General features: G+C 37.9%; 3 protein-coding genes and 1 non-coding gene across 7 annotated transcripts in view; 2 read left to right on the top strand and 2 right to left on the bottom strand.

The window, feature by feature from the left end:
• Positions 1-28096: 28096 nt before the first annotated feature.
• ZFX (zinc finger protein X-linked) lies at positions 28097-83362 on the bottom strand. Of its 3 annotated transcripts, none has more exons than XM_057718121.1 (9): positions 83266-83284; positions 82714-82793; positions 59314-59402; positions 55847-56416; positions 36819-36968; positions 36455-36598; positions 35321-35473; positions 34649-34789; positions 28097-33799 (listed from the first exon to the last, which is right to left on the bottom strand). In XM_057718121.1, the coding sequence occupies exons 3-9, from the start codon at positions 59372-59374 to the stop codon at positions 32616-32618; spliced, it is 2403 nt and encodes an 800-aa protein (XP_057574104.1). In that variant the 5' UTR covers positions 59375-59402; positions 82714-82793; positions 83266-83284; the 3' UTR covers positions 28097-32615. The 3 variants fall into 3 exon arrangements, with proteins under 3 accessions (XP_057574104.1, XP_057574106.1, XP_057574105.1); XM_057718123.1 differs by lacking the exon at positions 83266-83284 and adding an exon at positions 58027-58081 and having other exon boundaries at positions 82714-82779; XM_057718122.1 differs by lacking the exon at positions 82714-82793 and having other exon boundaries at positions 83266-83362.
• A 19602-nt stretch (positions 83363-102964) lies between these two features.
• LOC130842843 (U6 spliceosomal RNA) lies at positions 102965-103070 on the top strand. The gene has a single exon (XR_009050616.1). It is a non-coding gene; the product is annotated as a U6 spliceosomal RNA (small nuclear RNA).
• Positions 103071-128601: 25531 nt separating this feature from the next.
• Positions 128602-129585, top strand: LOC130842074 (V-type proton ATPase subunit E 1-like). Its single transcript, XM_057718732.1, has one exon. It carries the CDS (start codon positions 128664-128666, stop codon positions 129342-129344), a length of 681 nt encoding a protein of 226 aa, XP_057574715.1. The 5' UTR covers positions 128602-128663; the 3' UTR covers positions 129345-129585.
• Positions 129586-134643: 5058 nt separating this feature from the next.
• Positions 134644-144179, bottom strand: part of EIF2S3 (eukaryotic translation initiation factor 2 subunit gamma) — a 15505-nt gene continuing 5969 nt past the window's right edge. Inside the window, exons 7-13 of one of the 2 annotated variants that reach the window (XM_057718120.1) lie at positions 143310-143444; positions 141304-141398; positions 140756-140900; positions 139227-139396; positions 138533-138705; positions 136124-136149; positions 134644-135258 (exon numbers count right to left, since the gene is read on the bottom strand). In XM_057718120.1, the coding sequence (XP_057574103.1) occupies positions 135254-135258; positions 136124-136149; positions 138533-138705; positions 139227-139396; positions 140756-140900; positions 141304-141398; positions 143310-143444 (749 nt within the window). In that variant the 3' untranslated portion in view covers positions 134644-135253. The remainder of the gene's footprint in view (positions 135259-136123; positions 136150-138532; positions 138706-139226; positions 139397-140755; positions 140901-141303; positions 141399-143309; positions 143445-144179) is intronic. The other variant, XM_057718119.1, reaches the window with a different exon arrangement.

Consider the following 144179-nt stretch of genomic DNA (forward strand, 5'->3'; position numbering starts at 1 on the left):
TATTGAACTGCACCCTAAAGTTATATTTATAAAATAAATATCCATGAGTCCTTACTGATATAAACAACTGAAAAAAAAACTGATGAATTATAAATAATTTATGTAGATGCTCCCTCTCAAGGAGGTGAGGCTTAACTCCCCACCCCTTAAGTGTGGCCTGAGCTTAGAGTCTTGCTTCCAAAGAGTACTGTATCAAAAGCGGGGAAAGCAACTTTACAGTGGAGAAACCTGGCAAGCACTATGTCAACCAGCTGATTAAGCTCAATATAGCCAGTGAAATTGCAGAAAGATATATTACCTACAAGGAGAAACAGACTGACAGTGGACTTTTCAACAAAAATAGCAAAGGCCTAAAGAAAATAGGAAGCTAATTTCAGTGAGCTGAAAGAAAATAACAGCCAACCTAACAATCTATACTCAGTGAAAGTTTCCTTCAATAATCAATATGAAATATATTTACAATAGCCAAGATATGGAAGCAACCTAAATGTCCATCGACAGATGAATGAATAAAGAAGGTGTGGTATATATACACCATGGAATATTACTCAGCCACAAAAAAGAACAAAATAATGCCATTTACAGCAACATGGATGGACCTAGAGATTATCATACTAAGTGAAGCCAGAGACAAATATCATGAGATCACTTATATGTGGAGTCTAAAATATGATACAAATGAACTTATTTACTAAACAGAAACAGACTCACAGACATAGAAAACAAACTTATGGTTACCAAAGGGGAAAGGGAGGGAGGAATAAATTAGGAGTTTGGGATTAGCAGATACAAACTATTATGTATAAGATAGATAAGCAATAAGGTCCTACTGTATAGCACAGGGAACTATATTCAATATCTTATAATAAAATATAATGGAAAAGAATATGAAAAAGAATAGATATGTATGTATAACTGAATCACTTTGCTGTACACCAGAAACTAACACACATTGTAAATACTCTATACTTCAATAAATAAAAATTAAATAAATAAAAGAAGGCAAAAATTTGCACAATACAATAATAATAATGTTTTGAGAGGCTTAATATACACAACTACAATGGCATATATAGGCCAGGAGGGGGTATAATGGGATGTTCTATGGTCCCGGGAGCAGGCAAAATTAACATTTAACATTAGACTTTAATAAGTCAAAGATGCATGTTTAATCGCTATTACAAGTACCACCCAGCAATTTTACTCCTGGGTGTATACCCAAGAGAAATGTGTGAACATGTGCACCAAAAACGAAGTACAAGAATCTTCACAGCACTTTCTTGTAATAACCTAAATTGGAATATAATCTGCCAAAAAAACTGAATCACTATGCTGTACAGCTGAAACTAACATCATATTGTAAATCAACTGTACTTCAATTTTTAAAAAGAAAAGCACTCAGCCTTTAAATTTCACTTTCTTAAATATCAAATCCATGGAACAGGAGAGAAGCTTGGATAACACTAGAGAATAGTGGTAGAAGATGTGCTTTTTCAAGTTGAAAATCTATTCTGACTTTTAGAATTCTAAAGTTAAACTTCTCCTTGCTGGGATTTCAGTCCAATGACATCTAGAGAAACATGACTTTTTTTGTCTCTAAATACAAGGTCCTGAAAGTATTTTTAAATGGTTCAGAAAGCTCATTTGTCATGAACTAACATTTTAGAAACAACTTTTCAGTGACTTAAGTGACAATAAATCAGAATACTGATTAAATTTACCCTGAATTAACAGGCAAAGAGATAGAAAAGACACAGTTTAGACATTTCCAAAGGCAATGCATTTGACCAAATTTTTGAGTCGCTAAACAAAACAAAGACCTTGATTCTTTTTTTGTCTATGATGTTATTACAAGCTATAAAACGAACTCCAACATTGCTTTGTATATTATCATTACAATTTTTGTCTTTATACAAATTTTGTCTTTTTCTTAATAAGATTATTAATTACAGAAACAAAATAAATCTCATCAAGTCATTGCACTATTACTAAATTTTAAATGTTTTAGTTAAGTGCAGTGTTTGGCAATGAAAGACAATTTGGAGTTGGGTATGATTATTAGAAAATTTTCCCAACTTTCCATTTTTAACAGCTTGGTATTTTTTCCCTTTTACTTAAACTATAGGTATATTTTCTCTTTGGGGGGGTGTAAGCCTACTTTGTCTCTTCCTAGAAATATATGTATCTAGTAAGAGCAATAAAAAGAAATTAAAATGTATATATTTAAATGTATTATAAATAAAACACTATTGTGACAAAAATCTATCCATTCATTAGCTAGGGATAGAAAGTCAAAGCTACTGAAGAAAAATTAGTGGGGGAAAAAAAAGAATCCTCACAATATTTGAGATCGTCCCAGATGTTGATAAAGAAAGGATATATAAATTGAAGTATATTCATGCAATGGAGCAAAACAGAACCAGGGAGTTCCAGAGAGTCTCTGGAACTGGAGGAGCTTGACAATCTTTCCCAGCACAGTCACTGGAATGAATGAATTGATTTGCTTCACTCTGTTGAGGATTAAAGGATTAAAAGTTCCAGAAGACTGAGTCACCCTCACATACTTTGGGCAACATGCTGACACTTTGGCTCTATTGCAGAAATCAGAGGAAGAATCTGGCAGATGGAGGCTTCAGGGGCCTCTGTAGCAGGAGTTCTGCAAGATTCTCAATTTATCATTCCACACAGATTGACACACCTAGGGAATTGCCCAGAAGTAATCATGCTTGCCGTTGGGAGGGCTAAATGACTGTTGGGTGGTATCCCTCCACCTCACAAAACAGGCCATCCCTCTGGTCACTAATTATTCACATAACCCATTTTCCCATATATACCCTTCCAAAAATTCTGTTTAAAATAACATGATTGTTTCCCCTTACAACAGAAAATGAACTCACACTTCCCAAAGAGAGACCAAGGTCTCCTCAGTTTCTGCATCCAGCTGCAAGATAAAGATCTTTGGATTGGATCTCTTCCTCTTCTAATTCCAACACAATTCTGGAACCTATGGTCTAAATAGCACAAGTTTATCCATCTTCATCTATTTTGAGGGAGAAATCAGTCAAAGATATGAGAAATTCTTTAAAATATATAAATAGACATATTTGGCAAGGAAGAAAACTTGAGAATCAGCAATAGCCTTTGTTTTTGCAACGAGTTATGAGGTATCCCTTCCCCATGAAACAATCCTAACTCCTCTTGCCTTGGAGGCGTGAGGCATCCCAAACTTTAATTCCTGAGCGTTATTTGCCCTTGTCAGTTTTGCCTGTTTAGGCATCTGGTAGTCTTTCATTGACTTTTACCAAGGGGAGCTTCCTGAGTTCCACTCATCCTCTGCCCTGCCCCCATAGCATGGCAGCAACCTATTTTGCATTGATCAGAAGCAATTAATGAAGCCAACGTCATAACCCCCTTGTTTTTGCCTTCCCACAGCAGTGCTGGGAAGAGACGAGCAGTTTGAGTACTAGATAAGCCCCGAGGCTGTCTAGATGAACGCCCTAGCTGAAACCAATGGCTCTATCTCACCCCAAAGGGAGAGGCTGCACGTGATCTCAATTTTTCACAAGCTCTCCCAGTGCTATCAGCAGTGGGCAGCCGATGTTCTCAGAACTGGAGTGCAACTCCCCCGGGTAGCTGGCATCCAAGCTCAAATTCACACCCTTCCCCCAACCCCTGCTACACACACACACACACACCCCTGCTCTCATAGGAACCCTATAAAAAGGGAGAAAACCTGCCAATAAATATATGAAAAGTTTTTCAACCTCACTAATAACGAGGGGAATGCAAACTAAAACAACGAGAAGTTGTTTTTGCCCCACCAGATTAGAAAATACGACATTCTGGCAAAGTTTAGGGCAAAGAGGCACATTCGTTACTACAAGAAGTGTAAATTGACAAAGCCATTTTGTCGGGCAATTTGGCAATGCTGCTAAGACTAAAGATGTGCTTATCATGTGACCCAGCACTTCCCCTTATAGGTGTCTGGCCCAGGAAAGCACACTCTGCCAGAGACAGGGAGGAGATGTTCACTGTCGCATCGTGTAGAACAGTGAAAATCTGGAAACAACTTAAAGTAGTCAGTACGAGACAGGCAAAATGTGGTGTTTTCATTTCATAGCTAAGTAGGAACTAGATCCACATATATCAACAGAGATTTCAAAACTGGACGAGATGGATGAGTAGGAGAAAAAGCTAGGAGGAGTGAAAAAAGTGAATGATATTGCAAGAGAGTGTTAATTTTGTAAAAACAAGCACATACATGTTTATATGATTTTTTTAAGTTCTAGAAAGATTTACTCCAGACTCATAATAAAGAGTGGAGAGATGGGGAGGAGAGGGACCTAGATCAGGTTACTGTTGAAGAAGAGTTTATCTGTAACATACTTATTTTCACCAGGAGAATGTGTTCATGTTTTATTCTCACAACTGAAAATTAATGGTAAAAACAACACACATTACACTGGAAAGTATACTTACCTTAAAATGCTCACTCACCCAGTATATGATAAAGACCTGTCTTTTGTGACATCCTCTTTGTAGGACTACAGACTGAGGGGCCCTAGAAGTTCCAGAAGTACTCCCCTGGAGACACAAGGTCTAACAGGCTAACCAGACAGGCACAGTAGAGAGTCTCTACGAGGCTTATTAAGCCAATTCTAACAAGAAATTTCTGAAGCTTTTGAAAACCCATCAAAATTAGTGAGCCAGCATTGGCCCTTGAATTAGTCATCTACTGCTGCATAACAAACCATTCCCAAACTTAATGGCTCAAAACAACATTTATTTCATCACAGGTTGTGTGGGTCAAGAACCAGGGTCTCTCACAGTGCTGCAATCAAGATGTCAACTGGGGCTGCAGCCTCATCTGAAGGTCCCATGGTGGAAGGATCTGCTTCCCAGCTCACTCACTTGATTGTTGGCAGGACTGTGTTGCTCACAAGCTGTTGGACTAAGGGTCTCAGTTCCAATGAGGGCCTCAGTTTCTCACTGGTTGTTGGCCAGAGGCTGCCCTCAGTTCCTTGCCATGTGGGCCTCTCCGTAGGGTGGCTCTCAACATGGCAGCTGTCTTCATCAGAACAAGCAAGCAACAGGCACCAGACACAGTCAGTCTGTGACCAAGACAGAGGCCACGCTCGTTTGTGAACTAATTTGAGAAGCGCTGTCCCAGCCCCTTTGTCATAGTCTATGCATTAGAAGCAAGTGACTAGTGCAGCACACAAAGAGAGACAAGCATCATTGGGATTCAGTTCAGAAGCTGCTACACAGCCCCATGGAACTCTGTGCTCTGTTTATGCTGTGAAAAATGGGGCTGCTGGTGGGGAAGGAGGGAGTGCCCACGAATGGAGGACATTCTAGTATCCGAAAGAGTCCTGAAAGAGAATCCTGGTAGTGTTAGAGGGAATATTAGTAAATCCAGTAGATGGCACCCTTCGCTGTGAGCTGGTACCCCCATTCCCTTGCGAACAGCACCTTCTGATACAGTTTGTCGTGAGAATAAAGAGATTTAAGCCAACTGAATATGGTTAATAGGGAATTATCACATATACCATACTGATGATTGATTTTCAAAGAAAATAGTACAATTCTACAACTCTAAGTGATTTCTGTGATTTTCTCTTGGAAATTTTGTTGCAGATTTGATTTTGACATGTACGGTGGCAAATTATATCATAACAACATGTAAAATATTTGCATGTAAGCCAGGATCTGAGTTACTAAGAAAGCAGTCATTTTAAACTAAGAGCACCTCGAGTGAGCATCACAACTGATAAATTCAACAGCATGTGGCTACTTGTGCCCAACAAGATATTATACTTCCAGGAAGATGGCCATACCATTCATGATGCATCAATTGACTTATAAATCTTTCTTCGTAAAAGATTAAAATCTCTGGGTTGTTATAGAAATTAAGGGTCATCTATCAGTGTTTTTCCGCCTATAGTATATGACTTATTAGTGGATCAGAAGGGACATTCCCATGGGGCTGAACAATCCTCTGGGTGGCTAATTTGGAGACTACGTGTGCACATGTGGAGAGTTTTTCTCCTCTCCGTCTCTCTCTCTCTCTCTCTCTGTCTCTCTCTCTCTCTCTCTCATCCCATGTTCTCCAGGGGCTTGTGCTGAGAAGCGGACAGCAGCAACATGTACTCTCTCCCTAAAACAGCCCCAGGAAGCCAGCAATCCCCAACAGAGAGAGACACAGCCAAACATCCCCCACTCCACGGTGGCCCCATAACCCTTGAAACAAGCTCCACAATCAGAGCCAGCATCACAGCCATACAAACAGGATCTCTCAAACAAAAACATGAGCACGCAAAAGTCACAGAACATCTGGGGAAATGCATTGCCATAAAAGACAGGCACCAAGCTCAACCAACACAAAAAAATACCAGAGTTGCCTCTGGTATTAATGGAGAAGTAGGGTGTGTGTGTGTGTGTGTGTGTGTGTGTGTGTGTTTTCCTTTCCATTCCACCTTGAGGAGCCTGAAACATCTCAAGGCTGAGGTAATAGGCGGAGGCTTTTAAAAAATGTAATTAAAGGACTTCCCTGGTGGTCCAGTGGCTAAGACTCTGCGCTTCCAATACAGGGGGCATGGGTTCGATCCCTGGTCAGAGAACTAAGATGCCACATGGTATGGCAAAAAAAAAAAAGTAATTAAAAGCTGAGAAGGAGGGCTTCCTAGGTGGCCCAGTGGTTAAGAATCCGCCTGCCAATGCAGGGGACATGGGTTCGATCCCTGCTCCAGGAAGATCCCACATGCTGCGGAGCAACTAAGCCCGTGCACCACAACTATTGAGCCTGTGCTTTAGAGCCCGTGAGCCACAACTATTGAGCCCATGTGCCACAACTACTGAAGCCCATGCGCCTAGAGCCCGTGCTCCGCAACAAGAGAAGCCACGGCAATGAGGAGCCCACACACCACAACGAAGAGCAGCCCCCACTCACCGCAGCTAAAAGAAAGCCCACACACAGCAAAAAAGAAGACCCAACACAGCCAATAAAATAAATAAATTTATAAAACACACACACACACAAAACAGTACAACCAGTAATATATATAAAAAAAAAAAAGCTGAGAAGGAGACATGAACTCTTTCAGCATAATTCAGATCAAAATACACACCAACAGGAAGTTATTCTCCACAGAAACATCTGGTTGCTTTGGAACTATTTCTCCTACAGGTCACAGCAGCACAATGAACTCTTCTGCTGTCCATTTCCACCTTCAGGACCTAAAGCTTTCTTCCCCACCCCGCCGCCCCCTCCAAAAGAGGAACTGCATGGAGTACAGTATAACTGACAACCCATGACAGAGATACTAAAAAGATCAAGGAATATGGGGAAGGGGCAAAGATGTTGGAAATGGTTCAAGGATGTTGCTCTCTATCAGCAGGAAGACTGGATACAGGCGCACAAGATGAGTTGAATGGATAAGGACAACTGGCCAAGTTCTCCTGTACACTCCAGATGGCTTTGATTATGAAGTAAAGAACCAATTTCATGTGTTTGCTTGGCTGAGGGTGTGGGTACGCTACATCTTTCACCTCTCTGATCACTTTGCGTTCTCCCAAGTAGGAGACAAAGAGAGGGAACAGTCATGCATGAGGTAGTTACTGAACATCATGTCCCTTCCCCAGTATAGCAGGGGGTACAGGGGCTGAACTACATTTGGGGTGCTATCAGTCATCTTTGAGTTTTAAGATGTAATATCGAGTTGAAACTTGTGTTAAACTTGAACAAGAAAACATTTTCACAATGAACGTTAGACTGTCAGATCAAGGATGGTGAAGAACAGGACTCGCCCAGACAGACCACAGTCATGATAGACCTGACATTCACTCCAGATGGCCCAAAAGAGGGGCAGGGTGAGGTCTGAAGTCAGAATGGCAAATTTGGGAGACAATATGCTGTTAGAAGTGTAGATACTGGAGAGAAAAACCAAACATATGCAGCATTATGTAAGTCTACCAAATGGAGAAAGTCTGAAGTTGTAAATGACATGTCATTTAAAACATAACCTCCACAGATGCTCAGTTTCTTAAGAAATGGAAGTTGTTCTGGATGGGGGCAGGGGTCTTGTGACTGACACGTTTGCAGGTTGCATTCGCTCAGGGCCCTCCTAGGCTCCACCCGCGCCATCAGCCCCCTGGGACTCAGCAGCCTCTGTGAGGCTGGCAATGACGTAGGCTTTGACATCACTGATGTGGATGGAGTACTTGCTACCAGAAACATGATCAGTTGGTGAGAAGTACCTCTTAAGGTACCAGATCAAAAGACTGATCTGTGATCAGAGATGCTGATGAAATGGAACAAGGGCAGAAGCTGCAAGAACGGAGCATCAGTGAAATGACTCCCACGTTAGGGTTGTTCATGGACCCTAGGTCTCCAAATCGTCTGTTTCTTTGTGTTTGAGAGCTGCCTCACAGACCTAGAGAGAACGGCAGAATGGACAATGGCGTCAATTCATAGGCCAAGTTTATTAGCACACGTTAGTGACAAGGAGGAAAGGCACTACTTACTTCTTCAGACTGGAACACCTCTTACAGCAGGTGTCTCCTGGGAAAGATAGCAAGGCGAGAAGGGCCAGAAGCACCAGGAACGGAGGTTCTCAACCATGGCTGCACGTGGAGTCAGTCACCTGGGAGCTTTTTAAGACATATATCCACTCTTTTTTAGATTCTTTTCCCGTATAGGCCATTACAAACTATTGAGTAGAGCTCCCTGTGCCATACAGTAGGTCCTTATTAGTTATCTATTTTATACATCAATTTCTTTTCTTTTTTTCTTTTTTTTTTTGGGGCCACACTGCGCAGCTTGTGGCATCTTAGTTCCCTACCAGGGATTGAACGTGGGCCCTCAGCAGTGAAAGCACAGAGTTCTAGCCACCGGACTGCCAGGGAATTCCCTTAGAGTGTGAGTATTCACAATCTTACCTCACTATGTTCCATTTCTAAGGGAGAAAGATTCTTCTGCATGTTGCAGCTCTTGGGTTTTCATGTGTTGTGGAGAATCCACAAGTAATGCATAAGGAGATTTTTTTGAAAAGTAGAGAACATAGAGATTCCAAGTTGGAAGAAGAAGAGCAAAGAGGGGGGACAAAACAGAAGTTGTATGGACTAGATATTGAAGGGGATTTGAGAGGATTGGAAGGTGATTTTCAGAGCTCTCTTACCAGCAGTGTAAAGTGCATTGGGAAGGCAGCAGTGGCGGAAAGGCATATTTAAGATGTTAGGTAGGCATTAAAAATGCATTTCCTCTTTGGTTTTTCTCAAGAGACCAAGTAAAGCTGTAAATTACTCACCATGAGTGTTGGCTGCTGACCTAGATTCTTTGGGTGGATGCCTTGCAATAAATGGATCACATAAGGCCCTGACTTAAAACTATTAATAGTAGATGTAACATACAGAAAATAACTTTAAATTAATTATTAATATCTGGAGAAAGATGAGAGAGGCTACCACATTCATAGAACAAGAATGGGCTGTTAAAAAAAAAACCAATTAAAGATTGGAGGAAAAACTCTCTACCTGAAGAACAAATTTTCCTGAGTGATTTTCTTAGAACACACTGCAAATGGGGAACAAAAGAGATTAATATGTTAAAGAAAAGTTAAAAGAACAAGGACAGATCCAGAAGTATCAGCTTCGATCAAATGAAAGTTCCAGCGTAGCTGAAGAGAATACAGGGGAGACTATAATAAAATAAATGAGACGAAAATTCCCCAGAGGTGAAAAAAAGACACAGTTTTCATATTTAAAGAGCCAATCAAATGCTAAGTACGATAAATCTTTAAATATTTATCTGGATTTATTGCATTGAAATCTCAGAACACCGAGAATAAGCGAAAAAAAATTCTTTAAATTCCCAAAGAGGAAAAACAAATTGCCTTCAAAGGAACTAAAATAATATTATTCTCAGAATTCTCATCACTGCCTCTAAGTGCTATAAGAAAGAAAAGAATATAGCTTCAACTATCAAGAGTGAGAACAGAATGAAGACATATTCAGACATGCAAGGACTCAAAGTTTACCTTCCCAAACCTTTTTCAGGAATTTAGAGCATGTGACTGTTTAATTTTTAAGCCTAGAAAGAGAAAGACATAATATTAAAGAAAGTGTACATATAACCAGGAAAATAATAAGTAGAAATAATTCGAGGATAGCAGCTGTACAAATAGACCGGGAAAGAAACCAAGCCAGTTGAAACAGGGAAAGGAGGCTTCCAGAGAAAAACTTTTGGGAATAAAATCCAAGCAACCTAATGCTGAATCAAAATAAAGAGCTCAAAAATGGCACTGCAATGGTGAAACGACTGGTGATGAACATTGTATGTATGTAAATTTAGGACTAACATGAAACAAATGGAAATTGTAATTATAGAATACAATGCAAATTTCAAACACCTTGATGAAGTAAATAACCAACACAAAAATGAAAGGTAGGTTTTCTATTTCTGGCAATAGTGAACTAACTTGTTGCATACCAACTCTCTCACCAAGTACAACCGGAAAAACTAGGTAAGATATTTTTAAAAATCTGTTTGAAGATACCAGAGCCAATGCAATTAGGTCTTGAGAGCCAAGATAAACGATGAGAAACACACAAAGATGAGACCAACATTCATTGCTGGCTGCTTTTCCCTTCAAGGCATTTACTGATTTTAAAAAAGCAGCTGAAAAGCCGAGAAGCTTAGCAGAAGCAATGACTCATGGTCTGAGGAGCTGAGCAGGGCTTCCAATTGTCCCAAAGGGAGAGGGGGGAAATTAAGAGTTTAGGGTCCACCGAGGAAAATGGACCCTGATATATACTCCATGTTTTTAGCTGGCATCTCTGAAGGGCCGTATCTTAGGAATAAGGATGAATCAGGAATGAAAAACATTAAAAAAAGGCTTACACTCCACTTCAAATCACTTTAATCCCTGATTGTGTTAAGGAGAACTGCCTCTTTTTCAGCTGCCAGCCTAAAGCTAAAGTAAAACAATTTTCTAATAAAATAACACCTTACAGAGAATCAAATTATCTCTATAATTTTTCATATACATATGTCACACATTCCATTAAAAATTATTAAGATTCTGGCCAAGATGGAGTAAGAAGACTGAATTTACCCTCCCATCTGAAACAACCGAAGATGAAAAAATATATGAAACATTGGGTTACAAGACACTGGACATTAGGTGACAAATGATAGTGATGGGGAGAGCTGGAAAACAAACAAGGTGAGCCCTAGGAGCACCCCACATTACTGCCTTGGGTGCTCAGATCACGGGGCAGGGAAGGGGAACTCAAAGATAGCCCGGTGATCTCCCTGAGTTGAAGAGACAGGGCTGAAAATCTGGGGAGATCGAAATAGCTAGAATCTTCAGGAATGAGTTCCAGAGAGGAGAGAACTGCAAAGAGAGAGAGAACTCCAGCTCTCTGCAGAGGGCCTCCCTTGAGTATTCAGCAGAGCACTAATCAGCACAGGCACGTCAGGAAACTGCCCAAGGCCAGGGAAAGAATCAAATGAAGAGATTAGAGGGAACAGTACTCAGAGTTAACACAGGGCCAAGAATACTGCCTGTTCCCACTAACCGGACTGGACAACCTCAAAATTCACAGGGAATTTGGCAGAGTACTCAGAAGAATCTGAGGTCAGTTGAGGGGATAATTAACCCTAGACTAAACACTGTTCCGATCCTGTCTAACAAATCTTAAAAACAAGACCTGAAAGGATCAAATTGTTTCCAAGGAACTATGTCACAGAATAAAGCTCAAGAATGTTTATAGGAATACAAAATTATCCATCACTCAACAAGGTAAAATGCACAGTGTCTGGTGTCCAATTAAAAAAATTACTAGGCATGCAAAGAAGCAGGAAAATACAACCCCAAACGAGGAGGGGGTGAATCAATCAAACCAACTCCAGAATGACACAGATGTGAGAATTCGTAGACAAGAACATTAAAAGGGTTATAACAGTATTTCATACCCTCTGAAGTTGACATGGAAGATATGTAAAAAAAAAAAAGAAGACTCAAATTGAGATTCAAGAGATAAAAATTACAATGTCTGAGATGAAATTACACTGGATAGGATTAATAGCAGAGCAGTAATGCCAAAAATTTCGAAATATAATGAAAACTATAAACTCACAGATCCAAGAAGCTCAATGAATCCCAAGCACAAGAAATACCAAGACACATCATAATCATATTGCTCAAAACCAGTGATAAAGAGAAAATCTTAAAAGCAACCAGACAATTTAAAAAAAAGTTACATAGCAGAAGAGCATCATATTTCTCTGGAAAAACGCAAGCAGTGAACAAACACCTTTAGAGTATTAAAAGGAAAAAAGTCAACCTAGAATTCTATACCAAGTGAAAATGTCTTTCAGAAATGAAGGGAGGGCCTCCCTGATAGCACAGTGGTTAAGAATCTGCCTGCCAAGGCAGGGGACACAGGTTCGAGCCCTGGTCCGGGAAGATCCCACATGCTGCAGAGCAACTAAGCCCGCACGCCACAACTACTGGGCCTGTGCTCTAGAGCCCATGAGTCACAACTAATGAGCCCAGGTGCTGCAACTACTGAAGTCTGAGCGCCTAGAGCCCGTGCTCTGCAACCAGAGAAGCCACCGCAATGAGAAGCCCACGCACCACAATGAAGAGTAGCCCCTGCTCACCACAACTAGAGAAAGCCTGCCCACAGCAATGAAGACCCAACGCAGCCAATAAATTTAAAAATAAAATAAATAATTTTTTTAAAAAATAAAGGGAAATAAAGACTTTTTCAGACTTACAAAAGCTGAAAGACGTCATCACACAATGGGAAAAGGATAGTCTTTTCAATAAATGGTATTGGGAAAACTGAAGACATGCAAAAGAATGAAATTGGACCTGTATCTTAAACCACACACAAAAATTTACTTGACATGGATTAAAGACTTAAATGTAAGGCCTGAAAACATAAAACTCTGAGAAGAAAACATAGGGGAATATCTCTTTGTCATTGGTCTTGGCAATGATTTTTTGGATACAACACCAAAAGCACAGGCAAAAAGAGCAAAAATAAACAAATGAGACTACATCAAACTAAAAAGCTTCTGTACAGTAAAGAATACCATCAACAAAATGTTGCTACCTAGGGAATAAGAGAAAATATTTACAAGCCATATATCTGATAAGGGTTAATATCCAGTATATATAAGGAACACATACAACTCAATAGCAAAATAACCAATAACCCAATTTAGAAATGGACAAAAATCTATATAGACATTTTTCCAAAGACATAAAAATGACCAAAGGGTTCGTGAAAAGGTGCTCAACATCACAAATCATCAGGGAAATGCAAATCAAAACCACAATGAAATATTACCTCACACATGTTAGAATGGCTATCACCAAAAAGACAAAATATAACGTATTGTTAAGGATGTAGAGAAAAGAGAAACTTTGTACATTCTTGGTGGGAACATAAATTGGTGCAGCCATTATGGAAAACAGTATTAGAGGTTTCTCAAAAAATTAAAGATAGAACTACCATATGAGGACTTCCCTGGTGGCACAGTGTTAAGAATCCACCTGCCAATGCAGGGGACACAGGTTTGAGCCCTGGTCCGGGAAGATCCCACATGCAGCGAAGCCCATGCACCACAACTACTGAGCATATGCTCTAGAGCCTGCGAGCCACAACTACTGAGCCCGTGTGCCACAACTACTGAAGCCCACGCGCCTAGAGCCTGTGCTCCACAACAAGAGAAGCCACCACAATGAGAATCCCTCACACTGCAACAAAAGAGTAGCCCCTGCTTGTTGCAACTAGAGAAAGCCCGTGTGCAGCAACGAAGACCCAATGCAGCCAAAAATAAAATTAGAAGAAAAAAAAAGAACTACCATGTGACCCAGCAATTCCACTTCTGGGTATATATCTAGAGGTAAAAAAACGAGTATTTTGAAGAGATCTGCACTCCCATGTTCATTGCAGCATTACTCACAATAGCCAAGATATGGAAACAATTTAAGTGCCTGTAATGGATGAATGGATAATGGATAAAGAAAATGTGATATGTAAATATGTAATGGAATATTATTCAGACTTTAAAAAGAAGGAAATCCTACCATTTGCAACAACGTGGTTGAACCTAGAGGACATTATGCTAAGTGAAATAAGCCAGACACACACAAAAAATACTGTATGATCTCACTTATATGTAGAATCTAAAAGAGTCAAACTCATGAAAGCAGAAAGTAGAATGGTGGTTGCCAAGAGATAAGGGTAGGGGAAATAGAGAGATGTTAGTCAAGGATACAAAGTTTCAGTTATACGGGATGAATAAGCTCTGGAGATCTAATGTACAGCATGGTGACTGAAAATAAAGCTACCATATAATCCAGCAATCCCACTCCTGGACCTATATTCAGAAAAGATTAAACCGTAATTCAAAAGGATACATGCACCCCTATGTTCACAGCAGCACTATTTTTAATAGCCAGGACATGGAAGCAACCTAAATGTCCATTGACAGTGAAATGGATAAAGAAGATGTGGTACATATATAGAATGGAATACTACTCAGCCATAAAAAAGGAATGCCATTTGCCACAACATGGATGGACCTAGAGATTATCATACTAAGTGAAGTAAGTCAGACAAAGACAAATATCATATCATATCACTTATGTGTGCAATCTAAAATATGATACAAATGAATTTATTTACAAAACAGAAACAGGCTCACAGACATAGAAAACAAACTTATGGTTATCAAAGGGAAAGGGGGGAGAGGGATAAATGAGGAGTTTGGGATTAGGAGATACAAATGATTATATATAAAACAGATAACCAACAAGGTCCTATTGTATAGCACAGGGAACTATTCTCAATATCTTGTAATAAACTATAATGGAAAAGAATCTGAAAAATATATATATACATGTATGTATAGGTGAATCACTTTGCTGTACACCAGAAACTAACACAATATTGTAAATCAACTATACTTCAATTTTAAAAAATTAGAAAGAAAAGTTAAAAAAAATTTTAATGGGTAAACTGCATTAACAGACACTAAAACAAAGAGGATATATGGATGGTAAATGAGCACATGAAAAGATGGCCGAAGTTACTAGTCATTAGGGAAATACACAGTAAAACCTCAGTGAGATAGAATTACACACCTAATAGAATGGCTAAAAAAATAAAAAATAGAACTTATAATACCAAGTGCTAACAAGCATGCAGAACAACTGGAAGTCTCATACATTGCTGATGGTAATACAAAATGGTACAGCTACTCCAGGAAATATTTGGTTTTTAAAAAAAATTTTTTAATTATTTAATTTATTTATTCATTGGCTGCATTGGGTCTTTGTTGCGGTGCTTGGGCTTCTCGTTGCGGTGCTTGGGCTTCTCATTTCGGTGGCTTTTCTTGTTGCAGAGCACAGGCTCTAGGCTCCCGGGCTTCAGTAGTTGTGGCTTGAGGGCTCTAGAGCACAGGCTCAGTAGTTGTGGTGCATGGGCTTAGTTGCTCTGCAGCATGTGGCATTTTCCCAGACCAGGGCTCGAACCTGTGTCCCCTGCCTTGGCAGGCAGATTCTTAACCACTGCACCACCAGGGAAGCCCCCCAGGAAATGTTTTGACAGTTTCTTATAAATGTAAACATACAGTTACCACATTACCCAGGAATCCCACTCCTAGGTATTACCTTACATTAATGGCAACTTATGTTCACAAATACATGAATGACTATAGCAACTCAAATCATAATTGCAACCCAAATGGCCTTTAATGGGTGAATGAATAAACAATTATCGTACAGCCTTATAATGGAATACTACTGAGCAATAAGAAGGAACAAACTATTACATGGGACGAGTTCCAAAGGCACTACACTGAGTGAAAGAAGCCTCTTTCAAAGGTTATATATCACATGCTTCCATTTATATGAAATTCTAGAAAAGGGAAAACTATAGTGATAGAGAAGATTATTGGTTGCCAGGTATTAGGAAATGAGGGTAGGATTACCAAGAGGCAGGCTGAGGGAGATTTTTAGGATGATGAACTTTTTCTGAATCCAGTTTGTGACAGAGGTTACACAAATATATACATTTGTTAAAACTCATGGAACTGTACACCAAAAACAAAAAAAGAATCATTCCTTGGATAAAGGAGATGTGGTGCATATATACAATGGAATATTACTCAGCCATAAAAAGGAGTAAAACTGAGGTATTTGTAGTGAGGTGGATGGACCTAGAGTCTGTCATACAGAGTGAAGTAAGCCAGAAAGAGAAAAATGAATACTGTATGCTAACACATATATGGAATCTAAAACAAAACAAAACAAAAACCAAAAAAACATGGTACTGATGAACCTAGGGGCAGGACAAAAATAAAGATGCACATGTAGAGAATGGTCTTGAGGACATGGGTGGGTAGGAGCGGAAGGGAAGCTGAGATGAAGTGAGAGGGTAGCATAGACATATATACACTACCAAATGTAAAATAGATGGCTACTGGCAAGCAGCTACATAGCTCAGGGAGATCAACTCGATGCTTGGTGATAACCTAGAGGGGTGGGATAGGGAGGAGGGAAGGGAGGTTCAAGAGGGAGGGAATATGGAGATATATGTGTAAATATAGCTGATTCACTTTGTTGTATAGTGGAAACTGCACAACACTGTAAAATAATTATGCTCCAATAAAGATCTGAGGTAAAAACAAAACAAAACAAAACAAAAAAACACCTAACATGGGACCTGCCACAAAGCTTGTGGCAAGTAAAAATATTTTGAATTAAAAAAAAAAAGAATCATTCTTATTATACGTTAATTTCTAAAAAGCTCTTAGGGGACTTCCCTGGTGGTCCAGTGGGTAAGACTCCGGCACTTCCAGTACAGAGGGCCCAGGTTCGATCCCTGGTCAGGGAACTAGATCCCGCATGCATGCTGCAACTAAGAGTTCACATGCCGCAACAAAGAGTTCACATGCCACAACCGAGAAGTCTGCATGCTGCAACTAAAAGATCCCTCATACTACAACTAACACCCGGCACAGCCAAAATAAATAAATTTTTAAAAAATGAAATAAAAAGTTCTTAGACCTTTACATCAAAAAGTCAATTGTAGGGCTTCCTAGGTGGCGCAGTGGTTAAGAATCTGCCTGCCAATGCAGAGGTCACGGGTTTGATCCCAGCTCCAGGAAGATCCCACATGCCACAGAGCAACTAAGCCCGTGTGCCAAAAAAATAAAATAAAATAAATTAAAAAAAAAAAGTCAATTGTACTGTTATTTTAAAATAAAATTTTTAGGAGAGAAAAAATTTAACATTAATCCGTAACCACTAAAATGGGTACAAATTTTAAAAGAATGACCACAACAAGAGTCGGCAAGGACATGGAGCAAACAGAACTCTCAATACTACTAGTGGAATTGTAAAATGGTACAACTACATTGGGAAGAAAGTGCGGCTGTGTCTAAAATGTTAAACATAGATAATACAAACCAGTCTCTCCATACCCAAAAGAAATGAAAACATATGTCCACACAAATACATAAATGTTCATGGCGGTTTTATTTGTAATAGCCTAAAACTGCAAACAATCTAAATGTCCACCAACAGGTGAATGTATAATAAGATTGTGGTTTATCCATATGATGGAATAACACTCAGTAATTAAAAAGAATGAACTATTGGTATATGCTGCAATATGGATGAAAGTCAAAATAATCATGCAGAGTGAAAGAAACAAGACCAAAAAGAAAGAAGGAAGGAAGGAAGAGGGAGGGAGGGAGGAAGGAAGGAAAGAGAGGAAAGGAAAGGAAAGGAAAGGAAAGGAAAGGAAAGGAAAGGAAAGGAAAGGAAAGGAAAGAAAAAAAGAAAAGAAAAGAAAAGAAAAGAAAAGAAAAGAAAAGAAAAAAAGAATAGTAGGGTTAAGAGCAGATTACCTGCAGCCAATGACAGAATTACTGGTAGGTCAAAAGAAACTTCATCAGAATGAATCATGGAGAGACTTACAGGATGTAAAATATATTTTAAAAAGTATGAGACACAAGGGATACAATATAGAGACCTAAAATATATCTCATTGGGCTCCCACAAAGAGAGGAGAGAGAATGGAGAAGAAGCAACATTTGAAGAGATAACAAAAGTCATTAATCTCTGGCTTCAAGAAGCCCAAGAAATCCTAAACAGGATAAATGGAAAGAAATTCACACCCAGACATATCACACTGGAATTACAGGGGTTGGGAAAGCACATAGAAGGGAAAAAACTGATTACCTTCCAAGGAGCAATAGTTAGATCAATAACTAACTTCTCAATGAGAACAATGGAATCCAGAAAACAATATAATGAAAATAACTGCCAACCTAGAATTCTATATCTAGGGTTTAAAACATACAGAGAATTAAAATATATGACAACAGTAGCATTTAAGTTGGGGAGACTAATCTATAGAACTTACATTTTCTCAGAGAATGTAAAAGTACTAATTAACATTTGACTTTGATAAGTTAAGAAACCATATTATAACGTCCAGAGTAACCATTATTAAAAGAGTAAAAGAAACTTATTTGCAGACCAACAGAAGGGGGAAAGTGGAGTAATAAAAAACAATAAATCCAAAATAAAGCAATTAAATAGATGAAAGGTAAATATACATCTAAATTTACTCAACAATCACTAAAAGTGGGAAAACCAGATCTTATGTGCCTAAGGATGTAATGCAACATGAAGCGCACAGCACCTCCTATTAAGTATTCTTGCCAAAAAAACCTGAATATGAATCTAATCAAGGCTTCAGATCTAACTACCCATTTACAGACATAAGAGCAATAGAAGAACAAGTTAAATGACATCAGGAGGAAGCAACCAGGCAAATGCAGTCTGTGAGACGTTCCATATAACAAAAGACCTGATTTCTCTGAAAAATTAACTCCATAAAAACGGGCCGATGAGTGGGTGAATAACTCAAAGAATAAAAGAGTCAATTAGGGAAATTTGGATATGGACTGAATAATACATGATAAGCAGTTATTGTAAATGTTTCTACATCTGATGATGGCATAGGAGTTATATTTTTTAAATGTCATCTGTTTGAGAAGCATACTTGGGTATTTATCAGCGAAACTACACAATATCTAGGATTTGCTTTAAAACACTGCAGCATAAAATGGGATAGGAGGGATAGATGAAAGGAGACTGGCAAAATGTTGATAGTTATTGAATCTGGAAAATGAGTAAATGGGGGTCCATTATCCTATTCTGACTGCTTTTGTTTATGCTTGAAAGTTTTTATAATAACAATGTAAAAAATATACAGCAGGCTAGACAAATATCAAATATATATCACTCATTACAGTAAAACAATTACAGTTAACAAGACTAAAATTGTATTGAATTTTAAAAATTTATTTACTGTTTACAAGAGATTAATTTTAAAGCATGATGACACTATAAGGTTATAAGTAAAAATATTTTTTAAAAAGGAAAACGTTAAGAATGATACATTTGTAAGCACATAATAAGCCCCCCAAATTTATAGTATATGAACATTGCAAAGAACCAAGAAAGCCAAGATACCCCTGAAGAAGAATAAAATGGGTAGACTTGCCCTAAGAAATATAAGAATTTTTTTTTAAAAAATAAATTTATTTATTTATTTATTAGCTGCGTTGGGTCTTCATTGCTGTGCACAGGCTTTAGTTTTGGTGAGCAGGGGCTACTCTTTATTGTGGTGCACAGACTTCTTATTGCGTCAGGTTCTCTTATTGCAGAGCACCAGCTCTAGGTGCGCGGGCTTCAGTAGTTGTGGCACATGGGCTCAACAGTTGTGGCTCACGGGCTCTAGAGCACAGCCTCAGTAATTGTGGTGCACGGGCTCAGGTGATCCACGGCATGTGGGATCTTCCCGGCCCAGGGATCGAACCCGTGTCCCCGGCATTGACAGGCAGATTCTTAACCACTGTGCCACCAGGGAAGCCCCAAGAATTATTCTTAAACTATAGTAATTCATGGGACTAGTATCCAGAATACATCAAGAACTCTTTCAACTCAATAATAAAAAGACAGATAACCTAATTTAAAAAGGGCAAAGGATTTAATAGACATTTTTCCAAAGATGTACAAATAGCCAGCAAGCATATGAAAAAATGTTCAACATCCTTAGTCATTAGGGAAACGCAAATCAAAAGCACAATCAGATAAAACTTCACATCCACTAGGATGACTATAATCAAAAAAACAGTCAATAACAAGTGTTGGCAAGAACATAGAGAAATTGGCACCTTCATATGCTATTGATGGGAATGTAAAATCACGCAGCTGCTTTGGAAAATAGCCTGGCAGTTGCTCAAAATGTTAAACATAGAGTTATCATATGACCCAGCAATTCCACTCCTAAGTATATATACCCAAGAGAAATGAAAATACACACACATGCAAAAACTTGTACACAAATGCTTATAGCAGCATTATTCATAATAGGCAAAATGTAGTAAGTCAGAAGGAGAAATTCAAATACCATATGATATTACTTATATGTGGAATCTAAAATATAAATGAATGAAACAGACTCACAGACATAGAGAACAAACTTGTGGTTGCCAAGAGGGAGTGAGGGTGGGGGAGGGATGGTTTGGGAGTTTGGAATTAGCAGATGCAAACTGTTATATATAGGATGGATAAACAACAAGGTCCTACTGTACAGCACAGGGAACTATATTCAAGATCCTGTGATAAACCATAATGGAAAAGAATATGAAAAAGAATGTATATACATGCATACCTGTACAGCAGAAACTAACACATTATAAATCAACTATACTTCAATAAAATTAAAAAAAAAATAGCCAAAAAGTGGAACTCAAATGTCCATTAACTGATTAATGGATAAACAGAATGTGATGTATCCATACAATGGAATATTATTCTGTCATAAAAAAGAATGAATTACTGATACATGCCACAATATGGATGATCCTTGAAAACATTATGCTAAGTGAAAGAAGCCAGCCAAAAAGAGCACATATCATATGAATCCATTTATTGGAAATAAACAGAATAGCAAATCTATAGAGACTGAAAGTAGACCAATGGTTGCCAGAGGCTGGGGGGGAGAGGGGTACCAGGGAGTAACTGATAGTGGATACAAGATTCCTTTTGGGGTGATGAAATATTCTAAACGTAGATCATGGTGACGGTTGCGCAACTCTGATTATACTAAAGGCACGGAATTGTATATTTTAAATGGGTGTCTTTTATAGTATGTGAATTACATCTTAATAAAGATGTTTTTAATACTATAGTAATTCAGTTTGGCATAGTTGCAGAAAAAGACAAATGACAAATGGAACAAAACAGAGAACCTAGAAACAGGCCCACATTTGTAAGGAATATTTTACATATTACAGAGCCAGCTCTGAAAATCAACGGAGACAGTATTTGTTTTTCAATAAAGAGTTGAGCTTGTATCAATTTGAAATTAAAAAAACTTAAACAGGATGCCTAACTCATATATATCCTAAAACTGATTCTGTAGCTTAAGGACTTAGTTGTGATAAGTCAGACTTGAAAGCACTTTTCAAAGATAACATCAGAGAATATCTTCTCTGTAGGGAAGGGAAGGCTTCCCTAAAACACATGAAGCACTAAACACAACAAAAATATTTCAATTTTAGTTCTTTAAGATGAAGACTTATGTTTATTAAACAAAACAATAGCAAGTGTAAAATGGCAAGCCACAGAGCAAGAGAAGATATTTGCAGGGATTGCTAAATTACACATAACTGACAAAGGACTAACATCAAGAATATATAAAGAATGTGTATAGAGCAACAAGGAAAAGGCAATCAAGCTAACAGAAAATGGGCAAAAGAAAATCTACACAGGCTTTCACAGAAGAGGAAATATGAATGATCAATAAGCATGTGAAAAGATGCTCAATATTATTCATATTTAGGGACATGTTTAAAGTCTCAATGTAATTTTTTTTTTTTTTTTGGCGCACGGGCTTAGTTGCTCCGCGGCATGTGGGATCTTCCTGGAGCAGGGATTGAACCCGTGTCCCTTGCATTGGCAGGCAGATTCCTAACCACTGTGCCACCTAGGAAGCCCCTCAATGTAATTTTTTTTTACACGCACAAAATTGGCAAGACTTAAAAGTCTGAAAATATGCTTTGGTGAGAATGTGTAGCAATGGGGCTTCTCATACAGTGTTGCACGTCGTCACCAAATCTTAATATTTTCAGATTTTACTGGTGAGAGTGTAAATGGGTTCATTTTGAAACAAAGCTTGGCACTGTATGTTAAATTTGAATCATGTGAGAAAAAATATTCAGAAATCATGGCAATGTCTGAGACAATAAATGCTCTCATTTTTGCTAGCTTAACAAGATTTATAACATACTGAGAAAGAAGGATATGGGGAAATCTTATCCAGCACTAATTATGTGCTAAGCATTAAGTTAAGACCTTTTCACAAGCGTCTTTATTTAAAGTTGAGGCAAAAGCGGTACCCAAACTGCTGTTATTCTACGACAGGAAACTTCTGGCTGAAGTTCCTTCTACTAGATAAAAATAACCCAGAAGCACTCTTAGTCCATGAGGACAAGCTACACATTTACAAATATTAATACTCTCTTGCTTCTTTCTTCAAGAAACATAGGTTTCAAACATTTAAATTTTACAATACATAATACAGTACAATAATAATCACATGGTGAGATGCGGAATTAAAGCGATTCTTTCTTCTAGGCACCATTTTATGACCACAAGACAAATCCAGAAGATCTTATATGTGAGCGATACGAATACTCAAAGAAGCAAAATGCCAGTCAGAGAAGTATTGGGTTGGCCAAAAAGTTCGTTCAGATTTTTCCCTAAGATGTTATGGAAAACCCCGAACGAACTTTTTGGCCAACCCAATAATAATTACACACGCAGTACACGGAAATTTCTTTCAGCTGAAGAAAGATTTGACCCATCAGCAAGAAAGGGCTCAACAAATAACTTCCAGAGATGATTAAGACACCACACACACACACACATTCTAGATATATCTTAATGAAATTTCTTAACTCCAAAGATTTTTAAAAATCATATAAGCTTTAGGAAATAAAGAAAGAGGCAACAAACGCAAAAGAGAACCAGTGAAACAACATCTATCAACTGTGAAAAGTTTATACCTCCCAATTAAGGGACTATGACCAAAAAGTTTATACCTCCCAACTAAGACAGTATTTGTCTTAGTTGGGAAGGAAAAGTAGATATTTTGGGGTAGTCAAGGCCTCAGAAAAAATCTAATACACCCACGTACCAGACATGAGGGAACAAACATTTGGTATGCATCAATCAAATGACAATTTGTTCAGCACAGAGATGTCAAATGGGGAAAGATAAAATGAATAAGAAACAACAGTAGCAATAAATCCTGCAATGTACACTTAGGTATAAATAGATTGTGATAGCGTGACTGAGGGTTTGTAATACAAGCGATAAGAAAGGATTGTTGAAATAGAAAACACGTATCAGACAAAACAGAATTCAAGATCAAACATTAGAGGACAAAAATAGATGCTCTGTACCATCGTGAAGATAAGTCATAAATCTATTTAACAAAAATCTACGGATGCCAAATGCGTAATGCAAAGCTTAAAATATAAGGAAACTGAATAAAACAACAATATGATGGGAGATTTTAATATTTTTTCAAAAATTAAAAAATCAGGTAGTCAAAAGATAGCAAGAATATAGAAATGAAAATACAATCAACAAACTCAATTTTATCTATAAAATTATATCGGAAATGGAAAAAGGTAATTATAATAATATGCCCGTACTGTATTCCCCCACCCCCCCAAAAAAACTTATGCCTCACCCAAAAATAAAACTATAAAATTCCAAAAAATACAGAGGATATACAGGCCATACTATGAACCCAAATAAACAAAACTAGAGATCAACACTAAAGAGGTTAATAAAAAACTTTTACTACTTGGAAGTTAAACACTGTTGTAAAGAAGAAATAAAAACTGATATGTAAAACTATGTAGAAAGCTATGAAAAAGAAAAATTCATATGTCATGGACATAGCTAAGCTTGCACACCAAAGGAAATGCACAACTATCAAGGAGTTTGAAAAGAAATGACAATAAATGAAGTATGAAACATAAGACATTTTAACTAGGTAACAAAAACAAGAAAACAGGAAAAGAAAATAACAATGCAAGAGGAAACTGCTTAAATAGAAAACCAAAAAGTATAAAGAATAAATAAAATTAAGAACTGTTTCTTTGGTATTATCTATGAAATAGCTAAACCTCTGAAAGCCTGTTCAAAGAAAAATGAGAGAAAAAATATACAACATTCCAGATGAGAAAGGAGATATCACCAGAAATGCAAAGAATAAAATAATTATAAGAGAACATTCTGTGCATCTTTACGGCAATAAACAGAAAACCTAGAAAAGTGGTTCTCAGCCTTGGCTACACATTGTCATCATTTGAGGAACTTGGAAAATTACTGATGCCGAAGTCCCTCTCAGAGATTCTAATTTAGTTGGTCTGTGGTGTGGCCTGGGCATTAGGCAGGTCAAAGGCTGCCTCACATGATTCTGATGTTTGACCAAAATTGAGAACTACTGAATTCTTAGAGGGCTTGGACCATATGGTCTGTGAACCAGCATCACTGTCTCCAGGGACCCTGCAAGAATCTTGTACCCCACATCAGGCCCACGGAATCAGAATAAGCAGTTCACAACCTCCCCCAGGTGACGTGAATGCACATTAATGTTTGAGAAGCACTGATCTAGAAGAAATGGATGATTTCCAAGGGAAGTATAGATACAAAAATTTATTTAAGAAGAAAAGCTGGTGGACCAATTAATGTAGAAGAGATCACTATAGTAAAAACTTTCCATTTACAAAGAGGCATCAACTGAGTTCTATCTAATTCTTAAAAGTCAGATAATGCCTCTGTTTCTTAAACCATTCCAGATTACAGAGAAGTTTCCAAGTTTATCTTATGGACTTAGCTTTACATTAATATTCAAACCTGATGACAACAGTACAAAACAAGAAAATACCAGAATTATGAATATAGATACAAAAATTCTAAATAAAATACTAGCCTATTTAAGCAATAATATATTTAAAGAACTGGGACTTCTCTGGTGGTCCAGTGGATGAGACTCTATGCTCCCAATGCAGGGAGCCTGGGTTCGATCCCTGGTCAGGGAACTAGATCCTGCATGCATGCTGCTACTGAAGATTCCGCATGCCACAAACAAGACCTGGTGTAGCCAAATAGGTAAATATTAAATATATATATGTATATATAAAAAAACAATAAAAATTACCTAAGTAGCATACTTTTATCCTAGGAATGCAAATATGGTTTAACTTTAGAAAACCCATCAATGTAATTCAGTATACTTCTTTATATCAATAAATAAAATCAAATAATTATATCAATAGGTGGCTAAAAGACATTTAGTAACATTAATTAGTCATTCCTAATAAAATCTCTAAGTAAAATAAGAGTGGAAGGAAACTATCTAACCTTGGTAAACACTAGTTTTCCAAAACCAACATTATACTAAGTGGTTAAGTGCTGAAATATTGCCATTAAAAGCACGAGTCAAAACTAATACAATGTAATATGTCAATTATCTCAATTTAAAAAAATTTTAAAAGGGAAAAAAGAGCGGGAGTAACACAGAAATGCCTGCTCTAATACATATTATTCAGCATTGTTTTAGAAGTTCTAGCTAACATAAAATAGAAAATGGAAATAATTGACATCTTTTTGCAATATGACTGCACACAGAAATTCAACAGACTTTACTAAAGCAAATTAGAACTGGGAAGATTATGTGGTAAAGTAGCTGGGTCCATGAAAAATATATAAAAATCTATAGATTTCTCTATGCTCTAATAGTACCCAGGTTGGCTATATTATGATGGGTACAATCTCTGGCAAGTTTTTCAGCTATTAAAGAGAATGAGGTAGAGCTCGGTCTACATTCCCAAAGGGATGGATATGATATATTAAGTAACTTGCAAAGATGCATAATCTCATTTTGGTCAAAAAAATTTACATTCCTCCAAACGTCCTCTTGCTCTCTGTAGGTATCTATCTTGGTACAGTTTTGTATGAGCATGGAGGGAAGACACAGTCTGTTAACTGTGATTACCTCAAGGAAGTCAGCTTGAAGGAAGTGTAGGGATGAGATCATTAAGTTGTCTTTATACTTATTTTGTATTGTACAGCATATTATAACATGTATTTTACAATAAAAAATTGAATAAAATTAACTCAGTAAAGATATATTTTTTAAAGATAATAATGTTCTGGGTAATGGGATAAGAGGGGAAGGCATTTTACTTTCTTCTCTATACCATTTTGAATTTTCCATATTCTCTCCAAAAAATGTACATTAAAAAAAATTTTAAGTCAAACAATAGTTACGGAAATACTTGATGTTTGAAAAGAAAACTGCTGAACATGGAACAGAATCAATGCTGTGGTTACAAGACACAGAAGATTTACGTGTATGGACTAAGACTGAAAGAGAACAAAGATGAACAAGCCCTTTAATAAAGCAAGTGATGTCGTGGGTCATTTTCCCAAATTGTGTTATGAAAACACGCAATAAAAATAACTTGTAAGATAAAGACACAGATGTAAAGAACAAACATATGGACACCAAGTGGGGAAGGCGGGGAGGGTTGGGGGGGAATGAATTGGGAGATTATGATACCAAATTGTACACTCTAAATACATAGTTTATTGTATGTTAACTGTATCTCAATAGTTCTTAAAAAAAACTTGCAAGATTTCCATCTTTGTCTAGTTAAATACATTCACCCTTTAAAAGTTATTTTTTCTGAAGAAAAATTGAAGCATACTACCCTGGGAAAAACAGGAACTAAACCTTTGATAGTCTGTCACAACCACCACCTCAAGAGGGGGAAAACGGACATGAATATGCAAGGCCAGAGGGAAAGATCTGCTAGTGGGCTAATGCCAGGGGGTAACCCAGAATTGGACTACCTCCCCCCCACCTTTTTTTTTAATGAGAATGGCCTAAGGGAACTCTTCTCTGCCTCCCCTGGGAGGGCTGGGGAGGATGCTGCAGCCCTTCAATCCCGTTTGCTCCATTTCTCTGGTAGGAGACAAAGTAGTCTCTCCACAGCTCAGAGCAGGTAAGGTGGGCAAACCTTCAAGTGAATGGCTTCATCAGTCAAAGCCTAGGCTGGAGGGAAATAGATTAGGCCTCTCGGTCTCTCAATCCAGCTTTACTATATGAAGTCACACACCCAGTAGGTGGTTTCTTATGTTTATTTTCAATGTGGTTAGAACCCAGAGAGGAGGACTGGTGTGATTAGAACCTCCCAAACCCCATCAGATGGCTTTGGAATACCTCCCCTTATTTCAAAGTTCAGGCAAAAGGAAATGGGTTCTACATTTAAAGCCAAATACAGCCTGGAGGGGTGGGATAGGGAGAGTGGGAGGGAGGCTAAAAACAGATGGGATATGGGGATATATGTATACATATAGCTGATTCACTTTGTTGTACAGTAGAAACTAACACAACATTGTAAAGCAATTCTACTCCAATAAAGATGTATTAAAAAAAAAAAAAAGCCAAACACAAGCATGAAGGAAAAGCAGAAATTGGCCTGTTGAAAAGTAAAATAATATAGGTCTAGCTAACTATTCTGTTTTCATCAATGTGTTTAGATATTTCTGTGGTCATTTACATTATGAATGAATAAACATCATCTAAAAGTCCTACACAAGTTTTCTGTAGCAAACTATCCTAGTGGCTTCACAGTATCAGCATGTCACTACAGCTCCAAATCCTTTGTGGTCACCTATATCAGCAACACAAGTAACACGAGAGACCAACTGAATAGGAAAAACCAAGGAAAGGAAAATAATTATTGATTTTTTTTTTTACTTTGACCTCACACTTGGTGGACTAAGAATTTCCATCTCAGAGGCCGTGAAAACGATTTTAAAGTCCGAGCAGGTGCAGATGCTATATCTATGTGCAATAGTGATATTTTCATTGGTGTTAGAAGTTCTGAATTACTGAAGAGGTCACATCACTTCCGGCTTACACCGTGTTGGGGATTTACTGTGTGATTTAACAAGCCTCATGTCCATGTATATGTGTGTGCGTGTATGCCTTGTCTATAGCCAACACTCCACTAGGGTAACTTAAAACAAAATAGGAATTTATTTACAATAGCAAAGATGTCAAAAATAACAGGAGCAATATATAACAAATCCAAAAATTATTTTATGAAAAAGGCAAACAATACATACACAAAAGATAAAACAAAATCCAAAAGGGCAAACTTAATTTTGACCTTATCTAAACAGAATGCGGCAAGATGGTTTTCCGGATATGAATCACTTAAGTAATATTGGGCCAATTTAACACACACTTTTCAGCCCTTTTTGACCTGCTAAATTTTCCTCTGAATTCTATTTACCATTGAGGAATGTAACTTTGGGGAGGCCATACAAGATTTATGAAGTACACACAGGCTATATACATGTGTACTAAAAGATATACTTATTGACTGACAGGCTCACATCATTTCAAAACGGGTAAAGTGGTATGAACGTGAAGGTATAAACTGAGTTCCATTTCACCATCACTGCTTCCTTCCAGGGTTTGGGGTGTGTGTGTGTGTGTGTGTCTTGTCTACTACTCAAAATGAATGCATCAGTAATCTTTTAAGTTCCTCAAGTGCTCTAAAACAGTGCTTCCCAAACTTCAGCATGCATCACAATCACTTGGAGGACGTGTTAAGACACAGATCACTGGGTCCCACACCCAGTTTCTGATTCAGTTCTGAGGTGGGGCTGAGAATCTGCATCTTTAACAAAGACCAAGTGATTATAATGCTACCGCTGCTGCCAGGCCACACTTTGAATACCACTGCTCTGAACTATCACCCTTTTTAAGATTTCAACTGGTCAAGCTTTTCCTTCCATGAATCCTACAATTTGTGAGAAATAAAGAAAATTGTTAATACTGAGATTCCCAGAGAGCAGAGCAGTACATTATCTGACTAGCTGGGATCACAGACCAGTAAGATGTTATCTGTCAGGTGTTCTACTACAATTAAGTTTTCTGCATGGTGTGCTTTTGTCTTTTTTATGGCACTGGACAGTGACATTCACCATGTTTTCCTGATCTTTTACCTCAAATTTTGATTATTTAGTGTTTCAACTATTAGGGAAACACTTGTTCCAACAGTTAAATAACTGCAGGATCTCATCTTTAAAAATCAAAGGTGACTCAAATCTACTGCATTATTTTCTTCTGATTCCCGATAACTTTTACCTAACTTCCAATTTTTATCGTAACAATGACCATTCTCTAGTATATTAGCATCTACTAAAGGCCTCCAAACTGGGCACAAAAGGGTAACTCTAGGGCAGGGCTTCTGCTTTGGAGGTGGAGACAACCCCACTGATTAAATGTGCTGTGGACTGATGCTGAAATAAACTTTAAGTGCTCTCAAAAACCACTTTATGCATGGGAAAATTTATCTCAGGGGAATTAGAGATGCTAATAAAACAAACCCTTTAGGAAGATAAAAGAAAAAATGAATTTCAAGGACATGCTCATCAAAGGACTCACCAATCATCTCTTAACTTCTCTGAAACGTTACTTCCAAATTCGCAGAACTGAAATATTATTAGTATTTAAATCCAAGTCACAAAATTCAAAGCAATCAAGCATTTCGCATTCCACTGCTGCATATAAGGAATTAAGAAATGGGGAAATAAAAATAATCCACTGCTTTTGATGTTTATTAGGTTTACAAAAACTGTACATTTTTTTTTTTAAGAAAAAGCATTAACTTAGTACTGGTATCAAACAGACTAAACATTCAATAACAGGAAAATATTCTGATTTTTATTTTTGCACGTTATTCTCAAGTACACAATTACAATAATGTCACACATCCCTATATGATTTTCTTTTTATGTATTTTACCTTTTTTACAAAGTGTACAGAGGGAGGGACATACAATATTTAACAGGATATTTCTACAGAACAATAACTTATATTATGTCCTTGTAAAAATCTGTACCTCTTTAAAACATTTAACTGAAACATCAACTTTTTTTAGCTTTGCTAATCAAAACTGGTTTAAGAATTAAAACTAGGTTGTAACTAATGTCAGTACATAACAGTGACTACAATTTGATCTTCTCTTTATACAGACAAACAGATTTTATCATATTCACTTGACCAAACCCTTAAATACCTTTTAAAGGTTTCAATATTGTGCTTTTAAAAGAAAAGAACTGTGTATGATTCCAGACCATGTAAGAGAAATATAAAGTGTGTAAATTGTTGTGTTCTTTATCTTTCAGTTTATTTAAAAAAATTTAGTTAAATGACCAATTATTTATATTTTCTGTATTAATTTTTACAGGACGTTTTAAAACTAATAAATTTCCACTTTTATTTAAGCATTTTCTTTTACATTATTTCTGGGAAAAATAAAAATTAAGGGAGATTTTAAGGGTTCTCACAAAAAAATAGACAGAGCTTTCAATAGTACTGCAGGGCAATGAATCACACAATTTTAAGTTACTTTAAAAAAAAAAAAAAAAAGCACATTATGTGGGCCAAGAGGGCATAGGAGTTCCTACGCCTTGACTTTGACTGGCATTTAGAATGGAGTTCATACCAGCTTACAGCACTTGATTTAGAACTGGACTAAATCAATCTAGCACTTCAAGGCTTGTCAAACACCAAATATTAGATTTCTAACCCTATAACTCTTGCATACAAATATCAATGGCAAAGAGAAAGATGAAAACTAAAAACCTAACAGCATAAAGGGGATGGAGCACCATAATGAAGTGGCAAGGCAGCTAACAAGTGGGGAGAAAACTCCAAAATCTCCCACCATGTGCCAGATACTCACGTGCCGACAGCCAATTTTAAGTGACCCCAAAACCTGTTTTCTGTTCTCCAAGATTCATCTTAACATAACAAATTCTAATTAACCAGGTTCATTTTATAAATTTATGACTAATTCAGAACTATTTGTTAAAAAGTGTTAACTTTCAAAGAAAAACAAAACTGTGAAAGACTTGGTGATGTTCCAAATAAGGCCTCAGATTTTCGTCATGCACTTAAAACACACTTTTATCTTCTAATCAAAGCCAACTTGAGTGTTAAGTTTTTGAAAGGCTGCTAGCTGTAACGAAGAAGTAACAGCGCAGGCTGAACGTGCCAAGTGTAAGTCGTAATTAGCACCCATTCTGTGGTACATGGAGCAACTGCTTCCTTAGTCCCCTCACTTGGTGACAGAGTCCCTTCATGGGCTTTCTCAGAGAGAACTGAGGGAATTATGTTTAGATACTCATTAGCTTTTCAGAAAAATATAAAGGCATGGAGCTGAAGTTATATGAAAACATTCTATCTAGAAACATCTTAACTTCTATTTTTCAGTTACCAAAGATATTTAAAAGAAAATACCTTTACTCTTTAAAAATACTAGTGTCCTTATTTTCCTTCTAATTCTTCACCTGAGTAGTCTCTCCGAAGAGCATGATTTACAAAATGCTCTCTCATGCATCCCTGCATCTTTCATGTTATCGTAAATTTAATACTTTTCATTATAGATTTTCAACAACTACTACTTGGGGTTGTGTGTATAAATATGTAAAATAAGCAATACACACAGATACATGTTATATATATGTGCATATACGTAATTCAGGGCACATTTACATATATAAAGTTGCAAAAGATCCTATGAGCCACGAATTACCTCTAGGCGATTCCAAATGCAGTCCTCAATAAGTCTCATTTGTAGCACACAACCATTCCAGCACGAAGCAGCACAGACAAAATACAACAGGATCAAGCAAAATCTGTCAATAAAGTTTTCTAGAAGTTTGCTATGCTGACAAAAGATGTAAATACTCCAAAGAAAGCCCCCCCCAAAAAGTATACTTTGCTGAACAAACGAAAGGTAAACACGAACCCAGCCACTGCTCTTTACTCAGTGATGCCAGGGACGCAAAAGCTCAAATGGAAACTTTCATTGTCATGTTGTCTGAAAATATTAAACAAGACGAGTAAATGACTTCCATGTTAGGATAATTAGACCTGACCATAAAATCTCCCATTTATGTTAGTAGATGTCTCTGACAATTTTATTGTGAGAAATTTATGGGGGAAAAAAATAAGTCAACATGAGTACTTGCAGAGTTACCAATCTAAAATTACCTTAAGTTAAATGGTCTTAGAAGAGTACCATCAAGGTAAGCAAGGTAAATATTTAAATAAATATAAAACTTCTAAGATAGAAAAATTCAGTATAGAATCAGGGATTACTTTATTAAAAGCAACTTTCTTGTTGCTTCTTTTCCCCATTTATTAAACAAACTGAATAGAATTCAGAACACACTACTGAGCAAAATGTAAAAAAAAAAAAAAAAAGTCAACTAGAAGCAATAATTCTATTTGTACACAGCATAAATCAATATACAGTATTGTATGTGAACGAGACTGATCGGCTTTAAAATGAATTTTATGCTTCACGGCCAACATCTCTACAAAAGTCTGTAGAAGTATTGTTAGGGCAGGCCAACTTCTTTATGATGTCGCATTATGTGCTGGTTCTTCTCTGAAGGTCTTCGGAACCCTTTCTTGCAGTACTCACAACGGTGAGGATAGTCTTTCGTATGAATGGAGATAACGTGCCGTTTAAAGCCTGAGGCATCTGTAGTGCTATACTCACAGTACTCACATTGATACACTTTCCTGCCACTGTGTGTCTTCATATGCTTTTTAAGCTCATTCTGTTGCCTAAATCCCTTTCTACATCTCTTACACCTAAATGGAAGATCTTTTGTGTGAACTGAGAGAATATGGCGACTTAGAATGAACGGATCTGCAATCTTAAAGTCACAATGTCTACACTGGTGCATTTTTTTACCCTTGTGGGCAGCCACATGTTTCTTGAGTTCTGAAGGCCTGTGGAAGCCTTTATCACACATATCACACTTATGGGGATAGTCCTTTGTGTGAACTGAAATTATGTGTCGTTTCAAATCACTTGAGTTCGAACTCTTGTGGTCGCAATGCAAACACTGGTGCGTTTTGCTTTCTTGGTGGATAAGAGCATGTTGCTGCACCTCTTTGGTATCTGAGAAAGTCAGAAGACAAATGTCACACTTGAATGGCATCTCTTTACTATGCTTAGTTTTTACATGCGTTTTCAGGTTAGAAGAGTCTGCAGACCTATATTCGCAGTACTGGCATTGGTACGGCTTCTCCCCAGTATGGATTCGCATGTGCTTTTTGAGCTCTGATGGATGACGGAAACCTTTACCGCACTCCACACATATATGAGGAAAGTTCTTGCTGTGGACCGCCAAAAGGTGGCGATTCAATAACCCTTGTTCAGCTGTCTCGTATTCACAGAATTTACACTTGTGCATTTTGTTGGCTCCTTTTTCCTTATGCACCATTTTGTGAGTAAACAAAGCTCCAGCATGAGAGAAATGCTTCCCACACTCATCACATTCGATGGCCTTCTCCGCCTTACTGGTCAGCTTGTGGCTCTCCAGGTGGTTGTGTAAACTTAGCTTCTTGTTGGTAGTGTAATCACAGTCAGTACAGCGGTACTTCTTCTTGGTAAGGTGTTCAGGATGGTTTTTCATGTGCCTTTTCAAAAAACCTCTCGACTTAAACTTTTTCCCACAAATCATGCAAGGATAGACAGTCAAGGGATGTCCATCAGGTCCAATAATTATTGCTAAGAAAGAAAAAGAAAGGAGCATGAGTGATCAAACCAAGTTCTGTTTTGGTTTCTTCAAGAATTTAAAGTGTGTGCTCTGAACATTATTGGGCAAGTACTCCTATGTTAGGCTATTTGCTACTTAACATTCCTTTTACAGTTTTGCAACATAAGAGATATAGCAGCCTCGTGAAAAAGGGAACCTGGTCTGGAAGCTCCATTCAGCATGACTGTACCAACTTCACTCCCTCCAGTTTAAAAAAAAAAAAAAAAGAATATGTAACTTCTACCAACTAGTGACTGAAGCTGCTATCAATTGAGAAACTGGTAGGAAATTATTGATAAAAACAAAGTTTCACAATCACAATTTCTGCTTTGATTATTCTAACAACATAACATGTCAATTTACAGTAAAGCTTAAATATGTCTACAAAATTTTAATATGCAAATCAGCATACAAGAATAGACAGGAATATGTCACATGAACTGAAGTACTTGTCTTGCTGCTCTGTAAATTATTCCTGCTTTATGCTGACATAATCAGCTTCTTCACATGTATCTGGTTTTAAAAAAAGTTAATGCTTGTAGCATATTTGAGGGATTTCTTTTCATAGTTACGTAAAAAATCACCTGAGTTTTTAATTTTTTTCATCCACATTTGATCCACTCCCTGTTTTTTTTTTAATCCAAGGAAATCATTCATGAATATCACTGAATTCTTAAAATTATATTTTTCAAATTCAATACACAAAAGCTCTATGTGGTCTAGCAGCTAAAATGCCATCACAACACCTTTGTGGATACATACTAGAGTTTCCTCTGAGAGCTCGCAAAGCACGCTGCGCTGTGGAACGCGTGTGCCCTCACCTGTTTGGTACTGCCTGGAATCAGGTCTTCTCCTTTTCTTTGGTTTTTGTTTAGCCAGTCTGCCGAGCCCAGCAGACTCATCTATGTGCAAGAGGGCACTTGCAGTGCCATTCCGGTTTTCAATTCCATCAGAATTATTACCTAACAATGTGCATTAAAAAACAAAATTATACAGTATTATAAATTATAAAGAATTAGGGACTCTACTAAATATAACAAAGAAAGTAAGCCATGATACTCATGAATGACAGAAATTCCCCATTCTAGGTAATGGGTTTTATGACCACAATTATTATAGCAAGACCACAGAAAATGCCTAGCTTCCAAATCTAAAAAACACATGTCAGCATTTTGCCCCATGGACTCCCTTGTTGTCTCCCAAAACTGTAAAGTCATGGGCCACATATAATCAAGATGAAAAGTTTCAGCCTGAAAGCCTGGGTACTTCTTGCAGTACTTCCTTCTATGTAATATACACATGAAGGAAATTCCTGTTAAAAATAAAGACAAAAAGTAGACTTTATAATCTTTCTCTACTCTTATTCAAATCAAATAACCCTTACAGGGTACTGGTATTTCAGATTTCTGAAACCTAAGACCACAGAAACCGTTTTCAATCATGAATTCATGTTCAAGAACCAATTCAATCCCAAGGGCTACAATGTGACTTACCGTAAGCTGCTGCCCACGCTATTGGCATGAAGGTTTTGATTTCATTGTCATCCATTTGCTGTTCATGTGCGGCAGCGGCTGCCGCTGCGGCAGCAGCATCCTCCTCTCCTACAATCACTTCCATATAAACTTCATCTGCAATTTCGGCAACATCTGAGTGGAAAATTACAGCAGCTTGTGTGATAAGGTTTACAGAGATCAAAGGAAAGATATTTTCACTTGAATTCAGTTAATAGACAAGTAGAAAGAAGGTTCACATGTTACATTTCTAGAACATAGCTTTCACGTAGTAAGCACTCAATATTTGTTGAATGACATTCATTTCTTCGCTTTCACCATAATTTGCTTTTTAAAAAAATTTTATTTTTCCATATTCTTCTCCATTATGGTTTATTATAAGATACTGAATACAGTTTCATAACTTTTTTTTTGTTAAGATTTTTTTGATGTGGATCATTTTTAAAATCTTTATTGAATGTTACAATATTGCTTCTGTTTTATGTTTTGTTTTGGCCGCAAGGCACATGGGATCTTAGCTCCCCGACCCAGTGCAATCAAACTGCACCCACTGCATTGGAAGGCAAAGTGTTAACCATTGGACCGTCAGGGAAGTCCCCCATAATTTGTTTTTTGTTTTTTAAAGAAGAGGTGGTGCTTTCATTTACTTATTTATTTATTTATTTATTGGCTGCACTGGGTCTTCATTGCGCGTGGGCCTTCTCTACTTGCGGTAAGCGAGGGCTACTCTTCTTGCAGTGCACGGGCTTCTCACTGCGGTAGCTTCTGTTTTTGTGGAGCGCAGGCTCTAGGTGCGCGGGCTCAGCAGTTGTGGTGCACGCGCTTAGTTGCTCCACGGCATGTGGGATCTTCCCAGACCAGGGTTCGAACCCGTGTCCCCTGTACTGGCAGGCAGATTCTTAGACACTGCACCACCAGCGAAGTCCCCCATAATTTGTTTTTAAAGCAACATTCTAAGTCATTGGTGTTTCCCTTGGAATACAGCAGAATAATAATTTCTACAACAATCCTACTTGTTTCCCTCAGATACTGGCCATACTTTTTTAAAAAAGGAAAAAAAAAAAAAAGAGCTACAGTAACATAAAGTTCTCTCCCACAAAAACGCCACCTACTTACTTAAATCTTCGTCTTCTTGCTGAGAGTCGTTGACAGTCATATAAACCATCTTTTCCCTTGGCACACGAATACTGCTATTCTGATCAAGTAGTTCAACTCCATGATCATTCTCAGGCTCACTCTCCACAATGTCTACAGTGCCACCTATCAGAGAAGATGACAGCTCCAAGAATTTATGTGAAAACTTCATTTCCACCTGTTTCACTTATTACATTTTACATACTTTTCTACTGCTATATTTGAACCCTTGCTTAAAAGGTTATCTTCAGAAAAGATAACAAATATTCTCAGTCTAAACCACCAAAAAGTAATTAGGCTGAAGTGCTTGATCAGGATGTATAATATGCTGAAGGTTTCCTCTTACCTAAGTCATCCTCTCCAGGGTCAGCTTTAAAAATGTACACCTTGATGACTTCAGGGCAAGTGCCATCCACTTTACAAGGATCGATTTCCGACTCTGCGTCCATGGTCATTCCAGAGGAACCATCATGTTCTATTTTACCAGCATCATCCACTAAAAAGGCAGGAAATATATAACAAATAATAATAGCAGATACTTAAAATGTTACCATTTTCAAAAACCTTTTTTACAAATATAATCTTTAACTTGATTCACATAAAATTGGATGATTTTACCCAAACAAGCAGACACGCAGCACATGGTGAGAAATGTGTCTGACTGCTAAGCTAGAGCTGGGTCACAGAGGGCTTTGTACAACCAGACAGAGGAGCTCAGACTTGACCTCGGTAGGCAGGAGGTTTCTGAGTCTGGTCAGGTGTCACAATCTCTCAGGGAACTTGAAAACACAGGCCCCTGCCAAGCAGTTCTACAGAATCAGAATCTGCATGGGTGGGACCTGATAAGACAGATTTAGACATACCCTGCCCCAGAGATTCTGATCAGCAGTTTGAGAACTTCTGCTGTAGGTGGGGTGAGACTCCTAAGCAGAGCAATGACAGGATCGGATCACCATTTCTGCTACACCATGCTGGCCTTGAGAAAGGTGGATTCAGAGGGATCAAGACATAAAGCAGAGATATCACTTTTGAGTCTACTGCAATAACACAGATGACAGATGACAAAGCCTTGAAAATTAGGACAGAGGGAATATGGATGGGGAAGAGGGCTATACTTGAGTCATATCTTAGGACTGAAATCATGGAACCTGGTGTCCAACTGAACATGACAAAAGGAGCCAAGGATAACCATGGGGTTTCTGATATGGATGACTGAGTGACTGGGGAAAGAAATGGAAGGAAATTAGAGAAAGGATCTCTCTTCTGCATGTTTAATTAATTAACTTAAGGTCCAAGGGGTAACAACCCTAAAAGCTCTCAGAGCCAGTGCCTGTCTCCATCCCTCTGTGATCACAGCACCTTTTGCTTGTTTCTCACAGAGTGTACACAATTCACTGTATTGTCGCTAGGGGTGTTTTGCCCCCATCTTTCAATAGAGCAGAATCTGTATTTTCATTATTCAGTCTTTTAAGACACAGTCTGGTGACAATAGAGGTTCAGAATACTGATGAATCAATGATTCAAGGAATGAATGAGACGTGAAGTCAGTTGCTAGATACTCAAATCTGAAAGCTGAAGGCTGACCCACAGATTTGGGAGCCATCAGTTCCATGTTAACTAAGCCTTGAGATCACACAGTGAGAACCTGCAGTGTGAGGAAACAGTGGGCTGAGGATATCCCGGGGAATGTCATAGTTTAAGGGAGGGACAAGAAGAAGAGTTCACAAAGGAACCTGAGAAGGGAAAGCTGGACAGGTTGGTGGAAGGTATTAAAGGAAGCTAGAGAGTTCCAAGAATCCTAGTAAGGCCCATGGCAACAATGCAGCATGCACACAAGTCAAGGAGGAATGTCTGCACTGACAACAGTAACCTGGGAGTCACTGGTGTTCCTGCTAAAACACAGTGTAGTGAAGGCTATACAGGGTCAGATTACAGCGAGTTGAGGATTGAATGGAAGGTGTGAATTTCTTCAAAAAGTCCAATTAAAGAATGGAGAATGAAGGGGTAGAAACTAGAATGCATCGCAGGGTCAAGGACTTTTCTGTTTAATTGACTAAAACTACTCAAGCATGCTCAGTCTGTGAGAGAAAATATAATAAAAAATGAGAGGCTAAAGCCAGAGAACCTGGTGAAATTTTGGGATCAAGATCTCAGAAGAACAGGGAGAAGACAAACTAGGCATAAAGATGAAATTTTCTTTAACTAGGAGGAGAAATATGTTATCCTTCTGAGACCTGAGGAGGTAAACATGGATGAGAATGCAGCTTATGTTGTGTTTAGAGAAGCTGGACAGCGGCGGGTAACTGTAATGCAGAAAGCTGGAGGAGTTCATGGCTGGTGGCTTCAACTGTGGATATGAAACGGGAGGAAAGGGCCTTGGTCACCAGAAAGAGAATAGTAGATGGGTTAAGAGCTTGAGAAGCTAGAGAAAATGAGCTGATCTAGGACAAGTTTAACGATATGAAGGTTCAAAGAGACCCGCTGGTTAAATTCTCTGTGGTTTATAAGAACAAAGAGGTTCCCTGAGCTCTGAATGTAACTACCTAAATTCAAGTATCTTGACTATGCTTTACAAAAATGATTTGTAGAGGGAAAGAATCGACATTATGTCCTCACTTCTGGCCTGATGAGTACTTACCCTTTTTCAAAGCTAAAATATTTCTATCACATACCCAGCTGACAGGGCCACTGTTATTTTCTTAAATGTGGCTTTGGAACTTCAAACTGAGATGGCATTAGAAGGTTGAAGATCTCACCAAACTAGCAGGAGAGTCTTGAATAAATCTGTACATCTTCAGAGAACTCATCTCTGAATAGTTTAATATTGTTGCTGAAGTTTGGCCTCTCTTGGCAAGGTTTGTCAAAATTGATTCTAACAGGTACTAGAAAATCAAATGCCCTTGTGTTTACAAAGAACAAAGTCAGGCTAGCTGTTTTTGCATACATTAAGTTTCTTAGTACTCATAAGATAAAACCTCTGATGACCAAACTCTCATCATTTTGGAGTTTGCAAAATGTCACTCATTTACCTGTAACTTAGAGTAAAAGACATTTCTGTTCGCTTTCATAAATGTGTGGGAATCACATCTGAAATATACAGACTTACCTAAGCTTGGCAAAGCTATTCTATTATTAGACAAAAGTACAATTCACCTTCAGATTTTCACAGAGGATTTGTCCCACTAACTCAAACTATAAAATTATTCTGAATATGAAATACTACAGAAGTGATTTGCTTTAAAAAAAAAAACACTTTGGTGGTCCGGTTAAGTACTAAAAATTTCACTGTGGTTTTAAAGTTACCATTAAAAACAAATTTCTAAAAACAGGCAAAGAAGGCTTTGATAAAACTGAGTCATCATACATATGATTTCTGCATAAGTGCCTTCTTCTAATGCTGTAATAAAGAACTAAAGCTTCAGAATAAGGCATCTCCAAAATAGAAGAGCATAATTTCTGGAAATTAAGACCACTTCTAATAATAACTACCATTTGCCTAGCATTTTGCAATTTCCTTAGCATTTCTATGTACTTTTATTTCACTTGATTCTTACCTTTTCCAGATAAAGAAAGGAAAGCTGAGATGATATGTGATTTGCCCAGTCAGTAAATAAGTGAGGGGTGGGAGAGAGAGTGAGGAGGCGCCTGTCTTTAGAACTCAGACCTCTATTTTCATCTTCTGATTTTTAAAGAAACGTATGTTTATTGTATAAAATTTAGTGTTTAAAAAAATCACCAATAATCTCACTAACTGGAATTTGCATCATTAGTTAGTAAATTTTCTTCCTAGTTTTTTCTATTAAAAAAAAAATTGGCATCATAGTTTCCTCAAGCCTTATGTAATAATCATCTTTACATCTCATCTAGTATTTTAAACTTTAAAGCTGAAGAGGGCTTCCCTGGTGGCACAGTGGAATCCACCTGCCAATTCAGGGGACACAGGTTTGATCCCTGAGCTGGGAAGATCCCACATGCTGCGAAGCAACTAAGCCTGTGTTCCACAACTACTAAACCTGTCCTCTAGAGCCCGCGAGCCACAACTACTGAACCCGTGTGCCACAACTAATGAAGCCTGCGTGCCTAGAGCCCGTGCTCCACAAGAGAAGCCTCTGCAGTGAGAACCCGCGCACTGCAACGAAGAGTAGCCCACACTCACCGCAACTAGAGAAAGCCCCTGTGCAGCAACGAATACCCAACGCAGCCAATAAATAAATAAATAAATATATTAAAAAATAAAGCTGAAGAAAAATTTGACTTATCAACGATCTCATTAGCAATAGCAAAATTATAACAAAATACAGGCGTACTTTATTCTTAGGTTACATTTTCTCAGAACTTTATAGACACTGTTCCACTGTCTTCTAGCACTGAGTATTTCTGTGTGGATGTCCCTATTATACTTTATCCTCAAAGTTCACTAAACATCACTGTGATTATGACTTAGTGGTTTTATCATTCTGTCAATTTCTTGAAAGATTCAGTCTTTATTTCAGGAAGGTTCCTTGAAGATTCCAATCTTTATTTCAGAAAAATTTCTTCCATTATAAATATTTTTCTAGTTCATCAGTTATTCCCTTCTTCTGAAATTAGACTTATGTGCATTTGTGTCCTTTATCTGTCTCCCATATCTATCCATCTTCACCATAATCATTTATATCTTTTATTTTTAACCATTTCATCTTTGTGATTTTCTAAAAGCCAGGTGTCCCTCTGCCCCTGGTTATATACTGAGGAATATTTATGCTTATAGTTGCTTCTGTGGTGGCTTTTATCTCAATCATATTTTTAATTTTCAACTTCTTTCTGAATTCTGTCAGTTTACTTTCTCTCTGCCTCTATTGTCTTATAATGCATTTTTTGAACCTCTGTATCTCTTCTCTGAGTTTTAAGAGATCATGTTGTTTGCAATTTCACTGAGCCTTCAGGTTAGTGCTAACCAAGAGAACTTTCTGCGACGATGGAAATGTTCCATGTATCTGCACTAACCACATGTGACTACTGAGCACCTGAAATGTGACTACTACAGTTTAGAAACTATATACTTAAATTCATCTTGCAATATACTGATATTAAATAATATTTGAGAGAGCTGAACAACATGAATCTTCAAAGGGCTCACCATGCATGATAACATGACACATGAAAAAAGACACACAGGACCTCCCTGGTGGTCCAGTGGTTAAGACTCTATACTCTCAATGCAGGGGGCCCAGGTTCGATCCATGGTCAGGGAACTAGATCCTGCATGCCACAACTAAAGATCCCGCATGCCGCAACTAAAGATCCTGCAAGCTGCAGTGAAGATCCCACGTGCCACAACTAAGACCTGGTACAGCCAAATAAGTAAATAAATAAATGTTAAAAAAAAGAAAAGAAAAAAGACCCACACCTAACTAAACACAACCCTATGATATTTCAGATCAATAGGGATAAAAAGAGGATCTTTAGAACTTCCAGAAGAAAAAAAACATCTACAAAGAAATGAGAATCAAAATGCTATCAGGCTCTTAAACCAAATGCTGGATGACAATGAAACATGCCATCACAAATTCTCAGGGAAAACTCATTTTAACCTAGACTTCTGTACCTAACCAAGTTATCAATCAAGTTGAAGGGTAGGAAAAAAAAATACTTTTAGTATACAAATTTAGACTCCTTAGGAAATTATTTCAGTATGTGGCCCAGTAAAATAAGGGACTAACTCAAGGAAGAACGTGACATTAGGGATTCAGAAAACAGTGGATTAGTCTCAGGAAATGAGAAAAGGAAAATTTTAGAAAAATGTCTGTATTATACTAAGCCTAAAAAGCAACTAACCCAGGAGCTTCCTAGATGGCGCAGTGGTTAAGAATCCGTCTGCCAATGCAGGGGACATGGATTCGAGCCCTGCTCCAGGAAGATGCCACATTCTGTGGAGCAACTAAGCCCATGTGCCACAACTATTGAGCCTGCACTTTAGAGCCCATGAGCCACAACTGTCAAGCCCACGTGCCACAACTACTGAAGCCCATGTGGCTAGAGCCCGTGCTCCACAAGATAAGCCATGGCAATGAGGAGTCCGCGTACCACAACGAAGATTAGCCACCGCTCTCCGAAACCAGAGAAAGCCTGTGTGCAGCAACAAAGACCCAACACAGCCAATAAATAAATAATAATTAAAAAAAAAAAAAAGCAACTAATCCAGAATGGATCAGAAAGACAACAAGCTTCAAGAGGGGAGTCACTGGGAAAAGAAGAACTCAAAGAGAAAAAACTGGACAGAGAAGTCAAACTTGATAGTATATTTCTTAGAAGGCACAAACAATTAAGAAAGAAAACCCGTGCTATAAGGGCAGAATCAGTCTCAAAGTCTAATTAAGCTGTAAGTCTATATATGACCAGTACTCACAAGGAGGACATGGATCAGTCAGTAAACCCCAGCCTTTCAGAACCGGAAGCTACCTCATAGATCTTGAAACAGATATTTTCTTAATTTGAAAGAAAAATAAAGATGATTTTCCTTCCTAAATAAGTTATTTCAAGGGACAGCCTGAACACACATATTTTCTGAATAACAAGAGTGCCACGTTGTAAATGTGAGGATTGATGTCTAGGTGGGAAACCAAGGCTTTTCATAAAACCGGTACCTCAGTACTGCTGCTGAAGAGAGAATTTGGTTCTCTGAACTAAGAGCCTATTCTAACTTACCCTGATAAGCCCAACAGTCATCTTACTACCTAATCACTTCAATTTTTTTTTTAACCTCTAAACCAAAATCCAATCAAAAGAAAAACTATAGAATAAAAACTTGGTATTCAACATCCTTAGGGTTCCTGTGTGGGCAGGTGGTATTTGATAGTGAAGATACCATGGATGGGTAGTTCCTCCTAAAAGGATACCTAAGCTCATGAGCATCTTTTATGTCCCAGACACTGTGGTGGGTAGTTTCCCTATATTTTATCATGAAATCAATGACGACAACCCTAGGACTTAAGTGTTTCATCTCCATTTTGCAGATGTGAAACCGGAGCACCCAAAAGACTAACTTGCAAGAAGCATTCTAACAAGGCAGCAAATGTTCTAGTAGATAAACACACTTAAAAGTTCACTTTTAGACCTCCCTCTCTTACCTTCCTCCTCAAGAACCCTCTTTCTGAGGTTAAAATTTCACCTTAATTTTATTACATAGCCTAATTTCAAAGAATTGGTTATAATCTGATCTCCTTTAATTCTTGAAACTTTCCTAGAGGAGTTCAAAGGCTTAATGAAATTAGTCTCATTCTGTAGACAGGGAATTAAAGCATCAGAGACATTCAAGTACCTATCCTAAGTTACAGTGATCTCCAGAATGGTGTCAGAGATATGATTAATGAAAAATATTTGCCAAATTGCACTGAATTGGTCTAAAGCACATAGTTAAATCTAGTTAAACAAGAACTGATTTCTTAACAAATTTAGGGGGAAAAGGAGTGACTACTACAATCCCACCCTGTGCCTGCCTTTACCCAAAAATTCCCTGATGGGACAACAGAAGGTCTTAAATGAAGCCAGTCCAGAGTTAGTCTTGCTAGCCCAATGAATGCCACCAACAGAGACTCTGTGTGGATGATAACAGTGGCTAGTAGTTACTGATAGCCATGCTTTGTGCTGGATGCCTGGTGTGCATGACCTCTAATTCTCACAACCACTCTGTAGGTCAGGTAGTATTACTGCCTTTTCACAAATAAGGAAACTAAGGCCAAAGTGCTTGCTGAGCAGCAGAGATGGCATTCAAGTTTAAGGCTGGCTGACTCTAAGCTACAGGCGCTATTTCCATACACCATGTTGCTTTCTCTATGATCCCTATGAAAGGACAGACATGTTCTCTCCCTCTCTCCTTCTCTCTCCACTGACCAACTCCCATTATCCCACCAAGTAATCAGAGATCTGTTCCAAGGGCAAGCTATCAGTCAATTTTTGTCTAGGTCTCAAGCAGATAAACAGTAAATATGAATCACAAGGCCAATGTGAAGCTCCAACTACTTCTAAGATTTTCAAGACGTAGACCTTTTAACTCAATCTTTTTTGTGGTGGGGAGAGGGAAAGACTACAACATCTTTACCTTATTTGAGCACTTTATTCTTAGTATAAACCTGACATCCGGATTGGACATTAAACTGAAAGCTCTTAATTCACTAATTTTAGCGTTGATTTCTAAATAAATTTCAATGCCTAAAGTAAAGACAATAACTTTAGATGGATTAACACAAATCTTTATCAATTTTATCAGAACAAGCTAGACATCTATAAAATACTCTTAGTTCAATAAATAAGACTTCTCACATTTCAGAAATATTCCCATGTGGGTAAGTATTTTTTAAATTCTAAAATTTTATTGTGGTTTATCAAATGGTTTAAGGAAGAAAACTGATAGAGGGCGTATATTTTTTTAAAATGTTAAGATACATACACATGCAACAATAAGCCCACAGAACAAAGGAATAAACAAATATTTTACCATGTCTCCTGTACTACTAACCCTTAGAATAAACAAGTCATTAGGTTGTACTGATCCTTAGAGTTTATGCATTAAATATATGGGGATTTAGATTATTTATCATTCATTCCCCGAACAACTTTCTAATGGATGTCTACACTACAACCAAAGTTGTGCTTAATTAGGAGTTAACATCAGATCAACTGGTCAAAACACCTAAACAAGAAGGCCAGGGCCACCACACTCTACATCCGCAGGAGTGCTGCTGACATTGTGGTTGTACAGTGGACAGTGGCAGAGAGCAACCCTGTAGACAGACACTCAGCTTGTCTCATGTGCTCTGCCTCTAGTGATGGTTTCACCATCTGCCCAGCTGCACAAGCCAAAAGCCTGAGAGGCAGCACCAAACCCTCCCCCTTTTCCTCAACGCTAAATTTAATCCAAATTCTACTTTCTAAATATGTCATGAAGCAGTTTCCGTCAAACTCTACTGATAGAACCTTATTTCAAACCATCATCATCATCTGTTCCTCACCTAGACTACTACAACCTCCTCCCATAGTATACTTTTTTGGTTTCTGATTTTACTCTTACCTTGTCTGCTCTCAACATCACCATTAAGGTTACTTTTCTAAACTGTAAGTCTAAGCATGTTACTAATCACCTGCTTACAACGCTCTAACAACTCCCCACATCAAAAAGGCAGAGCAAGCTTCTTAGTATATTCAAGAGCCTTTATGATTTGTGCCCTTCTCTATTTTACCACTCACTTCTCACCATTTCCTCCATTTGCCTCATCAAAGACATTATTTGCACCCCAAAGAAAAAGTCTCTGAGCATTCACAGATCTTCCCCAGCTCCCTCCATTTAAACATGCTCTCCTCTCTGCCATTCCTCCCTCCTCAGCCACCCACTGAACATATCATTCCTTCTTCAAATTAAGTTCACCCCACATTATTTTTTAAAGATGTGATAATCATATTAGTTTCATCTTTTTTTAAATCCTTGTCTTTGAGAACTACATACTGAAATACTTACGAATGAAATGATATGTAGAATTTGCTTCAAAACAATATAAGAGGGAATTCCTAGGTGGCACAGTGGTTAAGAATCCACCTGCCAATGCAGGGGACACGGGTTCAGTCCCTACTTCAGGAAGATACCACATGCCTCGGAGCAACTAAGCCTGAGCACCACAACTACTGAACCTGTGCTCTAGAGTCCGTGAGCCACAACTATTGAGCCCATGTGCCACAACTACTGAAGCCCACGCGCCTGGAGCCTGTGCTCCGCAACAGAAGCCACTGTAATGAGGAGCCCGTGCACCACAATGAAGAGTAGCCCCTGCTTGCCGCAACTAGAGAAAGTCCATGTGCAGCAACGGAGACCCAATGCAGTCGATAATTAATTAATTAATTAATTAATTAATTTAAAAACCCAAAAAAACCTTTGCTGGAGCTGCTGTAAACTTAAAAAAAAAATATATATATATAAGGAAGGAAGTACACAGGAGTAGAGATGAAATAAATTCAGTTATGCCTTCAACTAAGTTTCCACAGAACTTCGGCTTATAACACTTTCACAGCATTTAGCTTACTCAAGTGTACCCAAAACTTTCCAACATCTTTTCCCTTAGTGCTTCCAAAATACTTTGTACATCCAGTTATATATCTTTTCGCACTCAACTGTAATTACCTGCTTCTGTTTGTCCTCTCTCCAGGACTGTGAACTCTAAAAAGTCAGAGGCTTTCACTGTTTATCTCTAACACTAGCACAGTTCCTAGCTTATCGTGGCTTATCAATAAATGTTTGCGAATAAAGATATGAGAAAAAGTAAACACGGGCAAGGGTACAAAAATAATAGTTTATATACAATTCTTTTTTTCTCATGTAAACATAAATTTGAAAAAATAAAATTTTTGAGGTAGAAAAACAATAGAATAGGGTTTGGAGGCTGTCTGGGTAGACTGCCATAATGGGTTAATTAAGAAAATGTTTAAGCCCCCTCTAAATTATTTCCTAACGTCACTGAAACTGGGTATTCAGTAATACTGTAAATTTCAGTAAACCACTGGAACTCTATTTGCCTCCTCTATCCACCAATAAGCACTATTTATCCCAAACTCTACTGCTCTGTAGTATTAACTTTATACACACACACATATGAAGGAAGGCAATATGAAAGTGGGGAATAGACACTTTGGAATAAAACACACTTGATTTCAAATGTTCACCCTAATGAGAGCTGGATGTATAACTTTGGACAAGTTACTTAAACAGAGCCTCAGTTCCCCAATCTGTAAAACAGTGATAACACCAGCATTATAAGGTTGCTATAAGTAACAAAATAAATAGTAAGTTCGGGCACAAATATATTATTTGTTGAAGGTTTACTATTACCTATTTTTATTGATACCAACTTGCTACAAATCTCCAACTAAATAATCTTTCTTGGGATAAAAACGCTTAAGTTTAAAAAAATTTTTTAAACTGTCCATATTGACTTGATAACAATCAAACCACAAATACAATTGTAAACATTTTTCCCCCAAAAGAGAACTTTATTAAAAAACAAACCTCACCAAACAAAATTATATGTTGTGATGGAAATGCCCATTGACTCAAGGGCCATTAGAAGATGGGTCTGAAGAGTCTGAGAACATTGTGCACACGTTAGTACCTGAACACTCTTTCTTGAAATATTAATTCAAATGGATTTAAATTATTTATATATATAAAATATATATGTCACCATACCAAAATAATTTAATAAGCACTAAGAACTAACCAATCTAATGATGTATTAACATTCAGCTTTTACAAAAAGCAGTTGCATACTGTAGAAAATAGTGTTTTGAATACAATCTTATCTTAGTGAAAAGGTCTTTGACCTCAGAATATAAAAACAACTAAAAAGAGAGAACACAACAGCTATGTTATTACTCCACACTCACTATCATCAAAAAGTTTTATTAAAGTTATGGTCTGCACCAAGTAAAATTTCCAAGTTTATAATAAACACGTTAAACGTGTTGATATACCTTCACTTAACCCAACTAGTTTAAAGGGTTCCAAGATTAAATTATTTGCTATAATTTTTGTTAACTGTCTCTTTTAAAACTGCTTAAGATAACTGAAAGCACATATTTTATTAAAATGTGTATTAGAAATGAAGTATCGGTTTACATTAGAAGAGAGATTCTCTGCCAAGTGTTCGGGCTTTGGCAGGAGGGCCCCATACTCCAGAGGCATATTAGTTGTTTCCTTTGATGTTACTATAAAAGGTAAGCACACATACCCAAGTATCCTGGTTTTCCATAAGAACTCATTATGTTGCCATTACTTATTAATTTTGCTAAACCTTTAAAAACTGACTTCATAGATTTTGGCCTGGACTTTAAAACTCAGACTTTAGTATTTAAGGCAGTAAATTATGCAAATTCACTACCCATTTCTGACACCATGAAAACAGTATAAGGATAGACATATAGATCAATGGAATAGAATTAAGAGTACAGCAATTAACCCCTCACATTGACAGTCTATTTTCAACGAGGGTACCAAGAATATTCAATGAAGAAAGAATAGTCTTTTCAACAAAAAGTGCTTAGGACAACTGAATACCCACATGCCAAAGAATGAAGTTAGCTCCTTACCTCACACAAAAATAAACTCAAAATAGATCAAAGGCCTAAACATAAGGGCTAAAACTACATAATTCTTAGAGGAAAACACAGTGTAAATCCTTATGACCTTGGGTTAGGCAACCATCATATATAACACTGAATGCATAAGCAACGAAAAAATTTACAGGCATGCCTCATTTTACTGCACTTCACAGATGTGTGTTTTTGTTTGTTTTGTTTTGTTTTTTTAACAAATCAAAGGTTTATAGCAACTCTGGGTCAAGTAAGTCTATCGGCGCCATTTTTCCAATAGCATTTGCTTATATATATTTTGCTTCGTGTCTCTGTGATATTTTGGTAATTCTCACAATATTTAAAATTTTTTCATTATTATTCTACTTACTATAGTGAACTGTGATCAGTGATCTTTGATGTTACTACTACAACTCACTGAGGCTCAGATGATGCTTAGCGTTTTAATAAAATATTTTTTAATTAAGATATGTACATTTCTTTAAGACCTAAAGCTATTACACACGTAACAAACTACAGTATAGTGTGAACATAACTTTTATATGCACTGGGAAACTAAAAAAATTCATGTGACTCATTTTACTGCGCTATTTGCTTTATTGTGGTGGTCTGGAATCAAATCCGCAGTATCTCTGAGGTATGCCTGTTTAGATAAATTGGATTTCATCAAAACTTAAAACTTTTGTACATCAAAGGACGCTATCAAAAAAGTGAAGATAACCAACAGAAAGGGAGAAAATATTTGCAAATCATATATAAGGGACTTGCATCTAGAATATATCAAAAATTCTTTCAACTCAGTAACAAAAAGAGAACTCAATTTAAAAATGGGCAAAGGATCTGAACAGACATTTCTCCAAAGAATACATACAAATGGGCAATAAGCACATGAAAAGACGCTCAACATCATGGAAATGTATATCAAAACCACAACAGGACACCACTTCATATCCACTAGGATGGCTATCACCAAAAAGACAGTATTAACAAGTACAGAAGAGGATGTGGAGAAAATGGAATCCTCATTCACTGCTAGTGGGAATGTAAAATGGTGTTTAGAAAACAGTCTGGCAGTTCCTCAAAAGATTAAACATAGAATTACCATATGACCCAGCAATTCCACTCCCACATATATACTCAGAAGAGATGAAAATATATATCCAACAAAAACTTGTATACAAATGTTGATATTAAAATCTTAACAACCAAGAAGCGGAAACAACTCAAAAGTTCATCAACTGATGAACAGACTAAAATGTATACCCATACAATGGAATATTACTCAGTAATAAAAAGGAATGAAGTACTGATACATGCTACAACATAGATGAATGTTGAAAACATTATGCTATGTGAAAGAAGCCAGACACAAAGGACCACATATTATAGGATACCACTGATATGAAATGTCTAGAGTGGGCAAATACAGAAAGTAGATTACAGCTTGCTTAGAGGTACAGAGGATAAAGAGGGATAATATGAGTGATAGTTACAGGATTGGGGTTTCTCCTTGGGGAAATGAAAATATTCCTAAAATTGATTGTGAGGATGGTTGCACAAGTTTATGAATATATCAAAACCCACTGAATTGCACACTTTAAATGAGTGAACAGTATGGTATGTATATAAAAAGCTGTTACCAAAAAAAGTTTATTTCAAAACTTAAATTGAATCTAAGATTAGAAAGGAACACCTAATTCCCATTCAACTCCTACCTAACTGTTCTAATTAAAAGACATGACAGGGACTTCCCAGGTGGTGCAGTGGTTAAGAATCTGCCTGCCAATGCAGGGGACACAGGTTCGATCTCTGGTCCAGGAAGATCCCACATGCCGTGGAGCAACTAAGCCCGGAGCCCATGCTCTGCAACAAAGAGTACCCCCACTCACCACAACTAGAGAAAGCCCGTGTACAGCAACGAACACCCAATGCAGCCAATAAACAAATAATTAAAAAATAAATTAAAGAAAAATAAAAAATAAAAGACATGAGAGATGTCAACAAGACCTACAGTGACATTTCGTTGATCATATTAATATCAGAGGCACCCAAAGAATATTTTGTTTTCTGCATCTGCTGTAAGGCTGACTCATCATCACCAGATCTTCTCCAACTTTCCCTATTGTACAAACTGATGTTTCACAAAATAGCATTTTAACTATGCAGCTGAAAAGTGAAACTGTAGGAGGGTGAAGACCACTGCAAAGAAATTAGGGATGTCTGGCAGCTATCTCTGATTAATGGAGAACTAAGAAACAAAATGAGTAAGAAATGGATGATTCAAACACTCCACCTTTCAGAGAGCCAGAAAACTCCTAAGTGCCATAAAGCAGTGCTACCATATCTAGCCTGACCAGAACCCAGTAAGAGCAACAGCTACTGGTAGGGAAGAAATGTGTCATTAATACCTTGAATGAGACGTGATGTCCACAGACTTTCAGCTATAGCATTTGTTTACTCATTTATTCAACAAATATTTCACATCTAATATGCCAAAGGATTTGATGGGGAAGATATGTACGTAGCTAAGATGCCATAGACAGTTCCTGCCCTCAAGAAACATACAATCAATTTAGAAGCAATCACAAGATCTAGACAGCAAAGACTAGATGAAGAGGTCATCCTGACCTCAAAGGCAGCTATACTGTGACAAAGAGTGTTTGTGCCAATGTACTCTACCCATGACCCTACTACTTGCAACTTCATCATCTTTTTAAATGAGACCTTCAAAGAGAAGAAATCTGTCAAGATGGACACTAAAAACTTCATAAAAGCTGTTTAGTAGACTCAGATTCAATGACTTACTGAAATTTTTTAAAAGAATATTTGCACATCTGTTCCTGTTCTTGTTTGACCTATAAAGTGGTGAATAAATATCACAGGAATTCAGAGATACTACCATCTCTCAACATATTATGAAGAGCATTAAAGTTGACCTGCTAATAATGGCATCTCAGCATTCTCTATCATGGATAAAAGCAGGCAATAGTTCCTCCATATGCTTACTCCAAAGCCCTTCTCAATCCTAAGCTTCTGAAATCAATATAGGTTTTAAGTTAAAATGCAGCATAAAGGAAGTATCTTTACTGGAAGGCAGAAACAAGAGAAAAGCTAATTAAATCCATGGCATTCAACTAGTTTGATTCCAAAGCCAACAGTTCAACATGATCATTACTTTGAAGGGAAAAGGGATGATGGTGTGGAGTGGGGGGAAAGAGTGAAGAAATGTCTGCATGATAGAGAAGACAAAAGATACCACCAAAAGTCACCATCCCTAAACCCAACTTAAAACCAATCCAACCATTTCATTATAGTAAAATAGGGGGATAAGAACTTGTATATGTGTTCTTCGTATTCTTTGAGCTTGGATGTAATGAAAGGAAGGAAGGAAGGAAGAATAAATGTAAAGAAAGAAGTTCCTGTATTATCATATACTAAAATACAGTACAACAGTAGTTTGTGTCCATCTGTATTTACGTTTTCAGGAACATTAAAATCTATATAAATTAGAAGAAACCCAGGGCCTAAAAAAAAGATGACTATAAATAAGATTTTTAATAAAAATTTTGCAAGTCTGAGCTCTAATACAAGAATCTAGTACACTATATCAACCATTACTAAAGAAACTTCTGGGTTTTTGGATGACTTTCTCGGAGGGTTGACTTCTGAAAAGAGTAATAAAAGGTCAGAGACAGTGTACAGCTAAAGGTCGAACCAATGCCATGCATTTTACTCCTTAGCAAACAAGTTTAAGACAGAAAGGGCAGAAAATATAAAAAGGAGTCAAGAACGGAGAGTGCTTTCTCAAGTATTTCACCAGATCCTCTTCCTCTCATGAAGCACAATGAACCCAACTCCCTCCTTTCTCCAGTCTTGCCCTTGGGTTGCCTAGTCGTGGGATAGAAAATCTGGCAGTTACATTCTAAAATCGCATTTTCATTTTAAATAGTGCATCTTACATACAAAACTTAAGTCTCCCAATCTCAGCTGGCCCCTGCAGTTCAGCAATCCTTAAGTTCTTAGCTTCCGGCCCTGGCCCAATCTCCATACAACAAAGGCATTTTAACCCTTTGCCACTACCCTTCAGCTCCTAACCAACTTCTGCAAGTCCTTCTATATTAGCAGGTGAATTTGCTACACGAAGAAACAGCTCCCAATATTCAAACACTCCTTTTAAACTTACTGTCCCAGGCGCTCCAATTTTCCGGATCCTTAACTACCTTCCTGTCTCAGAGAAGGGGACTCACTCTTCCCCTCTAGGACTCACCTATCAGCCTTCCACCACTGCCCTGGACCCTACTCTGTTCCTCTTCTTTGGAACCTGCTCCACCTGTTAGTCCTTTCTTTATCTTCAGTCTCTGTTCAACAGTTTCTGTCCTGCACCTAAAATCTATATGTGCTCAACACACTTCCACCATCCATGCAACCAACCATCAAAAGCTATGCTCTTGCTTCTTCTGTCCCTTCACTGACCAAAATGGCAATTTATACAACCTGCTTCACCTACGCCACCACTTCCATCAATTTTTCAATCCATTACGGCTTATCTCCTCTATTGCCTCGCCACTGGCCCATGTTTTATTGAAACTATTCTAATTAAGATACCAATAACTTTTTATACAATTCTTAAAGGTTACTTTCCATTTACAGTTATTACAAAATATTGATGACATTCCCTGCGTTGTACAATACATCCTTAAGCCTATATTACACCCAATAGTTATAATAAAAAATTTAAAAATTTAATAAAAATTAAATTTAAAAAAACTAAATAAAATTAAATTAAAAAATAAAGTTGCTTTTCCACAAAAATAAAAACAAAAAGGATCATTAAAAAAGAAAACCAATGACCTCCTAACTGCCTAATGAAAAAGCCCACCCCCTCCTCAGTAACTGACACTTAGAAATTCTGCTTATCTTTGGCAGTGTTAAAAACACTAAAGATTCTTCTCCTCCTCCTCTTCCTAAAACCTCCTGATTTTCATAGGGTCTTCTCTGCCTACTTCTTAAATGCCCAAAGGATCCAAACTTGATGCGCACTCTCTGGGGCCCACCATTCATTTCCACGTAGGATACTACTATATTCTTTTTTTTTTTTTTTAAGCTCTTTTTTTTTTATTTATTTATTTTTTATTTTTTGGGGGGTACACCAGGTTCAATCATCTGTTTTTATACACATATCCCCGTATTCCCTCCCTTCCTTGACTCCCCCCCCCTCGAGTCCCCCCCACCCTCCCCGCCCCAGTCCTCTAAGGCATCTTCCATCCTCGAGTTGGGCTCCCTTTGTTATACAAGATACTACTATATTCTGTGGTCCCAAATTGCTTCCCCTAGTCACAAACTCTCTCAAAAGCACCAAATTCATATTTTCAACTGCCTAGAGAAAACATCCACCAGATTGTCCCTAGCAAGCAACCCAAACTTTTAACAGGTCCTAAATAATTTTCTTTCTACTAAATCTATTCCTTCTCCCAGCTAATGGCATAACCACCCACTTTCCCAAGGTAGAAACCTTAGTGTCCTCCTTGAATTTTTTCTCCCTCAAATCCCTACCCCTATTTTATCTATCACCAAATCACATTCATCTTACTTCCTAATCTCTCTTAAATCCAACTGCCCTCCTCTATTCCCATTACTATAAAGGTACTTGGGAACCTTCTTCATCTCATGTAGGAACCACTTCAACTACTCTCTACCACTAATCTCTTCTCACCTCTTCTTATTCCATATTACTACCAGGATTATCTTCCTAAAATAAATTCAAACTTAAAACAGGATATCATATGTTTCCTTGTCAGAGTGGCAAAAAATAAAAAGGAAAAACAATATCCTAAGTTGGTCAGAGTGTAGGGAAATGGACATTCTCATAAACTTGGCAGGTGGAGTTATATTAGGCAAAATACCAAGGCAAACATGACCAGACTTTTCTAAATATGTATACCTTTCGATCCAGCAATACTATTTCTGGAAATTTATTCTAAATAATTAAACAGAAAGTGCACAAAGATACACAAGTACATCCTAAAGATCCCATTATCCTCAGCAGAAGCCGAGACCTTTTGACATACTATACCATTTGCCTGGAATGGCTCCCTCTTACCCATGTCCTCCTTCATCTTGTAAAACTAGGAACTCATCCTTGAGTTCAAAGGTCAGCAACTCCATTCTGTCTCCACAGCAATTTAGTCACACCTCTGCATCACAGTGTAACCTTTCTCTCCCACTGTAGGCTGTAAGCTCTCCAAGGACAATGGTTTTCTGTATTTTTTATTTAGGACATATCCATATTTGCACTATCTACAAAAATATCTGACACATAGTAGGGGCACGATAAACAAGTGCTGAATGAAGGTATTTTCCCCCTCTTTACACACAGAATTCTCTGATTTCCAAAATCTCAAGAACTTTTAAATGGTATTTCCTAAAATGCTGATGGACTCCAATATGTTTTATTAAATTCCTGAATTATAAGAGGTATTCTAGCAAAGCAAATAGTCTTGTGAATTTATATAAGCAAAGAGTCTGTGAGTGTTTGTTTGAAGTTTAGTTCCTAAAGGCATAAGAACTTTCATACTGGGTCAGAACTGTGGTCTATTCAACTGAGGATTTTATCTCTTGAAAGCGGTACAAGGAAATAAATTGTAAGAAGACACAGTTGTTCTCCCAGACGTTAGAGGTGTGTTCCAAAACATCTTACTCTTCTTCAAAAATCTAGTATGAGTCCGTCATACTTAAAATCATGTTTTAGAATCATTTGTTTAAATACTATGCCAGAGCTCTTTTCCATGCTGTTATATAAAGAGCATTTTACATATTATATAACTAAAGTATATAAGTATTACATAAATAGTACTGTACATCCATCCATATACAAGAATATAAGTAGTTTGGTTATACATTTTTCTCAAAGTTGAACTCCTTTTAAGTTTCAAGAGGGTTCCTATTTCTAATAAAGGCTGGTAACAGCCTAATCACATCCTTCATGATTTCACAAAGTTCAGTACTATGCCTTTCCCTTTCTCTCTCTAGACTGAAGAAATCTCATCTTTCTATTGTGTCCTCACAGAGAAATGACTCTACTCTGTACCATTTCACTTTTCTTAATTTTGAGTTACTTTACAAGCTCCAAACTGAAACAACAATGAAGGAAGGTCGATGAGATTTAATTTTATAGAATTCAAGAAAATTTCACCCCTGATGTAAGTTAGGAAAGACAGCTTTTGAAAACACCTTTGACAATCACTATACCCCAAGACTTACAGGAAATCATAAGGTAGTCCTCACAGTTGCTTTTGTCATCATCTTGCTGGTCCACAGGAATCCCATTGGCATCTATGACTGCTTCAGAGGCACAATCTGCTACCAATACTTCTTCTGACACTACATCAGCTGTCAGAGGATCAGTGACGATTTCTGCCTCTACTACACTATCATGAACAATGTGTTCAACATGTCCAACATCAGACACATGTATGGATTCACTTGTCAAGACGTGTTCTGGCATAGACAATGAGGCTGAAGTAATATCAGAAGCTAAAACATCATCTGGGACTGTGCAATGTGCTAAAGAAACTTCCTCGGTTACATCAGAGTCCAGCACTTGCTCAGGAATGATGACCGTTTCAGATACATCTGCTTCTTCCATGATATCTGGACACTGAACATCTTCTATAACAACGTCCTCGATAACATCTTGGATTACAACTGAGTCTGGGTCATCAGGAACAAAATTATGCACAGTTATGTCTGAATCCACAACATCTGAAACAAAAACAGTTTCTTGTACTTCCACAACAATCTGATCACCATCCATGTGTGTAGCATCAGCTCCTTAAAAAAAAAAAAAATTAAAATCACAAATTTCAGGTAGACATGCATGAGTACCTCAATTAATGTAAATATTACTTAATTTCTACCAGGAAAACAGACTAGTTCCTCAGTTGTCTCAAACATTAAGATAGAATTAAAGATATAAAGAGGGAATCTATTTTTGAATCATATCAGAAATAGAAATTCTTAATACAAGAACTTTTGTAGTCATCCCCAATCAATTAACAGATAAGGAAATAACAGAATAAAAAGTAATTGAAGCAGTCACAAAAAAAGAATATTCATGAAAGTAATATTCTAGGCTGACTAAAATTAAACCCATATGCATAGGTACTTAAGGGATGATTATAAAAATTAATAAGGAAAGCAACTTCAGGTGGCAAATATAGCATTTTCCTTCATTATGTTTTTCATTTCTTTCCCTTCTTGCTCCATCTCTCTCTCCACTCATTTTTTTTTTCTTTCCAACTGTCCCATGTTTTCTTTTACTTCCCTTCCATTTTTTCCCCTTTCTCCTTCTTTGTTCTAGAACAATATCCCACCAATATCCTCCATTTATGACTATGCAAATTCAGAAACTATCCTCTGAATCCAGAATATAAAAAGGATTGGGCCATAAATAAAAAGAGGGCTAGAAGGCCACAGCTAAAGAGGAAAGACAACTGGTTAAGGAAGCTCTGTGGACAGATAAGATGAACAAAAGTGCAGTTGCTCTGGAGCAGTGGAGGGTGAGGTTAGTTGGAGCAGGGCCTGCCCCAGCTGCACCAGGGTAGTCTGCCTCCATTCAGCTTCCTCCCATCCCCCCATATCCCAATCCCCCAGGCAGTTCCTCAGAATATAAGAAACCCTACTCTAGTCCACTCTGCAGTTAACAAATGAAGGTAGAGGGTTGAATCAATTGAAGCCCAGTGAGATTAAATGACTTCACCAAGATCACACATTTTGCACAGATTATGGTGCTCGGTAAATATTACTCTGAATGAATGCCACAAATGAGAATTGAAATCAGATATCCTTGCCAAAAGCCTAATGTAAGATAAAATAAAACAAATCTGGTATCTTAGCTCCTGATTCAGAGAAAAGCAAACAATATTTTATAAAAGTCTTACCTAAAAATCTATTCAGTCGATTAGTGCTTCTGGATGTGACTCAGACCAGGCTGAGTCCAAGCAGCTGCCTAACTCAATGACTGTGTGTCAATGGCCAGGCCCTCAGACACATGACTGTTGTTTTTTTTTTTAAACAAACACAAATAATCAATGATGGCCAAAGAACTTTTAAAAATGTAAGAAATCTTAAAGCCAGTTAATATCCATTTTAATTACACGTAGAAATAATAGTTTGCTTTAATTCCCACAGAACTTCTACAAAATGCTTTATACTGTTTTCAATATTCTCAATATTAACATCAAGCAACAGATCACTGGAATCTCCATTTTGCAGACATGAAAACGAAAGCATTTAGTGGCAAGAGTACTGGTTAAAAAATCTAAATCAGAGAGCAGGATTTGGACACTTATTAGTTTTGTGACCTTGGGCAAGTCATTTAACCTCTGAGTTTCGGTTTCCTCATCAGTAAAATGAGGACAGTAGTTATCTGCCATGCATACCTCACAGGACTGTTGTGATGATCAAATGGGAATATATGGGAAGTGTTCTGAAAAACTGTAATGAAAGGTTTCATTATTATTAGGACATATGAAAATGGAGGCCCTGGCAGATTAAGTGACTTGCTCAAAGATAAACAAACACCATAAGTGTTAACAATCAGGGCTAAAATGCAATAGCCCTTCAATCTACCCCTTAGCCCATGATCCAGGCTTGCTTGTGGCAAGATGAAGCTAGTAAATAGTGTGCATTTTCCTCCAAAGCGCTTAGTCTCTCTTTTAAGCATATGTTAAAGAAGAATCATAACTTTGCATTTATCATAAATTACCAAGTGTGAGTCAAAAGACTATCCCAAATTGTTAAGAAAAATACACATACCCCCATTAGATTTAGAGATTAAAGTTAAAATTAAAAATCGCTAATACTTAATTTCCTGATAAAGTTAATTGCTATTCCTTTAATATACTACAATACAGTCAGTCATTTCAAGTCCAATAGAAAACTCATTAACGTTTTATTTTTAAGGGTAGCTAGTTAGTGTGATATAAAGCCATTTTACATTACAAAACCTAGCATAATCACTCCACTAAGTTATACAACTGGAACCATGAGTAATCCAAAATTTTGAATACTTTTTTTCCTATTTTTAGAACTCCATAAATTTGATTTTCCTTGTACAGTTTGGGAAGTGAGGTAAGACTCCATCTTCCTCAAGCAAATGGCTCCTTTTGTTAACTTGTGAGAGAAAGGGTTTTAAAAGTAGGATGGGGTCAGAACATGGAGAGCCTTAGGTTTATACTTTACCTGCCATGTAATGGGAAACAGAAATGACATGATCCACATGTTATTTTATGATGAGTACTCTGATTGCCGGGCTAGATAACAAAGACTAAGGGTAAGGAAAAGAAGTTAAAGGTTACTGAAGACTAAGAATGAGATGATAGAGTTGGTCTATGTGGAAGAAAGGAGAATGAAGAGATGTAAGCAAGGAATATTTTTAAAGGGAGAACTTTAACAGGACTTAGTGCTATAACCGGGCAAGAATAACTGAAGTAAACACAAAGGTTTTGATATTGTTGCTGTTACTGACAAGAATATGAGTGTTGGTTATGAGGGAACCAAATTTTTAAGGAGGGGAATAATAATGTACTCACTTTAACATCTGTAGGCTTGACAGGATAACAAGATACCTAAGTGTGAATATCAATGAGAGCGTCTAGCAATTTGTCCACTTGACAACCAACTCCAAATCTGGTAGTTGGGAAGTGGAACAACCCAAGTAGTTATACCTGTTGCATCAAAATATGAGTTTGGCTCTTGTGGTTGTAATGCAAGTCCATCTTCATCCATGGCCTTTAATTCTCATCAGTCACAGCTCCTAAATTAGGGGAAAAAGTAAACCAAGTATTACTTTTTTTAATATACATATTAAAAAATGTCATCATAATATTTACATTTCTGAAACACTCAAAATTATGTGACAAATGAACATCTATCAAAAATGTATCTATCTGGGGGCTTCCTAGGTGGCGCAGTGGTTGAGAATCCTCCTGCCAATGCAGGGGACATGGGTTCGATCCCTGCTCCAGGAAGATCCCACATGCCGCGGAGCAATTAAGCCCGTGCGCCACAAATATTCAACCTGCACTTTAGAGCCCGTGAGCCACAACTATTGAGCCCATGTGCTGCAACTAATGAAGCCCACGCTCCTAGAGCCTGAGCTCCGCAACAAGAGAAGTCACGGCACTGAGGAGCCCACGCACCACAAAGAAGAGTAGCCCCCATTCACCGCAACTAAAAAGAAAGCCCAGGCACAGCAAAAAGACCCAAGAGAGCCAATAAAATAATAAACAAATAAATTTATATTAAAAAATGTATATCTGAAATAAAAGGGAAAAGTTAAAATTAAACTGCCAAAAACATGATATATGGGCATCTATATGACAAGGAAAGGTGGATAAATCAAGTTAAGTCAACTTTGCCTAGACTTTTTGTTTGAGATACTGCTTACATACATCATACATACATACATACCACAAACATCCTGATGAATTCTGACACATGCATAAATCTGTGTAATCACTACTCTACCCAGATCAAGATAGAGAACATTTCCAGCACCCCAGCACTCTTGTCTCCTCTCAGTCTGTATACTCCTCACTCCCACAAGGTTCAACTTATATTCTGTAGCTTATCGGGAGGAAATTCCTGCACAATTTTCATATTACTTCTTTAAATTTAATGTAGTCTGCTATCTTTCAACCAATACATTAAACAACGGTTAAAAATTCAAAGTGAGTAATTGTAGTAAACACCCTTTGGGATGTTTGCCTTACTTACAATGACCTCTTAGCTAACCCTCCAATCTAGAGAAGTAAATTCCCACAGTATATTTATACTCTCCTGGCCATAGCTGGTAGGCACTAACTATAAAACGGTAAAAATAAGTTCATCTTTGAGCACAATAAAATCAAAGTCCTATCCCTGAGAATCAAAACCATGAGCAAAGGTCACTCAGTCTATCTTTCTTTCTCTCCTCTCCTCTTCCCTCCTCTCCTGGTGGCTGGAACATAGGAGGTGAGGAAGGTCATTTTCCAACTTCAGCTTAGACTAGTGAGATAAAATTTACAAATAAAAAATAAAAAGAATGCAGCAAACGCCCTGAGAAATAGGGGAGAGGGAGCAGGGAAGGAAGGCTTACCAATAACAGCTTTTTAGCTCCTGGTTCTGGACCTCTCTGAGGTCCAGCTAGTCTGCCTTGAGTTTTCGCAAGTCACCCCAATAACCTTAATGCTCCCTTTTCTACTTAAGCCAAAAACTCACAACAAAAAAAACTTAACCAATCAAATAATATACTACTTAATACTAAACACTGCTTCAAAAGAGCAGACATCAGGGATTAGGGCTTACTCATGCTGCAAGTATTACATAAACCTCCTCCCTCACTGGTTTCCTTATCTCTACTTTCTCACTTTCTAATCCAACTTAAACAGTACTGTTAGATGCATCTTTCTTTTACTTTTATCATTTCTTGCTGATGATTTAAGTGCTGCATGCTGCTTACTAAACTTTCAAATAACAGAAACAAGAATCATTTTTCTAAAGCATCAGCTAGGTGATATCAGGCCTCTGTTCAAAAAAATGTTTAATGGCTCCCTGCTGCCTCCAAATAAAGCTGAAACTCCTGCCATCTTCTAAGTTCCAGCTGCAAACTATCTTTCTCTCATTATCTCCCCTAACTCTCCTTCAAGCACCTCGCCAGACCACCACATGCACACACTTCAACCAAACAAAAATGTCCAATATCCACATAAGACCCAAAGTCTATATTTGGTTCAGGGTTTCTTCTACCTGCAACACCTTTCCCCTATCAACTCTGCTTGGACCTTCCCTCAAATCCCCTTCCCCACACACACAAAAAAAGCTGAAAATAATCTCGCCCTCCTCAATTTCTGTAGCACTTTATCTTTTTTTCCTTTTTCTCTGACTATACTTGTTTGCTGTAAATTATTATTTATGTCTTATTTTCAGATGCTAAACTTGCATTTATATATATATATTCCTTAACGAAATATCCATGAGAAACAATTAATGTTAATATAATAAACAGATTTTCAGCTTGTCAACTCAGACAGATTCTATTCATTTTCAGGAAAGAGTGTTATTTACTCAAAGTACTCCAAAGTAAAAGGCTAAGAAACAAACAATCAAAAAAATTCAACTACAAAAAATGGAAAACGTACAGGCTCTAGGTTGTCACTGCTCTCTCCCCATCAAAATCACCTCTGGCTATAATTCTTTTTTCCCCCTTTAAAAATGTAATTTCAAAATGATAAACGTAAGCTCATTTTCTAAGTATAATGACAGTACTACATGAAAGTAAGCCAATTTAGAAGGCAATAAATGGGGTTCCTTAAGGTATTTAAGGCTCCTCTCCCCAATTTCCCTACATAAACCCAAACCCATCAGTTCTAAGAATTCTCCACCTGCACAATAACTCCCTTTCTCAGATTTTCTATTAGAGTTTGACAGATAATCCCCTTGATTTTGAAATTCTCTCCTTCCTCAGTTTAAGTGACATCCTAGTCCTCTTCCCAATGGCTGTTTACTCTGCCAGCCCTCTCCCATTACTGCAGCCTTGCCCAGGGTGCGACACAGCCCTCTTCTCTTCTTTCTTTTTATTCCAGGGTTTCAACTACCATTTACACAAAGATGACTCCCCAAATCCACATACTCAGCATAGTACCTAACACTTCCACCAGACTGTCTGCTGACCATTTTCATCTGAAGAAAACCTTGCTTTCTCCTGACATGACCACTAAGGCCTTTTCCTTCTTCCCTGCTTATATTCCATCAGGTTGTCAGACTGTGTCCCTTCCTTCTCCACAACTTCTCGGGAATCTTCCCTTTTTATTCCCACTGTCATCATTTACTCTCAGCTTCGTATTTCCTGATCCCCAGGGGACAAAAATAGCCTCTCAACTGGCTTTTCACTTTCTGCCACTCCCACAACAAATGACCAGGAACTTACAAGTAAGGGCTGGTGCCAAATGCCAGGGCATTCCTGCTATCTGTGGGTAGACCAATCCTCAGAAGCACTGCTTTGATCACGGCACTCCCCTGCTCAGAAAGCTTCAGCAGTTCCCCAAGACTCAGGGTGCTCTAAAATATTTACCCAAGCTACCATAACATACTTATTTGCTATTATTCCCAGCATTTCACATCATATCCACTTCCTAACAGATATTCTGGCCCAAATGGAGGGTGTCCACTCACCTTATTTTGACTCAGGTAAGCAGTAATTGTTCAACAAACAGTTTTGACTGGTTATTTTTCCTTCTATTTTGTCATTATAAAAACTCAAATCACGAAAAAACATGTTTTGAACTTCCAAGGAGAGATGACTATACTTCAACTTTGTAGAAGTAAATCTCTGACAATCAGAATGAAACCAATGTTCTTAGAATGGAACCTACTCAGGAAAGTTCTCAGGATTATGACAAAGTAAGGGTGGGGAGCGCAAGCTGATGATGTAACTGAAAGTGCTCCTATCTTTGCTGCAAGAACCAAGCCCAGAGACCAGTTGAATCTAAAGACAGACAAACAGAAAGGTTCAGAGAACCAAGAACCTAATGATTTGGGTGAATACATACTAATGTTTGGTCTGATTATCAAATACTTCTGGGATGTCACTCTCACCTTTAAGCTCAGTAAAATATTCCCTTTCCGGATGCAGGAGTCATGATTCTAAAAATGCTATGGAAGAATTCACAACAGAAAAACGTACCATTTTAAGGGAAATAATGGGTTGAGAGAAACTCAGGAAATTCACAATAACTTTCTTTCATTCTTCACAATAAAGCAATAAAAATACCATGCCAAGTTAACAGGTAGAGCAGTGGCATTTTACCTGTCTTAAATTTGGGATAGTGAATATAATTTATTTCTGTTTTATAATCATTTGATGCCTAGACACTTTCACGATCTCCCTCTTGGTGAAGTTAACAGGCTACTCATATATTCACTTTGCTTTTTCTCATAAACATAGAAGAATCATTTGTCTGCTTTTGGTCTTCCAAAAACTCAATGCCTTTTAATTTTATGACTCAACTCTAGTTCCTCTCCCTAAGCCATGCTCAGAGAACCAAAGTGTATTATACAAATTAGATGGAATTGCTGAAGCTACATGAAACACAAAGAAAAGCAGATCTGTAACAGAATTTTTCTTAGAAGGAAATTGGAACTGGTAAAAATTTACACTTAAAGCCCAATTAATACCTTCCCTCTTAAGCTACATTTCTTTCCCACTTTTTCCCCACGTTTTTCAATGTGGGAAATGTAGCTATCATTTCTTCAGATATGTAATTTTCAAATCTGGAATGCTATTTCACCTCTCTTACCAATTCAGCCCTTAAATCTGTCTCAAAGCCACTCTTAAATTCATCACGTCCCCTTTATTTTCACTGCTACCACTCTAACAAGCTCTGGTTATCTTACATCCAGAACCCAGTGGGTATCTTCCTATCAAAAGATTTGAGCTCTTCTTGAACTCAAGAAATCTTCTTCTGTTTCTATACTTTCTTCAATTTTCTTCATTCATTTGTACTAGAATTTCTATTATAGGATATAAGAACTCCTAAATCGAGCCTCCATATTGCTTTAAACTTTTTCTCCTATATTTTCTATTACATTCTCAGAATCCCTAAACTCTTTCTTCTAAGCTAGCTAATTTGATCTTCACTCTATCTGCTGAATTTTTACTTAAAAGATCATGTTTTAATTCCAAAATAAACTTAGTTTCTTTTTCACAGGAATCTTTTCTTTTTTCAGTGGATACTATATCTTCTCAAATATCTCTGAGAATTTAAAGTTTACTCTGTACCTTATATTAAACTGTCTCCTCTGCTGTTTCATTATTCAGTTGGTTGAATTTGGTGCCTCTCTTTCAGACTGATGGTTTTCCTCAAAAGCATGGTTCTTACAGGTTGTCCATTCACATTCGTAGATGAGAGTCTAGACTAGAATTACATTCTGATAGCTGGGCTTTATTTCCTCAGACCAAGTGAGAATCCCTGTCTGCCTAGCAATGAACCTAAGTTCGGACCAAAGGAGTCCTGTCTAGAATGAGGCTAAGGGAGAGAAAGGAATCATGTAACTAGCCAGGCTTTCCTTTATGGTGGATGAGTATCCCATCTTGCAGGTACTGGAGGTCCAATATCTCTTAGGATAGCTATACAAGCTACCTAAAGCACTGCCCTTAACTTTCTCCCCACAGTACACACTTTGGAATTTCCTGTGGATGGATTTGCAATTCAGAGAGCCGAATTTCTGGCATTAGCTCAGGAGGAAAACCACTAGAGACACTATACTGATAAATAAATGGCCTGGCTTTCCACAACTTTAATTATCTGGCTGTGCCCATGGCTTGCTCTTTCTCCTAGGATGTCCCCTCTTTTGACACTGGGGATAACACAGAATGACAACTTTGGGATGGTCCTTCCAACTTTCTGAATAGCGCCACAGGTTCACTAAGCTCTCTAGGACTTTGCCATTAATTGATGCCCAACTGCTTTATTCAACCAGAAATTTATAATACTCTGGTCTACAAGTGGCATACTTCTCAGGTTTTCTTTTTCCTCTGAATTTTTATACTTCTTCCTCAATGTGATTTCAAAAGGAAGTAAAAATAAGTGTGTGTGTTCTCTAGTCTATCTTGAATTTGAAGTCATTATGAATTTGTGTGTGTCAAATAAAACAGCATGGAAACATGTAAAAGCAAAAAAACTATGAGGCGGAAATTGAAAAAAATCAATAATAGTGAAAAGTTACAACTCTTATCAACACATGACAGATCAAACATTCAAAAAATAAGGAAAGATATATATATAATTAATAATATTAAACAAATAGCTTTAATTCCAATTCCACTCCCTAATAGAATATTTCATTTTCAAACAACCTTGCCCACCCTCTGTGTCAAGAAGAGGAAGAGAAAATACTTCCTGCTGTAAATGCCAGAGTCCCCTCCTTTCTTGCCTTGTCCTACTTGGAACTTCTGTACACTGTGCTCAAAAATTCAATGCCAAGTTTTTGTTACAGATTAGTTTTTTCCATAAAGCCATTTGAGCAAATCAGTAATTTCAAGGTTTTGTTTGTTTAAAGTCTAAGAATTCAAACTTCCAAAATCTATTAAAATATGGTCCTAAAACCAATACAATATTGCAAATTAACTATAATTTTTAAAAAAATTTAAGAAGAGTTTTTAAATAGGAAAAAAAAAATATGGACCTAAAATGACAAGCCTTCTTAAAGTCTTATTTTTCCAAAGCCCCTATTCATGTTCAGATTGTGTTGCCAAAATACCTAAATGTCCACTGACAGATGAATTGAAGAAAATGTGATATATATATACAGTGGGATATTATTCAGCCTTAAAATCCCATCGTTTGTGACAACATGGATAGAAGAGGACATTATGCTAAGTGAAATTAGCCAGATATAGGAAAAAAAAAAAAAACCATTCTGCATGATCTAACTTATATGTAGACTCTAAAAGTCAAACTCAGAGAATCAGAGAAGAATGGTGGCTCTCAGGGGTTAAAAAGGAGGAGATGATGGAGAGATAATGGCCAAAGGATATGAAGTCCTGAAGATCCTCTATATGGCATAGTATCTATGGTTAACAATACTGTACTGTACACTTAAAATTTGCTAAAAGGGTAGATCTTATGTTAAGTGTTCTTACAGTGAAGGAGAAGGTGGGGAAGAGAAGGAAGACGACGACGATGACAGGGTGGGAGGAAACTTTGTGAGGTAAGGAATGTTTATGGCCTTGCTGGTGGTGATGGTTTCACAGGTGTATACTTATCCCCAAACTCATCAAATGTATACATTAAACATGTAAAGCTTTTATATGTCAACCATACCTCAATAAAGTGCTTTAAAAATAAAAAATAAAGAAAAAATTTAAAAGAGTTGCCAAAACACCCTGTGGACTTAATTGCACTGATGCGCTACAAACACTAAGCACTCTACTTTTTAAATGCCTTTAAGACTGTAGCTGATGTTAGGAAGTGCATACACTTTCTAACTAGTTTTTGTCACATAAAGTAGTACAGCCTCCTTCATGAAATATTGCTATATAATATACTCAATAATTTATCCATGTTCATTACATAAAATTCTACTATATACCATAATGTGTAACAACTCATCTCTTTGGATCACTGTTTTCGATTTTGAAGTTTAAAAAAAAAATAGCTTAGTTTATCAGCTTTTGCTGAGACTCAACAGAAATCCTATTCACATGGTTTCCTCTAATAACTACCTTTAGGTACAGGTATACTGGAGTGTGTGAAACACCTGATGTAATCAAAGGATGAAGACTGTTTTGACATAATATGGAGATTAATTTAGGCTACATAGTACATGGAATAAACTAAATAAAACCGTAAGGGGAAAATTTTAAGGTTAATTTCTGTCAAATGCAGTACATGATTAAGAATTGTTGGTATTATCAGAAACTTTTTTTACCCTTTTCCTTTTTCTTGTACCTGCCATCTTTCCCAAAATCAGGCATTTACTTCATCTCTGACCTGGTCATTCCCACAGTTGTTAATTCAGTTAAGTGCTTTTCAAGGGACTTCCCTGGCGGTCCAGTGGTTAAGAATCTGTGCTTCCACTGCAGGGGGCACAGGTTCCATCCCTGGTCAGGGAACTAAGATCCTGAAAAAAAAGTAAGTGCTTTTCTTATCGAACTCCTTCTTAATGAGCAACATGTATCCTTGCATTAGAAAATCTTTCTGATAATACATTGGAATTTGGGGGTTTTTTCCCCAAACTAAAGCAATCTCACTTTCATATTACTTTATTCAAGCTAATAACAGCTTTCCTTAGTTTTCTAATAACTAGTTGTAAAAACCATGTACTGCAGCTTTACAGTTTTTAAAATATTATAAATCTTTTTAAACTCTGAAACTTCTTAAAATTACTGTTTTGCTAGTTCACCAACAGAGTAACTTAACTACCCTACTCTTTTCCTCACCTACATGAACACATGCTTCCTATTACTGCTTTTCCTAAATACATCACTTTCAGTCTGTTAGGTTCTGTAAAAACTCAGTGCTGACAACAATGTTCTCTGTACATCCTAAATACTGGCAAGAATATAATATCAGGCCTTTCAACAACTGTAACAAAATTTTTAAATTGACATTTGCAAAATTATGGAGTGTTTTTACATTGATCCTCTGCTAATACAATTAGCAGTATGCTCTGTACCTATAACTTAATAAATCCTTTAATCATAAAAAAAAAAGAACAACAACAGAGTGGACAATGAAGGGGCTAGTTTGCAATACATCTGCAAACCTGCTTCTCTTTTTCTCTCTGTTTGCTCATCTTTTTTTCCCAGTTTTAATGAGATATAATTGACATTCCACATTGTATAAGTTTAAGGTGTACAACATAATGATCTGACTTACACACATTATGAAATGATTACAATAGGTTTAGTGAATATCCATTGTCTCATATAGATAATACATTAAAGAAACAGAAAAAAAAATTTTTCTCCCTTGTGATGAGAACTCCTAAGATTTACTCTGTTAACAACTTTCATATATAACATACAGCAGAATTAATTACTCTTATCATACTGTACATTACAGCCCTAGTATTTATTTATCTTATAACTGGAAGTTTGTACCTTTTGACTACCTTCATCTAATCCTCCCTCCCCTCCCCACCTATTTCTTACATGACCAACAATGAGCATGCTCCACTGGATATCAGCTCCAGGTAGAGTATCAACAGTATTAATTTCTTGATCATTCTCTGGAGCAAAACTAGGGAATCAGCTAATTTATACCGCACCCCCACCCAAAATCCATACCTGGCTTTTTTCAGGGATTTGGGGAGATAGTAAACTACTACTAAATAATCTAAAAGAGAGGAGGGCAAAACAGTGTAAAGCCATTATATTCCAATAAAGAGCTTAAACAAAAAAACAAAAAAGCAAAAAAAACCCCACAAAGAATGCATTCCATGCAACTAGAGATTATCATCCTAAGTGAAGTAAGTCAGAAAGGGAAAGACAAATGCCATATGATATCACTTATAGGTGGAACCTAAAATATGACACAAATGAACTTACCTATGAAACAAATAAAATCAGGGATGTAGAGAATAGACTGGTGGTTGCCAAGGGGGAGGTGGGTGGGAGAGGGTAGGGGTAGGAGTTTGGGATTAGCAGATGCAAGCTGATATATACAGAATGGATAAACAACAAGGTCCAACTGTATAGCACAGAGAACTATATTCAGCATCCTATGGTAAACCATAATGGAAAAGAATATGAAAAAGAATGTATCTATATGTATAACTGAGTCACTTTTCTGTATAGCAGTAATTAACACATTATAGTCCAACTATACTTCAATAAAAAATAAATTTAAAAAAAAGAGGAGGAAATGGAGGGGGTCACAAACATACATAATTTGAAATTAAAAAAACACATGGATACAAAAAAAGTAAAAAACTTGTAAGAAAATATAATTCTAAGCTAGCACACTGAAGAGAAATGTTAATTTACATGCATTAACTCAATAAGAGATAGAAAACCCAATCACCGTGAAATTTGGTGGGGGGGGAGGGTGCGGGGGGAAGATGTCTGTTACCCTTTCAAAAAGCTCTAGGCTTTTCCCAAAGCTAGCTGAACTATGTCAGAGCACACAGAAAGCCTTCTCAATTCTTTTTACAAAATTAATTTACCATTTTTTTTAAAAACCTAACAAAAATAACGTAACCAAACTACAAATGTGGTTTAATTATGAATCCCAAGTCAAGTTTTTGCAAATATGATTCATCATGTAAAATATATATACATATATACACACGTACACACACAGAGACACACCTTGACAAAGTATGGTTATTCTAGAATTCAAGGATGGAATCAAATAATGCCCCAAATTAACAGGTCAAAAAAGGAAAATCCTGATGTTCTCAATAGATGCTAAGAACTTGATATTCAACATCTATTTTCTTACTTTAGTCAAACTGGAATAGAAAGACATTTTCTTAACAGTTAAAAAAATACAATAAATAAGAATGACATACTTGTACATACTATCACATGGATGACCCTTGAAAACCTTATGCTAAGAAGCCAGATGCAAAAAACCACATATTACAGGATTCCATTAACATGAAATGTGAAAAATAGGCAAATCGATAGAAAGTAGACTGTCAGGGGCAGGGTGTGGGAGGTGATTGCTAATTGGGTACAGGGTTTCTTTCTGAGGTGATAAAAATGTTCTAAAATTACTAGTGATGTTAGCACAACTTTGAAGCTACAAAAAAAAAAAAACACACTGAATTGTACACTTTTGAAGGGTGAATTTTTTAACAGCTTTCTCTCAATAAAGCTGTTTTAAAAAATACATTAGTACATGCGAATCTTAAACTAATTCATGTAACAACATGTATTTTTAGATAGGAGAATGACATGAGTATCACTTTACAACAAAAAGACGTATTAAAACCAAGGTGAAACACTAAAAAGTATTTCTTCCAACGTCAAATTTAAGACAAGGATGCCCACTAACACTTATTATTTAAGATTGCATAGGAGGGACTTCCCCGGTGGTGCAATGGCTGAGAATCCGCCTGCCAATGCAGGGGACACGGGTTTGATCCCTGGTCCGGGAAGATCCAACATGCCTCAGAACAACTAAGCCCTTGCACCACAACTACTGAGCCTGTGCTCTAGAGCCCACGAGCCACAACTACTGAAGCCCACACGCCTAGAGCCCGTGCTCCACAACAAGAGATGCGACTGCAATGAGAAGCCCGTGCACCACGACGAAGACCCAATGCAGCCAATAAATTAATTTTTTAACTTTGTATAGGAACTGACAGCCAATGCAATTAGATAAGATAATGAAATGCAAGAGATTATTATTATTTGAAAGAAATTATATTTATTTATATATGACAGCTAAGAAATTCAAGAGAATCAACTAAAATCTTAATATCAGAATGAATTCATAAAGTCTGCTGGTACAAAATTCATATACTTTTTTTTTAAATTTTATTTATTTATTATTTTTGGGGGGGTACACCAAGTTCAATCATCTGTTTTTATACACATATCCCCGTATTCCCTCCCTCCCTTGACTCCCCCCCCACCCTCCCTCGAGTCCCCCCCACCCTCCCCGTCCCAGTCCTCTAAGGCATCTTCCATCCTCGAGTTGAACTCCCTTTGCTATACAACTTCCCACAAAATTCATATACTTGAAGGAAAAAGCTTTTTTTTTTCCCTAGAGACAGAAGCTTTCTTATGCAACATTTAAAAATGTAAAATATCATTGATAAGAATAATTGAAACTCAGGACTTCCCTGGTGGCGCAGTGGTTAAGAATCTGCCTGTCAACGCAAGGGACATGGGTTTGAGCCCTGGTCCAGGAAGATCCCACGTGCTGTGGAGCAACTGAGCCCGTGGGCCACAACTACTGAGCCTGTGTGCCACAACCACTGAAGCCCGAGCGCCTAGAGCTCATGCTCCACAATGAGAGAGGCCACCTCAATGAGAGGCCTGCGCACTGCAACGAAGAGTAGCCCCCACTCTCCACAACTAGAGAAAGCCCGTGTGCAGCAACAAAGACCCAAAGCAGCCAATAAATAAATAAACTTTTAAAAAAAATTGAAACTCCAAGTGGGATTTTTTAAAATACAAATATATAGAGAAATCAATCTTGCTCTTGAATATACTGAATCAGTAGTATTAATTCTCTCTTAATTAACCTCTACATTCAATAAAAGTCCCAACACACTTTTGTTGTAAATCAACTGACTTTATATATGTAGGTCTACTTTTGGACTCTATTCTGTTCTGTTGATCAATCTGGCCTTGTACCCACTATTTTAATCACTATAACTTTATAATAAGCTTTGACATATGGCAGTGTAAGTTTTCCAACTTTTTATTTTTTTTCCAAGACTGCCTTTGCTATTCCAGGCCCTCTGCATTTCCATATAAATCTGAGAACTGGTCTATAAAATTTTTTTTTAAAAGCTTGTTGGGCATCTTTTCATGTGTTTGTTGGCCATCTGTATGTCTTCTTTGGAGAAATGTCTATTTAGGTCTTCTGCCCATTTGTGGATTGGGTTATTTGCTTTTTTGGTATGAAGCTGCATGAGCTGCTTGTATATTTTGGAGGTTAATCCTTTGTCCGTTGTTTCATAGGCAATTATTTTTTCCCATTCTGAGGGTTGCCTTTTAGTCTTGTTTATGGTTTCTGTCGCTGTGCAAAAGCTTTTAAGTTTCATGAGGTCCCATTTGTTTATTCTTGATTTTATTTCCATGATTCTAGGAGGTGGGTCAAAAAGGATGTTGCTTTGATGTATGTCAAAGAGTGTTCTGCCTATGTATTCCTCTAGGAGTTTTATAGTGTCTGGCCTTACATGTAGGTCTTTAATCCATTTGGAGTTTATTTTTGTGTATGGTGTTAGGAAGTGTTCTAATTTCATTCTTTTACATGTTGCTGTCCAATTTTCCCAGCACCACTTATTGAAGAGGCTGTCTTTTTTCCATTGTATACTCGTGCCTCCTTTGTCAAAGATAAGGTGCCCATATGTGTTTGGGCTTACTTCTGAGTTCTCTATTCTGTTCCATTGATCTTCCTTTCTATTTTTGTGCCAGTACCATACTGTCTTGATCACTATGGCCTTGTAGTATAGTTTGAAGTCAGGAAGCCTAATTCCACCAACTCCATTTTTCCTTCTCAAGATTGCTTTGGCTATTCGGGGTCTTTTGCATTTCCATACAAATCGTAAGATTTCTTGCTCTAGTTCTGTGAAAAATGCCATTGGTAATCTGATCAGGATTGCATTAAATCTGTAAATTGCTTTGGGTAGTACAGTCATTTTCACGATGTTGATTCTTCCAATCCAGGAACATGGTATGTCCCTCCATCTGTTTATGTCATCTTTGATTTCTTTCATCAATGTCTTAAAGTTTTCTGCATACAGATCTTTTGCCTCCTTAGGCAGGTTTATTCCTAGGTATTTTATTCTTTTGGTTGCAATGGTGAATGGGAGAGTTTCCTTAATTTCTCTTTCTGCTCTTCCGTTGTTAGTGTATAGGAATGCAAGAGATTTCTGTGCATTAATTTTGTATCCTGCTACTTTACTAAACTCATCAATGAGTGCTAGCAGTTTTCTGGTAGAGTCTTTAGGGTTTTCTATATATAGTATCATGTCATCTGCAAAGAGTGATAATTTTACTTCTTCTTTTCCAATTTGGATTCCTTTAATTTCTTTTTCTTCTCTGATTGCTGTGGCTAACACTTCCAAAACTATGTTGAATAACAGTGGTGAGAGTGGACACCCTTGTCTTGTTCCTGTTCTTAGAGGGAATTCTTCCAGTTTTTCTCCATTCAGAACAATGTTGGCTTTTGGTTTGTCATATATGGCTTTTATGATGTTGAGGTAATTTCCTTCTATGCCCATTTTCTGGAGAGCTTTTATCATAAATGGATGTTGAACTTTGTCAAAAGCTTTTTCTGCATCTATTGAAATGATCATATGGTTTTTATCCTTCAATTTGTTGATATGATGTATCACGTTGATTGATTTGCGTATATTGAAGAATCCTTGCATCCCAGGGATAAACCCCACTTGATCGTGGTGTATGATTTTTTTAATGTGCTGTTGCAGTCTGTTAGCTAGTATTTTGTTGAGGATTTTTGCATCTATATTCATCAGTGATATTGGTCTGTAGTTTTCTTTTTTTGTGACATCTTTGCCTGGTTTTGGTATCAGGGTGATGGTAGCCTCATAGAATGAGTTTGGGAGTGCTCCGCCTTCTGCAATATTTTGGAAGAGTTTGAGAAGGATAGGTGTTAACTCTTCTCGAAATGTTTGATAGAATTCGCCTGTGAATCCATCTGGTCCTGGGCTTTTGTGTGTTGGGAGATTTTTAATCACTGCCTCAATTTCTGTACTTGTGATTGCTCTGTTCATGGTTTCTATTTCTTCCTGGTTCAGTCTTGGAAGATTGTATTTTTCTAAGAATGTATCCATTTCTTCCAGGTTATCCAATTGATTGGCATAGAGTTGCTTGTAGTAGTCTCTCATGATGTTTTGTATTTCTGAGGTGTCCGTTGTGACTTCTCCTTTTTCATTTCTAATTCTGTTGATTTGCATCTTCTCCCTTTTTTTCTTGAAAAGATGCTCAACATCACTAATCATCAGAGAAATGCAAGTCAAAGCCACAATGAGGTATCACCTCACACCGATCAGAATGGCCATCATCACAAAGTCTGGAAACCACAAATGTTGGAGAGGGTGTGGAGAAAAGGGAACTCTCCTGCACTGTTGGTGGGACTGTAAGTTGGTACAGCCACTATGGAAAACAATTTGGAGGTTCCTTAAAAAACTACAAATAGAACTACCATATGATCCAGTCATCCCACTCCTGGGCATATACCCAGAGAAAACCATAATCCCAAAAGAAACTTGTACCATAATGTTTATTGCAGCACTCTTTACAATAGCCAGGACATGGAAGCAACCGAAATGCCCATCAACAAATGAATGGATACAGAAGATGTGGCATATATATACAATGGAATATTACTCAGCTATAAAAAGGGATGAGATGGAGCTATATGTAACGAGGTGGATAGAACTACAATCTGTCATACAGAGTGAAGTAAGTCAGAAAGAGAAAGACAAATATTGTATGCTAACTCACATATACGGAATCTAAAAATGGTACTGATGAACTCAGTGACAAGAACAGGGAAGCAGATACAGAGAATGGACTGGAGAACTCGAGGTATGGGAGGGGGCGGGGGGTGAAGGGGAAACTGAGAAGAAGCGAGAGAGTAGCACAGACATATATATACTACCAACTGTAAAATAGTCAGTGGGAAGTTGTTGTATAACAAAGGGAGTCCAACTCGAGGATGGAAGATGCCTTAGAGGACTGGGGCAGGGAGGGTGGGGGGGAATCGGGGGGGGGGGGGCGTCAAGGAAGGGAGGGAATATGGGGATATGTGTATAAAAACAGTTGATTGAACCTGGTGTACCCCCAAAAAAATAAAATAAAATAATAAAAAATAAATAAATAAATAAATAAAATAAAAGCTTGTTGGGGGCTTCCCTGGCGGCACAGTGGTTAAGAATCCGCCTGCCAATGCAGGGGACACGGGTTCGAGCCCTGGTCCGGGAAGATCCAACACGCCATGGAGCAACTAAGCCCGTGCACCGCAACTACTGAGCCTGCGCTCTAGAGCCCACGAGCCACAACTATTGAGGCCATGTGCCACAACTACTGAAGCCCGTGTGCCTAGAACCCGTGCTCCACAACAAGAGAAGCCACTGCACTGAGGAGCCCGCACACCACGATGAAGAGTAGCCCCCGCTCACCACAACTAGAGAAAGCCCACCCACAGCAACGAAGACCCAACGCAGCCAATAAATGAAAAAAAAAAAGCTTGTTGGGGTTTTGATTGGGACTTCATTGAGTTTCTATATATCAAAACTGACATGTTTATAACATTGACACTTATGATCCATGAATATCGTATCTCTCCCCATTTAATAGTTCTTTCATTTCTCTCAGTAATGCTTTTACTAAAAGTCTTAGTAAGCTTTGTTGGGTTTCTTTCAATGTATTGGATGTTCTCCAATCTTACCATAAATTGTACTACTGGCTTTTAAAACAAAAATATGAAACAATCAATCAATCAACTGTACTGGCTTTTAGCTTTGATTTTCAAATTGTTTGCTGTTAGTACAGAGAAATACAATTTATTTTTGTGCATTAATCAATGTTCCCCAACTATAATGTAATAAAATTAGAAATAAAAGTCAGAGATAACATCCCCCCAAAAAAATTCCCATAAATTTGAAGTCTCAATAATTCAATGAGCAAAAGGAAAATTATAGAAATCACAATATATTTATAACTAAATAATAAAAAATCAATTCACATTAAATTCACAGTATCCAGTTATAGTTCAGAGGAAATTTTATAGTTTAAAAGGCATATAAGAGTAAAGATTAAAAACTGATGAGTTAAACTTCCAACTTAAGTTTTTAAATGTCAGAATAAATGCAAATAAAATAGAAAGAAAAAAATATTAACCATATGTGCAGAAACAGAAAGAGTCAATAAAAAGACCTATTTGAAAAGCCTTAATATAGGCAAGTTATTAGCAGTACTCATCAGAAAAAAAAATTAATGAAATTAGACATTTTAAAGTCATTAGAGAAGTTTGTATTTTATACCAATATATTTGAAATTTTATATTTTTCTAGAATATTGTTCGCTTTGTATAAATAACAACAAAAAGACATATCACCATGAAAGAAACTATTTCTATTAATCAAAACACAACTCACACACACACACACAAAAAGGACACCAGGCAAAGACAGTCTCACAGATGAATTCTGTCTAACTTTCCAGAAACAGATCATCTCTATTAAATACAACTTGTTTCAAAAAGAAAGAAATATGGGACGTCCCTGAGGCACAGTGGTTAAGAATCCGCCTGCCAATGCAGGGGACACGGGTTCGACTCCTGGGCTGGGAAGATCCCACATGCCACAGAGCAACTAAGCCAGTGTGCCACAACTACTGGGCCTGTGCTCTAGAGCCCATGAGCCACAGCTACTGAGTCCATGTGCCACAACTACTGAAGCCCACGTGCCTAGAGCCTGTGCTCCACAACAAGAGAAGCCACCTTGCTGAGAAGCCCGCACACCACAATAAAGAGTAGCCCCCAATAAGCGCAACTAGAGAAAGCCGGTGCGGCAACAAAGACCCAATGTAGCCAATAAATACATTAATTAATTTAAAAAACCAAACTAGTGAGAAAGGCTGAACTACTCAGCAAATTCATATTAAAAAGATAAAATTAGATCCCTACATCGCACAATTGAGAAAAAAATTCCAGATGAATTAATGACCTAAACATGGAAAAGCACAGTATCACTATGACCTTGGTACAAGGGAAGACTTTCTCGCAGATACAAGAAAACATACGCCATAAATGAAAAAAAAAATAGAACACTGACTACTTTCACATTAAGTTCTACACAAAAAAATACCCCATAAACAAAGCTAAAAGATAAGCCATAGACTAGGAAATGGTATTTTCAGTGTATAAAACTACAAACCATTAGTATTCAGAATATAAAAAGAATAACCATAAACCAATGAGAAAAAGGCAACAATCCAATAAAAAATGTACCAAGGATAGGCACAAGAAAATCATAAAAAACCTCAAATGGCTAACAATACGTGAGAAAAAAAGCTCAACATCATGAGTAATCTAAGAAATGCAAAATGAAAACAGCAAGGAGATACCATTTATACCCAAAAGATTGGGAAAAACTGCAAAGTCTTATCTTTTGGCTGTGGTCTGGAGAAATAGAGGCTCATACACAGCTGGTGGGGTTCCGAAATGGAACACAATTTGACATTTGGCAATTCCCAGTAAAGCTGACAAATGCACAGACTCTTAATGTCATGAACTCTACTTCTATAATCCTGACCCCCTATAAGAATGCTCACAGCAACATTGTTTGAAATTGCAGAAAACTGCTAACAACCTAATGGCCCGTCCCTAAGAACAGATAAAGAAAGCACATATTTATACTACTAAAATGCAAGCAAAATGAATGAATTAGATCAGTAGTTTTCAAACTTCTTGGACTCAGGACCTCTTTACACTCAATTTAAAAATTGAGGACCTCAAAGAGGTTTTGATTATGTGGGTTCTATCTAGAGATGTTTATATTAGAAAATTAAATGAGACATCTTAAAATATTTAATTCATAAAAAATAAACCCACTGTATGTAAACATGAACATTTATTTTTAAATAACTATTTTACAAAACAAAAAAAATTGTGAAAAGAGTAGCATTGTTTTACATTTCTGCAAATCTCTTCAAAGACAGGCTTAATAGAGGACAGCTGGATTCCCATAACTGCGTCTGTGTTCAATCTATCATGACATCATGTTTTGCGGAGCCTCCATACAGTACTTGTGCAGTGTACAAAAGAATGAGGCTGGAAGAATCTCAGGGATCCCTGGGAATTCCTAGAGCACACTCTGAGAACTGCTAAACTAGATCCACATACAACATGAATAAACCTCAAAAACACATTGCTAAGTGAAAAAAATTATATATAAAATGATAAACACAGTATGATACCATTTATGTAAAGTTAAAACATAAAGCAGTACTTGATATTGTTTTTGGTACACATGTATTAGGACAGTGGTTATTTCTGGCAAAGAAAAGACAAGAATGGGATAGGGAGGCACTCTTTAATCTGTTGAGACTTTCTTTAAACACACGAAAAAGTTATGAAACAAATATGTAATAAAATATTAAGATCTGTTAAATCTGGGTTATATTTGATTTTCAGGAATTCTGAAATATTTCATAATTTAAAAAATTTAAATATCTTTTTCAATCCTAATGGCTGTATTCTTCAAGGCCATGTACCTTCCTTAAAATGTACCTCCCTTTGAGTAAAATATAGTTCTAAGATTCCTGGATTTTATAAAAAGTTCTTTGGAAAAATAATTTGACAGGAGTAAGAACAGACTGGCCGGACTTCCCTGGTGGTGCAGTGGTTAAGAATCCGCCTGCCAACGCAGAGAACACAGGATCGAGCCCTGGTCCAGGAAGATCCCACATGCCTTGGAGTAACCAAGCCTGTGCACCACAACTAAGCCTGTGCACAACTACTAAGCCGATGTGCCACAACTACTGAAGCCCACATGCCTAGAGTCCGTGCTCCACAAGAAAGGCCACCACAATGACAGGCCCCACGCTCATCGTAACCAGAAAAATGCCCGCCTGCAGCAACAAAGACCCAATACAGCCAATAAATAAATAAATAAATAAAATTAATTTTTAAAAAAGTAACGGTACTTTGTAGACTTAAAAAAACAAAAACAAAACCGTATCTACAGGGACTTCCCTGGTGGCATGGCAGATAAGACTCCATGCTCCCAATGCAGGCAGGCGAGGCACCACGGTTCAAGATACCTGGTCAGGAAACTGGATCCCACATGCATGCTGTAACTAAGAGTTTGCAGACTGCAACTAAGGTGCCCACATGCTGCAACCAAGGAGCCCACCTGCAGCAACTATCAAATAAATACAGAAATATTTTTTTTTAAAAAGTATCTACACTGCTACATGAGACAAAAGAATGAGCCTGGAAAAATGATGGTACCATAAGCAGAAAGCAAGCTAGAAGCAGGAGCTGTTTTAGGGGCTCTGGGTTTAAAAAAATTTTTTTCCCAATAAGTTGTACTGGACATCTACTATGTTCCAGATAAATTTGGTTTCAGCCGTGTTGAGACAGTAAGACACCTGATTGGAGGTGGTCGGTAGGCAATTGGAAATGCTAGATGAGAAATTAAAAGAGAGAGTGGCCATGGTAAAGGGCACCAAAACCACACGAGAAGATTCAAGAAAACAGGATAGACAACTGACCTTGAGCAAAATCCCATAACAGAAGGTAGAGAAGGTACAGAGTTTGTGAAACGAAGAATGCTTTTATATTAACACACCTGCTGACATGCTGTGGAAGTTTCCCAATTTCGGAAATAGTGGGATTTAAAGAAATGAAAGTACTGGTGAAACAAAAGATAAGACAGCTGAGGTTTTTTTAAGATGAGCAAACCTAGGAATGTTTATAAGGAGAGGGAAAGGCACCAGCAGAGTTAGAGGGCAATGATGCAAGCAGCAGAATCACACTGACAGATCCATCCTTTGGGACCTGTGGATCCCACAGGCAGAGCATCTGGGCCTGAAGGAAGCCAATTCTTCACACAAGCGAAGAACAGGAGGACAGCCTCGGGAGAGACAAAGGAAGAACATGAAGGGTAAGGAAGGAAATTCAATTCCTTACATCAGATGGTCATCTTTCTGGCTTAAGTAAAAGATTAGGTAATCTCTGCTGAGGCTGAAGGGTTTCAAGGACAGCCTGAGGAGTTTAAGAATAAAAAAGAAAGTCTGGAAATGCCAGTGTGCAGGAACACAAATAATACAAACAAGGTCATCAGTGGCAATACAGGTCCAGATGGGTTTAGGGAGGAAGCATTTACAAAAAACAACATGGAAAAAAGTTTTTCTTCAATGCATTGTGAGCATGCTTTAAAAAAAAAAAAAAAAAAGGAAACTTGCATCTATCTGAAAGAACACAAATTAAAAATCAACACCTCGTTTATCCAAGATGCTTAGTGTTCCATTAGTTTTCCACACCATCAAGGTCTACCCTTTCAGGCAAAAAGCACTTTAACTGTTTCCAATAGAAATCCTTCTAAACCATACACTTCTGTCTTTTTAACTACACAACTGGAGTCCAACTTTTAATCTTAATCATCCACTCTGGCTGTACTGGAATATCTACTGCTATTGCACTGTGTGTGCATCAATATAATTCTGTCTTTTAGAGTTCTATGTCTTTCCCAGCTGTCAAGATATAAAGCAATTAGTTCTTTCAAGTTTACGTTTACCTTTACCATCTCAACAACCACAGCCCGCCTTAGCACCTTGCTTCTAGTCAGCCTCCTACAATGCACTGTGTCTCAAACTTTTCTAAACCATGGCCCTTTACGATAAACGTGAGAGTCTTCAGTTCCTTCCCTTCCTCTCATGGAGCAGTCACTGCTTTGACTTTTTGCAGTCTAGGAAAAAAGGAAAAACTGAAACAACTTTCTAGCGAATACTTACGCTACCTATAAATTTACGTATGATAAAATTCTAGGAAACACATTCCCAAAATATGCATCTAGAGTAGTTCAAATATTAACCAAAACATGAGAAGGCTTAGCTTAGCAAACAGCCTTAGTTACCCTCTTAATCAAAAGGTTCCTCTTACCAGGTGGAAGAACAGGAATTCCAAAAAGGCCATCTGAAGGTTGCTGCCTTTTTAATCATTGCTCTTTTACTTTTCAAAACTTACTTCTTTAAAAATTACCATGGGGATACTTACAGGTTCATTCCTCATTTTAGTAAAGTAACCCACAGCACTGGTCCTCTAATTTTCAACCAGGGTAAATGAAAAGCTAGAAACCCCTCCCCATTCGTTTACTACAGAAATTATAATAACTCTTGAGCAAAGGATTACTTGGAGTGAGAAGCTAGGACAGAAAAAAGCAGTTGTCTACTAGAGACGGATTATTCAAAAAGCAGCAAAACTGGCTGAATTTCTTAACATTCTTGATAATCATTCCTGTAGTGAAACACTGGTTAACTTGCTACTCTCATTATTTCTCAACTTTGAAACTCTTCCTAGGCCAATGGAAGAGCTAACTGATTATAAAGCCGGGCTCAGGTGCGTTACCACTCTGCTACTTGAGGGCTCCCTGGCCTCCCCCATAAAGTATAAGCCCCTCCACCTGGAAAGCAACCTCCATCTACCTTATTTAGCCACCACTCCTCTATCTACACCATCTACTCTAGTCAAATTATACATGCGTGCTGTTTTCTGAAGAAGCTTCACCCTTGAAATGCCCTTTCTCCAACCCCCATCTCAGTCTAACAAAGTCCTACCCATCCTTCAGTAACCTTCTCAAAATGTCACCTAACCTTGGTTTCCTCTGAAACCCCAATACTTGGCTCTACCTTCCCCTCAGCACTTCAGTGCTTTTCACCTCAGCTCATCCGCCTGTGAACAACGAACTTCTTGGAGCCACCGTCTGCATTACAAGAGCCTTTTGAACCTTTCCTAGCACCGGGCTCCGAGTTCACAGGAAAGTAGTGTACTATGCAATCAAAACTACTTTAAGGGGTGGAATTCCACCTTAGAATTTTTCAAATCAAATAGAGAAACTAAATACCATAACAGGTACAGGAACAATAAGTACTGCATCACATTATGTTGTCCTTCAGTAAGAAAATAAAACTTTCCGCCCTTTTCTTACTCCTGAAAAAAAGTAAACACTACCAACAGATCGCTAAGAGCTTAAGTGCACCTTTTGTAGAAAGCTGTTTCCAAATTAATGAAATTCAAACGACTCCGTAAAATTTTTATTTCTCCGTTTCCGTGCTGTGCAATTTGCACTTTTTCTCTTAGTAGTAAGAGTGGTGAGAACTTCTTTCCTATCGGTTTTTGTTTCTTTCTTATTCCTTTATTTATTTACTCGAGAAGGCAGTGATTGTTGGAAAACAACCGCATCTAGGGCACCCTTAATAGTCACGTGTGACCTCGCTGAGGTAAAAATAAAATGCCTTGGGGTCCCACTTGCCGTGGTGAGTCCACATGCCTGGGCGGCCATCCGCCCGGACGACCCTCAAATGACTTGCACAAGCGCGGGGGAAAGGCGCGGGGCCGCGGCGCTGAGGGACGAGATGGTCCCGGCGCGCCGACGACAGCCGCCTGCGGCAGCTCGGATAAAATGCAGCGGAAGCAGCAGCCAGTCACGGGGCTGCGGCAGGCAGGGCAGGAAGGTGGCGCTGCCGCCGAGCGCCTGGAGCCGGAGCGCCCATCATGGCGGCGAGGGCAATGGCCGCTCTGGGGAGCGAGCACGCCCCCTCCGCGCGCACACGCTGCCGTGCCGGGCCTCCGGGACCCGTCACCGGAGCCGCCGCCGCCGCCGCCGCCCGCTCTCCGACCCCCCCTCACGGGCTGTAGCGGAATTTTCTCTTCAGACACCGCCTTCAAGATGGCGGCTCCTCCTCCCGGCAACCCCCTCAATCGTCCCCTGCAGCAGGCGCCGAGCCGCCGCCATCTTGTCCCCCGTCCCTCCCCCCGCCCGCGCCGATATTTACATAGCGAAAATCGGCCCGGCCGGCCTGCGGCCTTCACCTCACGCCTGCAGCCTTCGCCTCCTTGCCAGGCCTCGCCCCCGCGCGGTGCCCCAGGCCGGCCGCGACGCCGGCCCGGGGTCCCTCAGCCGCCTCCCGGGCCACCGGGCGACCCTCCCCCAATCCCCGCCCGTTTGCGGAGCGCGCCTCCGCCGCCGCTCGGGGCAGCCGGGCTCCTCCCCGGGCCTAACTGCGGCCTCCTTGGGGCCTGCTCGGCGCCGCGCGCCACACCGCCCGGCCTAGCGCGGAAGGGCGCCACACGGGCCGCCGACCAGGCCGGGACCAGGCCCCTGCGCGCGCGCTAGGCCCCGCGGCCGCGGCGGCGCCCGGAACTCACCGGACGGGCGTGCGGGCGGTCGGCGACGGTGGCTGGTGCTGCAGGCCGGCCTTTCTCTGGAGCACTGGGCCGGGCTCCGGCTGGTGGGGCGGGCGGAGGGAGGGAGGAGGGGCCGAGCTCGGAGCTGACAAAAAGCGGCCCAGCTCCCCGGCACGGGCCCGCCGTCAGCACGTCACGTCACCGCCCGGGAGAGAGACCCAGGAAAATGCGGAAGGGTAGACAGGCCCCCTCCTTCGCCCGGTGTGTCCCCCTGACGCCCCGGTCGGCGCGCTCAAGCCCCGCGACCGGGGAGCCCAGTGGCCTCGCTGCGGCGGGGTCTCCGGCGGCCGGAGTCTCCGTGACAGCGCCCCCCTTCTTTCCACCTCCTCCGCGCTCCCGCCCGCCGCCGCCGCCGCTACACACGCGCCGCTGCCGCCGCCTCGGCCGTAAAGCCCGCGCGGGGCCGTGGTCCGCCGACCCCGCGGAGAGGCAGGCGGCCCGCACCCGGCCCGACCGCCCCTCACCATCTCCCGTGGGCCGCGGCCGCCCCCCGGGCCCTCCCCGGAGACCTACCGCCTCTCCGCGCTGGTCCTGGCCGAGGCGCCTGCTCGAGTTGTTTGCAGGCCTTCAGACCCCCGCCCGCAGTAAATGTGTTTTCTTCCCCGTGGCTGCAGAAGTTAAATTTAGCAACCCACGCCGTCCCCTGCCTTCGCTTTAAAAAAAAAAAAAAAACAAAAAATAACTTTGAAACAAAATGAAAATAGTCTTGCCAGTCAAAATGGGTGTGTGGGCAAAAGGGGCGGGGGGGAGAGAAGGGTTATCCTAGAGCACCTACCAAACCGTTTAATTTTTTTTTTAATACGCATTCAGAGAACCTAACTGATTTTATTAGTTTACGGCGGAAAAAATAAGAAAAAGGGTTACATTTTGAAACTGGTTTCGCACATTGCAATGAACAGGAATTTTTAATATATATTTTCTCTATATCTGTGTTTCAAAGTTGGGGAGTCTATGACATATCGTGTGATTGTTTTATAAATAATGAATTTTTCACATTCTTTAATAAATATAGAAGGAGCAGAATTGGGATATGGGTGTTCTTTACAAGCTACTTAAGGCTTTCAAAGTTTAAAAAACTTAGGAGGGAAAGACATATATTTGAGAAAATAAAACATTTATCAACTCCAAAAATGTGTATTTTGCATTTTTGTTACTGAAAATTTTATGCTCTTTCCATACTGAACTTGGAACCCAAACTATGTTTAAAACTTACTAGTTAAAGGCCAAATAATGTAGCCTTTACATTAATCCGAATCCAATATGCTTTATTTCTTTCTTCAATTCACTAAATGTTAAAGATACTTCTAAATAGTAAAGAACACAAAAGTTATAAAACAAATAGCATATTGGTGTGAAATCTCTTCAAATGCAGAAGCCTCGTATTTTAGTTTCCTGTCATAACTTTTCAAAACTCCCAGAATGCAATTTGTCCTTTCCCTCAGACCTCTTACAATTATAAAATTGCTTTCAAAAAGGAAAAGCGAGGGTACAGTAGGAAGTAATCTCTGAGAATGTACTTTATGGTAAATTTCCTCTCAAGGCTTTAACCTTTATTTTTTTCAAGCAATTAAATGATAAATATGTCTTCATCATTTATAGAAAATTCCATAGACTGTATTCACAGAAAGGTAAATAAAACTAACATTTTTTTTCAAATAAAAAGGTGAGAAATAGCTTGTATACCCACACTAATATGATTTCAAAATACTGATAACCAGCATTTAAGTACTTTCCAAGAGGCTCCTTTTAATGCTATGGCATGTCAAGAATGGGGGTCTCATCAACCATGTAACTAAGCAACATGGATACAGCCTAACCTCAGCATTCTTGTTAGTTCTTCCATAATTACCATCAAATACTTCTAAGTCCACTAGCACTTAAGAAAAAAGTGTCAAGGAACATAAACAAAAGAGATTCAATTTAAAAAACCAGAAGTAGTTTAGGTATTGATACTTTTAAAGAGCCTTTTCCATTACTTTTCATCCATAAAGAGACTTAACTTTGATGGGAAACAAGGAAAGGATGGCCTAGTTCTATTAATTATATTAAATAAACCATTATTGAAGTCCAACAAAGATTATTCTATAGATGATTGTACAGATAAGATCAGCTATACTTTTTTTGCATTTTTAAAAAAGGAAATAATCTGTACTTCACATCCATTTATGGAAGGCTGTAAAAAAGTGTACAAAAAAGTGTATGATAAAAGTCATTTTTCTGGAAGTACATTTAATATAAAATTCTCATGTGATAAAAGTGAAGGTGAGAAGGAAGTATAAACAGCAGAGATCAGAAATTGTTCGATGTTGTAATAAAACAAAAGATAGGTTGTGGAAATATTCACAGTAGGACCTTGAAGACACCTAAAATCACTGAAAGTATTTGGTAATCAAGCACTAAGTGATTAAGCACCTGACACCTTGCACTTAAAGGACCTACTGCAGCCTCTCTTGCATTGATATTTTGCTCCTTGCTTTAGTATTAGGGACCTAGAGAATTCTGGGCACAGGGAGTTAAAAGATGTGGCACTTGCACTTGAGGAACTCAGAATAAGGAGGCTGTGTATGGTTGAATACAAACATTCTTAAGTGCTTTCATTTTCTCACTTAAATAAACACAATAAAGTGAAATTTTATTTAGGGAGATTGAGAGCAGAGCATTTCAAAGGCATATGCTGAGTACAAAATAGATGGTTTCAAAGTAGTCAAAGGGATTTTAGTTATGTGCTAAAATTTATTCGTTCCTTCAGAGCTGTTAATGTATATCAGATAGTTAAAAGCAACTACTCAAGGTTTTGACAGTGTTTTAATAACTTAACTAAAAATCCCTGACATGTTTATAGGTCCTTGAGCCAGGAATAATACAAGGCCTTTCAATCATTTTTCCAGAAAAAGATTATTCAGAAAAGCAGTTGTTAAAAAAAGAATAAAAGAAGCTGTTGCTTTTCATTCCCCATCACTGACTGATGGAATTCCAAATAAAAAACAATAAATCATTAGCTTATGATAAATATAGACCTTCTTGAATAAAGTTGTGGTAATTCATTATACTATATCCCAAAAGTTAAAAAAATATTTACTTTCCTGAGGAAAAAAAAAGAAAAAAGAAAAAAACATATTTACTTTCCCCTAGAGAGACCCTAGTTTTACTGAACTAAGCATGCCCTATAAAAATTTACCATTTATCTGGTACTTGATACTTAAGTTATCTTATACTTATCTTAACATGAGCAAGTTACATCATGTTGGAATTCAGCTAACTATAATTAACGCCAAGTAAGAATTTTTATTCTGTCTTTAAACCACACACACTCCCCAAGGGAAATAATTTTAAAATAAACAATGACTGACAATTAGGTGGGTTTTGAACAGTATTTTTTCACACGAAGCATCAGTTGAGTAAGACGTTGTTTAATTCCTGAAAATCACCAATAGCTAAATTCTACCTCATGGATTATAAATCACAGGACACAGCAAACAAATTAGCTCCACTAAAGAGGCAGAAATCAATATGTGAGGTCTAGAAACAATAACCAGTAATTATGAGCACCCCAGGCACCCAGATTGGAAACTCCATATACAATTTTCCACTAAAGGAACCAGGGTTTCTGGAATAAATGACTGGGCTGGAGCAGAAAAGTACAAGATGAACCAAGAATACCTCCTCATAACAGAAAGCAAGAAAAGAGTCAAAACGTCTCAGAAGCCAGTTTACAGTTGGCTAAAGATGAAAAAAATTTTAATGTTAAAAGAATAATTGCTATGGATCAAAACACATCAAGTATGTTCGTGAGTTTATAATGAGGATTTCAAAAATGATTGACTAGGGACTTGCCTCATGGTCCAGTGGGTAAGACTCCATGCTCCCAATGCAGGGGGCCTGGGTTCAATCTCTGAAGAACTAGATCTTGCAGGCATGCCGCAACTAAAGATCCCGTACATGACACTAAGACTCAGAGTAGCCTAAATAAATATTTTTAAAATATAATAAATAAATAAAAATGATCAACTAGTGGTGATGGTTGCACAGCTTTGTGAATATACAAGAAACTAGTGACAGGGGAAAACAAAAACAAATACCGTATGCCAACTCACATATATGGAATCTAAAAAAAAAATGGTACAATGGTACTGATGAACCCAGTGACAGGGCAAGAATAAAGATGCAGATGTACAGAACGGACTTGAGGACACAGGGTGGGGGGTAAAGGGGAAGCTGGGACGAAGTGAAAGAGTAGCACTGACATATATACACTAAGGAATGTAAAATAGCTAGCTAGTGGGAAGCTGCTGCATAACACAGGGAGATCAGCTTGATGGGTGATGACTTAGAGAGCTAGGAGTGGGAGGGTGGCAGGGAGTCGAGGGAGGGAGGGGATATGGGGATATATGTATAAATACAGCTGATTCACTTTGTTGTACAGCAAAAACTGGCACAACAGTGTAAAGCAATTATATTCCAATAAAGAGCTTAAAAAAAAATACAACAGAATGGAGAATATTACAGAAAGTGGGTATGTAAATTCAGTGTTTTGTTTTAGGTAGTATAAACATAATATGTTTCTCATAGTAGTTTACTATAAAAGCTTCTGAATAGAGTAGGTTACACACCCAGACAATTTATAAAGAAAGGAGAAAAAAAGAAATGCTAACTATGTGATGGGGGGATAGAGGTGGTAGCTAACTTATGATAGTAATCATTTTGCAACAGTTATATGTATGAAATCAACATGTTGTATACCTTAAGCTCATATAATGCTGTGTCAATTATATGTCAATAATGCTATAAATAAATAAAATCAAAAGGAGAGAAAAAAACTAGTGAATTGTATACTTTAAAAGGGTGAATTTTATAGCATGTGAATTATATCTTGATATCTAAAAAATGATCACCTTTGGAGAATACTAGAGAACCAATCATTATTTTGAAAACTAGTAAAGGGAAAGATCAAATAGTACTTACCCTGTATGAACCATATCTTAGGTTAAACAAATAGTTGATGAAGGGAATACTCTTTTAATAGCAGTATTCCTACTAATACATGAAGAAGGCCTGATAGAATTAGAATATCACCATTTTGCAACCACTAATAAATCAATGGATCTAAGCAACAATCATCAATAGCTGCTAATCTGAGTGACAACCAGACATATGCCTCATGATGAAAGTACACAATGCAGTGGCCAAAAAAATCAAGCCTGAACCTGATCAACCCTCTAGCTCTCTCTGCCAATTTATAGGAAATATAAAGACAGAGAAACATATCAATGAAACAACAGGGATGTAATCGACAAAATCTAGATGGTGGGAAACACTATGGGATTATCTTTCTTCGACAAATAAATTATAAGGAAAAAAACATTGGAGGCGAAACCAACAGATGAGAAAAGACATAAAAAATATATCAATCAATTGAAGTGTGTGAACTTCATTTTAAACTTGAGTCAAACAAGTATAAAAATGAGACAATTGGAGAAATGTGAACACTGACTGGATTGCCATCAACTAACTGGATAAATGCTAATATAAACAAATTATTCTTAATCTGGTTTAAGTGTAAAGATAGTGTGATTATATCTTTGAGTCCCTATCTTTTAGAGATTCATGATCAAAATATTTACAGATAAAATGATATGCTATCAGAGATGGCCTTCAAAATAATCTGGGAGGTTGGGGGCAGAAAAGAGGTTAAGGGTTAAGTGGGTGGGGATATAAATGAAAGAAGATTGCCCTTGAGCAGACAATTGTTGAAGCTGTATGATGGGCACATAGGGGCTTGATGCATTATTCTCTTTGTGTATATATTTGAAATTTTCCATAGCAGCTTTAAAAAACAAACACAAATAAACATACAAAGAAAAAATTACCTTCAAATTTCAAAGAATCTTTGGAGTAAGGCAAACATTACAGATATTAGTTGCTTACTTTCTCACTTTACTGTGGACCATATAACACCACTTATTTTCAAAACAATTAGCATATTTAAACAATAAAATAAATAAAATTAGACCACATATTAGGAAAACAGCAATGCTTTTCAAATTTGGAAGGGAACACTTCGATAAAGATATGAATTCCTGGGCCTCAACTCCTAGAAATTCTGATTTTTAGTAAGTACAGTATAGGGCTGAGGAATCTGCAGTTTAACCAGCAGATCAGGTGATACATAAACAAGCCCACACACCAGTAGTACTTTAAGAAATACTAGTATATCCTGGTAAATGCCTCTTTGCCCATATTTATGAGACTTTCTCTTGGAGTATAAAGAAGGAAAATTGCTGCACATGGCACATTTTCAATATTACTTTCCAAAATGACTATACTAATATACATTCCCTCCAGCAGAAGAGAATTCCCAGTTCCCCATTCCTTGGCCAGCTCTTGATGTGCTCATGCTTTTAAATTTTTGCCAAGAACATAACTATCTTACAGAATGACCTTTCAGCTAGCAACGTTTGTTAAGGCAGCTCTTGAAAAATCTTCCACATTTTGAACAAAGACTCCTTTTAATGACATAATGACTTTTCACCCCAAAATACATTAAATAAATATGCTAAAAGAAATGATCAACCTTAAGTTTAAAGCAAAAATATTCTCACCAACTACAGGACATAAGAATTGTTCATCAGAGAATCTCATATGGAACAAATTTGAATTGTGCTCTGTGTTTACATGAACCACAAATGTTTTTTGATTGTTTTTGCATACAGACATCAAGCAAATAGAAACAAATAATCCAAATTGAGAACAAAACAGGAAGAAGCATCTGGCAGAAATGTGGAACCTTTCGTAATTCTCCAAAAGGTGAGGCAAGCCAAGGTTACAGCAGGAATCTGACCTAGTAAAATTAAAGTTTCAATAAAGTGTGAACTGTGTATAGAAGACTCCTAGTCTTTGGCAACAGAGCCTCCGCTTTATGATAATAACATTACATTAAGAGAAAATTCACATGAAGATGAAGTAAGCAGTAAAGAGAACATGACAAGATCTGGTCTGGTGAGGAGTTTGGGAAGGTTTTTGCTGTAAAGAATTACTTCGTGGGTAGACGCCCCCCTCCCCAAAAGGAAAAAAAAAGGATTATGAATAAAAGGGTTAACGGGGACTGTGCTCTGGAGCAGAGCTTCTCAGACATTAATGGGCACACAAATCGCCTGGGGATGTTGTGAGAAACGCTCCTTGTGACACAGTGGGTCTAGGATGCAGCCTGAGATCCTGCATTTCCTACGAGCACCCAGGCCAGGCCTGCACAGCTGGGGTCTGTGGGACCCTGCAGAGCTGCCGCTCCTCCCCCTGCCTTTGCCTCAAGGCTATCACTGAGAAGGCACCTGCCAGCACTGCTGCTGGAAAGACAGCGGCCCTGGCCAGGGAAACGGCGGAAGCCCATTCCCTGGGCAGCTCTCCGGATAGAGGGGCTGGCTTGTGGCAGCCAGGGGCTTCGTCCTCCCGGGCCTTCTGTGGCCCAGGAGGGTTGGGGGTAGACCAAGGAAGGAGTCAACCGCTATTGGGATTGACACTGTCACCCACGTCCACGTCCCCAGGAACTCATCAGGCAGAGGTGGAGGAGAGAATGATGAGAGAGATGATAGATATGGAGAGCAGAGAGGGAGCACCAGCACCCAGTACTCGCTGTTCCAAGCTGAGACACCAAAAGAAACATCTTTGAGAAAAAGCTCTTCCTAAGCTTGGGGAAGATCTCTTTCTGCAGATTGAAAGTGAAGAGGAAAGTTAGAAACTTACACTCAGCTAAAAATAACTCCATGCTTGTTTTGCTTTTGTGAAATATGCTTGCTGCACCGAGAAAAACAAAAAAAAACCAGGATGACCTAACAATTCAATGTAACTTTAAGATGTTTTGCTACAAAATGCAATGTTCTGCACCTGCTCTTGTAAGTTTCTGTTTGGAAACTTCCATGCTCTGTAAACATGTGCACTGTAAAAGTAAAGCTCACCCTGAGCTTGGGGCCCAGAACTTTGGAGCATTAGCTCGGCCGTTAGCCCACCTGGTGCTGCGGGCTTAATAAACCCGAGTTCTCCAACCCTCCAAAGTGTGGTGCTTGGTTTCTCGATGGACCGATTTCTGCAACAAAAGAACTTGCCACACTTCAGGGAGAATTAACTACCCACACACAGTCACATTTGGCAACAACTTTTAACAAGGGGAAAAAAATGGCTGTGATCATTAAGGCAGGAGAAAACAAGTCATCATTAATTGAGGGCTTGCCTTGAGTTCCACAGGCTACTTGGTGCTTTCTGTGAACTTGGTGCTTTCTGTGAACGCTCTCATTTAACCCTCATAGCATTCCAGTAAAGTAGAGGTGCTGGCCTTTGAGTGGACTGGATTTAGAACCTCAGACGATCTTGTCAGGATCCCTCTCTGCTCTCCAGCTGCCTCAGCTCTCTCATTCCACATGGGAGCAGGCAGGCTTCCCCCAGACGAGGCACACGCAGCTCCGGGCTCACGTTGTCCCAGCTCAGTTACCCCAGAAGAAAGACAGAGTCCCTCTCTGGTTTCACCATAGAAGGCCACCGGTTGTCTTTATGGTCTGCGCTCTCCCTTGGATCCATCATGGTGGCCAAGAGGATGGAGTAAGATATTTGGCCAGGGGCTGAGGGTACTATGATTGGAAGTCCCACCAGAACTAACAGGTTAGAAATGAGAAAAAATAGACAAATAAAAGAGAGGAAGCACGGTTTGGCTAACAAATCCAAAGGGTCCACGACAGGGAGGTCTGTGAGCTGCCCCACTTTACAGATGATGGCAGTAAGGATTAGAGAGGTCACGTGACTTGCCCAAGGTTGCACATCCAGGGTAAGCTGAAGAGCTAGGACATAAACCGAGGCAGTCTGACCAGAGCTCTCAACCAGCATGCTATAAGGCAACAACGCCAGTTTGGTTTCAGGCTTCTCAGCAACATCAGCTTTCAGAAGAAAATGGAGCAACAGCTAGACTTTTTGGAGAAAAAGGTTGTAACCGAAGATTTGTGTGCTCTGTCAAATTGTCTTTCACAATAATAGGGAACAAGTATTAAACACACCCTGTGTGACAGGCACTGTTCTAAGTTCTAAGGGAACCTCTGCACTACTGTACCTGAGTGGGGGACGGGAAATATGGTGGCCTTCTCCCAGAGTGACACCTCTGCTCTCGAAAAGGGTAGTGGGCAGGGATAGTAGCCCCTAGTCTTCTCATCTTGCTCCTCCTGATACAGAACCTTTGAGCTGTGAGCAAGCTGCAGCAGGAGTGATCAGGGCCCACCCAGTACTACACAGCCTGCTGCAGGTCCTACAGTGGTGGCTGGGCAGGGAGAGAGCTCCAGTCATCTGCCCAGCACCTGCCTGGAGATACCTTCTGCAACACACAGCTGGCTGTGATGAGAGATGTTAATGGCCTGCCCTTCCTGGAGTGAAACCATAGCTCTAGACTGGGAGCTGTGAGGAAACAGATCCCCATCTTTCCGGCTGTATTTTCCAAGAATAGAGCTTCCATCACACTGAGCTGGAGGGTGGAAAGCAGTTCTTGGCTCAAATGCCACAGACTCCCATTGTTCTTACTAAAGTTTGTAGTAGATTTTCCTGAATAAATGTTTCTCTATTCTCTGTATGTCCTTAGAACAAATTCCAGAGACTTTAAATGATTGGGTTTTTAAAATAATTTTCACAAGTTAAATGGTTATTTCACTGGGGAGAGTATCTCCCAACCTCCTTACCCCACCATTTTGAAAGTCGACTACCTTAATCAGGTTTTTTTTTAAGGCAAAAAATAAGTTTGTTTGGTAGTATCATAAACTCATGATTCAAACATAACATATTTGATGTGTTTCAACGCACTGCAATTTTTTTTTTTTTTGGCCATGCCACGCAGCTTATGGGATCTTAGTTCCCCCACCAGGGATTGAACCCAGGCCCCCACAGTAGAAGTTCGGAGTCCCTAACCACTGGCCCACCAGGGAATTCCCCACTGTAATTATTTTTATTGATGTTCAAATTATCCCAAATGTGGCTAGTGGCAACTTCTTTAAGTTACCTCCAGAGTCCTTCTGAAGTGACCCTAAGAGTCATGGACAACTTTCTTGCTACTAAAATACTGTGTACATGACCTTCCGCAGACCCATAGAATGCTTCTGAAAAACTTGGAAGTCACAGTTACCAGGGAATTCCCTGGTGGTCCAGTGGTTAGGACTCCACGCTCTCACTGCCGAGGGCTGGGGTCCAATCCCTGGTTGGGGAACTAAGATGTCCCAAGCTGTGTGGTGCAGCCAAAAAAAAGAAAAGACAAAAGAAGTCATAGTTACCAGTATCAAAAGGAATATATAGGCCCTCCAAAGAAACAATGAAGATAAAAGCAAACACTCAATAGGGAAAAATGAATTTAAAAATCATAAAGCAAATAAAAGATGATAGGGAAACATTAAAATATCATAGAAAAATATGACATGAATAATAAAACAAATGTATTAGTGATCATGATAAATACAAGTGGAATCTACTCCCTTATTAAAAATTAAGATTCACAAATTAGATTAAAATTCAATTTTATATTATTTAAATGAAGCACAAAATAAGACAGAAAGATTAATGTAAAGGAAGGGGAAATATATAAAACAAATGCAAATTAAGAGAAATCAAATATGAAAATACTTATATTAGTAGAATTTTACACTAAAAAATGACACTGAATTTTATAAAGAATTTATATGTAGAAGGATAGAGAAACACTTAACAATATGATTAACACCCTGCAAACAAAAGTCCAGGACCAGACAGCTTCATTGAGGAATTTTACCAAACATACAAAGAATAACTTATACCTATCCTTCTCAAACTCTTCTAAAAAATTGAAGATGAGGGAATACTCCCAAATTCATTCTGTGAAGACACTATCACCCTGATACCAAAACCAAAGACACTATGAAAAGAGAAAATTACAGTCCAATATCTTCGATGAATACAGATGCAAAAATCCTCAAAAATATTAGCAAAATGAATCCAACAATACATAAAAAGGATCACACACCATGATCAAGTTGGATTCATTCCAGGGTGGCAAGGATGGTTCAACATATGTAACTCAATCAATGTAATACAGCACATTAACAAAAAGAAAGATGAAAACCACATAATCAGCTCAATAGATGCAGAAGGAGCATTTGACAAAATTCAACATCCATTCATGATAAAAAACTCTCGCCAAAATGGGTATAGAGGGAACAGAGCTCAACATAAAAAAAGCCATTTATAACAAACTCACAGCCAACATAATAATCAACGGTGAAAAGCTGAAAGCCTTCCCGCTAAGTTCAGGAACAAGACAAGGATGCCCACTCTCGCCGTTTCTATTCAACATAGTATTGGCAGTCCTAGCCACAATAATCAGACAAGAAAAAGAAACTAAAGGTATACAAATGGGAAGGGAAGAGGTAAAACTATCACTATTTACACATTTCATGATACTCTACATATAGAGAACCCTAAAAGTCTCCACATAAAATCTATTAGAACTAATAAATGAATTCAGCAAGATATCAGGACACAAAATTAATACACAGAAATCTGTTGCATTTCTTTACACTAATAATGAAATGTCGAAGAGAAAGTAAAAAATAATTCCATCTAAAATCACATCAAAAGGGACTTCCCTGGTGGTACAGTGGTTAAGAATCTGCCTGCCAATGCAGGGGACATAGGTTCGATCCCTGGTCTGGGAAGACCCCACATGCCGCAGAGCGACTAAGCTCAAGAGCCACAATACTGAGCCCACGTGCTGCAACTACTGAAGCCCGCATACCTAGAGCCCATGCTCCACAACAAGAGAAGCCACCATAATGAGAAGCCCGTGCACTGCAATAAAGAGTAGCCCCTGCTTGCCACAACTAGAGAAAACCCTGTGTGCACCTACAAAGACCCAGCACAGCAAAAACAAATAACTAAATAAAAAATCACATCCAAAACAAAACACAAAACAAAACAAAAAAAAACCTAAGAATAAACTTAACCAAGGAGGTGAAAGACCTATACACTGAAAACTATAAAAAACTGATAAAGGAAATTGAAGATGATTCAAAGAAATGGAAAAATATCCCATATTCTTGGATTGGAAGAATTAAAACTGTTAAAACGGCCATACTACCCCAAGCAATCTACAGATTTAATGCAATTCCTATCAAAATACCCATGACATTTTTCACAGAACTAGAATAAATAATCCAAAATTTATATGGAACCACAAAAGGCCCAGAATTGCCAAAGCAATCCTGAGGAAAAAAACAAACCTGGAAGCATAATCCTCCCAGACTTTAGACTATATTACAACGCTACGGTAATCAAAGTGTGGTCTTCACACAAAAACAGACATGTAAATGAATGGAATAGAATAGAGGGCCCAGAAATAAACCCACACACCTACAGTCAATTAATCTATGACAAAGAAGGCAAGACTATACAATGGAGAAAAGGCAGTCTCTTCAACAAGTGGTGCTGGGAAAGCTGGACAACTACGTGTAAATAATGAAATTAGAGCACTCCCTCATACCATGTATACAAATACGAACTCAAAATGGTTTAAAGACCTACATATAAGACATGACTCCATAAAACTCCTAGAAGAGAAGAGAACATAGGCAAAACATTCTCTGACATAAATCGTAGCAATATTTTTTTAGGTCTGTCTCCCAAGGCAAAAGAAATAAAAGCAAAAATAAACAAATGGAACCTAATCAAACTTAAAAGCTTTAGCACAGGAAAGGAAACCATCAACAAAATGAAAAGACAACCTGTGGAATGGGAGAAAATATTTGCAAACAATGCATCTGGCAAGGCGTTACTATCCAAAATAGATAAATAGCTCATACATCTCAATATCAAAAAAAACCCAATCAAAAGATGGGCAGAAGACCTAAATAGACATTTCTCCAAAGAAGACACAGAGATGGCCAACAGGCACATGAATAGATTCTCAACATCCTCAACATCGCTAATCATTAGAGAAATGCACATCAAAACTACAATGAAGTACCACCTCGCACCAGTGAGAATAACCATCATCAAAAAGTCTTCAAATAATAAATATTGGATAGGGTGTGGAGAAAAAGGAACACTCCTACACTGTTGGTGGGAATGTAAACTGGTGCAGTCACTATAGAAAACAGTATGGAGGTTCCTTAAAAAACTAAAAATAGAGCTACCATATGATCCAGCATTCCCACACCTGAGTATATAGCTGGAAAAAATGAAAACTCTAATTCAAAAAATACATGCACCCCAATGTTCACAGCAGCACAATTTATAAGAGCCAAGACATGGAAACAACCCAAGTGCCCACCAACAGACGACTGGCTTAAGAAGATGTGGTGTATATAGACAATAGAATATAACTCAGCCATAAAAAAGAATGAAATAGGGCTTCCTAGGTGGCGCAGTGGTTAAGAATCTGCCTGCCAATGCAGGGGACATGGATTCGATCCCTGCTCCAGGAAGATCCCACATGCTGCGGAGCAACTAAGCCCATGCTCATAACTATTGAGTCTGTGCTTTAGAGCCCGTGAGCCACAACTATTGAGCCCATGTGCTGCAACTACTGAAGCCCACATGCCTAGAGCCTGTGCTCCACAACAAGAGAAGCCACACACCACAACGAAGAGTAGCCCCCACTCACTGCAACTGAAAAGAAAGCCCGCGCACAGCAAAAAAGACCCAACACAGCCAATAAAATAAATAAGTAAATTTATTTTTTAAAAAAAAGAATGAAATATTGCCACTTGCAGCAACATGCATGGACCTAGAGAATACTGTATTTTTTTAAAATAAATTTATTTATTTATTTATTTTTGGTTGCATGGGGTCTTTGTTGCTGCATGTGGGCTTTCTCTAGTTGAGGCAAGAGGGTGCTACTCTCTGTTGAGGTGCACGGGCTACTCACTGAGGTGGCTTCTCTTGTTGCAAAGCACAGGCTCTAGGCGTGCAGGCTTCAGTAGTTGCAGCACATGGGCTCAGTATTGTGGCTCGCAGGCCCTAGAGCACAGGCTCAGTAGTTGTGGTACATGGGCTTAGTTGCTCCGTGGCATGTGGGATCTTCCTGTACCAGGGCTCAAACCCATGTCCCCTGCATTGGCAGGCAGATTCTTAACTACTGCACCACCAGGGAAGTCCCTAGAATACTGTATTTAGTGAAGTAAGTCAGACAGAAAAAGACAAATACTGTATGATATCACTTATATGTGGAATCTAAAAATAATACAAGTGAATCTATATACAAAACAGAAACAGACTCACAGACATATAAAACAAACTTATAGTTACCAAAAGGGAGAGGCAGGGAGGGAGGGACAAAATAGGATTATGAGATTAACAGATAAAAACCACTATACGTAAAATAGATAAGCCATATGGACACCAAGCAGGGAAAGTGGGGGGAGTGGGTTGGGGTGGGATGAACTGGGAGATTGGGATTGCCATATATACATTACTAATAAGAAAAATATATATAAAATTATACACTTTAAATACATGCAGTTTATTGTATGTAAATTACATCTCCATAAAAGTTCTTAAAAAGTTAAAAAAATAAAGATTAGTGATATAGAAAATCCAAAAATAAAATAAAATAAAATAAAATAGATAAGCAACAAGGATTACTGTATAGCACAGGGAATCATATTCAGTACCTTGTAATAACTTATAATGGAATACAATTTGAAAAAAAATAACTGAATCACTTTGTTGTAAACCTGAAACTAACAATATTGTAAATCAACTATACTTCAATAAAAAAGAATAATGTGATTAATAATTCTTTCTATTTAATAGTTCCCTGGAAAGAAACATGTATACTTGACAATATACCTTTTTCCCCCTCAGTGCCCATGCAACATTTACAAAAATTGAGTACACGGATACAACCGTACTAACAATGGCACTTTAAACAGGGTTCAATTGCTAAAAAAGATTCACAGGACCCAAAATGACAAAATTCACAAATGTACACTTTATTACAGGGAAAGGACACACTACAGCAAGAATATGGAAGTCAGAATATACATCACAGTGTATGATTCATAGCGGGGTCTAGAAAGGCAAAGTGTAGGCTCCTATTGTTTTTTTTCCTCTGGTCCCACAAACTGTTCTGCACTCATCTTGTATCTTCCTACCCCAGTGGTAGAATCAGCCATTTCTTCAAGGAGCCCTGATTCCATTTACGGGAGAACGGTATTTAGCAACAAAGATCTGGGGACTTCCCTGGTGGTCCAGTAGTAGAGAATCTGTCCTGCAATGCAGGGGATAAGAGTTTGATCTTTGGTCGGGGAACTAAGATTCCACGTGTCAAGGGACAACTATGCCCGCACACCTAAGCTAGAGAGCCTGCATGCCGCAAACTGCAGACCCCACGCATCCTGGAGCCCACGTGCCACAACTATAGAAGAGAAAACCCACATGCCACAACTAGAGAGAAGCCCATGGGCCGCAGTGAAGAGCCCGTGTGCTGAAACAAAGACCAGACACAGCCCAAAATAAATAAATAAAATAAATATTAAAAAATATAAAAAAGAAACAAAGATCTGGATGCTAGGTATGCTTACTGCTGCTGGGGTGTCACTGTTTCTAGGCCATTTCAGCAGTCAGAGCCAGGAAACATATCTAAGTATATGACCCTACATATACAGACATACCTATATTTCTGTATCTATTTACCAACTAGAGTACAGTATTTATGTATAGTTCTTTTTGTTGGTAGCCTTACATTACCTAGTCAAAACACAGGCTTGCTTTCTTTTTTTTTTAATATATTGAGGTATAATGGACAAACAACATTATACTAGTTTCAGGTATATAACATAATGATTCAAAATATGTATATATTGCTAAATGATTCCCACAATAGGTCTAGTTAACATCCATCACCATACAAAGTTACAGAATTTTTTTTGTTATGAGAACTTTTAAGATCTACTCTCTTAGAGCAATTTTCAAATATGCAATATAATATTATTAACTATTATTTAATGAAGCACAAACTGAAACAAAAAGATTCATGTAAACAGTGGAAATAAATAAAAGCAAATTGCGAGAATTCAAAGATGAAAATTCTTACATTAATATAATTTGAAATTTTTAAAAATGTCACCATCCTGTACATTATATCCCCATGACTTGTTTATTTATAACTGGAAGTTTATACCTTTTGACGCCCTTCACCCATTTCACCCACTCCCCACCCCTTGCCTCTGGGAACCACCAGTCTGTTCTCGGTATCTATGAGCTTGAAAACACTGTTTTTCAGTTTCTCAGCAACTTTTCCCCTACCCTCTTCAGTGAAGCTATGTCATACATTTTCTTAAATTAATTAATTTATTTGGCTGCACTGGGGTCTTCATTGCTGCGTGCAGGGCCTTCTCTAGTTGTGGCGAGCAGGAGCTACTCTTCATTGCAGTGTGCAGGCTTCTCATTGCGGTGGCCTCTCCCATTGTAGAGCATGGGCTCTAGGCACATGGGCTTCAGTAGTTGTGGCACAAGGGCTCAGTAGTTGTGGCTCACAAGCTTAGTTGCTCCACGGCATGTGGGATCTTCCCAGACCAGGGCTCGAATCCGTGACCCCTGCATTGGCAGGCGGATTCTTAACCACTGTGCCACCAGGGAAGTCTCATGTCATACATTTTTAATACAATCAAGTTATTTTGTTACATTCTGAGATCACTAACAACCAAGGTGATTTTTAAAAATTTGCATACAGTAAAGTTCATTCTTGGTGGTGTACCATTCTACAGGTTTTGACAATTGCAGAGTCATGTATCCACTACTGCTCTTGTGCAGCCCACTATGTACTCAATCCTTCCCTCTCCCCCAATCCCTGGCAACCACTGATTTACTTTCCATCCTGTTGTAGACTAAATAGTAATATGGAAAGAAATCCATGTCCTAATCCCCACAATGACTGAATACTGACATGACAAAGGGGATTTTGCAGATGTGATTAAATTAAAAACCTATGATTGGGAGATTATCCTGGATTATCCAGGTGGGTCCTAAATGTAATCACAAGGGTCCTTAAAGAGGGCAACAAGAAAGTCAAAGAGGATGGAAGCAAGAGGTTGGAGCAATGTGAGGAAGGAGTCACAAGCTAAGGAATACAGGTGGCCTCCAGAAGCTAGAAGTCATGGAAAATGAATTCTCCTCTAGAGGTTCAAGAAGAAACCAGCCTTACAACACCTTGACTTTATTTAGCCTGGTTAAACTGATTTCAGATTTCTGGCCTCCAGAATTGTAAGAGAATAAATTTGTGGTAATTTTTTATAGCAGCAACAGGAAACTAATACACATATCTTCAGTCTTGCCTTTTTCAACATGCCATATTAATAGAATCATACAATACTTTTGGGTCTTTGGGGTCTGTCTTCTTTCGCTTGGCAAAATGCACTTAAGATTCATCCATGTGGACTTCCCTGGTGGCTCAGTGGTTAAGAATCCGCCTGCCAATGCAGGGGACATGGGTTCGATCCCTGCTCCAGGAAGATCCCACATGCTGCGGAGCAACTAAGCCCGTGCGCCACAACTATTGAGTCTGTGCTTTAGAGCCCGTGAGCCACAACTATTGAGCCCATGTGCTGCAATTACTGAAGCCCACGCGCCTAGAGCCTGAGCTCCGCAACAAGAGAAACCACGGCAGTGAGGAGCCCGTGTACCACAACGAGGAGTAGCCCCCACTCACCGCAACTAAAAGAAAGCCTGCACACAGCAAAAAAGACCCAACACAGCCAATAAAATAAATAAATAAATAAATTTATATATATAAAAAAAAGAATCCGCCTGTTAGTGCAGAGGACACAGGTTCAAGCCCTGGTCTGGGAAGATCTCACATGCCGTTGAGCAACTAAGCTTGTGAGCCGCAACTACTGAGCCCTTGTGCCACAACTACTGAAGCCCACGCACCTAGAGCCTGTGTGCTCCGAAACAAGAGAAGCCACCACAATGAGAAGCCCGCACATCACAGAGAAGAGTAGCTGCCACTCTCCACAACTAGAGAAAGCTGGCGTGCAGCAACAAAGACCCAACGCAGCCAATAAAAATTAATTAATTAATTAATTAAAAAAAGATTAATTCATGCTTATGTTACGCATATTTTACCACTAAAAAAAATATTCATTCATGTTTTTGAGTGAATCAATAGATCTTTCCTTCTTATCACTGACAGGTATTCCATTGTATGCATGTACCAGTTTGTTTATCCATTCACCTGTTGAATGACATCTGGTTGTTTCCAGTTTTTGATAAAGATGCTATAAACATTTGCATACAAGTTTTTGTGTGTACATAAATTTTCATTTCACTTGGCTATTAAAGAGAACTCATAGGTATTCATAGCTTTTAGGACATGGAGATGTCAATTTAAATATCATTACCAGGGAAACGTTACTAAATAATACAAACAAAAAGAATTATAGGCTTTTTAAGGCCAAGGTTACATTCACAGAACAAGCCATAAGTTCTCAGTTTCAGATGTCTTACAAGTGCCCTTTGTTAGAAATAACATCTTCAAGGACATTGTAAGAAACCAGAATATCATCTTCTTATTCTGTTCCTAGGATTTCTTACACCAGCAGTTAGGAAGGGCCTGTGGTTTTTCAGACTAAATGCTGAAATTCCACTATTTAGAATTGTGAGAAACATGGACAGTTCTAAGAAGATTAAACCTTACTATGGAAAGGAAATGGGCAGAACAGAATTACAAACAATTGGAATAGGGGCATGTAATGTTATCCACCCCTAGTCCTTAATACTGTTTGCTATGAAACTTGGTCAAATAGTTTCATTAAGTCGTTAAAATTTACCTGTTTTTGCTAAGAGATATGCAGTGATACTTCTGCCAGGGGAGTTTTGCCTGAATAGAGAAAAAAAATAAGCCATCCAAACATAAAAGTGGCAATATTTTTCCCTAAGGGACCAAAACTACAGAGGAAGAACTCTGAGTTGCACCCTTCCATGCAAAATCAGGTTCAAGTCATGTAATATGCAAAAGGCTTGTAAAACCAACAGCAAAGTGTGTAACAAATATTTGTCAGGGTATGGGATTTTCTCCTACTTACAAGCTAACAAGTTAGCCTGTTACCATTTCCTGGATGTCAGCAGCACAGTAAGCAGTATGAGCGCCATCAGCATATTTCTGTGGGTTCTCCACGTCCCCAAGTCCAACAGGGGACATGCAGAGGGGCCAGGTACACAATGTACACAATGCATGTTTGCATCACAGCTGAAGGATATTGGCCTTGGGAAATTCATATCTTTTATAGCAAGCCTGCTCTTTATCTCAGAAGGAAATATCACCTCATCCCTCAAAGCAGCTCCCTGCAAATACAGCCCTGAGAAATGAGCCAGGTAAAGTGGCCAGGGCCTTACGTTCTTGCCATATAAAACAAGAACAAGTACGGACACTCTGGGCTGTGTCAGATTTTATCGCCCAACAATATTACGCCCAGAGAGAAAAGAGGCCATCTCTCCTTCCACATGAAGTGAACAATAAGATGTACTGCCCAAAGTTTTGCCCATAGGATATTTTCTTTTACCACTGTTTCTCGGGGGCTAGAATGCAGCTACCTCCCACCTTTAGCTGGTGCCAGCAAACTGTGCAAAAACCAGGCCTGTGCTTTTTCTCTGTTAACCAGTCAGAGAGAACTCTCCAGGAAGCCATAAATGTGGATTAAGTGAGAAGTAAATCTGTAGAAGCAAGTACCACAGGAGTTTAAAACACCTCTTCAGGCACTTTACTTGTGCCTTCTGACTAGCTTGGACTTAACCGTATATATAACATTATCATTTTCAAACAGAATACCGCTGTCACATCCAACTTTATGTTTCCATGGATCAGATAACACCTAGTTCCTGATGGTCATTTCAAGTGACATACCTCACTCTTCTTCCAGATCTCTTGCCCATGTTTTCCAATGAGTGAACCCACCTTGAAGCTAGAGGTCAAGGAAACCGGTTGATACAATCCCTTCCTAGGGCACAGGGGAGATAGAGAGGGTGTAGTGAATCTGGAAGGGCAAATGGAAGATATCCAGCACAGCCCATAAATGGCATTGATGTCATTGGTGTGGTTTTCTAAAACATTAAACCATTCTTGGTAAAGCTCCAAACAAAATAATACACACTCCTTTCAATTTACACAGTAGTTCCGTTCCTGGAAAATTCCAGGATATTAAAACTGTTCAAAAAATACTTTGAGTTATGCTCGCTTCAGCAGCAATATACTAAAATTGGAATTATACAGAGAAGATAAGCATGGCCCCTGCACTAGAATGACATGCACATTTGTGAAAGCATCCCATATTTTTAAAAGTAAATTTTAGGAAAAGAAAAAACTATTTTGACTTTACATGTAAAATGAGGTTAGGCTTAGGCTCAGGCAATCACAAATAGGTTTTTCATACACATGAATGGCTAGAGGGACTTTTGAAAATTATGTAAGATACAGGAAAATTCATCCCTGTAAGAATGTTACATGCATTGAAGGACATATGACATTCTTGACTCCTGCCCTCTAACTGCCAGGGGATTCCTGTCAGTTACCATAACAACCAAAATAGCCCCATGTGTTCTCAAAGCATACCCTTCCTTGGTGGTACTGCTCCCAGTGAGACCCACGCTCATGAGGTGAATCATTCATCCTTACAGAATTTGAGTTTGATACTTCACCCCCTTAGCAGCTGGGGGAGACAATAAATGGAAGAAATGAACTCTCAATTTACGGGTCCTTGTTCAATCCAATATACAAAAGCCTCTGACCCAGCTACCAAGCACTTGCTGCATTTCTGGCAACACGTAACTGTGAATTTCAATTTTATGATTTAGTATAAATAAAAAGTAAGAAAATAACTGGAGGCGAAGCTCAAGCTTCACATGGAGCCAGGTAAAAGTTTATAAATAACCACAATTCATGTCACTTGAAATTAAACTATAACATTTTCCTACTTTTAACTTACACATTTTAAGCAACACATACACATTATATAAAACTATAAAATATAGACACAAAAATAAAAACATTATATTCTGTGGTAGACAAAATAACTGCCCCCCCCCCCCAAAGATGTCCATGACCTAATCCCTGGAACTGTTTACATGGCAAAAGGAATTCTGAAGGTGTGACTAAGTGAAGGATCTTAATGGAGAGATTATCCTGGATGATCCACGTGGGCCTAATGTAATCCAAGGGTTCATATAAAAGGGAAGCAGCAGGATCAGAAGGCAGAGAAGGTGATGTGATGATAGAAACAGATACTGAGTGATGCAGCCAGAGCCAAGGAATGCTAGCAGCCTCTAGAAGCTGGAAGAGGCGAGGAATGGATTCTCCCCTTGAGACGCCAGAAGGAACCAGTCCTGCAGACACCTTGATTTTAGTCCCATAAGACTCATTTTATTCTTCTGGCCTCCAAACCTGTAAGAGAATAAATTTGTATTGTTTTAAGCTACTAATTTGCAGTAATTTTTTTCAACAACAATAGGAAATTCATAAACATCCCCGCCCCCACCACCCACAACAGAGATCCACCAGTGTTAACACCTTAGTACCTATACTTCGAGATCTTTTCCTACACTATCATATGTGTATGTGTGTGTGTACTTTTTACAAGAATGGATCACAGTGTATATGCTATTTTATAACCTGCTTTTTTTGAAGTCAACAAAGTCCCTCTTTCCATTTCATCAAATACCTAGCCTATATTAAAAATTTCCCAAATAACAGAAAAATGTCCTTATCAGTTGTTTGGTCAAAATCATGATCTGCTCAAGGACCACCCATAGCATATAATTATCATGTACCTTTTGTTATAATGTTGACTATTGGAGAGATGGTCCTACAGTTGTTCTGAGGAATATGCCACCTTCTGGGTTTGTTTAGTTGCTACCTCTTGGTACTTTTCAGTTTGTTCTTCTATTTGTTATTTCCTGTAACAGACTTATTAAACATTTTTGGCTAGAACACTCTATAGGTGATGGGTACGCATGCTGAATTGCATCAGAAGACATAATATACGGTTAATGCATTAATAATGTTAAGATTGATTACTAGATTAAAGTGATGACTGCTTAATCCCTTCATTTTACAGTTATATTTTTGCCCTGAAACTATGAAATGACCATTGTGACTTTTGCATTTTTAAAACATCCAATGCCATCCATTCATTTTAACACCAGTTGATAACTGTTATGATGATAGCGACCATGATAATTTCATTAAAGTTTGTGAAGTGATGTTTTTCAAAATCTATCATCTCGTCTACATTTACTAATCAGCATTCACCTGTGAAGTAGAGTGTCCCTCATCAACTGGGGATATTTGGTTGCCTGAAACATAGGTTCTACTGAAAAGGCAGGATAAAATACTTACTTCTCTACTATTAACTGCCAATTTTCACACTAAGCAGTTGATTTAATAGCTGCCTCAAACAGAGCCAAATAAAATTTTTCAGACTTTCTCTATTTTGAACATCATTATTAAATCATGGGTTTTCATAGAATCCATCTGTTGAAATCAATTGCCACCATTAGTCTTTATAATATTCTAAATGTCATGGCTGTGGCCAGTGGAACATAATCCTCCTATTGATCTTTGAGAACTTTATGGATTTCTAGCACAACAAAATGTCCCTAGCTCTCCTTGGACTTTGCGTGTCTCAGCCCTAGAACAAGCTATTTCTCCAAAAGGACCCAGCTTCCCTTTAATGGGGAATGGTTTTCAGAGGCCACAACCTGAGCACGAGGGAGTGTTCATTATTACTGAGGTGGCATTGCTTTTAGGTCATTTCAATGGACAGAGCTGAAAAAATACACATTTTGTGGCAGACTGACTCTAGGGTGGTCCCCACGATCCCTGTCTTCTGGTATTCATACTTTTGTGTGTGCCCCTCCTCCTGAAAGTGGGAAGAACCATGACTTGCTTCTAGTCAGTAGTATATGTCAAAGGTAACAGGATGCACATGATCTCTCTCTCTCTCTCTCTCTCTCACACACACACACACACGATTATAGTATGTATAACTAATGCCAGTCTTGCAAGGAGACTATCTCCCTTGCTGGCTTTAAAGAAGACAGCTGCCATGTTGTGATCTGCCTATGGAGAAGGCCACTTGGCAAGAAACTAAGAGCAGCCTCTGGCTGACAGCCAGCAAGAAACTGAGGCCCTCAGCCCAGCAGCCTGCAAGGAATGAAAAAAACTGCCAACAACCATGTGAGCTTGGAAGCAGATGTGACCACAGTGTCGGCTGACACCTCGATTGAAGCTTTGTTAGTCCCTGAAGCAGAGCATCTAGTTAAGCTATGCTCAGACTCCTGACTCACAGAAAGTGTGATAGAATCAATGTGCCTTGTGTTAAGCCTCTAAGTTTGTGGAAATATTGCTAGGTAGCAATAGATAACTAGTACACTATTTAATGATGGATTTACATGAATATTTTCAATTCCATTTTAATATTACAATGTTTTCCTCAATTTCTAGGATTTTATCCTAATATTTTTACCAATAATAGAACTACTAGTCCTATTCCCTGGAGGACTACACACCAAACTGGAATGAAAAACTGAAAATGAGGTCTCTCTTCTCCTTTCTATTTTTCCATTCTTCCTCTCTTTGAATGGGAACATTTACTCATTCATATTTCTTTCTCTTATGGCCTTGCTCATTTAAGTATACTAAGTCTATGAAATCACTTCATAATACTTTTAGCCCTAGGATTCCTTTAAATTGTTATTACAAATTGTAATATTTCCTATTAATATAGTACTTCATGGTTTAAAACAAATTTGCTCATGTGTAAGTTTCTCTAATACATTTGGGAATAGCATTCAATTAACAGAAATTTGATTTAGGCAAAATTATCATACAAATTATTTGCTTCTCACTAACAATGTCTATTTCCCCAAACAAGGCACATCTACGCTTTGAACAAAATTTCTAACAGTTAAATACACAATTTGATTCTTCATATTTTTAATTAGCATATTAAATAGAAATTCAAAGTCCAAGCTCTGAACAACCATTTACGATGAATAAAGATACCTCTAATCTAAACCAACAACTTATTTTTTGTTTTTCTGGTTTGTTTTATTTTTCGTTTTTTTTGGTTTCTTTTTTGGCTGCGCCATGCGGCATGCAGATATCTCAGTTCCCTGACTAGGAATCAAACCCGTGCCCCCTGCAGTGGAAGCGTGGAGTCTTAACCACTGGACAGCCAGTGAAGTCCCCACAGCTGCTTTTTTTTTTAATATTTGGTAACAAATATTTAATTTTTAAAATTATACAAGTACACTTATGTTTCTATTATTTCTGCTCAAAAATTAAATGTTGTCAAATGTTCACTTGAAATGGTATTAATACTGACGATGAAAGAAAAACTACTCAGATTCATTTTGAATACTTGTCTATTAATACTTTCAGGTTCAACACAAGATGTTATAGAACAAATAATTCAGCCTGACAAAACATTTCCAAAAAGTACTATTTCCAGTAACAATTTCTCTGCTGAATGAGACTTGACAGTAAATATTGTAAAATATCTCACAACCACCCTGCACATGGATCAATAAATATTACTGTAATTTATTTTATAGAAAGTAGCAGGACTGGCATTATAGAAGCTTGAGGAACAAACTTCTCCTGACCAAAAATATCATACCCACTAAGAAAGAGATTAAGTTACTTAAATCAGACTTTTGTGGCACAGCTTCACATGTTCCTTAAAACACTGTTCTACATCATGAATTTTTTCTCTGGATTAATAATGCATTGAAGAGGCTGAGGGAACCTTGATAAAAGGGTCTGGGTTTTATTTATCTCTGTCCCCTGGTCTAGTATAGAAACTGGCATATTAACTCAATTAATGTTAAATAAATGAATGGATAATTGGGGGAAGGAAGGAAGAGAGGCAAATGATCCAATGAGATGGACTTAAGTGGCTTTAAGTTACTCTGAAATATATTTAAATATCATAAAAGGAATAAAGAAATACAAAGCAATTAAGGACAGAAGGAAGCTAGCCAAAACGTTAAGTGAAAGCTGCAGATTTCCATGCATCAGTGAAAGAAATAGGGATTAATAGGCTATAAACACAGAAATGAGGATTATGTGGTCTGCAGATACAACCTCTACTTTGAAATTTTGGAATCCATGTTATTTTGTCTATAAAAAGGGAATTAGTCTAGCCTTTGAGACCAAGAGAAACTGGAGATCTACAGCCCAGATCTCACAACCCAGCCAGTCTATGGTCAAACAACCTCAGTCAAGAGACACATCTCAAAAGTGCTATGGGCTCAACAGGGACAATACTGCCCTCTAGGGAGAATTTTAGAAGTTTGTGGGTACTTTTTTTGACACATTGGAGTAAAGCTGCAAAACATTAATGATAAAGGGAATCTTGAAAGCCACAAGAGAAAAAAGGCATTACCACTAAGAAATGAAAATCAGAATATCAGCAGACTTTGAATCAGCCAACAACTGATACCAGAAGACAGTGGAATGATATTTTCAAAGTGAAAAGGGAAATTATTAGCAACGTAGGATTTTATACCTAGGCAAATTACCATCGTAGAGTAAAGGCAAAATAGGGATAGTTACAGACATACAAAAAAGTAATTTACCACTCACACACTCTCACTAAAAGAAATATTGTGGATGTACCGATTTCTGGTGCCAGTCAAGATAGAGTAAGCCCACTACAGTTTATCTCCCACTTCAAACTACTAAAATCTCTGGGAAAAAAAAAAACAGAACACAAAAAGCAACTACTTGAGAATCCTGAAAAGTAAGCAAAGGAGAAGAGTTGAGAAGGGAAGTCAAAACGTGAAGAAGTGACTCATACAGGGGCGAGTTACCAAATTTTTAATCTACATTCTATCCCAACATTGATCAGAGAAGTCTCTAGCAGAGCTGCTGCAGACAGTACAACGAGAAAAACTCCAAGGAGTTCCATACTTCTGGCCAGAGGTCTGAGAAAACGTGCCCCTGAAGGCTGGAAAGTGTAAAGGAATCACAGAGAGAGCTGGAGAAGGGGATCCATTAATTCTGTGTATGAACCAGCCCAAATTCCAGGCTCACCTCTGAGCTGAGCATGCATGGGACAGATCCAAAACAATATAGCAAAGACTTTGAGAACTGAACTATGATATAAAACACCACTCAAACTAATCCCTGAGTAGCGCATATGTAGGATAAGCCCAAAGTATCAACACAATGGCTTTGAAAACTGAATTGACATAGGGACCACTGCACACAGAAGGTGAGCTAGAACTTGTAGACTGAACCAAACCAGGTTGACTGCCTGCTTTAAAAAAAATCTCAGGACTTTCCTGGTGGCACAGTGGTTAAGAATCCACCTGCCAATGCAGGGGACAGGGGTTTGATCCCTGTGCTGGGAAGATCCCACATGCCGCGGAGCAACTAAGCCCATGTGCCGCAACTACTGAGCCTGTGCTCTAGAGCCTGTGAGCCACAACTACTGAGCCCGCGTGCCACAACTATTGAAGCCCATGTGCCTAGCACCCGTGCTTCACAACAAGAGAAGCCACCACAATACGAAGCCTGCACACAACAAAGAGTAGCCCCTGCTCTCTGCAACTAGAGAAAGCCCTTGCGCAGCAACAAAGACCCAATATAGCCAATATAAATAAATACATTTTTAAAAAATCTCATCCATCAGAGGACTTTAACAGGACCCAGATTCTTACTTTAGGTTCAAAATATCCAGTATACAATCCAAAATTACTTGACATACAAAGAATTAAGAAAATGTGACTAAGTCCCTAAAGAAAACACATTCAACAGATGCCAAATCCAAGATGATTCAGATGTTGAAATTAACAAAGACTTTAAAGCTGTGATAATTACGCTTTGTGAGATAAACACACCCTTCAAATAAATGAAAAGATAGTTCTCAGCAGAGTAAAAACAAACTATAAAAACTAACCAGGAACTTCCCTGGTGGCATAGTGGTTAAGAATCCACCTGCCAATGCAGGGGACACGGGTCCAATCACTGGTCCAGGAAGACCCCACATGCCGCGGAGCAACAAAGCCTGTGTGCCAAAACTACTGAGCCTGCACTCTACAGCCCATGAGCCACAACTACTGAGCCTGTGAGCCACAACTACTGAGCCCATGTGCTGCATCTACTGAAGCCCACACGCCTACAGCCTGTGCTCCGCAACAAGGGAAGCCACCACAATGAGAAGCCTGCGCACCGCAACAAAAAGTAGCCCCTGCTCACCACAACTAAAGAAAGCCCACGTGCAGCAACTAAGACCCAACGCAGCCAAATAAATAAATAAAAATAAAATTTAAAAAGCCTTTAAAAAAAACTAACCAAATGGAAATTTTAGACGATAAAAATACAATATACGAAATTTAAAATTCACTGGATGAGCTCAAAAGAAGTAACTATATAAAATAGATATGTATAAAATCCTCATATATATATATATATAAAATATACATATCACATATCTACTTCTACTGAGCTCATCTAGTGAATTATGTTTACATAAAATGAAGATTATGTACACTGCAGTTACATCCCCTGCTTTAAAATTTTGGAATCCATGTCATTTTGTCTATAAAAAGGGGATTAGTCTAGCCTTTGAGACCATGAGAAACTGGAGATCTACAGTCCAGATCTCACAATCCAGCCAGTCTCTGGCCAAAAAGCAACCTCAGTCAAAAAAGACAGCAGTTGTCTCAAAAGTGCTATGGGCTCAAAGGAGACAACACTGCCCTCTAGGGATCATTTTGGAAGTTTGTGGGTACTTTTTTTTTTTTTTTTTTGGATATACTGGAGTCAAACTGTAAAGCATTAGTGATAAAAGGAATATATATGAGGGGGAGAGAGAGAAAGAGAGAGACAGAGAGACAGAGAGAGGGACCGATTGACTGATTTTAAGGAATTGGCTAATGCAACGGTGGGGGCTGCCAAATCCAAAATCTTCAGGGCAGGACAGCAGGCTGGAGACCCAGGGAAAAATTGATGTCACAGTCTTGAGTCCAAAACCAGTCTGGAAGCAGAATTCTTTTTCCTCAAGGGAGGTCAGTCTTTTCTCTTGAGGCCCTCAACTGATTAGATAAGGCCCACCCACATTATAGAGGATAATCTGCTTTATTCAAAGTCTGCTTATTAAATGTTAATCACATATTTAAAAATACCTTCACAGCAATATCTAAACCAGTTTTTGGCCAAACATTGGGAACCATAACCTAGCCAAGTTGAAACAAAATTAACCATTACAGATGACAGAGGAGTTAGTGAGCTTGAAGACAGATCAATAGAAATTATCCAATTCAAAAAATGGAAAGAAGAAAATTGAAGAAACTTAACATAACTTCAGGCCTATGAAAAAAATATCAAAATGTCTACCATTTGTACCACTGGAGTCCCAGCAGAGCAGAAACCAATTAGTACAGGAGAAATATTTGAAGAAATAATGGCTGAAAATTCCCCAAATTTGGAGAAAGACATAAATATACAGATTAAAGATCAGCAAACCCACAACAAGATAAACAAACCAACAACAAAAAATTTGTTCATTCTTCTCTATTACATATAGAGCATTTATAAAAAAAAATGTCCAGATATAAGTGACAAATGAAGTCTCAACAAATTTCAAAGACTCAATATTAAACAGACCTCACTCTGATGGAAAAGAACTATAAAAAGAAATTTTAAAAAAATGTTTAGCCAATTATACCTCAATAAAGCTGAAAGAATGTTTAGAACACTAAAATGCTACTAAAGAACTCATGGGGGGACTTCCTAGGTGGTGCAGTGGTTAAGAATCCGCCTGCCAACGTGGGGGACACAGGTTCAATCTCTGCTCCAGGAAGATCCCACATGCCGAGGAGCAACTAAGCCCGTGCGCCACAACTATTGAGCCTGTGCTCTAGAGCCCGTGAGCCACAACTATTGAGCCCATGTGCTGCAACTACTGAAGCCCACGTGCCTAGAGCCCGTGCTCCACAACAAGAGAAGCCACCAAAATGAGGAGTCCGTGCACCACAATGAAGAGTAGCCCCCACTTGTCGCAACTAGAGAAAGCCCGTGTGCAGCAACGAAGACCCAACGCAGCCAATAAACAAATTAATTATTTTAAAAAAGAACTCATGGGGGACTTCCCTGGTGGTCCAGTGGGTTAGACTACACGCTCCCAATACAGGGGGCCTGGGTTCGATCCCTGGTCAGGGAACTAGATCCCACATGCATGCCGCAACTAAAGATCCCACATGCCACAACAAAGACCTACGTGCCACAACTAAGACTCGGTGTGGCCTAAATAAATGTTAAAAAAAAAAAAGAACTCATAGATTTAACAATGAATTATGATTTGGCAAAGGATTCTTAGATATGACACCAAAACCATGAGCAACAAAAGAAAACATAAATTGGACTTCATCAAAATGAAAACCTTTTGTGCTTCAAAGGATACCATCAAGAAAATGCAAAGAAAAGGGACTTTCCTGGCAGTCCAGTGGTTAAGACTCCATGCCTCCACTGCAGGGGGGCACAGTTCAATCCCTGATTGGGGAACGAAGATCCTGCATGCGGCGCAGTGTAGCCCTCCAAAAAATAAAGAAAAAAAAAGAAAATGCAAAGAAAACCCAAAGAATTGTAGAACATATTTGCAAACCATAAATCCAATAAGAGATTTGTAAGCAGACTATATAAAGAACTATTATAACACAGTAATATAAAGACAATCCAATTTTTAAACAAGCAAAGGATTTGAATAGACATTTCTCCAAGGAAGATATACAAATGGCCAATAAACACAGGAAAAGATGTTCAAAATAAACAAATGGGACTATATCAAACTTAAAAGCTTCTGCACAACAAAGGAAACCATCAGCAAAATGAAAAGACAACCTACCTACGAGAGAGGATGTTTGCAAATCACATATCCAATAAGGAGTTAATATTCAAAATATATAAAGAACTCATACAACTCAACAACAAACAAGCCAATTAAAAAATGGGTGGGGGAGCTGAATAGACATTTTTCCAAAGAACACATACAGATGGGCAACGTGCACATGCAAAGATGTTCAACAGCACTAATTATTAGAGAAACGCAAATCAAAACTACAATGAGGGGCTTCCCAGGTGGCGCAGTGGTTAAGAATCTGCCTGCCAATGCAGGGGACATGGGTTTGAGCCCTGATCCAGGAAGATCCCACATGCCGCGGAGCAACTAAGCCCGTGCACCACAACCATTGAGCCTGTGCTTTAGAGCCCGTGAGCCACAACTATTGAGCCCATGTGCTGCAACTACTGAAGCCCACACGCCTAGAGCCTGTGCTCCACAACAAGAGAAGCCACGGCAATAAGGAGCCTGTGCACCACAACGAAGAGTAGCCCCCACTCACCACAACTAAAAGAAAGCCCACGCACAGCAAAAAAGACCCAACACAGCCAATAAAATAAAAATAAATTTATATTAAAAAAAAACTACAATGAGATATTACCTCACACCTGTCAGATGGCAACTATCAAAAAGGCAAGAAAGGGGCTTCCTAGGTGTCACTGTGGTTAAGAATCCACCTGCAAATGCAGGGGACACGGGTTCGATCCCTGCTCCAGGAAGATCCCACATGCCTTGGAGCAACTAAGCCCATGTGCCACAACTATTGAGCCCATGTGCTGCAACTACTGAAGCCCACGTGCCTAGAGCCCGTGCTCCGCAACAAGAGAAGCCACGGCAATGAGGAGCCCACACACCACAATGAAGAGTAGCCCTCACTCACCGCAACCAAAGAAACCCCATGCACAGCAAAAAAGACCCAACACAGCCAATAAAATAAATTAATTAATTTAAAAAAAAAGGCAAGAAAGAAGTGGAGAAAAGGGAGTCCTTATACACTGTTGGTAAGAAAGTAAATTGGTACCGCCACTATGGAAAACAGTATGGAGATTGCTCAAAAAATTAAGAATAGAACTATCACATGATCTAGTTATAGCACTTCTGGGTATTTACCCAAAGAATACAAAAACACTACTTTGCAAAGATATATGAACCCGTATGTTCATCACAGCATTATTTACAATAGCCAAGATATGGAAACAACCTAAGTCCCCATCAATGGAGAAATGGATAAATAAGATGTGATATATACATGTATACACACATATAACTACAATGGAATACTACCCAGCCATAAAAAAGATGAAATATTACTATGTGTGACAACATGGATGGACCTTGAGGGTGTTATGCAAAGTGAAATAAGTCAGACGGAGAAAGACAAATACCATATGGTTTCACTCATATGTGGAATATATATTTTAAAAAACCCTAAATAAATGAATAAACCAAACAAAAACAAACACATAGGGTTTCCCTGGTGGCACAGTGGTTGGGACCCCGCCTGCCAGTGCAGGGGACGAAGGTTCAATCCCTGGGCTGGGAGGACCCCACATGCTGCAGAGTGGCTAGGCCTGCGTGCTGCAACTGCTGAGCCCATGTGCCACAACTGCTGAGGCCCATGCACCTAGGGCCCATGCTCCGCGATGGGAGAGGCCACAGCAGTGAGAGGCCCACACACCGCAGCAAGGAGTGGCCCCCAATTGCTGCAACTGGAGGGGGCCTGTATGCAGCAACGAAGAGCTAATGCAGCCAAAAATAAAATAAATAAATAAGTAAATCTAAAAACAACAACAACAACAACAACAACAACAACACATAGATACAGAGAACAGAGTAGTGGTTACCAGAGGGGAAAGGGGTAAGGGTGAAATGGGTAAAGGGGGTCAACTGTGTGGTGAGGAAAGGAAACTAAATGTTTGGTGGTAAGCACATTATAGTGTATACAGAAGTTGAAATATAAGATACACATGAAATTCATATAATGTCATAAACCAATGTTACCTCAATAAAGAATAGAATGAAAAAAAAAGTTCAATATCATTAGTCATCAGGGAATGCAAACCAAAACAATAATGGGATACCACTTCATCCCCACTAGGATGGCTAGAATCAAAAAGCCATAATAAGCAACAGAAACTCTCATTCATTGCAGATAAGAATGCAAAAAGTACAGTCACTTTGGAAGATAGTTTGGCAGTTTCATACAAAACTAAACATAGTCTTATCATGTGATCCAGCAATCACTTTCCTTGGTATTTACCCAAATGAATTGAAAACTTATGTCCACACAAAAAATCTGCACATGAATGTTTATAGCAGCTTTATGCATAATTGTCAAAATGTGGAAACAATCAAGATGTCCTTGAATAGATGAATGGATAAACACTGGTACATTCATACAATGGAATATTATTCAAAGATAAAAAGAAATAAGGTATCAAGCCAAGAAGACATGGAGGAACTTTAAACACAGATTGCTTAAGTGAAAGATGATAACCTGAAAAGGCTACATACTGTAGAATTCCAACTATGACATTCTGGAAAAGGCAAAACTATGGAGAGTGTAAAAAGATCAGTGGTTGCCAGGGGATGGAGGGGAAGGAGGAAAGGATATGAGTGGTGGAGCAAGGGGATTTTTAGGGCAGTAAAACTATTCTGTATGATAGCATAATGGTGGGTATACAATTGTCAAAACCCATAGAATGTATAACACAAAGAGTGAATTGTAATGGACTTTAGTTTTTGTTTTTGTTTTTTGTTTTTTTTTTAAAAAGTGTTGTACAGTAAGCAATGTAAAATAAAAAAGAATACAGCCAAAGGAGAAAAAAGGTCATAATAACAAGTTTGCTAAGATGTGGAGAAATAGGAACCCTCACACATTGCTAGTAGGAATACAAAATGGTGCAGCCACTTTAGAACACAGCCTGGCAGTTCTTCAAACGATTCAATATAGTTACCATGATCCAATAATTTCACACCTAGGTATCTACTGAAGAGAAACAAAAACATATATCTACACAAAAACTTGCATACAAATGTTTGTAGCAACATTATTCATGATAGCCAAAAGGTGGAAGCCCAAATGTCCCTCAACGGATGAATGAATAAACAAAATGTGGTATATCCATACGACAGAATATTATTTAGCAATAAACAAGAATGAAGTACTTACTGATAGATGCTACAACATGGATGAACCTTGAAAACATGCTAAATGGGGACTTCCCTGGTGGTGCAGTGGTTAAGAATCTGCCTGCCAATGCAGGGAATATGAGTTCGATCCCTGGTCCAGGAAGATCCCACATGCCGAAGAGTAACTAAGCCCGTGCACCACAACTAATGAGCTCACGCTCTAGAGCCTGCAAGCCACAACTACTGAGCCTGTGTGCTGCAACTACTGAAGCCCGCACGCCTAGAGGCCATGCTCCGCAACAAGAGAAGCCACCACAGTGAGAAGCCCGCGCACTGCAACAAAGAGTAGCCCCCACTCTCGGCTCTCCGCAACTAGAGAAAGCCTGTGTGCAGCAATGAAGACCCAGTGCAGCCAAAAATAAATAAATAAATAAATAAATCTTTAAAATTTACCATGGTGGTAGTTGTATATTTCTATGAATATACTAAAAACCACTGAATTGTACATTTTAAATGGGTGAATTGTATAGTATGTGAACTATATCTCAATAAAGCTGTTTTTTAAAAATTACAAAATATTTATAGCTGATTTAGAATTTAAGTACTAAATACAAAAATGTATGGGGCATGGCAAAATCAGTATTTTGAGGTAACTTTTTGATTCTAAAATGGATTAATTTTAAATAAAAAAAGGAAAGCTCCAAAACGGCTGATTCCAAGTCTGGGAAGGAAACATACAAGGTAAACCTGGGGCAACTTGCAAGGATGCTAACAGGACAGCACAGAAGTCACACTGAAGGGGCCCCACTGGCCAAAAACAATGGGAGAATTAGAAAATCAACGTTTTGCCACCCCTAATGAAGTTATGGATTTACATTACAATTATGTGTGGAGGTTAAAACCTGTAGATGAGAGGTGAAAGGGGAATTTTATAATGGAGAGATCACACTGAGAACACCTAGGTAACACATACGTGATGTACAAAGATTAAATGCTTTCCCCCTACAAGCCAAGGAGCATCAAAGATTGTCAGCCAACTACCAGAAGCTAGGCAAGAGGCCGTCTGGAGGAATCATTCCTGCCAACACCCTAATCTCAGAACTCTAGCCTCCAGAACCGTGAGACAATAAATTTCTGTTGTTTAAGTCATCCATTTTGTGGTAATTTATTATGTCAGCCCTAGGAAACTAACGCAAGTACTGATACAGGCTACAAAATGGATGAATCTTAAAAACATTATGCTAAATTGAAAGAAGTCATGTGCAAAAGGCCATATATTATATGATGCCATATATATTAAATGTCTAGAACAGGCAAATCCATAGAAATAGAAAGGAAATTAGTGGTTGCCAGGGGCTGGGGCTGGGGCTGGAAATGACTGCCTAATGGGTATGGGGTATGGGGCTTCAGGTTTGGGAATAAGATAGTGATACTAGTTGCACAACTTCGAGAATATACTAATACCCACTGAATCACACACTTTAAATGGATGAATTTAACAGTATATGAATTGTATTTCAACAAAAAATAAAATAAACACCCTGAGCCTCAAGGAACAGGACAGTTCCAGCAGCCACTCCTGGGGAAGGGGCTTGATTTAAGAAAAAATAAGTTGCAAAATTGAAAATAGGAAACCCTGAGAATAAGTGAGTTCCATACTCATTTCAGGACCCTGGGGTGAAAAAAGTAAACCCAAAGGAAATAGAAAAATGAGTATAAAAATATAAGAGCAGAGGAGCTCTCTGGTGGTCCAGTGGTTAGGACTCTACGCTTTCACTGCCAAGGGCATGGGTTCAGGGAATTAGAAAAAAAAAAGAAAGAAAGAAAAAGAAAAAAAATAGAAAAAAAAATATGTAAGAGAAGAAATTAATGATATAAAACAAAATGGTAATCAATAAAACCAAAACCCTGTTCTCTGAGAAAACTAGTAAAATAGAGAAAACTCCAGGAAGTCCGCTCATCAGAGAGGAGAGAGTGAGAAAATAAACAATATTAGGAACAGAAAAGGAAGTATAACAAACAGTAGCAGCAGGTATTTGTAATAACATATGAGAATACTATGAAGAACTTTATTCCAGTACTTTTGAAAACTAAGAAGACATGGAGAGATGTTAAGAAAAATATAAATTACCAAAACTGGAACTGACAATCAAATGTATTCCATGATAAGAAATACCAAGTCCACATAGTTTTACTAAAAAGTTTTACCAAATCTTCAAAGGAAAAATAATCCCTCTATATTAAACAACATATTTCATAAGATAGAAGTGGAAAAGTTACTCAGCCCATTTTATGAGCTAACATAAACTTGATATCAAACCCATAAAACAGTAAAAGAAAACATTTTAGATCAATCTCACTTATATGCACACAGGGGTGTGCAGTGGTTAAGAATCAGTCTTCCAATGCAAGGGACACAGATTCAAGCCCTGATCTGGGAAGATCCCACATGCTGTGGAGCAATTAAGCCTGTGAGCCACAACTACTGAGCCTGTGCTCTAGAGCCCACGCACCTAGAGCCTGTGCTCTGTAATAAGAGAAGCCACCGCAATAAGAAGCCCATGCACCGCAATGAAGAGTAGCCTCCGCTCTCAGCAACTACAGAAAGCCCACGCGCAGCAGTGAAGACCCAACGCAGCCAATAAATAAAAAATAAATAAATAAATTTAAAAAATAAATACAGTACAACTAATTTAAAAAAATATGCATGCAAATCTTTCAAATAAAATAGTAATAAACCAAATTTAAGCAGCACATTAAAAAAAGTAATGTGCTATGACCAAGTAGAACTTTTTGAGGAATGCATCAGAGTTCAACAACAGAAAATCTAGTAATATGATATTTTATAGATTAAAGGCAAAAGTATAGCCATTTCATAAGATAGAGAAGAGATAATGAACATTTATTCATTATTTAAAATAAAATAGGAAATTCCCTGGCTGTCCAGTGGTTAGTATTCGGTGCTTTCACTGCCATGGCCTGGGTTCAATCCCTGGTCGGAGAACAAAGATCCCGCAAGCTCTGCAGCGTGGCCAGAAAAATAGTAATAGTAAAAAATAAAATAAAATAAAGCAAAATAAAAGCCCTTAAGAGAATTAGAATTAAAAGGAAACTTCTTTAACCTGGAAAAAGAAAGTTATTAAAAAAAAAAAAAACTATAGTAGAGAAGAGAAGGTGGAAGACAAATTCTTTCCCAGAAAAGCAACCATAAAATTGGATAAAATCAACAAAAACCATTTTAGTGCTCTAGAAAGCGACCAAAGAGGGGAAAGGGGGGGAGGGCACAAATTACCAGTATCAGGAATGAAACAGGGTATTACTACAGACTTTGGAGACATAGAAAGGATGATAAGGGATACTACAGGCAAAAACTCTACACACAAAAACTTGACAACTAAGAGGAAATGCACCAATTTCTCAAAAAACATAAACTACCACAGTGCCTCTAATATGAAATATATAATTTTAATAGTCCTATAACTCTTAAAGAAATTGAATTTTTAATCTTAAAAATCCCCAAAAAAGAAATCTCGAGGCCCAGATGGCTTCTATTAGAGAATTATACCAAACTTTTAAAGAAGACTTAAGATCAACTACATACAATCTCTTCCAGAAAACAGAACAGGGAACACTTCCCAATTCATGTTATGAAGTTAGTATTTCCCTGACCAAAACCAGAGAAACAACACAAAAAATGAAAACTACTGCCAATATCTCTCATGAATATAGATGTAAAGTCATTAATGATATTTAGCAATATATGAAAAGAATTATATAGGTTCTAGTATCAGAGTATATTTTAAAACCTCGTACAACTCAACAACAAAAAGACCCACTTAAAAAATGAACAAAGGACTTGAATAGACATTTCTCCAAAGAAGATATACACATGGTTAACAAGCATATGACAAAATCTCAACATCATTAATGATTAGGAAATGCAAATCAAAACCACAATGAGACACCACTTCACACTTACTAGGGTGGCCATAACAACAATAGCAAAACATAAAATAACAAGTATTGATGAGGATGTGAAGAAACTTGAACCCTCCCTCATACATTCCTGGTGGGAATGTAAAATGGTGTAGCCACTTCTGAAAAGAGTTTGGCAGTTCCTCAAAAAGTTAAAAGACTGAATTACCATATGACCCAGTAATTCCACTTCTAGGTATATCCCCAAAAGAATTGAAAACAGGTGTTCAAACAAAAACTTGCTCATGGAAGTTCACAGCACCACAATTCACAATAGCCAAAAGATGGAAACAACCCAAACGTCCATCAACAGATGAATGGATAAACAAAATATGGCATATTATTCAGTCATACAAAGGAATGAAGTACTGACACATACTATGACATGGATGAACCTTGAAAACATTATGCAAAGTGAAAGAAACCAGACACGAAAGACCACATACTGCATAATTCCATTTATATGAAATATGCAGAGTTGGCAAATCCATAAAAACAAAAAGCAGATTAGTGGTTGCCAAGGACCGGGGGAAATGGGAATGGGAAGTGATTGCTTAATGAGTATGAGGTTTCCTTTTGAGGTGATGAAAACGTTCTGGAATTAGACAGTGGTGATGGCTGCAAGACATTGGGAATGTACTTAGCAACAATTAATCACACACTTTTAAATCTCTAAAGTGGAAAATTGTATGCTATGTGTATTGAATATTTTACCGTAATAATTTTTAAAAAAAGGAATCACACACCATGACCAAGTGAGGTTTATTCCCTGGATACAAATCTAGTTTAATATTCAAAAATCACATCAACAAGCTAAAGATGAAAAATCACATAACCATATCAATTGCTACAGAAAAATCATTTGGCAAAAGTCAATACCCGTTAAAAAAATTTTTTTAAATCATTAAAAAAATCTCAGAAAATTAGGGATAAAAGGTGACTTCTTCAACTTGATGAAGAAAATCTACAAAAAAAGTTACAGCTAACATTATACTTACTGGTGAAAGACTGACTGCTTTCCCCCTAAGAACAGGAAGAAGCCAAGGATGTCTGCTCTCATCACCTTACTCAACACAGTACTAGATGTCTTAGTTATCCTAGTCAGTGCAACAAGACAGAAAAAAAAAAAGAAAAAGAAAGAAAAAGCAACTTGTTTGTACAGGGAGAAATAAAACTGTCCCTATTTGCAGATGACATGAATGTCTATGTAAAAACAATCTATAAAAGAACTCCTAGAACTTATGAGTCCAGCAAGAATGCAGGAGACAAGATAAACATATAAAACCAACTATATTTCTATATATTAGCAATGAACACATGGATACCAAAACTTTAAAGACAATACCATTTAAAATCAGTCAAAAAAAATGAAATGCTTAGGTGTAAATCTAACAAAACATACATAAGACTTGTATGCTAAAAACTACACAGCACTGAAAGAAATAAAAGACAAATAAATGGAGACACATTCTGTGTTCATGGATTGGAAAAGTTAACAAAGAAAGATGTCCATTCTCCCCAAATTCAGATACAAGTTTAATGCAATTCCCATCAAAATCCCAGCAATATTTTTTATAGATATAGACAAGTTTATTCTAAAACTTATATGGAAAGGAAAAGGAACTACAATAGCTAAATTAATTTTGGAAAAGAGGAATAAAGTGGAATCAGTCTACCTGACTTCATGACTTATTAAATAGCTACAGCAATACAGATTGTGTGATATTTGCAGAGAGATAGACATAGATCAATGAACAAAACAGAGAACCCAGAAACAGACCCACACAAATATGCCCAAATGATTTTTGACAAAGGTGCAAAAAGTAAGTCAATGGAGGTAGGAGAGCCTTTTCATCAAATGGTGTTTGATCAACTGAACACTGATAGGCAAAAATATGAACCTCAACCTAAACCTCACCTTACACAAAAATTAACTCAAAATGGATTGTGAACTTAAATATAAAACATAAAGCTATAAAACTTTTAGGATAGTATTTCAAACTGAACTGTAGAAAAGTAAATAATCCAATTAAAAATGAGGAAAAAACATGAACAGACATTTCACCAAAGAGGATATACAGACGGCAAATAAGCCCATAAACAGATGTTCCATATCACTACCATAAGAGAGGTAAATTAAGACAACAATGAGGTATCACTACACACTTACCAGAATGGTTAAAATAAAAAACAGTGACAACATCAAATGCTGGCAAAGATGTAGAAAGAATGGCTACTTTGCTGGTGGGAAAGTAAAACAATACAACCATTCTGGAAAAGAGTTTGGCAGTTTCTTGAAAAACTAAACATATAACTACCACATGACTCAGCAAGTGCACTCCTAGGCATTTATTCTAAATAAAAACTTAAGTTCACACAAAGACCTGTACATAAATATTTATACCAGCTTTAACTGCAACAGGCAATAATTGGAAACAACCAATTTTCTTCAATGGGTGAACGGTTAAACTATGGTACATCCACACCACAAAAGACTATTAATAAAAAGGAATGAACTACTGAACTATTGATACACGCAACAACTTAGATGAATCTCCAGAGAACGATGCAGAGCTAAAATTTAAAAAAAAAGCCAATCCCAAAGGGTATGATTCTATTTATATAACATACTTGAAATGACAAAATTATGAAAATGGAGAACATATTAGTGGTCACCAGGGCTTAAGCACTGAGGGAGAGGGAGAGCAGGAGAAAAGCAGGTATGGCTGCATGAGGGCAACATGAGTGATCCTTGGTGATGGAAAAGTCCAGTATCTTGTCTGTAGCAATGTCAATATCTTGGTTGTGAATTGGTACTATAGTTTTGTAAGATGTTACAATCAGGGGACACTGCATAAAGAGTACATGGTTATCTCTCTGTATGATTTCTTAGAACAGCAGATGAATTCACAATTATCTCATAGTAAAAAGTTTAACCTTAAAAATAGGATGGGATACAGAGAAAACAGGGAAATTTATAGCTTTAAATGCCTATATGAGAAAAGAAAATATCAGATCAATATTCTATCAAATATTTAAAGAAGAAATATTACCAATCCTTCACAAACTTTTTCAGAAAATAGAGGAGGTTAGAATATTGATCAATTAATTCTATGAGCCTAGCATTATCACTGTTTGGTACAGACCAAACAAAGCTATCGCAAAAAAAAGGAAACTAAAAATCAACATCCCAGGAATTCCCTGGTGGTCCAGTGGTTAGGACTCCGCGCTTTCACTGCTGAGGGCCTGGGTTCAGTCCCTAGTGGGAGAACTAAGATCCTGCAAGTCACTTGATGCAGCCAAAAAAAAAAAAAAATCAATATCCCTCATTGACATAAATGCAAGAATCTTTAACAAACTATAAACCAACTGAATTAAGCAACATATAAAAAGGATCATACGCTATGACCAAATAGGATTTATCCTGGGAATACAAGGTTGATGTAACATCTAAAAATTAATGTAATACACTCTGTTTAAAAAGAATAAATGACAAAAAACACATATTCTTCTCAGTAGATGCAGAAAAAAATATTTCACAAAATTCATCACCCACCCATGATAAAAACTGCCAGCAAACAAGGAATCAAAAGGAATTTCCTCAACTTAAAAAACCCGCAGCTAACATCATACTTAATGGTGACAGACTGAATGCTTTCTCTCTTAAGATCAGGAACAAAGATGTCTGCTACTGCCACTTTTATTCAACACTGATCTGGACATTCTATCCAGTATAATAAAGAAGAAAAAAGTTAAAGGTAACCAAACTGGAAAGGAAGATGTAAAACTGTCTTTATTTGCAAACCATATGATCCTATTTGTAGAAAATCCCAAGGAATTCACAAAAAAAGATTAGAACCAATAAACGAGCTTATCGAGGCCACAGGATACAAGATCAATACATGAAAATAAAAAATCAAATAACCCAATTTAAAAAATGGGCAGAGGAGCTGAACAGATATTTTTCCAAAGACACATTGATGGCCAACAGGCACATGAAAAGATGCTCAACATCACTAATCATCAGGGAAATGCAAATTAAAACCACAATAAGATATCACCTCACACCCGTCAGAATGGCTGTTATCAAAAAGACAACAAATAACAAATGTTGGCAAGGATGTGGAGAAAAAGGAGCTTTCATGCACTGTTGGTGCAAATGTAATCTGGTATAGCAACTGTGGAAAACAGTATGGAGATTCCTCAAAAAGTTAAAAATGAACTACCATACAATCCAGCAATTCTTCTGAGTATTTATCTGAAGAAAATGAAAACACTAATTAGAAAAGATACATGCCTCCCTATGTTCATTGCAGCATTATTTACAATAGCCAAGATACGGAAGCAACCTAAGTGCCCAACAATACATAATGGATAAAGAAGATGTGGTATATATATACAATGGAATATTACTTAGCCATAAAAAAGAATGAAATCTTGCCATTTGAGACAACATGGATGAACCTAGAGAGTATTACACTAAGTAAAATAAGCCGGACAAAGACAAATACTGTATGATTTACATGTGGAATCTAAAAAACAAAACAAAGGAACAAACATAATAAAATAGAAACAGTTATAGATACAGAGAAAAAACAGATGGCTGCCAGAGGGGAGAGGGGTAGGCGGAGGAAAGAAATAGATCAGGGAGATTGAGGTACAATTTCCAGTTGCAAAATAAATGACTCACAGGTATGGAATGTACAACGAAGGGAATACAGTCAATAATCATGTAATATCTCCATATGGTGATGTATCATAACTAGACTTATGGTGGTGATCATTTTGAAATGTATAGAAATATCAAATCAAATTGTTGTGTAAAGGAACTAACATAACACTGTAGGTAAATTATACCTCAGAAACAAACAAACTCTTAAAAGGAAAGAGATCAGATTTGTGGCTACAAGAGGTGGGGATTGAGGGGAGGAGGAATTGGATGAAAGCAGTCACAAGGTACAAACTTTCAGTTTTAAGATGAGTAGGTGCCAGGAAGGTAATGTACAACATGATAAATATAATTAACACTGTTGTATATTGTATATGAATATTGTTAGCAAATTCTAAGAGTTCTCATTATAAGGAAAAATACTTTTTTTCTATTTCTTTAATTCTGTATCTAAAGGAGATGATGGATATTCAATAAATTTATTGTGATAATCACTTCAAGATGTAAGTAAGTCAAATTATTATGCTGTGCACCTTAAACATGTCAGTTATATCTCAATAAAACTGGAAGAAAAGAAAAAAAAAGATCGGGAGTTCCCTGGTGGCTTAGTTTAGGATTTGGTGCTTTCACTGTGGAGGCCCAGGTTCTATCCCTGGTTGGGAAAACACCCTGCATGCCACATGGCACAGCCAAAATACAAAATACAAAAAGAAAAAAAAAAATCACATCAACTGCAAAAGAAAGAAAAAAAAGAAAATCAACTAATTTTTACTTACGAGCAACAAACAATCCAAAAATGAAATTAAGAAAACAATTCTATTCACAAGCATCAAAAATAACTAAATAGGAATAAATTTAACAAAAGAAGTGCAAGACTTGTACAGTGAAAACTAACAAAACATGACTGAGAAAAATTAAAGAAAGTTTAAATGAATGGAGAGAATTCCATATCTCTGAGTTGGAAGAATCAATATTGTCAGGATAGTAACTCCCTCCAAACAAGATCTATAAATTTAATGTGATCCTTATCAAAATTCCAACAGGCTTTTTTGGAGAAACTGACAAGCTGAATCTAAAATTTATATGGAAATTCAAAGGACTTAGAATAGTCAAAGCCATTTTGAAAAAAAGAGCAAAGTTGGAGGATTTCTATTACCAAATATAAAAACTTACTGTAAAGTCACAGTAATCAAGACGGTGTGTCATGGGACTTCCCTCGTGGTCCAGTGGTTAAGAATCTGCCTTCCAATGCAGGGGATGCAGGTATGATCCCTGTCTGGGGAACTAAGATCCCACATGCCTCAGGGCAACTAAGCCCCCATGCCACAACAAGAGTCCGTGCACCGCAATTAAGACCCGATGCAGCCAAAAATAAATAAAATAAATAATTTAAAAAAAACTGTGTCATACAGATCAACGGGATTCAAGAAATCAACCTTTACACCTATGTCAACTGCTTTTCAATAAAGGTACAAAGACAATCCACTGGAGAAAGGATAGTCTTAACAAATGGCTTGGGACAACTGGATATCCATACAGAAAAAAATGGACTTAAATCTTTACCTCATACCATAAAAAAATTAACTCAAAACAGATCAGACTTAAATGTAAGAGCTACAACTATAAAACTTCTAGAAGAAAACATAGGAGAAAAAAATCTTTGTGAGCTTGGAGTAGGCAGAGTTCTTAGATATGACGCCAAAAGCATAATCCATAAAAGAAAAAAGAAATAAAGTGGACTTCAAAATAAAAAACTGCACTTCAAAAGATACCATTGACAAAACGAAAAAACAAGCCACAGAAATGGAGAAAATATTTGCAAATCATATATTTGATAAGGGATTTGTATCGAGAATATACAAAGAACTCTTACAGCTCCATAATAAAACAATCCAATCAAAAAGTGGGCAAAAGATTTGAATATACATTTCACCAAAGAAATACGAACAGCTGGTAAGCACATGAAAAGATGATCAGCATCGTTAGTCAGGAGAATGCAAATTAAAACACTGAGATACCACCGCATATCCACTAAAATTGCTATAAGAAAAAACAGATAATACCAAGTGTTGGAAAAGATGTGGAGAAATCAGAACCCCCCCATACATTGTTGATGGGAATATAAAATGGTACAGCCACTTTGGAAAACAGTTCAGCAGTTTCTTAAAAAGTGGAACACAGACTTATCATACAACCTAACACTCCATTCCTAGGAATCTACTCAAGAGAAATGAAAACATGTATCTACACAGACTTGAATGCTAATGCTCATAGTAGATTTATTCTTTTTTTTTTTTTATCTCTTCTATTAGATTTTTTTTAAAATATTTTTTGGGGGGGAGTACACCAAGTTCAATCATCTGTTTTTATACACATATCCCTGTATTCCCTCCCTCCCTCGACTCCCCCCCCCCACCCTCCCTCGAGTCCCCCCCATCCTCCCCCTCCCAGTCCTCTAAGGCATCTTCCATCCTCAAGTTGAACACCCTTTGTTATACATCAACTTCCCACTGGCTATCTATTTTACAGTTGGTAGTATATATATGTCTGTGCTACTCTCTCGCTTCATCTCAGCTTCCCCTTCACCCCCCGCCCCCTCCCATACCTCGAGTTCTCCAGTCCATTCTCTGCATCTGCGTCCTTATTCTTGTCACTGAGTTCATCAGTACCATTTTTAGATTCCATATATGTGAGTTAGCATACAATATTTGTCTTTCTCTTTCTGACTTACTTCACTCTGTATGACAGACTCTAGGTCTATCCACCTCATAACATATAGCTCCATCTCATCCCTTTTTATAGCTGAGTAATATTCCATTGTATATATATGCCACATCTTCTTTATCCATTCGTTTGTTGATGGGCATTTCGGTTGCTTCCATGTCCTGGCTATTGTAAATAGTGCTGCAATAAACATTATGGTACATGTTTCTTTTGGAATTATGGTTTTCTTTGGGTATATGCCCAGGAGTGGGATTACTGGATCATATGGTAGTTCTATTTGTAGTTTTTTAAGGAACCTCCAAATTGTTTTCCATAGTGGCTGTACCAACTTACATTCCCACCAACAGTGCAGGAGAGTTCCCTTTTCTCCACACCCTCTCCAACATTTGTTGTTTCCAGATTTTGTGATGATGGCCATTCTGATCAGTGTGAGGTGATACCTCATTGTGGCTTAGATTTATTCTTAACAGCCAAAAGGTGGAAATAATCCAAATGCACATCAACTGGTGAATGGAGAAACAAAACATGGTATTATCTTTACAGTGTAATACTATCCAGCAATAAATAAACTACTGAATCTCAAAAACATCCTAATTAGAATTCAGATGCCAAAAGACTATATACTGTACTAGCAGGAGAGAATTTTCTGAGGTGATGGAAATGTTCTATATTTTGTTTGGGCTGATGGATATGTGGGTGTATAAAATAATCAAAACTCATCAAACTGAGCACTTGAGATTTGCACATTTTATTGAATGTAGATTATACCTACATAAATAAAAATTTGTTTGATTCTGCTATACAAGTCCCAAGTAGAAAATGCTTGGCCTTCAATGTTTATGTTAGAAAGAAGAAAAGCTAAAAGAAAATTAACAAGTACTTAATAAAAATTAGTGCAATAAATCCAAAGAAAGTAGAAGAAAGGAAATAATAAAGGTAAGAAATCAATGAAATAAAAAGCACAATAGAGACTCAACAAAGCCAAAAACTGCTCCTTTGAAAAGGCCAATAAAATTTTTGAAAAAATAGGCCATGAATCATAATAGTAGTTGATGAGAAGTTTCTGAGACAAAAGATTGTTGGAATAGTGCTTTCGAGAATAAAAACCACTAGACTAATGGGTTTTCTTGCATTTTTTACAACCCCTTGGAGGAGGTTGAAGATGATTTACAAATCATAAAGTCCCTAAGACTTAAGAGAATTTGAAAGGGATAAAGATTTTCTTTAAGCTTGAGCTATAATCTGTATCTTGCCATCATTAAATGCATTCCTAGTTAACTGAAGCTCCTACTGCAATATTCTTGACATACGTATTATTTATAAAGTGTTGACTTTCAACTCTTTTGGAGTACACTACTTATGATTTCTGCTGTCTTTTTAAATGTTTGTTGTAGGAAATACATTAGTCACTGTTTGCTTGTAATAGGAAATTATATTTTATAGAATGTATTTATTCCCCGTTCGCCCGTCTCCCGCAGCAGGCTTGAGCTCCGGCCGGTCGCGCGTCGCCTCCCGTCGCTTACGTCATGGCTCTCAGCGATGCCGACGTGCAGAAGCAGATTAAGCACATGATGGCTTTTATTGAACAAGAAGCCAATGAAAAAGCAGAAGAAATAGATGCAAAGGCAGAAGAAGAGTTCAACATTGAGAAAGGTCGTCTTGCGCAAACCCAAAGACTGAAGATTATGGAATACTACGAGAAGAAAGAAAAGCAGATTGAGCAGCAGAAGAAAATTCAGATGTCCAATTTGATGAATCAAGCGAGGCTCAAAGTCCTCAGAGCAAGAGATGACCTTATCACAGGCCTACTAAATGAAGCAAAACAGAGACTCAGCAAAGTGGTAAAAGATACGACCAGGTACCAAGTACTGCTGGATGGACTGGTCCTCCAGGGTTTGTACCAGTTGTTGGAACCCCGAATGATCGTCCGTTGCAGGAAACAGGATTTCCCTCTGGTGAAGGCTGCAGTGCAAAAAGCAATCCCCATGTACAAAATCGCCACCAAAAAAGATGCTGATGTCCAGATTGACCAGGAGGCCTACCTGCCTGAGGAACTAGCCGGCGGGGTTGAGATCTATAACGGGGATCGCAAAATCAAGGTTTCCGATACCCTAGAAAGCCGGCTGGACCTCATAGCCCAGCAGATGATGCCCGAAGTGTGCGGAGCCTTGTTTGGTGCAAATGCCAACTGGAAGTTTTTGGACTAAGCCTGCAGGAGGTGGCGTCCACCTGCTGTGTGATGTGGACGTTTCTGACATTTGAAGAAACAAGACGGCCTGTGTCGCTCCCTCTCTGCTGTCCTCCTGTTCTGAATCTGTCAGTGGATGCCCTTCTGTAGCTAACGCCCTGGCTGATGGGTAATGATGGGAGAATCTCACTTAATATGATCAGGAAACTTTCCTCTAGATTGTCTCAAAGTAACACAGCTTCCCACTGTTCTGCAGCACGAAGGTGAGGGGTCAGGTGGTGGGTGCATGAGTGTCCCCACACCTCCTGCTCTCCTAGGGTCCAGCGTCCAGCCTAGAGGGGGCGGGGGTGGGCTCTGGGGTCAGGTCTCTGCTCTTTGGGCTTCAAGTGCATGTGGGGACTCATTCCTTCCAGTAGCTTCCCTGTTAACCTCTTGGGCCTAGAAGTGTCTGTAGATGTGATTTAAGATCTAAGTCGTCAATATTCTTTATTTATTAAAACACAACACATACGTGGGAAAAAAAAAATGTATTTATTGTAGGAATACAGATTGCAATGGATATACCAGCCTGATAGTGATGAACTTTAATGTATAATTTCACTATTATATAAGTGGCATGAATTCACTTTCTGGTCTTGACTTTCTCTCTACAAACTTGTTTGAGAAAATAAACTTGTGATTCTACCAGATTCAGTGCTAACACCGACAAGGAGCTTGTTCCTTTGACACTCCTCCATTCTTTTTGCTAAGGTGAGCAACAACCAATACTGCATTATGAATTCTCAAAGCACTTTAAATCAAAGAGATTACTTCCTCTCAGGTATTTTCATAAAATATCTTTGGGACCAATATTTTCACCTTCCATTTTAACCAGAGCTTAATCAAAGGTGGCTTATAGTTTTATTTCATAATAGAATAAATGTACCACAAAAGCTACTTAATGATCCCCTTTTGACTACAATTTAGGTGTCCTACAATTGTTGTTATACTAAAGAATGCTGGAATAAACATCCTTCTACATAGGTCTTTGTGAACAGGAGCAAATATTTCGTTATGATACATTCCCAGATATGGAATTCTGGGTCAAAGGGTGAGATACTTTAAATCTTGACAGATGTAATCAAACTGTCCTCTTTAAAGAATATACCAGTTTATACTTCTCACCAACAACATATCCTCATCAACATTGGCTGCTATAAATCCTTTTAATTTTTGCCAGTTTTAATGAGTGAAAATGAATTGCATTGTTAGTTCACGTTTTTTATTACTAGATAGGCTGAACACTTCACAAATGTGTATTGGGTACTTGCATTTCTTTTATAAACAGTCTATACATATTTGTGAGAATGATTTTCCCTGTTGCCAAAGAGCTCAAGTCAGACGCATTGTTCAACGGTGTTTTATCCTCCAGAATAGTGTGATTACCCTGCTGCCCACTGTTTGTAAACATTCCCTTAAATGCAAACAGTAACAGGAGTATTTGTCTAAGTTCTTCCTGAACAGTGATATGATCCCTGAGTTGGAAAGTGAATGGCCCAGCACAGAACTCATTTTCTCTGATGCGGCAAGACCCTACCTTGTGAGTCACTGGCAACAGCACAGCCCTTCCCTGTTGTGGAGCCTGAGACACAAAGAAAACTATGGAGATGAGATGCCGCTTCTGCTCCTGTCTGTGGGACTTCACTGCCACTAACTGCCATCTTTGCCCAAATCACATCAGCAGCACTCAGTGTGCTCATGAGTCTGTCTTCTTCCTGCTAGTCTTTAGCCCACTTAAAGTGATGCAACATGTATTTTGTTCCATTTCTATTCTATCTTATTGATTTGTACTAGGAATATTAATCTTTCATATTTCCTGTAAGTTTTAATTATTTTCTCTCAACCTATCATCTTTTAAATCTGTAATCTCCTTGGCCATAAATTTTGAACTTTATGTATCAGATCTAATAACTTTTCATTTATGGCTTCTGGGTTTGTTTTGCCTTCCTCATCCAAACTATTAAAATAATCTAAGAGTTTTTTGTTCATAATTTTGTCTCAATAAAATGAAATCTTAAGTAAGATTTTAAATAAAAGATCTTTTATCCCCAAATGACTAACAATTTGGACTAAAAATATCCTATTCTTTTCCTCACTGCCTACAGCATGTATTATTAAGGACACTTACATTTTTATTTATTTATTGGGCCGCACTGTGCAGCCCGTGGGATCTCAGTTCCCCAACCAGGGACTGAACCCAGGCCCTTGGCAGTGAGGGCACAGAGTCCTAACCACTGGACAAACAGGGAATTCCCATTTATTTACTATTCTTGTGAATCTTACTTTTCCAAATTCTTAATATCAACTGGACAAGTTCTTTAAAAAATCTTACTGAAATTTTTATTCAGATTGCACTGAATTTATAGGGGAAAAAAGTCATCTGTACAATATTGAGTATTCTAAGAATATTGCCTATTTTCTCATTACTCATATGCTCCTCTCTTGTCCTTCAACAAATGTTAAGTTTTATTCACATATATTTTGCATAATTTTGTTAAATGTATACCTGGTTAAGTTTATGCCCATTACATTTTCTGATCTGTTGTGCGTGTGTGTATGTGGTATAAACTAATTAGTAAATTATTTAGTAAACTAATAATTTTTGCATCTTTATTTCGAACTGTCACCTCGCTGAACTCTTGTAGCAGTTCAATTTTTTCAGTTTCTTGGTTGTATGCTCTAGGTAGACAATCTTATACCTTGTAAGTAACGTTCTGTCGTTTCCATTCTCAATATTTCTAACTCATTTGCTAAGCCTCAAGACAACAATATTGTAGAATTCAAGTGGTAGCTGATATTCTTGACTTGTTCCAGCCCGATAAGAATATAGAGAAATCAAACAATAACATGAATTCCAGTGCGATGCAATTGATGACTACTTCCCAACCCTCTGAATTTACCCTTGTTTATTTCATTAACCTCACAACCCCACATTCTACCCAACTGAAACTTTACACCACCTACAGCATTATGGAAGGATACTATTGTGCTTCAATGTTTTATCATTAAAAACAATGATTCTGATAGTTCTCTAAGTACCTTATATCAAGTTAATAGTTTCCTTCTATCACATTTAAAAAATTTTGAATTCTATCAAATACATCTTCAAGTATGCTTTTTTCTTTCTACCTATAAAAGACCCATGTACAATCAAGAATGCATTCCTCTTTCAACATAATGCTGGACTTAATTTAGGAATGTTTTAGTATGGATTTTATAACTTTGTGAGAATGGTCTCTAGTGGTTTCCTTTTGCTTTGTTTCTGGTAGTATTCTCTCCAGGTTTGGGCAGCAAGGATATAACAATTTTGCGCAATAAATCAGAATGTCTCCTTTTTTACCTCCTTCTCATGTCCTACAATCTGGAACAATTTAAATAAGCAGGAATTACTTATTCCTTGAAATTTGGCAGAATGTATATTGTGAGTTTGTGGAAATTTCTGCAGAGGTAATTTTTTAATAACCTCAGTTTCTTGATTATCAGTATTTTAAGGGTATCTGCTTCATCTCTGGTAATTTTAAAAAATTTTATGTACTTCCAAAGAAGCATCCATTTCCCTTCACCATATTAAATTTTTCTAGAAATAAAATTTCAAAAGTTTTATGGGAGTGCAGCTATTTGCACACTCTTATTAAAAGTTCTTTTTTGCTCTGCAAAAACCACACATACACACCTTTGAAGGTTACAAAGAGTGAAATAGTGGAGCGAGCTTTCTAGGTCAGCCTGGAAATCATTTGGAAGATGTCAAAGCTATCGTCCTCATGCCCCCATTCCCATGAGACAAACTTTACAATTTATCAGAGTTGTACATAGCATTTTCTCTTACAAAAAGGCTGCAGTGGGACAAGTGTGGAAATGAGGAGTTGTTACAGGGCTATTCTAGGTGAGAGCCACTGGTGGCTTGGACTAGGACAGCAGCAGTGCAGATGGTGAGAACTGATAAGATTCTGAAAATATTTTAACAGGAGAGCCAAAAGGATTTACATATATAGTGTACTTTCATCAGTAACATCACATTACAGGCAGATTCTCAACCAGGTACAACTTTTGCTAAGAATCACTGTACTGACTTGAAGTTCTACGAAAATAAGGCCCCTTGTTTTCATATTTGTTATTCCCATTTACATTAAGCACAATGCTTTGCAAATTTGTTGAAATTCACGTGGTTGTTTAAAATAGAAAAGTATTCTGGTTTCAGTTTTAACATGAGATTAATTACAATAAATTAGTCCACTTGGGTCTTATGTTACTCCAGAATTTCTGGTAGAAGGTGCTTACAAAACACATGGGGACATGTTAGATATGAAATTAATGTTTGGGTTAAAACCTTGCTTCAAGTGTGTTCTTCATGCTATAACACAAAGCTTCAAAGTTAAGCAAGTACGCAACATTAATATGCTTCCTCAAAACATAAACTTACGTAACAACCAGAGCCACAGTTTCTAAACTTCTACAAGACAGCATTTCTAATACCCAAAAGAGTACAAGGTTATAACTGTGGCATCAAGCCCCACATTAAATGCAAATTTAAGAAAAGCAAACTAAAGAGTGTTATCAGACTACCAAAACTTATTAAGATTCTGTGTTTTTTGATACACCTACTTCTCAAGTCTTTAAATGTGTTACTCAACACAGGGGAACTTTAAAATTAATGCCTGGGCTCCACCCAAAGCCAATTAAAATCAGAATCTCTATGGAGCATCTATTTTTTTTTAAGCTTCTCCTACTATCGTAATGTCAGCCAGAGTTAAGAACCACTGCTTTAACAGAATTTTATGACACAAAAAATAAAAATTAAAATGCACAGCACAGGAAAATGTAGGAACATGGCGAATAAGTTAAAAGCCAATGAGCTTGGGGACTCGAGGGGGGGGGGAGTCAAGGAAGGGAGGGAATACGGGGATATGTGTATAAAAACAGATGATTGAACCTGGTGTACCCCCCAAAAAATAATTAAAAAAAAAAAGCCAATGAGCTCACCCTATGCTGTATAACCTTTTTTACTTCCTAAAAATGTCAAAGATTACTAATATTAGAATCTAATCATAACCTTAGCAATTAAGCAATTAAGCAAAAACATAAAATAAGGCCTGGAAAGATCTTTGTTACTTAACTAAAATCATCTGATGTTAACATTACTTTCCAGTGGGGGAGGGCTGTAGGGTTTCAGGTGTAAAGCAATGCAGAAACAATCACAGGGCATCACAGGGAGAGGGTGAGAACTTCGGGCTCTAGTTTCCTGCATTCTAGTCCAGAAAAAAAGGAGAGAGAAAGCTGTGTCCGTGGGAACAAGCCCTCATGCCTGAAAGGATAATTTTATTTGAACCTATGAATTTTCCACTCAAAATTAAAAAGATAAAAGCAACATAAAATATGGGCCAAAGGGAAGTTGGTCTTCAAGAGCTTGTCTTCAAGTTTTTACTGATATAATAATCCCTCAAGCCTGGAGCTACTCAAAGACGTATCATGAAAAATAAGAAGAAAAATTTTATTTCAAACAGGTTCAGTGGTATGCGTGCTACAGCAAAGGCTGGTTGTAGCAAACAGTTTCCTTTCAAACCTGCACTGATGTATAAATTAGACATTATTTGGGAATGATTAATTTCTGGTAAAATGTAGATTCAATCCAACATTATGCCAATTTTTACATTTATTGTAGACCCTATTTTAGTACTAGAGGTTAAATTTTCATCACCAAGAAATGAGAATAACCTTACAGCTACTATTAAGGTAATGAGCTGTGAAATTAATTTCCCACTATTGCTTTGAAAATATACCCCCAGATTGTTAAGAGAAACTCCGACTTCATCCAATTCTGTTATTTAATTCTTCAGTCATCATCTACTGTTGGCTTGATTGTCACTCCTCTTCTTATTTGACCCCAACCAATTAAACTGCAAAATGAAAATAAAAGAAGTCGTGAATCTGACATCCATTTCATTATCATTACCACATAATCACATGACATAACTAGTTTTACTTGCCTATCAGCTAAATCTGAATTTGTTTCCAAAACCTGCCTCTCCAGAAAGAAAGCTCACACTATCTTCTTAGACCCAGAGAGATGGCTCTAGCCAGAAGGAACAACAGGAAAAGCAAACAAAAAGTTGCTACTATAAATATGCTCATCTTCACTCTATCAAAATATACCTGCCCCTTCAGAACCACTAACGAAGAACTTTCCAGTCTGCCCAAGGAACCATGCTGATACACAAACCACCTCAGTCTGATTTTTTTTTCACTCTCTTTTCCTCTTTGAAAAATGTTATGTTTTGTCTTTTAACCATTCACAGCACTTCAACAGATCACAATGGCTTGCTTTATCATGACTTTAGCTGGTAAAGGAAATTAGGAAGACCTAGAGGGACTAGATAATCTATAAACAGATTACTCTCAAGACCAGAGGGATTTCTGCTCCTTCTCTCTTTCCATGTCTGCTCTAGTCACTGGCCAGGCCAGACTGCTACCTCAACTATAGCTTCTAGAACAGAACTTACCTAAGCATCAGTTAAAAACAACAAATCTAAAGAATATAAAGATCATTCAGATGCTCTCATTTCTTTTAACAATTTTTAACATACTTGCTAATTTTTAAGCAACGTCTAAAATTTCACTTGGATAGAGTCGTCTTATAATTATTAGTAGACAGGGACTTCCCTGGTGGTCCAGTGGCTAGAACTCCACGCTCCCAATGCAGGGCGCCCGGGTTCTATCCCTGGTCAGGGAACTAGATCCTACATGCCCCAACTAAGAGCTCACATGCCGCAGCAAAGATCCTGCGTAGCCTAATAAATAAATAAATAAATAAATAAATACTAAAAAAAAATTTATTAATAGACACAAAAAGATCATTCCTTTCTTTTAAAATACACTGGAAATCAGTATGTCTAAAACAGCAAATAGTACAATCACACACGAGAGTAAAATCAAGCAGGCATAAATCATCGCAAAGCAGGATGATTTACTTAAAAGAGAACAAAAAGTTTAACTTTGCCTAGATTAGACAGTAATAATTCAGATCTTCTGAACAGTAAATGATAAGAGACCATCCTGAGGCACTGTACCAGGGAAGCCTTAATGAGGGAGGCAGGCAGTGAGAAGAAGAAAAAAAAAAAAGCCAAGGGTGACGAGTAATTATGGGGACAATTAGGACACACAACAGTCTAATTTAGAGGGTTTACATGAGACAAAGCAGGAGAAATTTAAAATGCGTTCAAGCAAGCTTCCAGAAAGGTCCTGAATATCAGAAAGTAGTGGGAAGCTACTAGAAATTACTGAGCACAGCATGAAAAAATGTTTTAGGAAGATTAATTTTGACTGAGTGCTTAAGTAACCGTGGAAGAAACAAATGAGGAATGTTTTGCAGTAACTTCTATGTGTGAAATGATGGTGTATGGGCTATAATGAGGTCACGTAGAATAGAAAGGAAAGGGTAGATTCAGTAACTAACCAGGAAAAGAGAAAAGAGACAGGAGTCAACAACATGTGTATGTTTCCTACCTCTATCCACTCGAAGTGCCTCGAAGTAATAGCACCTTACGAGCAACAAGCACACCTAGCACCCAGATCTTCATTTCTAATGCCATTTCCCACTACACTGAACCAGGGCCCCCTAGAGAAAAGGCCGATTCTAAACTGGAGCAGGGGAGAGGTACAAGATGATTTCGGAACATCTTGTGCCAGAAAGTAACTGACAAAAAAACAAAAACAAAAACAAACCCAACGGGGAAATACTGACACTTGCACAAGTCCCGACCTGTCCATGGGGTTGCTATTTGCTTCATAAAACGAAGTAGAGGGTTTGTCTTCTGGGAAGACAAAAGGCATCTTCTCCGAAAAAGCCTCTTACGTAGTTGGCTTTGGCATCTTCCAGAAACAGGAGGGCAGGGATTGAGGCCTCATGAATCTGGGTTTTCAGTTGAGGTAGAGAGAAGACAGTGGCTATTACCAGAAAGTCCAGAGTGGGGTGCAGTTACCTCTAGAACGCATCACTGTTAACCTAGCCTGGGTTTCATGACAGTCATAGAAATGGATCCCTTAATAAAAATAATAGGTTAAAAAAACGGGGGGCGGGGGGGGGATGTCCAAAGGACACAGGAGTCACTTAAAGGGTCTCTACTGGACCAATTCTGGACAATTTGGGTATCAAAATAAATAAGAACAGTAATGAATCATAACCTCCTGAATAAAATAGGATTCCATGAGTGCATGTTACAACTGGATAAGTAAATAACGGGGAAGAAAGAATGTCAAATGATAAATGAAGAGTGGTGGAGTTGGGGGATGGGGATCACCATTTTGTAAACACTATAATCAAGCTCAATTCAGACAAAAATCAGCAGTAGATGCTAAATCCAGGGGGGTGGGATTTGATGAGGAGCAGGCTATTCGCATAGAGTCTCTGCAGAGAACGCTTATTTGCAAGGGTAAAAAGAGTTAACTACATAGTGGAGAAACTGGTTAACACCTTGACTGCACAATCAAAACTAACCTCAACAAGGAGCAATCAGATATCATGTGTCTCTGGCTGTGACTCCCTGAGGAGACATCACCACCTACATGAAAGTATTCCAACCAAGAATACATAACCTGAACCTAATCTTAGGAAACATCAAATAAACCCAAACTGAGGAACAGTCTAGAAAGTAACTAGCCTGTATTCTTCAAAATTACCAATGACAAGTAAGACAAACTAAGGCTGAGGAAGCTCTAGATTAGAGATCAAAGAGACATGAAAACTAAATGCAATACATGATCCTAGACACGAGGGACACAGAGGACATTATAGGAACAAGTGATAAAACTCGAAAGACTGTAGATTTCAGTATTTTAACGATGTTAAACTTGTTGAAGTGATTATGTAAGAGAATATCCTGTTTTTAGGAAATATACACCAAAGTATTAAGACATCAAGGGACAACCTATTCTTCAAATGGTTCAGAAAAAGATAAGGGAGATATTAAACTTAAATTCACTGGTTTTTGCATAGGCTGTATCTATCACAAATCAGGCCTAGAAATACAGATTTCGAAGTCACCCAAATAAATAGTTGAGAGTTGAAGCCACAGTACAGTAACCATTGCATTCAAGATAAAGCGTGTTTGTGTGTGTGTTAAGAAAACTGATTGTGTGTTTTTATTAGACACTGACAAAGGCTAATAAACTTACCGCCAGTGTTTCTCAACTCTTCGGCTAAGGGCAATTTTTTCTCCTACTTCTGTGCACACAGGATTAGTCAAAACGATTTTGCCCAAATCAGCCTTGACGGCACTAACTCTTCCTCCTGTCGACAGGGATCCTATGTTCACCATAAGCACTTCATTCTTAGACAGCTTTTGCACCTAGGGAAATCAAGTGGGGAAAAATAAACCCCAAAATCAAGAAAATGCTTTCCAAGTAACTGCTTATTTTCCTACAACCTTGCCAACAAAAGATGTCAGCAATTTTCCATCTCTGTCAACCTGATCTGAGTAACTTTTTAAAAAAATCATATGGATAACAGGAATTATGAAATCACTGTCATACATGACGTACTGTTTCCCATTTTGTTTTACTTTAAACTGACTGCCACACAGAAGTTCTCAATTTTCAAGAAGTCAAATTTATCTACCTCTTCTTTTTTCTTAATCCCATGTTAACTGAAAAGAATGAACCTCAAGGGGAGGAGTCACGGGAGGGAGGGGATATGGGGATATGTGTATAAATACAGCTGACTGACTTTGGTGTACCTCATAAGCTAGTACAAGAGTGTAAAGCAATTATATTCCAAGAAAGAGCTTAAAAAAAAAAAAGAATGAACCTCAAAACTGGTCTTAACATCACTGTCACTTTTTTTGGAACAGGAATTACAGTAAGCACTCACTTTCGCTGCTTTCTTGTCTCCTTCAGTGCGTACACCTAGAAGCCGTCTAAGCAGAAAATAGGAAATTTCCAATTCTGTGAAGATCTCAGGTAAAGCTCCAACTGCACCAAGTACCTGCCCCACCATTCTGTCAGCCCGGCACAAAGTGGGGTCAATTTTTGTTCCAACTCCTGATACAAAATAAGATATATATGGTCCAACATTTTACTTCCTATAAAGCTGTTTACCCAAAAAACTTAGTCAAACAAGTATAGCATATACCTATACATTTTAATACACACATATTTTCATATTCATGTATTAGCTACATAGCTGTGACAAAATACCTATTGTATCTGAAGAAACAGAATTAATTGTAAACTCACAGATTAGTTGGGCATTTGAGAACAGAAAGATCCTCCTGATTTAAATTCTAAGCAAAGGACAAACAGAGCTCTAACAGCCTAACCCCAAAACGAGTCTAAATATCCTTAATGAAGGTTGAAAAGATATGAAATTCATAATGAGTAGTTTGTAGGATATTTGCCTGCCATTTCTCCCCTGGAAGGCTGATCAAAAAGACAGCTTAAAGACTTTATATGATACCTGGAATCCACTTCAAAATACTTTAGCTGTATGTCTCCCAAGGAGGAGAGGGAAGAAGATATAAAGATGAGGCAAGAATGGTAAAGTATTGATTGGGAATTCCCTGGTGGGCCCAGTGTTTAGGAGCTGGCACGCTCACTGCTGCAGGGCCAGGTTCAATCCCTGTCAGGGAATTAAGATACCGCACACTGCACAGCCCGACCAAAAGGAAAAAAAAAAAGGGAATGGTAAAGTATTAACTGTTGAAGCTGGATGGTGGCTACATGACCACACATTACACTATTTTCTCTACTTTTATGTTTGAAAGCTCCGTAAATTAAATTTTAAAAGTCTCCAGAGTTTCCTTGTTTACAAAACAAACAATAAGGATAAAATCATACACGGTAAACTCCTAATTGAAAGGTACAACAGAAAAATGAATTATATAGCCAAATACCAGAGAACAAAAATACAAACTCCTTCACCAAATGTTTTCTTCTTTAATCCAAAAGCTTTAATACCTCTGACTAATTCTCACTGTTATCTTGCCTTTTTCTGGGTATCTGGTAATACACTATTGTATGAGACCAGAAAATCCACACATTATCTCAGTAATGCCAACATTATGGAACTTATCTTCTTTAATTCCCACCTCAGTGTAACTATGATCTGATATGATTCAACTGACATTTGTGGGTAACTCTCCATTTGCAAAACATACATTAAAAAAAACAAAAACCAAAACGAAAAACACCACTCTATCCCGAAAACTATGTAGGTTAAAAAAAAAAAAGTATAGTGTCTTATGACCTAAAATCAACAGCGAACCACATATGTTCCCCTACCCCATGCAATTACTAAACACCAAATTAAAAATCTATATCTTTATGAGTAATCTGTTTCCCATGAAAAGTACCATAAATATCCACAAATTAAAAGCGCAGGGATGAGAGGAAAATCGTTACCAATAAGACCTCCTGGAGCAGCATACTGAAGATCATTATGCTCTGCGAAAAGCGATACAATTTTGGAAAAGATGGGTTTACACATGAGTTTTCCTTCACTATCTTTGGAAACAATACCAGGTCTGACTTCTATCTCCTGGCCCACCTGTAAAAATATAAATTAGTAATCAGAATTTGTGGGACAACATGATTTCCAGTACATACAAAAAGTCCTAACAGGAAGATCACAAAACTGAAAAGCAATGCCTTCTCTGTTTCAAAGATCACTATTTAAAAAAAAAAAAGATGTGGAAGAGATCTTCAAAATCAGAATCATCCAAATGTTTCGAACTACCTACCACACAAGTCTATTATATAAAATGTGCGCCCCATTCACAGAAACCTATAAAGTTGGAGGCCAAACACACTCAAAAGACATAACAGTAAACAAAGAAATCTATATCAAGTTATTAGACACCATGAAGAAAAATTTATTTTTCAATTTGCAGTGTTCATACTATTTTCCTAATTCAGACAAGCAAAAAAACCACAACCAAAACCTAGTTTACCTTTAATACTCCTTTCAGAATACTACCACCAGCTACACCCCCCTTAAGGTCATCAACTTCACAGCCAGGTTTGTTAACATCAAAGGATCTAATAACTAAAAGAAAACAAAACAAATTAAAGCCAATTGTATTCACTTTAACTTCAGAAAAATTTGATTTTTTAAGTTAACTTTTCTAAAATAGTAAACACATGAGATTTATACAGGGGGAACTTTGCAACAAAATCTAATATTATTCCAAATAAGTATACTGTAACCTTAATTATGACGGAAAAAGTGGAAATAATTTAAAAGTTCATTGATGGGAGGCATATTATGATACACCCATAGTATGGAGTATCATGTAGCCATTAAAAAATATTAGAGCCTATGTCATGATGTGGAAGGATAACCTTCATATATTGTTAAGGAGAAAAGAAAAAAACTAGTTATGCATAGTATGATCTCACTTTCACAAATAAAAACCAAAACAAGGAACATGTATATATTTATACATGATGATATGAACAAAGAGAAAGGTGCAGGAATAGTACACACCAACTGTTCACTTTGGTTACTTCAGGGCTAAGGGGCTAGGCAGGGAGTCTGTGGACCTTTTTCTTCATATACCTCTATATTACATGACTTCTGCGTTAAAAATTTAGTTTTAAAACTTCAACCATAGGACTATGTGGCCTGCGCTGCAGTCCCGAGAGCAGTGACCGTTAACAAGGGGTACGCATCACAATCACCCAAGAGAACACTTCCTACAACACACGAAGGGGGGGCCTGGGTGAAGGCCCACAGGGGTTCAAAGTCTGTTTTGAAAAGGCTCCTACATCTATGTAGAAATCACGGATTCGGATGATCAAATTATACCAATATTAGTACTATGAACTTAAGTAAGTGAAAGAGATGAAAATCTTCATTAATGGTACAATGAAATCATTTGTATGAATGTCCTAATATCCTGCTCCTGATTAAAAAAAAATTCCATACAGAATACTGTATTACTCCATCTTGATCTCATAACGTACCACATACCAAGCACAAAAAGGCTGAAAGTTCCTTCTGTATTCTGGACTCTCTCTCATCAGTAATGCTATCTAGCACTGCTAATGCGAGGGTGAGTCAAAAATTATCAGCACTCTGGTTATATTAAAACTTCTGTTGGCTGCACTGTCTTATCAGCGCTTTCCATTCAAGGCTACTGTCTCCCCAGTCACTGCTGTGCAGGTGTGAACGTGTTACATCAGTTCATTTGTAACTGCGGTGAGAGCAAAAATGGATGCCTGACTTGAGATCACGAAAGAAGAGTAGCATGCAGTGATTCATTTTTTGTGGTCTGAGGGTGTACCTGGTGCCATTATTTATCGAAGACTTTGTGCGCAGCATGCAGAAAATGTTCTGTCGCAAAGTGTGTATGAATGGAATGGATAGAGATGCTTACTAAAGACCTGAAGCCTAAACTTTGGATTAAACACAGAGGACTGCTATCCAAGGGCGTTATGATCTTGCATGACAATGCCCATCCGCACACTTCTGCCCACACTGTCGACACTCTACAAAAACATTTTACGGTGTTAAAGCATCCTCCCCATAGTCCTGATCCTGCACCACTGGACTTTCACCTGTGTGGTCCCCTGAAAGCAGCCCTATGAGGACAAAGATTCACTTCTGATGAAGAAGTGAAGACAGAGGTGCATTTGTGGCTCACAGCTGAGCCTAAAACATTTTTTAATGAGGAAATACGAAAGCTTGTTGACAGACGGACAAAGTATATTGAAAAGCAAGGAGATTATGTCGAAAAATGATGTATTTGTCTTTTCTAACAGTTAATTAAAATAAATTCTACAGCCAGAGTGCAGATAATTTTTGACTCACCCTCGTACAATCTCAGAATTAACTGATTAGAAAAAAAATGTCATGGGGATTGTAATTTATTATCACCTCTGCCGAAATCATTGGTGATTCCCTTAAAGAGGAATCACTGATGTGGAAAAGAGTAAACAAAATCCTATCACTTACCAATAAGTCGGGGTTCTGAAGTAAAGTCTCTTGGGGGTACTGGAATTTTCTTTACTATGTACTCACAGACAACTTCAATATTATATTTTAGCTGAGCAGAAATTGGAATAATAGGAGCTCCTTCTGCTACTGTACCTATATATATGACAAAATTCAGAAAGATCAAAATTCTTCAGTTTTACAGAACTTGTTCTTTACATACTACAGGAAATAGTTAAGACTACTAAAATATATGCCTAAACATCCCCACACAAATGCCAGCAACAGGTAGAAAATGATAATTCCTTTTAGAAAATTTGTCAGTATCCTGTTTTTACTCCTGAAAATGAGTACTACTGCATTTAAGAAAAAAAAAGTCAAAATATATTAACAGATATATTTAATACATCAAAATGATAAAACTGTTTAAAGGAATAAAGTACTCCTAGGAATGAACACTTCACTAATTGAAAGATTTCTAATAACATCAATTAACCTCCCAATAAATGTCAAGACAAAATTATACACTCTGCTAATCAAAGTCTGATGGCACATATAATATTTGCTCCTTATTTATTAAATGTCAAACAGGCTGGTAAAAGAAATGGACCAAACACAATGAGACTTTAATCAAAATGATTTATTCTTTTTTGTTATGAGAGAACTGGGTGCATAGGAAGTCAACCTTTCTAACAAGAAAAACAAGGCTAAAAGAGGATGAAATGTTAACAATGAGATGTCTTCGCTAAAATGAAAACCACTATGCCATTAGAGGAAAGGAACACTAAAAGATAAATCATTGTCAGTTCCAATTCTAAAAGTAGCTACTCAGTAAGAATAGTGTAAGACTGAGGATTTTTTTTATGGATTTTTTAAAAATTAATTTTTTTT

This window comes from Hippopotamus amphibius, chromosome X (assembly GCF_030028045.1).
Source record: "Hippopotamus amphibius kiboko isolate mHipAmp2 chromosome X, mHipAmp2.hap2, whole genome shotgun sequence".
NCBI lineage: Eukaryota > Metazoa > Chordata > Mammalia > Artiodactyla > Hippopotamidae > Hippopotamus > Hippopotamus amphibius.

Bases quoted from the DNA above. Each gene is read 5' to 3' on its own strand.
- ZFX (XM_057718122.1), bottom strand. From the start codon at position 59,374: ATGGATGAAGATGGACTTGCATTACAACCACAAGAGCCAAACTCATAT. The intron at 56,417-59,313 runs GTATAACTACTT...TTTTTTTTTAAG, and splicing joins CTCATATTTTGATGCAACAG to GAGCTGATGCTACACACATG. The intron at 35,474-36,454 runs GTAAGTAGGTGG...TTTTCCACTCAG, and splicing joins GCAAGAAGACGAAGATTTAA to ATGTTGCCGAAATTGCAGAT.
- LOC130842074 (XM_057718732.1), top strand. From the start codon at position 128,664: ATGGCTCTCAGCGATGCCGACGTGCAGAAGCAGATTAAGCACATGATG.